General features: G+C 36.9%; 1 non-coding gene and 1 pseudogene across 1 annotated transcript in view; one reads left to right on the top strand and one right to left on the bottom strand.

Annotated features, from left to right (window-relative positions):
- Positions 1-31,290: 31,290 nt before the first annotated feature.
- Positions 31,291-111,160, top strand: LOC136142121 (importin subunit alpha-4-like; annotated as a pseudogene).
- Positions 111,161-144,124: 32,964 nt separating this feature from the next.
- The window catches only part of LOC136143141 (small nucleolar RNA SNORD22), a 126-nt gene continuing 71 nt past the window's right edge, over positions 144,125-144,179 (bottom strand). Inside the window, exon 1 of the small nucleolar RNA XR_010657842.1 lies at positions 144,125-144,179. This exon is cut by the window's right edge and continues 71 nt beyond it. This is a non-coding gene — a small nucleolar RNA (small nucleolar RNA SNORD22).

The raw sequence follows: 144,179 nt of genomic DNA, 5'->3' as shown, positions 1-144,179 counted from the left end.
AAATCAAACCAGAAATAAATAACAGAAAGATAATAGGAAAATCTCAAAACAATTGAAAATTAAACCAGACACTTCTCAGTGATCTAAGGGTCAAGGAGAAAATCTCAAGGAAAATAAAAATAACATTAAAAATACACTGAACTGAGTAAATATGAAAATAGAACATATCAAAATTTGTGGGACACAGCTAATGCAGTACTGAGTCATAAATTTATGCACAAATGCATATATTAAAGGCAAAGAAAAGAATGATTTAAAAATGTATGTGTGTATGCTCACCAAGACATTACAGAAAAAATATCTTTCCTTAATCACTTATCATATTTTGCTACAGGAACTTTAAATAGTTTTCTGAGACAATCTATCACAAATTCAATAACATTTCTCAATACTCTGTAATGACCTATATGGGAAAAGAATCTAAAAAAGAGTGGATAAAATGTGTGTGGCTGATTCATTTTGTTGTGCAGTAGTGGCGAACACAACATTGTAAAACAACCATACTCCAATAAAAATTAATTTAAAAAAAGAGCGGATATATGTATATGTATAAATGATTCATTTTCCTGTACAGCAGAAGCTAAAGCAATATTTTAAGTCAATTATACCCCAATAAAAATTTTAAAAAATAAAAAAAGTAAAAAGTCAAGCTCATACTATATTTACTGGTAAACTGATTCTAATATAATACACATAATCCTATTATGATTACCTCTGTTAACTTCCACTCTCATGAAAATATGCTTCATTTGCTTTATTCTTTAACAGATTCATCAGACAGATATGGATGAAATACTTCTTTTTAGAGTTTATTCACATTTATATGAATGACATGCAGAATAGATGATTATGAAAACAAATAGAAAATTATTTTTTATACAAAACTCTGCTGTCTGAATTTTTTCAATAACTAGTAGTTTCACACACCTAGAGTACGTTTGATGATGTTCATAGCTATGACCTTGTGGAATACTATAGACAGTCAAGCAAACACTAAAAGTTAAATTCAGAATTGTTTGAGTATTATTTATATGTTATCATATACAATTCTAATAAATGAAATGACACATATATGATTTGTCATTACAGAACTTGAATCAAAAAAGCTGAGTTTTACCTTTTCTATTGATTTATAATCCTGCTTAGAACCTAACTGTGTGTGAGTGTGTATCACAACACGTGTAAAATCAGCTAGAAATTGAATGGTACCTATTAAATTTATAGTTATCTATAGTGGCTCAGTGTCTTGGTCTAGAGCAAATAGAAACTTACCAATTATGACTAGGATATTACTACATTTAAATGTAGAAAGATTTACTTCTTAAACAATTACTTTTTTGGTTTGTAATTTTAAAAACAGGCCAAGACCAGTAAGATTGTATCAAAGAGAACGAGATACTTGTGGAACTAGTCTCATAGCAACAAGTACAGCTACAGTTAAAAAACCCACAGAAAGAAATATGGTTCTGCACAGCTTACAAGTAGCTTTGTGTTCTACAACACAATTCATTTTCCTAATTACGAGTTTTGTTTTGTCTGCTCAGAACATGCATTTTTAATGTTAAAATGTTACCTATTTTCTGGAATCAAGTTTCTTTAAAAAAACATCATTTATTCTATTTTCTCCCTATTAAGGTACTGGACTTATTCACTAGTTGGGAGATCTTCCCTTCCACTTTAGTTTCATATTCTTGTAACCTTTCAGAACTAGAAGGGGACTTAAGATAATCTAGTTACCATGTTATTTTCCAAAGGAAACTGAGTGACTTGGCTAAAGGCTACATAGCTATTTATGGTAGAGCTTAATTCAAAGCTCTTTTCAGTAGATGGTTCTTCTAATTTTAATTCTTTCTTGCCTTTACTTATCTATAAAAAATTCTATTTCATCATATTTTCTGATATTTATCTCTTCGTTTTCTCCTAAAAATGAGAGTAGTGCACACTTTAGTCTCAAGTACTATTTAGAGGAGAGGATTATTTGATTCTAGACCCTTCCAATTATTTAAACTAAACCCCTGAATCAAGAAGGGTAATTTACCAGAATATCTCTAGTTCCAAGTAAAAATTGATGCCTACAAGTTGCTAAAACATCAATATTAAATGTACGGAGGGGTTGTACAAACTGACACAAAGAAATCTGGTGTTTTCAGAGCCAGCTAATATTTTCCCAAAATGGTTTTTCTGACTATATATACTTATTCTGCTTACTTCCCGATTCATATCTCCAGTCTACACAATTCTCCTTAGCTTGATACATCCATATATTTACTTAACACCTACAGATTCTTTGAACTCAACATTTCTAACAACATTCACCAAAACTTGTTCCTTCACCTGTATTTCTCTATCTTGGTTAATGGCATGACTGCCCATCTAGTGGGTAGCGAGAAACTAGAACTGAGTCATCCCTGACTCTTCTTCAAACTTCACATCTAACTGGTTTCTAAAGCCTATTGACTCTAATTCTTTAACAGCTTTTTTTGTCTTTTTTTTAACATCTTTATTGGAGTATAATTGCTTTACAAGTGTTAGTTTCTGCTTTATAACAAAGTGAATCAGTTATATATATACATATGTTCCCATATCTCTTCCCTCTTGCGTCTCCCTCCCTCCCACCCTCCCTATCCCACCCCTCTAGGTGGTCACAAAGCACCGAGCTGATCTCCCTGTGCTATGCAGCTGCTTCCCACTAGCTATCTATTTTATGTTTGGTATTGTATATATGTCCATGCATTGGATGAATGGATTAAGAATATGTGGCACATATATACAATGGAATATTACTCAGCCATAAAAAGAAACGAAATTGAGCTATTTGTAATGAAGTGGATGGACCTAGAGTCTGTCATACAGAGTGAAGTAAGTCAGAAAGAGAAAGACAAATACCGTATGCTAACACATATATATGGAATTTAAGGGAAAAAAAGTGTCATGAAGAACCTAGGGGTAGGACAGGAATAAAGACACAGACCTACTAAAGAACGGACTTGAGGATATGGGGAGGGGGAAGGGTGAGCTGTGACAAAGCGAGAGAGAGGCATGGACATATATACACTACCAAACGTAAGGTAGATAGCTAGGGGGAAGCAGCCACATAGCACAGGGAGATCAGCTCGGAGCTTTGTGACTGCCTGGAGGGGTGGGATAGAGAGGGTGGGAGGGAGGGAGATGCAAGAGGGAAGAGATATGGGAACATATGTATATGTATAACTGATTCACTTTGTTATAAAGCAGAAACTAACACACCACTGTAAAGCAATTATACCCCAATAAAGGTGTTTTAAAAAAAAAAGAATATGTGGCACATATATACAATGGAATATTACTCAGCCATAAAAAGAAATGAAATTGAGCTATTTGTAATGAAGTGGATGGACCTAGAGTCTGTCATACAGAGTGAAGTAAGTCAGAAAGAGAAAGACAAATACCTTATGCTAACACATATATATGGAATTTAAGAAAAAAAAATGTCATGAAGAACCTAGGGGTAAGACAGGAATAAAGACACAGACCTACTAGAGAATTGAGGATATGGGGAGGGGGCAGGGTAAGCTCTAACAGCTTTTTGTTTGTGCTTTTCTTTCCATCACCACTGCATCAGTTCTATTCTTTCTACCTATCACCTGGATAATTGTACTAATTTCCTAACCATTCTGCTGGTCTCTAAAACTTGTATCCATTGTATTAATTCTCAATTCTGCTGAGTCATCTTGCTAAAATAATTCTGATGGTGTCGCTCCCTGCTTAAATTCTTCAATACCTTCTCAGGGCTCTCAGAACACTCTTCAATATGTTCACCATTTATTTTTGTCTCTTTATTTATTTTTTTATCATTTATTTATTTTTCATTGGAGTATAGTTGCTTTACAATATTGCATTAGTTTATACTGTACAGCAAAGTGAATCAGCTATACGTATATATATATCCCCTCTTTTCTCAGATGTCCTTCTCATTTAGGTCACCACAGAGCATTGAGTAGAGTTCCCTGTTCTATACAGTAGGTTCTCATTAGTTATCTACTTTATACATAGTATCAATAGTGTGTATATGTCAATCCTAATCTCCCAATGCATCACACTACCATCCCCTACCCCCTTGGTATCCATACATTTGTTCTCTACATCTGTGTCTTTATTTCTGCTTTGTAAATAAGATCGGCTATACCAATTTCTTCAGATTCCACATATATGCATTAATATACTATATTTGCCTTTTCCTTTCTGACACCATTTGTTTTAGTTTGTTTCCAGGACACCAGAGACTACATGCTATCCTCCTAACTTTCAAACACCTGACTTAAAAATGACCACAGTCTCTGAGTATTAATGGTGTGGGAAAATGAACTTAATCTAAACTTCCTAAGGCATTTTGAAGGATGTGACTAATCATGTGTTAGATACACTCTCAGTGGCAACTGCAGGAGATGCTGATAAAGAATTATTAATTATTAAATGTCAGAGTAAGTCTGATAAAGAATGATGAAAAACAGAATGTCAAAGTAATCTCAATGCAACTACTGATATATATGGAATATCTTCTGACTGTTTACTAAAAGTAAGATGTATAACAACTGTAGCTTTAATTCCATATGATAAGATGTGAAAATCCACTACAGCTATGTAGCTACTTTTTTTTTTTTTGCGGTACGTGGGCCTCTCACTGCTGTGGCCTCTCCCACTGCGGAACACAGGCTCTGGACGCGCCGGCTCAGCAGCCATGGCTCACGGGCCCAGCCGCTCCATGGCACGTGGGATCCTCCCAGACCGGGGCATGAACCCACGTCTCCTGCATCGGCAGGCAGACTCTCAACCACTGCACCACCAGGGAAGCCCCCCAGTGTACTTTTTAATGTGTATTTTTTTCTCAGTTAAAAAAAAAGTAGTTAACTTTATATTTATGAACTGACATGTAACTCTGGGTCTCAATTTCTTTTTTTCCCAACAATGACCATTGCTTCCACATCCCATCACTGGAATTCTACATATTTACAGCTCACAGAGGTGTTGTCTCAGGATTCCCAGTCTGCAGTCCCTATTTGCAAAACTCTATATGCATTGTGAGACAGGAAGGAAAGGGGCAGGACACAACTGCTAGATAAATGAAGAAGCGGCACAGCTGTTAGGATATGATAAAAACTGGCTGGAGCCAGCTGACACCAAGATGGCTTGGCTTCAAGAATAGTCCAGTCATGGACCTTTAGCTCATTATACTTTCATCGTAATACTAAAAATCACTCCACATTATGCCATGACAGTTCTCAAGTGGACCATAAAAGGCCAAAAAGTGGGCAGTGGCCCAGTTCCTGGGAAATGCCCACCTTCCCTGAAATAGCAAGAATATTCCTCTCACTCATTAGTGTATGGAATTAGCCCATAAAAAAACAAACAATCCCATGCCCTGGGGCTACTCTCACTTTCTGAGATGGTCTGCATTCTGCCTATGGAGCATTTATCTCTCTAAATAAACTCGCTTTCACTTTTCTTTGGCTCACTCTTGAAATCTTTACTGCACAAAGCCAAGGACCCTCACACAGTGGTCTGTTCTAAGGACCCGCCTGCAGGTCCTAAGACACGACATTTCCTTCTCTTGCAACAATTCCTCACAATAAATTGTCATCACCAGAAATCCCACAGCTAGGAATAGCAATTCTAAGACAGGGTTAACTCTGTTAACAGACTTATACAGGTGTACAAACACAAAAGACACACAAGCCATGTATAAATGATTGAATAATGTTTGAATGCTATTTTTAGAGGAAAAAAAGACAGATAGCACATGAATGCGGAGCATGATAGGAGATAAAAGGGAGTTACAAGGCTTATATGCTTAGACAGAAAGAGGTCTGGAGGGAAGTGCTATCTGTTTAGCGTTTATTAAGGATTTTGTGTTTCTTGGCTTAGATGGTAGATATATTTTATTGTCATTTCTTTAACTGAACATGTTTCCACAGTTTTTACACGTGCCAAAATTCACAATTTTTTTAAAAATTAAGTTTTTAGAAGAGATCATATTTCAGGAGTTGCACGAATGAATAAAGATGGAGTACCTGACAGACTAGTCTAAGCAGTACAAATGCTCCCATGGCCTTTCTTGGGCAGAAATTTCACACATGTGTTGCTGTATGTTTTTTTTTTTTTTTTTTTTTGCTTTACTTTTATTGCTGTGGGAGAGTTGAATCTTTCTGACGCCTCATAGGAGGGAAAGAAAATAAGGAAGCCTATAGACGGATTTCTCCAGACTCTTGCCTGTCTTTTCCCCTTATGATCCAGCTCTATAGCCTTATTGCACATCTATAATGAAACTCAGCCATGAGTATAACTGTATGTTGAATCCCATAAGTACTTCTAATGAATCTATGAACCTGGGGATGGTCTTTGGGACTGATTACACAGCTTCTCTTTAAAACTATCCAATAATCTACAGCAAGATAACTGATAGATACTTTTAGCCGTTTCCTAGCATATTGTGAAAGTTCCCGAGTTTTAGAAACAAACGAACTTATCTTCTGGGATTAAGTGGGGGGGGATGATAAAAACATAGCAACATAGCCCAGGCCACAATTTAAACAAATATTTACTAAAATGAATAACAAAGAAGATGTGGAAAATCTCTAAAGTAAATATTTGTATGTTTATTAATTTTTTTATCAATTATAAATGCTTTTATAATAATTTTCTTTCTGAGATTTAAAATATTAGTACCATATGTCAATGATTAATATAAAAATGGTCATAACAGGCCTTAGATTTCCTAACTCTAATAGGGTGTATCTGATACTTTTCCAAAGATGAAGTTATAACTCTGTGGAACTTGTATATTAAAGAGTTGAATATCAATAGGGAATTTATTACCACTATACAAGTGATTAAATCGACTTGGTGGCCATGGAGGTATGCCACTCAACTTTCCTTTCAAGGAAGAAACTGCCAAAAGGCCCAGTTAGCTGACAACTTCCAGCTGCAGTGCTTTTTCCATAGTGCTTGAGCTGAAGTCATGCTCTTCTCATGTAGACTCAGCCAATAACTCAGCATAGTCTAGGAACTAGGGTCTGGCTATTTTCTGCATAATGCAAGCCTTCTCTATGGGAAATCTTTGCACTGATGCTCCCCATTGGGCTGAGACTATCTCAGAGCTGTACCACAGTTTGAGGCTCTTATCACCCAATTCTCCCTCTCTCTCCACTCTCCCTTCAGAGGTGTTAGACTTGCATTGCAGTCTGAAGGTTTTTCCTGTCTGTACCTGGGGAGTGTAATATTCCATAGGCATCACCTCTAATAAATCTCTGGCACTTATAAATTCATATTATGTCTGCTTCCCAGAGGACCTGAACTGACATAGCTGGTGTCATAAGTGGTCCAATGAAGCAGGCAGTAAGATGTGCTTTGGGGAGTTCATCACTCACTTCCTGGCTGGCAAGAAGGACCTCATCCTGAGTGGAATGTGTGGCATGGATATACCCTAACACAAAGTAGTAGGCTAATTGTTAAATATTTCACTTAAGGTGACTTAGGACAACCTCCCAGTGTCGGGGAACACACTAGCCAATGAAATGGTTAATGCATTTGGAAGGCATAAAGAACAATGCATATAAGGACAGTGGAATTGGCTGGTTAATATTATCTTGCATGGGTGATCCACAAACAGATAGAGGAAACTAAGGATAGTTAACAAATAGTTAAAAACTAAGTATGAGAGCCAGAATGCCTCTCTATTAGCTTAAAAAGAGATGTATCTCCTTCAGTGATAGCAGACACAGGAGAAGATCAAACTAGGGCTTTACCAGAGAAGAAATTTATGTTAAAGTCACGGACCTAGTTAGAAAAATGTGGAACCCTAAAATATAAAATGAGGACATTTGGTTGGGTCCTGCCAAGGGAATGTTAGAAGAATTTGACTCTTGTGGTATAGTGAAGGTAGCCATAGAAAAAACAAAACCCAAGTCCAATGTAACTTGAAATTGTACCTCAAGAATGACCCATAATTATTTTGTATAAATAATAAAAAATTAACTTAAAAGATTTCAAATCAATGAAAAGAACCATACTCATAAATAACTCAGATATTCAGCTATCAAAATGAAATTTTATAAATATAATAACTATAAGTGGAATATAACCTTTAAAAATTGTGAATCACTATGTTGTACACCTGAAAGTTATATAATACTGTAAATCAACTACACTTCAATAAACTAATAATAATAAATAAATAAAATAAGTATGTTAAAGGATACAGTAGAAAAGGTGGACAACATGTATGGGTAACTTCAGGAAAGAGATGGAAACAATAAGGAATAATCAAATAGAATGCTAGGGATAAAAACATGGTAAGCAAGATGAAGAATGCCTTCAAAGGGTGTATTAGTTTTCTATTGCTACTATAAAAAATCACCACAAACTTAGAAGCTAAAAACAAAGCAAGTTTATAACCTTACACTTCTGTAGGTCAAAGGTATGGCATGAGTCGAGGTGGACTAAAATGAAGGTGTTGTCATAATTCAAGTGGAATTTATCCCAAAGATTCTTCAATATCTACGAATCAATCAGTGTGATACACCACATTAACAAATTGAAGAATTAAAACCGTATGATCAGAACTTCCTTGGTGGTCCAGTGGTTAAGACTCCATGCTACCAATTCAGGAGGCAGGGGTTCAATCCTTGGTTGGGGAACTAAGATCCTACATGCTGCATGGCATTGCCAAATATATATATATATATATATATATATATATATATATATATATATAATTATCTCAATAGATACAGAAAAAAATTTGAGAAAATTCAACACCCACTTATGATAAAAACTCTCCAGAAAGTGGGCATAGAGGGAATTTATCTCAACATAATAAAGGTCATATATGACAAACCCACAGCTAACATCATTCTCAATAGTGAAGGGTTGAAAGCATTCCCTCTAAGATCAGTAACAAGACAAGGATGTGCACTGCCACCACTTTTATTCGACATAGCTCTGGAAGTCCTAACCAGAGAAATCAGAGAAGAAAAACAAATAAAAGGAATACAAATTGGAAAAGAAGAAATAAAACTGCCACTGTTTGCAGATGACATGATACTATACATAGAAAATTCTAAAGATGCTACCAGAAAACTACTAGAGCTCATCAACAAATTCAGTAAAGTTGCAGGATACAAAATTAATACACAGAAATCTGTTGCATTTCTATACAAAAAAACAATGAAATACAGAAACAGAAATTAAAGAAATAATCCCGTTTACCATCACATCAAAAATAATTAAATACCTAGGAATAAACCTACCTAAGGAGACAAAAGACCTGTACTCTGAAAACTATAAGACACTGATGAAATTGAAGATGACACAAACAAATGTAAAGATATACCATGTTCTTGGACTGGAAGAATCAATATTATCAAAATAACTAAACTGCCCAAGGCAATCTACAGATTCAATGTAATCCCTATTAAACTACCAATGGCATTTTTTCACAGAACTAGAACAAAAAATTTTACAATTTGTATGGAAACAAAAGAGACCCAGAATAGACAAAGCAATTTTGAAAAAGAAAAACAGACCTGGAGAAATCAGGCTCCCTGACTTCACACTATACTGCAAAGCTAGTCATCAAAGCAGTATAGTACTGGCATGAAAACAGAGATATAGATCAATGGAACAGGATAGAAAGCTCAGAAATAAACCCACACACCTATGGTCAATTACTCTATGACAAAGGAGGCAAGATTATACAATGGAGAAAAGACAGTCTTTCAATAAGTGGTGCTGGGGAAACTGGACAGCTACATGTAAAAGAATGAAATTAGAACGTTCTCCAACACAATACACAAAACTAAACTCAAAATGGATTAAAGACCTAAATGTAAAGCAAGACTTACATAAAACTTTTAGAGGAAAATAGAGGCAGAACACTTTTTGACATAAATCGCAGCAATATCTTTTTTGAACTACATTAAACAAATGGGATCTAATTAAACTTAAAAACTTTTGCACAGCAAAGGAAATCATAAACAAAATAAAAAGCTGGCCTACAGAATGGGAGAAAATATTTGCAAACTATGTGACTGACTAGGAATTAATCTCCAAAATGTACAAACAGCTCATGTACCTTTATGTCAAAAAAACAAACAACCCAATCAGAAAATGGGAAGAAAATGTAAATAGACCTTTCTTCAAAGAAGACATACAGATGGTCAAAAAGCACATGAAAAGATGCTTCACATCACTAATTATCAGAGAAATGCAAATCAAAAGTACAATGCAAGTAAAGTAAAATCAAAGTACACCAGTCAGAATGGCCATCATCATAGTCTACAAACAATAAATGCTGGAGAGGGTGTGGAAAAAAGGGAACACTCCTACACTGCTGGTGGGAATGTGAATTGGTACAACCAATATAGAGAACAGTATGGAGGTTCCTTAAAAACTTAATTATAGAAGTACCATATGATCCAGCAATCCCACTCCTGGGCATATATCTAAAGAAAACCATACATCAGAAAGATACATGCACCTCAATGTTCATACCAGCACTATTTACAGTAGCCAAGATATAGAAGCAACCTAAATGTCCATCAACAGAGGAATGAATAAAGAAGATATGGTACACACATACAATGGAATATTACTCAACCATATAAAAGAACAAGAGAATGCCATTTACAGCAACATGGATGGACCTAGAGATTATCATATTTAGTGAAGTAAGTCAGACAAGGACAAATATTATATGATATCACTCACATGTGAAATCTGATTAAAAATGATGTATCAATAAATGAACTTATTTACAAAACAGAAACAGACTCACAGATTTTGAAAACAAACTTGTGGTTACCAAAGGGGAAATGTGGGGGGAGGGGGATAAATTAGGAGCTTGGGACTAACACACACACTATGATATATAAAATAGATAACCAATCAAGGACCTACTTATTAGCACCAGAAATCCTACTCAATATTTTGTAATAACCTATATGGGAAAAGAATCTGAAAAAGAATGAATATATGTATATGTATTACTGAATCACCATGCTGTACACCTGAAACTAACACAATATTGTAAATCAACTATACTCAAATAAATTTTTTAAAAATAAAATAATAAATAAAATGAAGCTGTTGGCATGGCTGTGATCCTTTCCAAAGACTCTAGGAAAGATTCTCTTCCCTTGCCCTTTCCAGCTTCTAGAGATGCCCACATTCATTGGCTCATGGTCTCTTTCCTCCATCTGCAAAGCAAGTAATTTTGCATTTCTGTGCTTGTTCTTCCATAGTTATATTTAACACACTGACTCTCTTCTGCTTCTCGCTTCCACTGTGAAGGACACTTGTGATTAGAGTGGACCTGGAGAATTCAGGATAATCTCCCCAACTCAAAGTCAGTGGATTAGCAATCTTAATTCCATATGCAACTTTAATTTTTTTGCCATAAAATTACGTATCCACAAGTTCCAGGGATTAGGATGAGAACATTGTTGGAGAGCCATTATTATGCCTTCTACAAAGGGCTGGATCAGTAGATGCAATACATCCAAGAATCACTGAACTTGAAGATAGGACAATAAAATTTATAGAAACTGAGATAAAATTATAGTTAGAAAGAGAGGATAAAAACATAACAGATCATTCAAGAGCTGTTAGACAACATCAAATGGTCTAATTAATGTATGTGGAATTGGAATACCAGAAGGAACAGAGAGAAACAAAACTGGGCAGAAGAAATATTAGAAATATAGAAATATTTTTTCCAAAAATAATGAAAGAATTAAATCACACATTAAAATTCTAAAAAGGAAAAATACCAAACTAAACAAACAAAATCCTAAACCTGGACATTCCATATGAAAAGTACTGAAAACCAAAGATAAAGAGCATATCTGAAAGCATGAAGAGAAAAAAGTCATTAAGGGAATCTACAAAAACCCTACAACTAACATCGTACTTAATTGTGAAACACTGAAAGATTTCCTTCTAAGATTAGGCACAAAACAAGAATATCCCTTTCTTAATATGGTGTATCACATTGACTGATTTGTGTATATTGAAGAATCCTTGCATTTCTGGGATAAACCCCACTTGATCATGGTGTATGATCCTTATAATGTGCTGTGGCATCCTGTTTGCTAGTATTTGTTTGAGGATTTTTGAATCAATGTTCATGAGTGATATGGGTCTGTAGTTTTCTTTTTTTGTGACATCTTTGTCTGGTTTTGGTATCAGGGTGATGATGGCCTCATCAAATGAGTTTCAGAGTGTTACTCCCTCTGCTATGTTTTGGAAGAGCTTGAGAAGGATAGGTGTTAACTCTTCTCTAAATGCCTGATAGAATTCTCCCCTGGGCTTTTGTTGGTTGGAAGATTTTTAATCAGAGTTTCAATTTCAGTGCTTGTGATTGGTCTGCTCATATTTTCTATTTCTTCAGGTTCAGGCTCAGAAAGTTGTGCATTTCTAAGAATTTGTCCATTTCTTCCAGGTTGTCCATTTTATGTGCATATAGTTGCTTGTAGTAATCTGTCATCATCTTTGGATTTCTGTAGTCTGAGTTCTTACCTCCCCTTTTGCATTTCTAATTCTATTGATTTGAGTCCTCTCCTTTTTTTCTTGATAAGTCTGGCTAATGGTTTATCAATTTTGTTTACCTTCTCAAAGACCAAGCTTTTAGTTTTATTGATATTTGCTATCATTTCCTTCATTCTTTTTTCTTTATTTCTGATCTGATCTTTATGATTTCTTTCCTTCGGCTAACATTGGGTTATTTTTGCTCTAATTGCTTTAGGTGTAAGATTAGGTGGTTTATTTGAGATGTTTCTTGTTTCCTAAGGTAGGACTGTGTTGCCATAAATTGAAGGAGAAAAACTATATGATCATCTCAATAGATGAAGAGAAAGCTTTCAACAAAATTCAACACCCATTTATGATAAAAACGCTGCAGAGAGTAGGCATAGAGGGAACTTTCCACAACATACTACAGACCATATATGACAAACCAACAGCCAACATCATCCTCGATGGTGAAAAACTGAAACGATTTCCACTAAGATCAGGAACAAGACAAGGTTGCACACTCTCACCACTATTATTCAACATAGTTTCACAAGTTTCAGCCACAGCAATCAGAGAAGAAAAAGAAATAAAAGGAATCCAAATTGGAAAAGAAGAAGTAAAGCTGTCACTGTTTGCAGATGACATGACACTATACATAGAGAATCCTAAAGATGCTACCAGAAAACTACTAGAGCTAATCAATGAGTTTGGTAAAGTAGCAGAATACAAAATTAATGCACAGAAATCTCTTGCATTCCTATACACAAATGATGAAAAATCTGAAAGTGAAATTAAGAAAAGACTCCGCTTTACCATTCCAAGAAAAAGAATAAAATACCTAGGAATAAACCTACCTGAGGAGGCAAAAGACCTGTATGCAGAAAATTATAAGACACTGGTGAAAGAAATTAAAGATGATACAAATAGATGGTGAGGTATACCATGTTCTTGGATTGGAAGAATCAACATTGTGAACATAACTACACTACCCAAAGCAACCTACATATTCAAAGCAATCCATATCAAACTACCACTGTCATTATGCACAGAACTAGAACAAAAAATTTCACAATTTGTATTGAAACACAAAAGACCCCGATTTGCCAAAGGAATCTTGAGGAAGAAAAACGGAGGTGGAGGAATCAGGCTCCCAGTGTTCAGACTGTACTACAAAGTTACAGTAATCAAGACAGTATGGTACTGGAACAAAAACAGAAATATAGATCAATGGAACAACATAGAAAGCCCAGAGATAAACCCACACACATATGATCACCTTATCTTTGATAAAGGAGGCAAGAATATACAGTGGAGAAAAGACAGCCTCTTCAATAAGTGGTGCTGGGAAAACTGGACAGTTACACGAAAAAGAGTGATATTAGAACACTCCTTAATAACATACACGAAAATAAACTCAAAATGGATTAAAGACCTAAATGAAAGAGCAGACAATATCAATTTCTTAGAGGAAAACATAGGCAGAATACTCTATGACAAAACTCACAGCAAGATCATTTTTGACCCACCTCCTAGAGAAATGGAAATAAAACCAAAAAAAAAAAAAACAAATGAGACTAATGAAACCTCAAAGCTTTTGCACAGCAAAGGAAACTATAAACAGGATGAAAAGACAGCCCTCAGAATGGGAGAAAATATTTGCAAGTGAAGGAACTGACAAAGGATTAATCTCCAAAATTTACAAGCAGCTCACGCAGCTCAATCAAAAACACAAACCACACAATCCAAAAATGGGCAGAAGACTTAAATAGACATTTCTCTGAAGAAGATAAACAGATTGCCAACAAAGACATTAAAGAATGCGCAACATCATTAATGATTAGAGAAATGCAAATCAAAACTACGAGATATCATCTCACACTGGTCAGAATGGCCATCATCAAAAAATCTACAAACAAAAAATGATGGAGAGGGTGAGGAGAAAAGGGATCCTCATACACTGTTGGTGGGAATGTAAATTGATACAGCCACTATGGAGAACAGTATGGAGGTTCCTTAAAAAAACTAAAAATACAACTACCATACAACTCAGCAATCCCACTACTGGATATATATATATATATATATATATATATATATATATACCCTGAGAAAATCATAATTCAAAAAGGGTCATGTACCAAAATGTTCATTGCGGTTCTATTTACAATAGCGAGGACTTGGAAGCATCCTAAGTGTCCATCGACAGACGAATGGATAAAGATGTGGCACATATATACAATGGAATATTACTCAGCCATATAAAGAAACAAAATTGATTTATTTGTAGTGAGGTGGATGGACCTACAGTCTGTCATACAGAGCGAAGTAAGTCAGGAAGAGAAAACAAATACCGTATGCTAACACATATATAGGGAATCTAAAGAAAATAATGGTCATAAAAATCCTAGGGGCAAGAAGGGAATAAAGACTCAGAGCTACTAGAGAATGGACTTGAGGACATGGGGAGTGGGAAGGGTAAGCTGGGACAAAGTGAGCGAATGGCATGTACATATATACACTACCAAACGTAAGATTGATAGCTAGTTGGAAGCAGCCGCATAGCACAGGTAGATGAGTTTGGTGCTTTTTGACCACCTAGAGGCGTGGGATAGGGGGTGTGGGAGGGAGGAAGACGCAAAATGGAAGAGATATAGGGACATAAGTATATGTATAACTGATTCACTTTGTTATAAAGCAGAAACTAACACATCATTGTAAAGCGATTATGCTCCAATAAAGATTTAAAAAAAAAAAAAGACCTGACCAAGCAAAATAAATCTTTCTACTTGTTCCTCTATGGTAAAATTAAATTTTGGAGATTTAATCAGTAACAAATAAAATTTTAAAAAGCCTCAGGCTTACTAGAGAATGGACTTGAGTATATGGGGAGGGGGAAGGGTAAGCTGGAACAAAGTGCGAGAGTGATAGTGTATATATGAACATATATACACTACCAAATGTAAAATACATAGCTAGTGGGAAGCAGTCACATAGCACAGGGAGACCAGCTTGGGGTTTGTGACCACCTAAAAGGGTGGGAGGGAGGGAGACGCAAGAGGGAAGAGATACGGGGATATATGTATATGTATAACTGATTCACTTTGTTATAAAGCAGAAACTAACAAAAAAATTTAAAAAGAAGATCACTTTGCTCTACTTCTATTTAACACGGTGAGAGAGGTTATAGCCAGGTAATTTGGCAAGAAAACGAAAAAGAGAAGACATCAATATTTGAATGGAACAAGTAAAACTAACTAGAAATGGAATGATCTTATATTTAGAAAACCATGAAGGATAAAAAATAGAGCTGATAAACAAGTTTAGCAAGGTTGAAAAATATATCGGTATACAAAAGTCAGTGGTATTTCTACATATCTGAAAAAAGCAATTAAACTATGAAGTTAAGGAGGAGCTTCAAGGTGGCAGAAGAGTAAGACGTGGAGATCACCTTCCTCCACACAAATACATCAGAAAAACATCTACATGTGAAACAACTCCTACAGAACACCTACTGAATGCTGGCAAAAAACTCAGACCTCCCAAAAGGCAAAAAATTCCTCCATGTACCTGGGTAGTGCAAAAGAAAAGAAAAAAGAGAAAAAGAATAGGGACGGGACCTGCACCAGTGGGAGGGAGCTGTGAAGGAGGAAAGGTTTCCACACACTAGGAAGGCCCTTCACAGGCAGAGATAGCAGGTGGCGGAGAGGGGAAACTTCAGAGCCATGGAGGAGAGTGCAACACAGGGGTGAATAGGGCAAAGCAGAGGGATTCCCACAGAGAGGATAGGTGCTGACCAGCACTCACCAGCCCAAGGGGCTTATCTTCTCACCCGGTGGGATGAGTGGGGGCTGGGAGCTCAGGCTCCGGCTTTGGTAGGATCCCAGGGAGAGGACTGTGGTTGGCTGCGTGAACACAGCCTGAAGGGGCTACTGTGCCACAGCTAGCCAGGAGGGAGTCCGGGAAAACTTCTGGAGCTATGGAAGAGGCAAGAGACATTTTCTTGCCTCTTTGTTTCTGGGTACGTGAGGAGAGGGGATTAAGAGTGCCACTAAAAGGAGCTCCAGAGATGGGCGCAAGCCACGGCTATCATCACGGACCACAGAGATGGGCATGAGACGCTAAGGCTGCTGCTGAAGCCACCAAGAAGCCTGTGTGCAAGCACAGGTCACTATCCACACCTCCCCTCCTGGGAGCTTGTGCAGCCCACCATTGCCAGGGTCCCAGGATCCAGGGACAACTTCCCCGGGAGAACACATGGCATGCCTCACAGTGGAGCAACGTCACGCTTGCCTCTGCTGCTGCAGGCTCTCCCCGCATCTGGTGCCCCTCCCTTACCCTGACCTGAGTGAGCCAGAGCCCCTGAATCAGCTGCTCCTTTAACACCATCCTGTCCGAGCAAAGAAGAGGGGCCCTCAGGTGACCTACATGCAGAGGCGGGCCCAAATCCAAAGCTGAACCCCAGGAGCTGTGTGAACAATGAAGAGAAGGGGAAATTTCTCCCAGCAGCCTCAGGCGCAGTGGATTAAATCTCCACAATCAACTGGATGTACCCTACATCTGTGGAACACCTGAATAGACAACAAACCATCCGAAATTGAGGTGGTGGACTTTGGGAGCAACGATATATATATATATATATATATATTTTTTTTTTTTTTTTCTCTTTTTATGAGGATGTATGTGTATGCTTCTGTGGGTGATTTTGTCAGTATAGCTTTGCTGTTACCATTTGTTCTAGGGTTCTCTTTGTCTTTTTTTTTTTTTTTTACTTAAAATGTTTTTAATAATTTATATTTAGTTTTTATTTTAATAATTTTATTTTATTTTACCTTCATCCTTCTTTCGTTCCTTTTTTTCTCACTTTTATAACTAGCTGTGGGGTAACAGGCTGTTGGTGCTCCAGGCAGGCATCAGGGCTTGCCTCTGAGGTGGGAGAGCCAAGTTCAGGACACTGGTACACAAGAGACCTCCCAGCTCCATGTACTATTAAATAGCGAAAATCTCCCAGAGATCTCCATCTCAAAGCCAAAACCCAGCTCCACTCAAAGACTAAGAAGCTATGGTGCTGGACACCCTAGGCCAAACAACTAGCAAGACAGGAATACAATCCCATCCATTAGCAAAGAGGCTGCCGAAAATCATAATAAAGCCACAGACACCCCAAAACACACCACCAGACGTGGAGCTGCCCACCAGAAAGACAAGATCCAGCCTCATCCACCAGAACACAGGCACTAGTCCCCTCCACCAGGAAGCCTAGATAGCCCACTGAACAAACTCTAGCCACTGGGGACAGATGCCAAAAACAACCAGAACTACGCAATTGCAGCCTGTGAAAAGGAGGCTCCAAACACAGTAAGTTAAGTAAAATGAGAAGACAGAAAAACACAAAGCAGAAGAGCGAGCAAGGTAAAAAGCACCAGGCCTAACAAATGAAGAGTAAATAGGCAGTCTACCTGAAAAAGAATTCAGAATAATGATAGTAAAGATGATCCAAAATCTTGGAAATAGAATAGAGAAAATACAAGAAAGGTTTAAAAATGACATAGAACTAAAGAGCAAACAAACATTGAAGAAGAACAAAATAAATGAAATTTAAAATTTTCTAGAAGGGATCAATAGCAGAATAACTGAGGCGGAAGAACAGATAAGTTACCTGGAAGATAAAATAGTGGAAATAACTACTGCAGAGCAGAATAAAGAAAAAAGAATGAAAAGAACTGAGGACAGTCTCAGTTCCTGGACAGTCTCAGAGACCTCTGGAACAACATTAAACTCACCAACATTAGAATAATATGGGTCCCAGAAGAAGAGGAGGAAAATAAAGGGAGTGAGAAAATATTTGAAGAGATTATCATTGAAAAGTTCCCTAATATGGGAAACGAAATAGTTAATCAAGTCCAGGAAGCACAGAGAGTCTCATAAAGGATAAATCCAAGGAGAAACACAAGACATATATTAATCAAATTATCAAAAGTTAAATACAAAGAAAACATATTAAAAGCTACAAGGGAAAAACAACAAATAACACACAAGGGAATCCCCATAAGGTTAACAGCTGATCTCTCAGCAGAAACGCTGCAGGCCAGAAGGGAGTGGCAGGACACATTGAAATTGATGAAGGAAAAAACTTACAACAAATATTACTCTAGCCAGCAAGGATATCATTCAGATTTGATGGAGAAATTAAAACCTTTACAGACAAGCAAAAGCTAAAAGAATATAGAACGGCCAAACCAGCTTTACAACAAACGCTAAAGGAACTTCTCTACGCAGGAAACACAAGAGAATGAACAGGCCTACAATAACAAGCCCAAACAATTAAGAAAATGGGAATAGGAACATACATATTGATAATTACCTTAAAATTAAATGGATTAAATGTTCCCACCAAAAGATATAGACTGGCTGAATGGATACAAAAACACGACCCATATATATCCTATCTACAAGAGACCCACTTCAGACATAGGGACACATACAGACGGAAAGTGATGGGATGGAAAAAGATATTCCATGCAAATGGAAATCAAAAGAAAGTTGGAGTAGCAATTCTCATATCAGACAAAATAGACTTCAAAATAAAAACTATTACAAGAAACAAAGAAGGACACTACATAATGATCAAGGGATTGATCAAAGAAGATATAACAACTGTAAATATTTATGCACCCAACATAGGAGCACCTCAATACATAAGGCAAACGCGAACAGCCATAAAAGGGGAAAGCAACAGTAACACAATCCTAGTAGGAGACTTTAACACCTCACTTTCACCAATGGACAGACCATCCAAAATGAAAATAAAAAAGGAAACACAAGCTTTAATGATACATTGAACAAGATGAACTTAATTGATATTTATAGGCATACCATCGAAAAACAACAGAATACACTTTCTTCTCAAGTGCTCATGGAAGATTCTCCAGGATAGATTGTATCTTGGGTCAAAAATCAAGCCTTGGCAAATTTAAGAAAATTGAAAGAAGATCAAGTATCTTTTCTGAACACAACGCTATGAGGCTAGATATGAATTACAGGAAAAGATCTGTAAAAAATACATACACATGGAGGCTATACACTACTTGATTACCAAGAGATCACTGAAGAAATCAGAGGAAATAAAAACATTCTTAGAAACAAATGACAATGAAAACAAGTCGACCCAAAACCTATGGGATGCAGCAAAAGCAGTTCTAAGAGGGAATTTTATAGCAATACAATCCTACCTTAAGGAACAGGAAACAAGTCAAATAAAAAACCTAACCTTGCACCGAAAGCAATTAGAGAAAGAAGAACAAAAAAACCCCTCAAAGTTAACAGAAGGAAAGATATCATAAAGATCAGATTAGAAACAAATGAAAAAGAATTGAAGGAAACGATAGCAAAGATCAATAAAACTAAAAGCTGGTTTTTTGAAAAGATAAACAAAATTGATAAACCATTAGCCAGACACAACAAGAAGAAAAGGGAGAAGACTCAAATCAATAGAATTAGACATGAAAAAGGAGAAGTAATAACTGACAGTGCAGAAATACAAAAGACCATGGGAGATTAGTACAAGCAACTCTATGCCAATAAAATGGAAAACCTGGAAGAAATGAACAAATTCTTAGAAATGCAGAACCTGCCAAGACTGAACCAGGAAGAAATAGAGAATATGAACAACAAAATCACAAGCACTGAAATTGAAAATGTGATTAAAAATCTTCCAAGAAACAAAAGCCCAGGACCATAAGGCTTCACCGGAGAATTCTATCAAACACTTAGAGGAGAGCTAACACCTATCCTTCTCAAACTCATCCAAAATATAGCAGAGAGAGGAACACTCCCAAATTCCTTCTACGAGGTCACCAACACCCTGATCCCAAAACCAGACAAAGCTGTCACAAAGAAACAAAACTGCAGGCCAATATCACTGATGAACCTATATGCAATAATCCTTAACAAAATACTAGCAAACAGAATCCAACAGCACATTAAAAGGATCATACACCATGATCAAGTGGGGTTTATCCCAGGAATGCAAGGATTCTTCAACATACGGAAATCAATCATTGTGATACACCATATTAACAAACTGAAGGAGAAAAACCATATGATCATGTCAATAGATGCAGAGAAATTTTTCGACAAAATTCAACACCCATTAATGATAAAAACCCTGCAGAAAGTAGGCATAGAGGGAACTTTCCTCAACATAATAAAGGCCATATATGACAAACCCACAGCCAACATCATCCTCAATGGTGAAAAACTGAAAGCATTTCCACTGAGATCAGGAAGAAGACAAGGTTGCCCACTCTCACCACTCTTATTCAACATAGTTTTGGAAGTTTTAGCCAAAGCAATCAGAGAAGAAAAGGAAATAAAAGGAATCCAAATCGGAAAATAAGAAGTAAATCTGTAACTGTTTGCACATGACAGGATAGTATACATAGAGAACCCTAAACATAATACCAGAAAAATACTTGAGCTAGTCAATGAATTTGGTAAAGTAGCAGAATACAAAATTAATGCACAGAAATCTCTGGCATTCCTATACACTAATGATGAAAAATCTGAAAATGAAATTAAGAAAACACTCCCATTTACCACTACAACAAAAAGAATAAAATATCTACGAATAAATGTACCTAAGGAGACAAAAGACTTATATGCAGAAAAGTGTAAGACACTGAGGAAAGAAATTAAAGATGATACAAATAGATGGAGAGATATACCATGTTCTTGGATTGGAAGAATCAATGCTGTGAAAATGATGACTCTACTGCCCAAAGCAATCTACAGATTCAGTGCAATCCCTATCAAACTACCACTGGCATTTTTCACAGAACTAGAACAAAAAATTTCACAATTTGTATGGAAACACAGAAGACCCCGAATAGCCAAAGCAATCTTGAGAACGAAAAATGGAGCCAGAGGATTCAGGCTCCCTGACTTCACCCTATACTACAAAGCTACAGTAATCAAGACAGTATGGTAATGGCACAAAAACAGATGTGTAGATCAATGGCACAAGAGAGAAAGCCCAGAGATAAACCCACGCACATATGGTCACCTTGTCTTTGATAAAGGAGGCAAGAATATACAGTGGAGAAAAGACAGCCTCTTCAATAAGTGGTGCTGGGAAAACTGGACAGGTACATGTAAAAGTATGAAATTAGATCACTCATTAACACCATACACAAAAATAAACTCAAATGGATTAAAGACCTAAATGCAAGACCAGACACTCTCAAACTCACAGGGGAAAAGATAGGCAGAACACTCTATGATATAAATCACAGCAAGATCCTTTTTGACCCACCACCTAGAGAAATGGAAATAAAAACAAAAATAAACAAATGGGACCTAATGAAACTTAAAAGCTTTTGCACAGTGAAGGAAACCATAAACAAGACGAAAAGACAACCCTTAGAATTGGAGAAAATATTTGCAAATGAAGCAACTTACAATGGATTCATCTCCAAAATTTACAAGCAGCTCATGAAGCTCAAAATCAAACAAACAACTCAATCCAAAAATGGGCAGAAGAACTAAATAGACATTCCTCCAAAGAAGATATACAGATTGCCAACAAGCACATGAAAAAAATGCTCCACATCATTAATCATTAGAGAAATGGAAATCAAAACTACAATGAGATATCATCTAACACCGGTCAGAATAGCCATCATCAAAAATCTACAAAAAATAAATGCTGGAGAGGGTGTGGAGAAAAGGGAACCCTCTTGCACTGTTGGTGGGAATGTATATTGATACAGCCACTATGGAGAACTGTATGGAGGTTCCTTAAAAAACTATAAATAGAACTACCATATGACCCAGCATTCCCACTACTGGGCATATACCCTGAGAAAATCATAATTCAAAAAGTGTCACGTACCAAATTATTCATTGCAGCTCTATTTACAATAGCCAGGACATGGAAGCAACCTAAGTATCCATCAACAGATGAATTGACAAAGATGTGGCCCATATATATAATGGAATATTGCTCAGCCATAAAAAGAAATGAAATGCAGTTATTTGTAATGAGGTGGATGGACCTAGAGTCTGTCATACAGAGTGAAGTTAGTCAGAAAGAAAAAAACAAATACCGTATGCTAGCACATATATATGGAATCTAAGGGAAAAAAAAAGGTCATGAAGAACCTATGGGCAAGGTGGGAATAAAGACACTGAACTACTAGAGAATGGAGTTGAGGATATGGAGAGGGGGAAGGGTAAGCTGGGAGAAGGTGAGAGAGTGGTTTGGACATATATATACTACCAAACTTAAAATAGATAGCTAGTGGGAATCAGCCGTATAGCATAGGGAGATCAGCTGGGTGCTTTGTGACCACCTAGAGGGATGGGATAGGGAGGGTGGGAGAGAGGGAGACACAAGAGGGAAGAGATATGGGAACATATGTATATGTATAACTGATTCACTTTCTTATAAAAGAGAAACTAATACACCATTGTAAAGCAATTTTACTCCAATAAAGATGTTATATATATATATATATATATATATATATATATATATATATATGTATGTTCATATTGTATGTAACGCTGGAAACTCTAAAGACTTAGCTGTTTTTATAAAACCAACAATATTATACTGTCTTATTTGTTATAGATTTATGCTAATTATATGAAATTGAATTTTTACAACATTGGGGTTAGTTTTTATAAAAATACATTTTTCATATTTGAATTATTAGACATTCAGGTTTTTTTTAAATTTTTGTGATTTTTTGGAATACTTACTTTATATGAGCACTTATTTACCTGTAAGCCAATTAAAATAAAGCTTCCTTAAAAAATTATGAATTAATTTGGTCATACAATTTAGAGGTAGGAAAGTATCACATATACATGACATACATGCATACATACACACATACATAAAGACATAGACACATATAGAGGTCTCACAGCTTTCCTTCTAAAATTTTAGCCGTGAGTCAGGTATAAACACAATAATATAAACTCACTGGTTTATATAAAAGCGTTGGCTCTCATCTTTTCCCCATTTTCTATTTTTCTCCAAATTGTGTTTTTGGCAGCTAGAAGAAGTTAAGGTTACCTGCTCAATATGAAGGTTAAAGCTTTCCACCAATATATGTGGAGGAGCCTATTAAGATTTTATTTTGGCCTGAATATAATCTTATGGAAGCTGTAGGCTAATTTTGGGTGAGGGACTAAGAGATACCAGGTGTCTGTCTGGGTTTCTCCTAAGCTCATATGAGTGGATAAAATATCCAGTTTATTTATAAATAGCCTTTAACCTTCAGGTGGTTGCTTTTGGGGTCCCTGAGTCCCTTGAGAACACATGATGGGGTAATGAGCCTAAAGCTTAGGAGTGAGGGATGGGGAGGTACAGGTTTTGAAGAACATATCAAAAAATACAAGGGACCTGAAGGGAAGATCAAAGATGGTAAAAGGAGGAATGAGAATCAGAGGTAATGGAAAGGCAGAGATCCTAAATCAGCCAGTTTGGGAAGATCTAAATTTTCCTGAAGAGGCCACTGAAATTCCAAATAATTCTTAAGCATATAGTCAGCTGGAACTGAGGAGGGGGTTCACAGTAGACTAAAAGTTATCAGTGGGAAGAGCCTGATCAAGTAGAGAAAGAAGGCAGGTACAAAAAAAATCATTTTCACATGCAATCCTGTCTTGAAACCCAACGGTTTCTTCTATGAAATTTCCCTTAAGAAGCCAAAAGAATGTCTCTGAAAAAAACAAGAAAAAGAGTCCACAAAAAAAAAGAAAAGAAAAAAGAGTCCTCACAAAGGAGCCAGGGATTTCTTGCTCAGGTACCAAGGAATAAAACCCCATTTGAAAAGAGCAAAGAAGATGCGTATCGAAGATGATTCTCCCTCAAAACAGAAGAAGAAGCAGGCATCTTCAGATGAGCAGAACCAGAAAAGTGAGCTTTTCCCATGGAGAATGGAGGTGCCAAAGTAACAGCAACAAGGAAAGAAAATACAAATGAGATCTCTATAAAGAAGAAGTATTCTAAATACAAAGAATTAAAGTTCAACTAAGTGAGATCTGGATTGGAATTTCCCCTATTATACACCAACGGCACATTTCAAACAAAGAAGTCCAGGACTTTACCCCAGCCTCAGGAGTATATACAGAATCCTAAGGATCAAAATATGTCCTTAATGTGCTTCAATGGACTGTCATCTGGAGCACTGGATCAGTAGTCAAACACACCAATGGATCCCCATTCAGTCAGGAGTGAAGACAAAGGCTTCAAAAGTGTACACTTAGGGTTCTGGGTGAGAGGTCCAGGGATCCAGTGATGAATTCTATCCTATCCTAGTTATGGCATCAGAATGGATAAAGAGAAATTATTCTGACACTTGTTAATGACTTTATTCAGGACTATTGTAATAGGGGAAAGACTACTGCAATAATAGTGATTGGACTCAACTATGAATATAAGAAGGCAGCTGAAGATTTATAACCAACAGGCAGAGTGCGAGAATTACTAAGAGAAATTTGGTTAGGTATCAAGGGTCTGGAGAAAGAAGAACATGATTAGGTATAAAGGGTGAAGTAGGTTCCATAAACTGGCTTAGCATGTCTAACAAGCTGAATTGTGTCCACACAATACTCATATGTTGAAGTTCCAAATCCTACTACCTCACAATGTGACTATTTTTGGAGATAGGGTCTTTAAAGAGGTAATTAAGATAGAATGAGATCATTAGGGTATGCCTTAACTCAATATGACGGATGTCTTTATAATAAGAGAATATTAGGATACAGAGGGAAGGCCATGTGAAGACACAGGGAGAATATGGTCATCTATAAGCCAAAGAGAAGGACCTCAGAAGAAACCAACCCTACTAACATCTTAATCTCAAACTTCTAGGCTCCAAGACTGTGAGAAAATTAATTTCTCTTGTTTAAGTCAGGCAGTATGTGATGCTGTTAAGTCAGCCCTAGCAAACTAATACAGCAAGAATCTTTCTAAAGTTGGGCTTGACAGGCTAAAGGTGAACCCTAGTCAAGAAGAAGGGCTTGACAGGCTAAAGGTGAACCCTAGTCAAGAAGAAGGCTCAAAGGAGCCAGTTTGATAAAGGAGGGAGTCCTTGTCAGATACAACACAAAAAGCACAATCCATAAAAAAAATTGATTGTACTTCATCAAAATTTAAAATTTCTGCTCTTCAAAAAATAGGCAACAAACCTGGAGAAAATACTTGCAAAGCATCTATCTGATAAAGGACTTCATCCAAAATACATAAAGAACTTGCAACACTCAACAGTTAGAAAACAAATAGCTTAATTTTTTTTCTAATGGTCAAAAGAGTTGAATAGACTCTTCAGCAAAGAAGAGTTAGAGACGACAAGTAGGCACATGTCTTAGTCAGTTCAAGCTACTATAACAAAAATATCATGGACTAGGTAGCTTAAACAACAAACATTTATTTCTCACAGTTCAGGAGGATGGAAAGTCCAAGATCAAGGTGGCAGAAAATCCTGTGTCTGGAAAGGGCCTGCTTCCTGGCTTGTAGACAGCTGCCTTCTCACTGTATCCTCACATGGATGACAGACAGAGATCATCTCTTGTGTCTCTTCTTATAAGGGTACTAGTTCCGTTCATGAGGGTTCCACCTTCATGAACTAATTACTTCCTGAAGTTCTCACCCACAAATACTATCATATTGGGAATTAGGGCTTCAACATATGAAGTTTTAGGGAACACAATCACTCATGCATAGCATACCCCCCTGGGCTCCCCCAAATTCATGTACTTCTCATATGAAAAATACATTCATTCCATCTCAACAGTGGTAAAAGTCTTAACTGGTTCCAGCATTAGTTATAAAGTCTAAAGATCAAAGTCTCATATAAATCAGATATGGATGAGGCTCGAGGCATGATTCATCCTAAGACAAAATTCCTCTCCAGCTGTGACCCTGTGAAACCAAACATGCTATGTGCTTCCAAAATACAATGGTGGGACAGGCTTGGGTAGACATTCATATTTCAAAAGAGAGACACAGGAAAGAAGGAACAGGTGACAGATTCTAAGCAAGTCTAAAACCTAACAGGGCAAATACCATTAGATCTTAAGGAATGAGAATATTTTTCTTTAGCTCAATGCTCTGCCCTTCAGGCCCAGTGGGGCAGCAATTTCAATCCCTGGGTGCCACCAATATCATGTCACATGTCTCGATCCTGCCGGGCAAGGGTCATGTCCCTAGAGCTCTGCTGGATGGGGTCTCCCTCTCATGGCTTCCGTTGGAGGTCATCTGGCCCACTGAAAACACAGCAATAGCCCTGGTGATCTCTGAATCACCTTCAGGGTCATTCTTCCCTCATCTTGAAGAACAGTGCCTGTTCACAGCTGAATAGCTCTATGGTCCAGTAAGGTACAGTCTAAGGAATCTGACAACCTTCCTTCATTTCATCCTGTCTCTGTCCCTTTTCAAAATGCCAGTGTTCCTGAGTGGGGTGACTGTTTAGGTCTCTGGTTCTTACCCATATTAATCTCTTTAACAGATGATATGTTGGCCCCACCCACTCTTCAGAACATGATTTCTTTAATTTTTGGTAATATGGACAGGCTGAGGATTTTCCAAATCTTTAATTTCTGGTTCCATTTTCCTTAACAATTCCTTCTTCAATTTATTTCTCTCTTCTTACAGTTTACTATAAGCAGTCAGAGAAAACCAAGCTGCCCCTTCAACACTTCGCTTAGAAATCTCCTCAGCTAAATATCTAATTTTATCATTCACAAATTCTACTTCCACAAAACACTAGAACATGAACAAAATTCAGCCAAGTTTGTTGCCTCTTTATAACAAGGACTGCCTTTTCTCCCTTGTCCAATAACATGTTCCTCATTTCTATCTGAAACCTCATCAGAATGGCCTTTAGTGACCACATTTTTTTAAACAACATTCTCTACATTATTATTCATGTATTCTCTAAGAAGATGGAAGCTTTCTCTCTTCTTTTCTTTCTGAGCTCTCACCAGAATTGCTGTCATTATTCCCTTTGTGGCAATACTGTCTTTTTCTAGCATGCACCTCAAAACTTTTACAATCTCTACCAATTACTTAGTTCCAAAGTAGCTTCCATACTTTTAGGCATTTGTTATAGTAGCATCCTGCTTCTTGGTACCAATTTCTTAGATCAGGCTGCTATAACTGAATACTGTAGATTGGGTAGTTTATACAACATAAATTTATTTCTCACAGTTCTAGAGGCTGGAAAGCCCAAGATCAAGGCACCAGAAGATCTTGTATCTGGTAAAGGCCTGCTTCTTAGCTTGTAGACAGCTTCCTTCTCATTGTGTCTTCACATGGCCAAGAGAGAGAGACAGAGAGAAAGAGAAAGGGAAAGGGAAAGGAGTGAAGAGAAAGTGCGAGAGTGCAAGCACAAGGGTGCTTTCTCATGTCTCTTCTTATAAAGGCACTAATACCATTATAAAACCTCCATTGTCATGAACTAATTATGTCTCAGAAGTCCCATACACCATTACATTGACGATTAGCCCTTCAACATATTAATTTGGGGGGAACACAAACATTCAGTTCATAGCACCATGTGAAAACATGTTCAGCATCACTAGTCATTGGGGAAATGCAAATTAAAACCACAATGAGATACCACAGCATATTACACTGGCTAAAATTAAAAAAGATTGACCATACCAAATGTTGGTGAGGATGCAGAATAACTCTTTTACACTATTGGTGGAAATATAAAATGGTACAACCACTTTGGCAAACAGTGTGACAATTTCTTTTAAACTTAAACATACAATTACAGTATGATCCAACCACTCCACTTCTAGGGGTATATCCAAGGGAAAGAAAAGAAATGTTCATATAAAGACCTGTGTATTAAGGTTCACAAATGTTTTATTTATAACAGTCAAAAACTGGAAACTGCCAAATGCCCATCAATAGATGAATGGATACACAAATTGTAACATATCCATATAATAGAATACTGCTCAGCAATAAAAATAAAAGAATGAACTACTGTTACAATCTATGACATGGATGAATTTAAAATGTATTAGGCAATGTGAAAGAAGTCAGACTCCAAAAGTTACAAATGGTGATTTTGTTTATATAAAACTTTAGAAAGTGCAAACTAATCTACAGTAACCATAATCAGATGAGTGGTTGCTTAAGGACTGTATGTGGTGGTGATGAGGGGGGTTGTGCACAGGGTGGGGTGTAAGGCAAGGATTATAAAATGGGCATAAGGAAATTTATGGAGTGATATACTCATTATCTTGATAGTGATTATGTTTTCATATGTGTGTGTGTATATATATATATATATATATATATATATATATATATATATATAATAGGGTAACAGCTCTGTCATAGCATCAAACTTCCATATGTCCACATAAGCCATGCAAGTAAAGGCTTGAACAGTTATTCTGTGTCTTTGAAAATACCTTGTGACCCTCCTGGAACACAAGAAGATGGAAAGCCTTAGAGGAACTTCTCCAATGTCATCTCTCAGATGCCCCCCTACCTTCCCTGGAAGGCTGCTATGAGAGTTTCTCATCACCTCCTTTGTTCCAGTGAGGTATGGGGCTTTTGCTCTACTCCCCTGAGAATAAGGCTACAGACTATAAAACAGGATAGTTATAGTCTAAAATTGGCTCCTCAGCAATGGGGTATCCTACAACTCTCATTACAGTCATCTGTCCCCTTTCACTTTGCTATCATACTTTTTAGTGTGTAGACAAAGACCATGGGGAGCTAGCATGTTTGTATACTCTTTGCACTGTACATATAAAGTAATCAACTGAATCTAAAAGTGGCTCACTGTATCTTTACCAGTTGAATCAATAGGCATTGCCCTTTTCTTGACACTTAATAGTGGTGATGGCTCCATAGGTGTATGCATGTCGAAACATATTAAACTGCACACTTTAAACATACAGTTTATTGCTTGTCAATTGTACCTAGGTTGGAAACAAGCATATGAATCAGCCCATGCTCACTACATCTATCCTGCATCACACTGGCGATCCTAACATATCCAGTAAGACAAGAAACATAAATAAAAGGTATATGGATTGGAAAGGAAGAAATAAAACTTTATCCTCAGCTTAGAAAATTCCAAATAATCTACAAAAACAGTACTAGAACTAATAAACAGTTTTATTAAGGTCACAGGATATAAGATCAATATATAAAAACCAAAAATATTTTTATATTTATACACACTAGCAATGAACCATTGGGAAATCAGATACAAACAAGACAGCACCATTTACAGTAGCTCCAAAATTCGTGAAATACTTAGTTACAAATCTAACACAATACATACAAGGTCTGTACACTAAAAATTACAGAACACTGATCAAAGAACTTAAAGGAGGGCTAAATAAATGGAGAAATATATCATTTTCATGGATTGAAAGCCTCAATATTGTTAAGATGTGAATTTTCTCCAAAATTATTTGTAGGTTTATTAATCCCAATCAAAATTCCAGCAGCATGGTTTACAGAAACCCACAAGCACATTCTAAAATGAATATGTAAAAGGAAAAAAGCTAATAATAAAAAATAATAAAGACTAGGAAACTTGGAGAACTCACACTACCTGATTTCAAAACTTAATATAAAGCTACAGTAATCAAGACAATGCAGTATTGTTAAAAGGATAGACACATAGAATAATGGAACAAAATAGAGTACAGAAACAGACCCATACATATATGGTCAGTTGTTTTTCCACAGCAGTATAAACTCAATTCAATGAAGAAAATTTTATTTTGAACAAAAAGTGCTGAAAAAATTGGACATATACATTCAAAAAATGAACCTCAACTCTTACCTCATACCATATAGAGAAATTAACTCAAAATGAGTCATACCTAAATATAAAACCCCAAAGTCTAAAACTTCTGGAAGAAAACATAGGCAAAAACTCTTAGTGACCTTGGATAAAGGAAAAATATCTTAAATACAACACCAAAAGTATAAACCATAAAATTTTTAAATTGATAAATTGGACTCCACCAAAATATTTTGCTCTTTGAAAGACACTATAAAATTAAATAAGATAAGCCAAAGACTGGAAGAAAATATTTGACAAAGAACTTATGTGTCAGTGGTCCCCCCAAACACCCAGGGATCCAATGATTCATGAGGAGGACTCATAGTATTCATCATGTAGTTGTGCTCACAGTTTTTACTTATCTCAATGAAATAATAAACAGAAAAATCAGCCAAGAAAAAGGCATGTGAGGCAAAGTCTAGAGGAAACCAGGTGCGAGTCCGGAAACCAGGTGCAAGCTTCCAAAAGTTCTCTCTCGGTGAAGTAACATTTAATTATTCAGCAACAAGCTGTGAAAAGACATGTGAAATGTTGTCTACCAGGCAAGCCCATTTAAGACTTGGTGCCCATTTTGATTTTTTGTGGGTCGGGAGTGGAGAGGAGCTGGTCACATAGGCATTCTCTGCCTAGCATGTACCATAATTCCAGACTTCCAGAAGGTAAACAGATGTTCAGCATTATTTCTGTAAACAGTTTAGACACTATGAGCCATTCTTATAAGGGGATGATGGGAACCCTCCCAAAATCCAAGTTCCCAGATGCTCGCAAATGGACAAATTTACAAGCAGGCTTTTTTTTTTAAGGTTATCAGTCTGAGGTCTGCTATGTTAATACTTTTCTACACAACTCGTATCCACAATATATAAAGCACTTTTAAAAACTCAATAATATGGGAGGTGGGCGGAAGATGGCGGAAGAGTAAGACGCGGAGATCGCCTTCCTCCCCACGGATACACCAGAAATACATCCACACGTGGAACAACTCCTACAGAACTCCTACTGAAGGCTGGCAGAAGACCTCAGACCTCCCAAAAGGCAAGAAATTCCCCACGTACCTGGGTAGGGCAAAAGAAAAAAAGAAAAAAACAGAGACAAAAGAATAAGGACGGCACCTGCACCAGTGGGAGGGAGCTGTGAAGGAGGAAAAGTTTCCACACACTAGGAAGCCCCTCTGCGGGCGGAGACTGCGGGAGGCGGCGGGGGGAGTTTCGGGACCGCGGAGTAGTGCACAGCGACGGGTGCAGAGGGCAAAGTGGGGAAATTCCTGCACAGACGATCGGTGCCGACTAGCACTCACCAACCCGAGAGGCTGGTCTGCTCACCCGCCGGGGCGAGCGGGGCTGCGAGCTGAGGCTCGGGTTTCAGTTTCAGTCGGAGCGCAGGGAGAGGACTGGGGTTGGCGGCTTGAACATAGCCTGAAGGGGTTAGTGCACCACGACTAGCCGGGAGGGAGTTCGGGGAAAAGCCTGCACCTGCCGAAGAGGCAAGAGACTTTTTCTTCCCTCTTTGTTTCCTGGTGCGCGAGGAGAGGGGTTTAAGAGCGCTGCTTAAAGGATCTCCAGAGACGGGCGCGAGCCGGGTTAAAAGCGCGAACCCCAGAGACGGGCGCGAGCCACGGCTAAAAGCGCGAACCCCAGAGACGGGCGCGAGCCGCGGCTAAAAGCACGAACGCCAGAGACGGGCGCGAGCCGCGGCTGAAAGCGCAAACCCCAGAGACGGGCGGGAGACGCTAAGGCTGCTGCTGCCGCCACCAAGGGGCCTGTGTGCGAGCACAGGTCACTCTCCACACCCCTCTTCCGCGGAGCCTGTGCAGCCCACCACTGCCAGGTTCCCGGGATCCAGGGACAACTTCCCTGGGACAACGCACGGCGGGCCTCAGGCTGGTGCAACGTCACGCCGGCCTCTGCCGCAACGTCACGCCGCCTCTGCTGCCGCAGGCCCGCCCCGCACGCAGTGCCCCTCCTTCCCCCATCCCCCAACCCCCAGCCTGAGTGAGCCGGAGCCCCCGAATCAGCGGCTCCTTTAACCCCGTCCTGTCTGAGCGAAAAAACAGACGCCCTCCAGCGACCTACACGCAGAGGCAGGGCCAAATCCAAAGCTGAGCTCCTGTGAGCTGTGAGAACAAAGAAGAGAAAGGGAAATCTCTCCCAGCAGCCACAGAAGCAGCGGATTAAAGCTCCACAATCAACTTGATATACCCTGCATCTGTGGAATACCTGAATAGAAAAGGAATGATCCCAAATTGAAGAGGTGGAATTTAGGAGCGAGGTCTATGATTTTTTTCCCCTTTTCCTCTTTTTGTGAATGTGTACGAGTATGCTTCTGTGTGAGATCTTGTCTGTATACTCTTGCTTCCACCATTTGTCCTAGGGCTCTATCCGTCCATGATTTTTTAAAAAAAATTCTTTTTCTTAATAATTAAGTTTAATTGTAATAACTTTATTATACTTTACCTTCGTTCTTTCTTTCTTTCCTTCCTTCCCTCCTTTAGACAACGAATCACCCCAAATTGAGGAGGTGGTCTCTGAGAGCAAGATTTATGATTTTTCCCCCTTTACCTCTTTTTGTGAAGGTGTATGTGTATGCTTCTGTGTAAGATTTTCTCTGTATAGCTTTGCTTCCAACATTTGTCCTAAGGTTCTATCCGTCCCTTTTTCTTTTTTTTCTAAATAGTTTTTAATTCAATAACTATATTATACTTTATTTTATTTTTACTGTATCTTCTTTCTTTCTGTCTTTTTTCCTTCTTTCCCTCCTTCCTTCCTTCCTTCCTCCCTCCCTCCCTCCTTTCTTTCCTTCTTTGCTTCTTTCCTCCTTCCTTCCTTTCCTCCTTTCCCTCTTTCTTTCCTCATATTTCTACTAATTCTCTCTACTTTTTCTCCCTTTTATTCTGAGCCGTGTGGATGAAAGGCTCTTGGTGCTCCAGCCCAGGAGTCATGGCTCTGCCTCTGAGGTAGGAGAGCCAACTTCAGGACACTGGTCAACAAGAGACCTCCCAGCTCCACATAATATTAAACGGTGGAAATCTCCCAGAGACCTCCATCTTAACACCAGCACCCAGCTTCACTCAACAACCAGCAAGCCACAGTGCTGGACAACCTATGCCAAACAACTAGCAAAACAGGAACACAACCCCACCCATTAGCAGAGAGGCTGCCTAAAATCATAATAAGGCCACAGACACCCCAAAACACACCACCAGACGTGAACCTGCCCACTAGAGAGACAAGATCCAGCCTCATCCAGCACAACACAGGCACTGGTCCCCTCCACCAGGAAGCCTACACAGCCCACTGAAACAACCTTAGCCTCTGGAGACAGACATCAAAAACAACGGGAACTACGAACGTGCAGCCTGCAAAAAGGAGACCCCAAACACAGTAAGATAAGCAAAATGAGAAGACAGAAAAACACACAGCAGATGAAGGAGCAAGATAAAAACCCACCAGACCTAACAAATGAAGAGGAAATAGGCAATCTACCTGAAAAAGAATTCAGAATAATGATAGTAAGGATGATCCGAAATCTTGGAAGTAGAATGGACAAAATGCAAGAAACAGTTAACAAGGACCTACAAGAACTAAAGATGAAACAAGCAACGATGAAAAATGCAATAAATGAAATTAAAAGTACTCTAGATAGGATCAATAGCAGAATAACTGAGGCAGAAGAACGGATAAGTGACCTGGAAGATAAAGTAGTGGAAATAACTACTGCAGAGCAGAATAAAGAAAAAAGAATGAAAAGAACTGAGGACAGTCTCAGAGACCTCTGGGACAACATTAAACGCACCAACATTCGAATTATAGGGATTCCAGAAGAAGAAGAAAAAAAGAAAGGGACTGAGAAAATATTTGAAGAGATTATAGTGGAAAACTTCCCTAATATGGGAAAGGAAATAGTTAATCAAGTCCAGGAAGCACAGAGAGTCCCATACAGGATAAATACAAGGAGAAATACGCGAAGACACATATTAATCAAACTGTCAAAAATTAAATACAAAGAAAGCATATTAAAAGCAGCAAGGGAAAAACAACAAATAACACACAAGGGAATCCCCATAAGGTTAACAGCTGATCTCTCAGCAGAAACCCTACAAGCCAGAAGGGAGTGGCAGGACATACTGAAAGTGATGAAGGAGAAAAGCCTGCAACCAAGACTACTCTACCCAGCAAGGATCTCATTCACATTTGATGGAGAAATTAAAACCTTTACAGACAAGCAAAAGCTGAGAGAGTTCAGCACCACCAAACCAGCTTTACAACAAATGCTAAAGGAACTTTTCCAGACAAGAAACACAAGAGAAGGAAACGACCTATAGTAGCGAACCCAAAACAATATAGAAAATGGGAATAGGAACATACATATCGATAATTACCTTAAATGTAAATGGACTAAATGCTCCCACCAAAAGACACAGATTGGCTGAATGGATACAAAAACAAGACCCTTATATGTACTGTCTACAAGAGACCCATTCAGACCTAGAGACACATACAGACTGAAAGTAAGGGGATGGAAAAAGATATTCCATGCAAATGGAAACCAAAAGAAAGCTGGAGTAGCAATTCTCATATCAGACAAAATAGACTTTAAAATAAGGACTATTCAAAGGGACAAAGAAGGACACTACATAATGATCAAGGGATCGATCCAAGAAGAAGATATAACAATTGTAAATATTTATGCACCTAACATAGGAGCACCTCAATACATAAGGCAAACACTAACAGCCATAAAAGGGGAGATCAACAGTAACACATTCATAGTAGGGGACTTTAACACCCCACTTTCACCCATGGACAGATCATCCAAAATGAAAATAAATAAGGAAACACAAGCTTTAAATGATACATTAAACAAGATGGACTTAATTGATATTTATAGGACACTCCATCCAAAAACAACAGAATACACATTTTTCTCAAGTGCTCATGGAACATTCTCCAGGATAGATCATATCTTGGGTCACAAATCAAGCCTTGGTAAATTTAAGAAAACTGAAATTGTATCAAGTATCTTTTCTGACCACAATGCCATGAGACTAGATATCAATTACAGGAAAAGATCTGTAAAAAATACAAACACATGGAGGCTAAACAATACACTACTTAATAATGAAGTGATCACTGAAGAAATCAAAGAGGAAATAAAAAAATACCTAGAAACAAATGACAATGGAGACACAACGACCCAAAACCTATGGGATGCAGCAAAAGCAGTTCTAAGGGGGAAGTTTATAGCAATACAAGCCCACCTTAAGAAGCAGGAAACATCTCGAATAAACAACCTAACCTTGCACCTCAAGCAATTAGAGAAAGAAGAACAAAAAAACCCCAAGGCTAGCAGAAGGAAAGAAATCATAAAAATCAGATCAGAAATAAATGATAAAGTAATGAAGGAAACGATAGCAAAGATCAATAAAACTAAAAGCTGGTTCTTTGAGCAGATAAATAAAATAGATAAACCACTAGCCAGACTCATCAAGAAAAAAAGGGAGAAGACTCAAATCAATAGAATTAGAAATGAAAAAGAAGTAAAAACTGACACTGCAGGAAAAAAAAAAATAATGAGAGATTACTACAAGCAACTCTATGCCAATAAAATGGACAATCTGGAAGAAATGGACAAATTCTTAGAAATGCAGAACCTGCCAAGACTGAATCAGGAAGAAATAGAAAATATGAACAGACCAATCACAAGCACTGAAATTGAAACTGTGATTAAAAACCTTCCAACAAACAAAAGCCCAGGACCAGATGGCTTCACAGGTGAATTCTATCAAACGTTTAGAGAAGAGCTAACACCTATCCTTCTCGAACTCTTCCAAAATATAGCAGAGGGAGGAACACTCCCAAATTCCTTCTACGAAGCCACCATCACCTTGATACCAAAACCAGACAAGGATGTCACAAAGAAAGAAAACTACAGGCCAATATCACTGATGAACATAGATGCAAAAATCCTCAACAAAATACTAGCAAACAGAATCCAACAGCACATTAAAAGGATCATACACCATGATCAAGTGGGGTTTATTCCAGGAATGCAAGGATTCTTCAATATATGCAAATCTATCAATGTGATAAACCATATTAACAAATTGAAGGAGAAAAACCATATGATCATCTCAATAGATGCAGAGAAAGCTTTCGACAAAATTCAACACCCATTTATGATAAAAACCCTCCAGAAAGTAGGCATAGAGGGAACTTTCCTCAACATAATAAAGGCCATATATGACAAGCCCACAGCAAACATCATCCTCAATGGTGAAAAACTGAAAGCATTTCCACTAAGATCAGGAACAAGACAAGGTTGCCCACTCTCACCACTCTTATTCAACATAGTATTGGAAGTTTTAGCCACAGCAATCCCACAGCACTGCTGGTGGGAATGTGAATTGGTTCAGCCACTATGGAGAAGAGTATGGAGGTTCCTTAAAATGCTACAAATAGAATTACCATATGACCCAGCAATCCCACTACTGGGCATATACCCTGAGAAAACCAAAATTCAAAAAGAGTCATGTACCAAAATGTTCATTGCAGCTCTATTTACAATAGCCCAGAGATGGAAACAACCTAAGCGCCCATCATCGGATGAATGGATAAAGAAGATGTGGCACATATACACAATGGAATATTACTCAGCCTTAAAAAGAAATGAAATTGAGCTATTTGTAATGAGATGGATAGACTTAGAGTCTGTCATACAGAGTGAAGTAAGTCAGAAAGAAAAAGACAAATACCGTATGCTAACACATATATATGGAATTTAAGGGAAAAAATGTCATGAAGAACCTAGGGGTAAGACAGGAATAAAGACGCAGACCTACTGGAGAACGGACTTGAGGATATGGGGAGGGGGAAGGGTGAGTTTTGACAGGGCGAGAGAGAGTCATGGACATATACACACTAACAAACGTAGTAAGGTAGATAGCTGGGGGGAAGCAGCCGCAAGGCACAGGGATATTAGCTCGGTGCTTTGTGACAGCCTGGAAGGGTGGGATGGGGAGAGTGGGAGGGAGGGAGACGCAAGAGGGAAGACATATGGGAACATATGTATATGTATAGCTGATTCACTTTGTTATAAAGCAGAAACTAACACACCATTGCAAAGCTATTATACCCCAATAAAGTTGTTTAAAAAAAAAAAACTCAATAATATGAAAACAACCTAATACAAAACAGGAAAAAAGTTTTGAACAGACACTTTACCAAAGAAGATATGAGGATAATAAATAAGACATGAAAAAATGCTCAAAATCATTAGTCCGTTGGGAACTGCAAATTAAAACCACAAGCCCAGATGGCTTCAGTGGTAAATTCTACCAAACAATTAAGGAATAAATATAATCAAATCTATACAAACTCTCATGAAATTGAAGAGAAGGGTATAGTTCCCAACTCATTCTGTCAGGCTTGCATTATCATCACACCAAAGTCAAAGATATTAAAAGAAGGAAAAAAACCTACAGACCAATATCTGTCAAGAACACAGAGCCCTTTGTCACATATTAGAACTATTTTTTTTCTTATAACTTTGGGTACTTTTTGCTATAAAGGAATACCAAAAACCAGTCAACATGCCTAAGAAGGAGGTCTGATATCTCCTGGTATATATTTAAAACTGACTGTTAGCAGTACATCAGTACTGCCTGACATTCATGTATTCATTGAACTAACATTTATTGGGCTCCTCTTATATTCCAGGCACTGTATAACGTTCAGGGGATATAAATATAGCCTTTTTTGTAGAAAAGCATTCTGTCTAACACAGATTCTTGGTCATTAATTAACTGAGTAATCTTTGGAAAGTTACTTAACTTGCCTAAGCTTCACTTTCCTTATCCTTAAGATGGAGATGGTAACAGCATACACTTCATACAAGTCATGTGAGAGGTGACAATGTCGTACTTTATCTGAGCCCTGTTACCAAAGGAAAAATCCTTTTATGTTGTGAGAAAGGGATAACCTAACCAGGAAAGGACCTCTCTGCTCTTAACATATCCAAAATAAGGCTCTCTTCATCCTCTTCAATGGCTATGACTCCCTTGCTTAACTGTTTTTTTTAAAACCGAGGGCCCCCTTCCTTTTCTTTGAGACAGTCCTCATTAATAAATGTTATCCCTATTGCAAAAGCCTGAATAAAAAATCATTTCCTTAATTGTCTGGTATATTTTTTATTTCACAAAGGATTACATAAGATGTGTAAAATACTGAAGTTGTGTCTGATACACAGTAAGGTCTCAATAAAGGTTACAATGTTAATATGGAAAAGGTAAATCACACTGAGATACCATTAAATACCTATTAGAATGACTAAATCAAACAAACCAACAAGTTCAAATGCTGGTAGGAATGTGGAATAACTGGAAGTCTCATACATTACTAGTGGAGTGCCAAATGCTAGGAAACAACAGCAGTTTCTTGCAAAGTAAACATACACTTACCCTATGACCCAGCAATCACACTCCTAAGTATGTAAATATAAGAGAGAAATATAAACTATTTTCACATAAAAATCTGTACACGGATTTTTTATAGTAACTTTATTCATAATCAACAAAATCTAGAAATAACCCGTATATCCTTCAAGTGGTGAATGGATAAACAAAATGTAGTGCATCCATACAATGGAATACTACTCAGCCATCAAAAGAACTACTGTTACACTCTATGGCATGGATAAATTTCAAGTGGATTTTGGAAAGTGAAAAAAAGTCAAAGTCTAAGGCTGAATACTATACGATTTCCTTTATATGACGTTATCAAAATGCAAAATTATACGGAGAAAAAACAGATTAGTGGCTGCTAGAAGCTAGGATGGTAGTAAAGAGTTGAGTCCAAAGGCAAATGAGAGAATTTTTTAAGATGGTGGGACTTTTCTATATTTTCATTTTGGTAGTAGTTACAAGGCTATGCATTTGTGAAAAGTCATAGAACTGTATACCTCGAAGGGTGAATTCTTCTGTATGTAAATTATATCTCACTAAACCTAACCTCTAAAAAGAGATATTACTTCCTTCATGCAATATGTTGTAAAAACCTCTCCATTGCAAGGTGACAGGTGTCCCCTCCTACCCACTGTCTCTTCTACTGGCTGCCAGGCTAATAATTAGGGTTAAAATCATGCTGAGACTGATAAGGAAGGAAAGAGATTACACCCCCAAGGAGCAGCAAGGATTAGGTAATATACACTGGCAAGAACCAGAGTTGGAAAAACTAATGATGTTGAACATTTTTTCAGGGCTTCTTTGATATCTGTATACCCTCTTCAGTGAAATGTTTGTTCATGTGTTTTGCCCATTTTCTAATTAGATTTTTTTTAACTACTGGGTTTTTGAGAGATCTTTATATATTTTAGATCTTTATGCCTTCCTGGTGTGTTGATCCTTTTATTATTATGTAATGTCCCTCTTTGTTTAATTTTCTTTGCTCCAAAGTCTACTTTATCTGAAATTAAAATAGCCATTTCTGCTATTTTTTGATTAATGTTTTCATGGCATATCTTTCTCCAACCCTTTTACTTTCAACCTACCTATGTTTTTGTATATGAAGTGAATTTCTTGTTGGCAGCATACTGTTGTATCATTTTCTGTTAATCCAGCTGCCTTTTAAGTCATGCATTTAGCTCACATATTTTTAAGATAATTACTGATATGTTAAGACTTAAGTCTTGTCATTTTACTATCAATTTTCTGTTTGTTTCCTTGGGTCCTTCTTCCTCAATTTTCTTTCCTTCCTGTGTGTTATTTGGACGTTTAGCAGACATTTAGAGAGGTTCCATCTTGATTTATTTGTAGTGTTTTAGAGTATATCACTTTGAATAGTATCTTTAGTGGTTGCTCTAGGTATTACTATATATATATATATATATATATATATATATATATATATAACTTATTACAGTCTACTCTCATCAACATTTTACCACTTCAAGTGAAGATAAAAATTTTACTACCTGCTATGTCCTTTTAGACTCCCCATTTTTGAAATATATTTGTCTTGAGTATTTCTTCCATGTATTTTGAGCATCACACCAAATGGTGCTATGATTTTTGCTTCAATCTCCAAATATGATTTAAGAAACTCATGACCATAGCCTATTATATTTAGCTCTATGTTTACCCATTCTGTTGTCTTTCCTTTCTGAAATTCAAAGCCTTCTTTTATTATGATTTCCTTTTTTTTTTATCATTTCCTTTTTGTTTAGAGAACTTCCTTTAGTCGTTTCTTTTTTTTTTTTTTTTTTTTTTTGCTGTACACGGGCCTCTCACTGTTGTGGCCTCTCCCGTTGTGGAGCACAGGCTCCAGACGCACAGGCTCAGCGGCCATGGCTCACGGGCCTAGCTGCTCCATGGCATGTGGGATCTTCCTGGACTGGGGAATGAACCCGTGTCCCCTGCATTGGCAGGCAGACTCTCAACTACTGCGCCACCAGGGAAGCCCCGTTTAGTCGTTTTTAAGGGTAGGATTGCTAGCAACAAATTCTTACTGTTCCTTCATTTGAAAATTCTTCTTCATTCAAGAATGATATGTTTGCCAGATATGGGATTTGCAGTTGGCAGTTCTTTTCTTTCTGTACTTGAAAAGTGCTGTGCCACTTTGTCCTGGTGCCTATGTTTTCTGGTGAGAAATATCATTAGAAATTGCTTTGCCCCTATGGATAAAGTGTCATTTTTCTCTCACTCTTTTCAAGATTTTTTCCTTGTAAAGAGTTTTCAGAAGTTTAGTTTTGATATTTCTTGGTGTATAAGTTTTTAGTTTATCCAATTTGAAGCTTATTTAGCTTCTTGTAACTGTAGGTTTATATCTTTTGACAGATTTGGGAGGTTTTCAGCTATTATTTCTTCTTAGCTTCTGTCTTCCTAGCTTTATTTAGGTATAAATGACAAATAACATTGTGTAAATTTAAGGTATACATTGTGATGATTTGATATATATGCATATTTAAATGATTACCACAATAATATTAGATATCCAGAACTTATTCATCTTATAACTGAAAGTGTGTAACCTTTGACCAATATCTCATTTCCCTCACCCCCTGACAACCACAAATCTACTATGTTTCTATGAATTTGACTTTTTTAGGTTCTGCATATAAGTGAGATCATACACTATTTGTCTTTCTCTGTCTGACTTATTTTGCTTAGTATAATGCCCTCAAGGTTCATCCATGTTGCCACAAATGACAGGATTTCCTTCGTTTATTGCTGAATAATATTTTGTTGTGTGATTTTAAAAATACATATGTGGCATTTTCTGTATCCATTCATCAATCGATGGCTACTTACATTCTTGGTTACATTATTTCTTCGGAATAAGTTTTGATCCCTAATCTCCTCTTCTAGTTCTGGGACTCTGAAGATAGAAATGTTAAGTATTTTGTTACATTCCTAAGTCTCTGAGGCTCCGTTTATTATTTAGTCTATGTTTCCCTCTGTTGTTCAGACTGAAAAAATTTTAATGATCTTTCCTCAAGTTCACTGATTCTATCCTCTATCATCTCTACTCTTGACTTCATCCAATAAAGTTTTTTATTGTTGTATTTTTCAGTTCTATAATTTCTATTTGGTTCCTTTTTATAATTTCTAATTTTTGCTGAGATTTTCTATTTTTCTTTTGTTTTACGAGAATTTATAATTGCTTAATGAGCATTTTCTATGATGGCTGCTTTAAAAACTTTGTCAGATATTTACAACATTTGATTCATATCAATGTCATTATTTGTTGATTGTCTTTTCTCATTCTATTTGGTGATTTCTTGGTTCTTTGTATGATTAATGATTTTTCATGGTATCCTGGATAATTTGGATATTATACTATGAGACTGTAGATCCTATTTAATCTTCCTTTTTAGCAGGCAGTCCCCTTGTTTGATGTGTATTATGAGGGATGGGTGGGTGTGTATGTTCAGTTACCTGCTGGTGCCACCAACACCACTCCAGCAAAAGCAGAATGTGGACTCCCACTGCCTTGCTTCAGACAGGTGAGGTGGAATTTCAGCAATCTCCTTGGCCCTGTTGATACCTTCCTGGGAAAAGTAAGGACACCTTCTTGACATGCACCACCTCGTTGCCTCTGGGTGGGGGTGTGAGTGGGGATTGAGAGTGATTCACACCACTTTCTTGCTACATGGTGGGAGTGAAAGTTCAGCTTCCTACTGAACCCCACTGACACTGTGGGAGCAGAGGTATGCATAATGCAAACTAGACTCAGCTCCAGGCACCTCATTCTTCCTTACAGATACTGGGTAGTGGTAGAAGCTTAGATTCCTGTGGGTCCCACTGACACCAAGGGAAAGCAAAGCGGAGGATAGCATGATGTCAACTAGCCTGACACACCACTTCATTCTGCCTCATTAATTCTCAGGTAGGTGTAGAGGCTCAGCTTCCCACTGGGCTCCATCAATACCATTTATTTACTGCTTTTAAAATTTAAAGTCTTCTGTGACTTGGATATTGTAAACAGTGCTGCAATAAACACTGGGGTAAAGAAGATGTGGTACATATATACAATAAAATATTACTCAGACATTAAAAAAATGGAATAATGACATTTGCAACAACATGGATGGAAGTAGAGATTATCATATTGAGTGAAGTAAGTCAAACAGAAAAAGAGAAATATCGTATTTTATTGCTTATATGTTGAATATAAAAATAAATGATGCAACTGAACTTATTTACAAAACAGAAACAGACTCACAGACTTAGAGAACAAACTTATGGTTACCAGGGGGAAGGGTGGAGGGAAGGGATAGTTAGGAAGTTTGGGATGGACATGTACACACTGCTATATTTAAAATGGAAAACCAACAAGTACCTACTGCATAGCACAGGGAACTCTGCTCAATATTATGTAACAACCTAAATGGGAAAATAATTTGAAAAAGAATAGATACATGTATATGTATAACTGAATCACTTTGCTGTACACCTGAAACTAACACATTTTTAATCAACTATACTCCAATATAAAATAAAATGTTAAAAAAATTTAAAGTCTCTTCCCATGCAGTTTCAATTCACCTATATTTTCTTATAGATTTCTATAATTTCATCATAAATATTTAATGACCTAATCCACCCAGTTTGATTTGAGAAGTGAGGGTTTATCATTTTTTTTCCTCTAAATAACTAACTGCATTAACTCCATTTGTTAAAAAACCTTTGCTTTTCTCCCAATGATTTGTGAAGTACTTTCCAACAAATTTTTCACAAATTAAATACATGTAATGGAGCAGGACTCTATGGGGCCTTCCCCAGGCAGGCCCCTCCCCCATATCCTCTGCTTTAGCTCCTCTCTAAAGTACCTAGATAACAGTATCTGATGCACATTTCCTGAGTGGTTTTACACATGTAACCCCCCACCACCACCACAAAATGGAAGATGTTAACTACTTGCTGACCATGAGCACATAGTCCCTAGGCCTCCTGGAGCCTAAGGAATGATAATGTTAACCCTTGTGACACTGCCCTGTCATCTCACCATCAACAAGAGAACTGTCCATAAGCTGATCACATACCCTGCAACACCCCTCCCTCACCTGGCATTTAAAAATACTTTGCTGAAACCCTTCAGGGAGTTCAGGGTTTGGGGGGCATGAGCCACCTCTCTCCTTGCATGGCCCTACAATAAACCTTTCTCTGCTCCAAACTTCAACGTTTCAGTTTGATTGGCCTCACTGTGCGTAGGGCACACAAACTTGCATTCAGTGACATACATACATAATTATCTAAGTCATATAGAAAAATATATATATACGTATGTATATATTTATTTTACATATCAAAGAAAAATGTGTATTTATTCATTGCATATATGCCACTAGAACACAGGCTCCATGACAGCAGGGATTTCATTTTGCTCATTGCTCTGTCTCTAATGCCTTAAATATTGTTTTCATGGTAAACAGTGAATAGATGCTTGACGAATTGATACACTAGGTTTTTTTTCTGAGCTAAATATCCTATCTGCTGATTGGCTTGTCAATTCTTATTCCAGCACTACATTAATTTGAGTCATCTAGCTTTAAAATTCATTTTAATATCTGATAAGGGAAGCTCCCCTCAGTACTCTTCTTTTTCAAAATGTTCTTGGCTAATCCTATTACACTTCCAAGTAGACCATTAGTATAGTTTTTTCAAGTTCCAAAAGTATTTTAAAATATGTTTTTCATTATAAATTGTTAAGGTGTGTTAAGAATTTCAAAATAGGCCAAAAGAAAAGTATAATATACAGTCTACCTGTTGGGAAGTCAGATTTCAGGTAACTGTAATCAACAGTAAAGAGAAAAAAGGCTTCTAATAAGCCCCCGAGATAGTGACCTTAACGACACAGCTTTGTAACAAAATCAGGTAGGATGGTACAAGAGTGAAAGGCTTGGTCATTTTCATCATTTATTAGTCAAACATGTGTGATAACTATTAGAAACTATAATCTATAATCTATTAAAGGAACTCCTATAAGTCAGTAAAAATGGTGAGGAACTCTAATAGAATAACTGGCAAATATAAAGAGGTATTTCATAAAAGAAAACTCACCAAAACTAAAAGAATATGAAAAGATGCTCAAACGCATTAGCAATTTGAAAAATATAAATCAAAATAATGAGATATCACTTCATAGTAATCAAATTGGCAAAAATTAGAAAGCTGAATAGTGACAAGAATTGGGGGGTGGTTGGGCAAGATAGCAGCCCTCATTCACATAGTAGGGATGCATGCAATAGGATGTTCATTGCAGAGTTTTTTGTGATGTTGGAGTATTAGAAGCAAACTAAGTGTATAACACTGAAAGAGTGAATAAATCAAATGTGGTAGATTCAGAGTATGGAATATTAGGCAGCAGGCAAAGCAAATGACTAGGTATAGCCATGGAAACATGGATAGATATTAAAAACAGTGCTGAGTAAGAAAAGCAGAAACAGAATGAGATACATATTTTCATCTAGATTGCTATAATTATTATAATTTTGGTTTGCTTACTGCTGTATCTCTAGTGTCTTAAATATTAGTTGCATGGTAAGCACTGAATAAATATGGTACAATACAAGATATACAAATTTTAAAATAAATGTATACACAAAAATTACAAGAACACATACATAAAAAAGAATAAATCAAACACAGTGTGGTATCCTATTGGGGATGGGGATGAATCTGAAACATAATATTGCTTAATAAATGGCAACTATCATTATTATTACTATTATTATTATTAATACAAAGGAGCCCTTCATATTATTACAAAGCCTCTCATTCAAGCTTATTAGCCTTTATTAACACACAACTCTTAAAATTTTTATCCTTTTTCCTGGTAAGTGCTAGATTAGACAAAACAAACTATAAGTGGGTAGAAGACAATGACAAGCGACATGTATGAAAGAAGAGAGACACCAGAAAAGACAGATAATGCATGCTAATAATGATGATCCTGCTCAACAAGTAAAAGTTAAAAAATATTTGATATTTTCTATTTTTAAAAAATCTAGATTTTATAGCTAGCATTCAAAAATCGTTAGAATGATTTCCCCCATGAAGTGAAAATCATCAGTTCATAAAATATGTTCTTATTTCCCAGCAAGGATAGTTTTAAGGCCCAAAATATAGTAGTTGTGAACAAGAATTGTAAAATAGTAAGATTAAATTGCCTTTAAAAAGTAGATTTTGCACCTTCCCAAAAGCTTGCATATAGAAGCTCTAGACGAAATGGAGCAAGAAACTTGCTGACATTTCCTCAAATTCAAATATAAGGACAATCCAGTGAAACACCACTAGGAAATAAAGAAAGGGATGGGTTATTTCCAAAATACCAGGGATGGGGGGCTAATTTTGTTAACATTGATTACGTTTTATCTTCAATTTAGAAACCAAGCTCTTTTTATAACCAGGAAAACCTCTCTGAGAGGTTTAGGCTGCCATTTAGTAACTTAAATCTTAATTATACCTTGCCTACTCATTTTAAGTTTTACTTTGCTTATAAGCCAGGGAAAACAACATCCACAGTTTGTTTATATGAATTTGTCTTTATGTGTATTTCAATGTTAAAGTTATAAGAAGAATGGAAATGCGATTTTCTCTCATTAATAATGATCATTTTATAATAAATACTAACCATCATTATTACTATTATTTTGAAAAAGGACAAGCATGGTAGAAAGAACAGGAAATAATGGATATAATTCTAGCTGAATCTAAAGCCCTTCTCCCTAAACCTCTAATTTACCATTTAAAAATAAAATAATTCTACAATCATTCTACCATAGACTTGAATACAGAATACTGTCCAAATTACTTTTGCCCTCTTTGAAGATATTATTTTTCTTTAAACGAGCTCCTCTTTAACTAGAGATGTGTTTTCCCACCATAAAAGGATAGAGGCTTTTATTAATTTTCTATATATCATAAAAACAATCTCTGAACACCTTTATAGTTTAGAATTTAAAAGTATAATTTTTCAGTTATCCAGGGTGTATTAACTTGAAGCCTGTAAACGCAGATGCTGCTACACATAAAATCTGAGCCAGATCCACAATTATCTTCTAGTTTTCTCCTATTGTCTAATAACATGTACACCAATAAGAATGCTAATTAGCTAACTGCCCACCTTAACAGTTTGGAAAACAAAGGGAAACACAGAACAGAAATGAGACAGTACTGTATAGAAGTTATAATGAAAGAGAGAAAAGCTAAGAAAAATGACCAGATGCTGAAAAGAAGAAAGGTAAGTTCTTTTCCTGATGCTGCTACTTCTCTACTACAGGTAATTCGTAGCAACTAGGTCTTTGTAAATTGTTCTGTTGATGACACTGGGAAAGACACAAACAGCAATAATTTGGAAAGTCAATTCCAAGCTACCCAAGTTGCTGGAAAATTCTTTGTGTGGGAAAAAAGCCCTCCATAGACAACGTAATCTGAGCTGGTTTGATTAAAAAATGTGTACCTTTCTCTGACTGTAGTACTATTGAATTTTAATCTGCTTAGGTGTACTTGCTAATATAAATTTTGGGAAACCAGAATAGACTGTGGTAGATGAAGGTACTATATCATCATTAATTGCTGTCTTGTCATCTCTCCATTCACACATCAGTGAAAAAGCTATACAGGCTCTCAGAAACATTGCAAGTAATGGTTTGCTTCCAATGATTTCATTGCCAAGAATGGCAAAATAAACACTTCGTTAATTCTACTTGTATTGATAGTTATTGGTTTGCCATCTTTAGCACATGGTTATTTATATAGTCTAATCTGGACACTTTCAAATCTTTATTATAATAATATGCTATTCCCCCTTTAGATGCTATTAAGCAAATTCTTCCTACTTTTGCATCATGACTGTTGAGAAGTATTTAGAGATATTTGCTGAGCTGTCCTACCTTACTGATGGTTCAATGAACTAACTGACATAGTCAAAAAAACAAGAGTTTTGCCAAAATTTGTAAAATTTCTAGGAGCTGCTGAACAGCCAATTGTGACTCCAGCCTTAAGAACCATAGGAAATACCACCAATGGGACAGATGTATAAATTTAGAATGTAATAGATGTAAGGCACTTTCAGTTTTTCCTTTTTAACTGCCAACATATCTATAAATATTCATTCATTCAACCCAAATAAAATATGCATTTACAATATGCTAAATAATAATTCAGACACTGAGGATTCAACAGTGAACAATACAGATAAGCTCCTTATACATTCAACTAGGAGAGATGAATAAACAAGTATACCTGTAACTGTAAAGATATATCAATTTTTCCATCTTCTTTTTCATAAGAAAAGTATATGTAGAGAGACCTTCAAGATGGAGGAGGAGTAAGACATGGAGAGCACCTTTCTCCCCACAAATACATCAGAAATACATCTACATGTGGAGAAACTCCTACAAAACACCTACTGAATGCTGGCAGAAGACCTCAGACTTCCCAAAAGGCAAGAAAATGCCCACCTACATGGGTCGGGCAAAAGAAAAAATAAAAAACAGAGACAAAAGAATAGGGACAGGACATGCACCCCTGGGAGACAGCTGAGAAGGAGGAAAACTTTCCACACACTAGGAAGCCCCTTCACTGGCGGATACTGCGGGTGGTGGTGGGGGGGAAGATTTGGAGCCACTGAGGAGAGTGCAGCAATAGGTGTGCAGAGGGCAAAGCGGAGAGACTCCCGCACAGAGAATCGGTGCCGGCCAGCACTCACCAGGCTTGTCTGCTCACCTACTGGGGCGGGTGGGGGCTTGGAGCTGAGGCTCCGGCTTCAGAGGTCAGATCCCAGGGAGAGGACTGGGGTTGGCTGCATGAACACAGCCTGAAGGGGGTTACTTCACCACAGCAAGCTGGGAGGGAGTCTGGGAAAAAAGTCTGAAACTGCCTAAGAGGCAAGAGACCATTGTTTAAGGGGGCACAAAGAGAGGGGATACAGAGCACCGCCTAAATGAGCTCCAGAGGTGGGTGTGAGCCATGGCTATCAGTGTGGACACCAGAGATGGGCATGAAACACTAAGGCTGCTGCTGAGGCCACCAACAAGCCTGTGTGCAAGCACAAGTCACTAAACACACCTCCCCTCCTGGGAGCCTGTGCAGCCCGCCACTGCAAGGGTCCCGCGATTCAGGGGCAACTTCCCTGGAAGAACACATGGCATGCCTCAGGTGGTTGCAATGTCATGTTGGCCTCTGCTGCCACGGGCTTGCCCCACATTCTGTACCTCTCCCTAGCCACGGCCTGAATGAGCCAGAGCCCCATAATAAGCTGCTCCCTTAACCCCGTCCAGTCTGGGCAGGAACAGACGCCCTCAGGTGACCCACATGAAGAGGCGGGGCCAAATCCAAAGCTGAAACCCAGGAACTGTGCAAACAAAGAAGAGAAAGGGAAATTTCTCCCAGCAGCCTCAGGACTAGCGGATTAAAGCTCCACAAACAACTTGATGTACTCTGAATCTCTAGAATACCTGAATAGACAACGAATCATCCCAAAATTGAGGTGGTGGATCTTGGAAGCAACTGTAGACTTGGGGTTTGCTTTCTGCATCTAATTTGTTTCTGGTTTTATGTTATTGTAGTTTAGTATTTAGAGTTTATTATCATTGCTAGATTTGTTTATTAATTTGGTTGTTCTCTTCCTGTTTTTTTTTTTTTTTACTGTATATATAGATATATATTTCTTTCCTTTTTCTCTTTTTGTGAGTGTGTATACGTAGGATTCCTTGTGTGATTTTGTCTGTATAGCTTTGCTTTTTCCATTTGTCCTAGGGCTCTGTCTGGCCTTTTTTTTCTGTATATTTTTTAGCACTTGTTATCACTCGTAGATTAGTTTTCTGGTTTGGTTGCTCTCTTCTTTCTTTATTACTTGTTAATTTCTTTTATTTTAATACTTAAATTGTTTTATTTTAATAACTTTTAATTTAATTTTATTTTACTTGATTTTTTCTTTCTTTCTTTTTTTCTCCCTTTTCATCTGAGCCATGTGGTTGAAAGGGTTTTGGTGCTCCGATGGGGTGTCAAGCCTGTGCCTATGAGGTGAGAGAGCTTAGTTCACGATATTGGTCCACCAGAGACCTCCAGGCTCCATGTAATATCAAATGGCAAAAACTCTCCCAGAGATCTCCATCTCAATGCTAAGACCCAGCTCCACTCAACAACAAGCAAGCTACAGTGCTGGACATCCTATGCAAAACAACTAGCAAGACATGAACACAACCCCAACCATTAGCAGAGAGGATGAATAAAATTATAATAAGGTCACAGACACATGAAAACACACCACTGAACGTGAACCTTCCCACCAGAAAGACAAGATCCAGCCTCATTCACCAGAACACAGGCACCAGTCCCCTGAACCAGGAAGCCTACACAACCCACTGAACCAAACTTACCCACTGGGGGCAGACACCAAAAATAACTGGATCTAAAACCCTGCAGCATGTGAAAAGGAGAACCCAAACACAGTAAGTTAAGCAAAATGAGAAGAGAGAAAAATACACAGCAAATGAAAGAGCAAGGTAAAAACTCATCAGACCAAACAAATGAAGAGAAAAAAGGCAGTCTACCTGAAAAAGAGTTCAGAGTAATGATACTAAAAATGATCCAAAACCTTCGAAACAGAATGGAGAAAAAAAAAGTATAACAAGGACCTAGAAAAACTAAAGAGCAAATACACAATGATGAACAACAAAATAAATTAAAAATTCTCTAGAAGGAATAAAGAGCAGAATAACTGAGGCAGAAGAACGGATAAGTGACCTGAAAGATAAAATAGTGGAAATAACTATCACAGAGCAGAATAAACAAAAAAGAATGAAAAGAATTGAGGACAGTCTCAGAGACCTCTGGGACAACATTAAACGCACCAACATTCGAATGATAGGGATCCCAGAAGAAGAAGCGAACAAGAAATGGACTGAGAAAATATTTGAATAGATTATAGTTGAAACCTTCCCTAATATGGGAAAGGAAATAGTTAATCAACTCCAGGAAGAGCCAAGAGTCCCATACAGGATAAATCCAAGAAGAAACATGCCAAGACACATATTGATCAAACCATCAAAAATTAAATACAAAGAAAACATATTAAAAGCAGCAAGGGAAAAACAACAAATAACATACAAGGGCATCCCCATGAGGTAAACAGCTAATCTTTCAGCAGAAACTCTGCAAGCCAGAAGGGACTGACAGGACATATTTAAAGTGATGAAAGGGAGAAACTAACAACCATGATTACTCTACCCAGGAGGATCTCATTCAGATTTGATGGAGAAATTAAAACCTTTACAGACAAGCAAAAGCTAAGAGAATTCAGCACCACCAAACCAGCTTTACAACAAATGCTAAAGGAACTTCTCCAGGCAGGAAACACAAGAGAAGGAAAAGACCTACAATAACAGACCCAAAACAATTAAGAAAATGGGAATAGGAACATACATGTGGATAATTACCCTAAATGAAAATGGATTAAATGCCCCAACCAAAGGACATAGACTGACTAAATGGATACAAGAGCAAGACCCATATACATGATGTCTACAAGAAACCCACTTCAGACCTAGGGACACTTACGGACTGAAAGTTAGGGGATGGAAAATGATATTCCATGCAAAAGGAAATCAAAAGAAAGTTGGAGTAGCAATTCTTTTATCAGACAAAACAGACTTTACGATAAAGACTATTACAAGAGATAAAGAAGGACACTACAAAATGATAAAGGGATCAATCCAAAAGAAGATATAACAACTGTAAATATTTATGCACCTAACATAAGAGCACCTCAATACATAAGGCAAATGCTAACTGCCATGAAAGGGGAAATCGACAGTAATACAATCACAGTAGGGGATATTAACATTCCACTTTCAACAATGGACATATCATTCAAAAGGAAACACAGCTTTAAATGACACATTTAACAAGATAGACTTAACTGATATTTCTAGGACATTCCATCCAAAAACAAGAGAATACACTTTCTTCTCAAATGCTCATTGAACATTTTCCAGGATAGATCATATCTTGGGTCACAAATCAAGCCTTAGTAAATTAAAGAAAATTGAAATCATATTAAGTATCTTTTCTGAACACAACACTATGAGACTGAATACCAATTACAGGAAAAAATCTGTAACAAATACAAACACATGGAGGCTAAACAATACCTACTAAGGAACAAAGAGATCACTGAAGGAATCAAAGAGGAAATCTAAAAAATACCTAGAAACAAATGACAATGAAAACATGATGGTCCAAAACCTATGGGATGCAGCAAAAGCAGTTCTAAGAGGGAAGTTTATAACAATACACTCGTATCTCAAGAAACAAGAAGCATCTCAAATAAACAACCTAACCTTACACCTAAAGCAATTAGAGAAAGAAGGAAAAAAAAAAAAAAAAACAAAGTTAGCAAAAGGAAAGAAATCATAAAGATCAGACCATAAACAAATGAAACAGAAATGAAGGAAACAATAGCAAAGATCAATAAAACTAAAAGCTCGTTCTTTGAGAAGATAAACAAAATTCACAAACCATTAGCCAGACTAACCAAGAAAAAAAGGGAGAAGACTCAATAGAATTAGAAATGAAAAAGGAGAAGGAACACCTGACACTGCAGAAATAAAAAGGATCATGAGAGATTACTACAAGCAACTATAGACCAATAAAATGGATAACCTGGAAGAAATGGACAAGTTCGTAGAAAAACACAACCTTCTGAGACTGAACCAGGAAGAAATAGAAAATATAAACAGACCAACCACAGCACTGAAATTGAGACTGTTATTTAAAATCTTCCAACAAACAAAAGCCCAGGACCAGATGGCTTAACAGGCGACTTCTAGCCAACATTTAGAGAAGAGCTAACACCTATTCTTCTCAAACACTTATAGCAGAGGGGAACACTCTCAAACTCATTCTACGAGGCCACCATCACCCTGATACCAAAAACAAAGATGTCACAAAGAAAGAAAACTACAGGCCAATATCACTGATGAACATAGATGCAAAAATCCTCAACAAAATACTAGCAAACAGAATACAACAGCACATTAAAAGTATTATACACCATGATCAAGTGGGGTTTATCCCAGGAATTGAAGGATTCTTCAACATACACAAATCAATCAATGTGATACACCATATTAAACATTGAAGGATTAAAAACCATATGATCGTCGCAATAGTTGCAGAAACAGCTTTCGACAAAATTCAACACCCATTTAAGATAAAAACTCTCCAGAGAGTAGCCATAGAGGGAACTTACCTCAACATAATAAAGGCCATATATGACAAACCCACAGCCAACATCACCCTCAATGGTGAAAAACTGAAACCATTTCCACTAAGATCAGGAACAAGACAAGGTTGCTCACTCTCACCACTATTATTCAACATAGTTTTGGAAGTTTTAGCCACAGCAATGAAAGAAGAAAAAGAAATAAAAGGAATCAAAATAAGAAAAAAAGAGTAAAGCTGTCACTGTTTGCAAATGGCATGATACTATACATAGAGAATCCTAAAGATGCTACCAGAAAACTACTACAGCTAATCAATGAATTTGGTAAAGTAGCAGGATACAAAATTTATGCACAGAAATCTCTGGCATTCCTATACACTAATGATGAAAAATCTGAAAGTGAAATTAAGGAAACACATTTACCATTGCAACAAAAATATAAAATACCTAGGTATAAGCCTACCTAAGGAGACAAAAGACCTGTATGCAGAAAGCTATAGGACACTGTTGAAAGAAATTAAAGGTGATACAAACAGATGGAGAGATATACCATGTTCTTGGATTGGAAGAATCAACAATGTGAAAATGCCTATACTACCTAAAGAAATCTACATATTCAACGCAATCCCTATCAAACTACCAATGGCATTTTTCACAGAACTAGAACAAAAAAATTCACAATTTGTATGGAAACACCAAAGACCCCAAATAGCCAAAGCAAGATTGTGAAAGAAAAATGGAGCTGGAGTAATCAGGCTCCCTGACTTCAGACTATACTACAAAGCTACAGTAAGCAAGAAAATATGGTACTGGCACGAAAAAACAGATATATAGACCAATGGAACAACACAGAAAACCCAGAGATAAACCCATGCACCTATGATAAACTAATCTATGATAAAGCAGGCAAGGATATAAAATGGAGAAAAGACCATCTCTTCAATAAGGGGTTCTGGGGAAACCGGACAGCTAAATGTAAAAGAATGAAATTAGAACACTCCCTAACACCATACACAAAAATAAACTCAAAATGGATTAGAGACATAAATGTGAGACTAGACACTATAAAATCCTAGAGGAAAACTTAGGAAGAACACTCTTTAACATAAATCACAGCAAGATATTTTTTGATCCACCTCCTAGAGTAATGGAAATAAAGACAAACATAAACAAATGGGACCTAAAGAAATGTAAAAGCTTTTGCAAAGTAAAGGAAACTAGAAATAATATGAAAAGACAACCCTCAGAATGGGAGAAAATATTTGCAAATGAATCAACAGGGAAAGGATTAATCTCCAAAATATACAAACAGTTCATGCAGCTCAATATCAAAAAAACAAACAACCCGATCCAAAATTGGGCAGAAGACCTAAATAGACATTTCTCCAAAGAAGATATACAGCTTGCTAACAAACATATAAAAGGGTAATCAACATCACTAATCATTAGAGAAATGCAAATCAAAACTACAATGAGGTATCACCTCTCAACAATCAGAATGGCCATCATAAAAATATCTACAAACAATAAATGCTGGAGAGGGTTTGGAGAAAAGGGAACCCTCTTGCACTGTTTGTGGGAATATAAGTTGATACAGCCACTATGGATAACAAACGGTGGCTCCTTTAAAATCTGTAAATAGATTACCATATGACCCAGCAATCCCACTATTGGGCATATACCCTGAGAAAACCATAATTCAAAAAGAGTCATGTGCCACAATGTTCATTGCAGCACTATTTACAATAGCCCGGACATGGAAGCAACCTAAGTGTCCATCAACTATGAATGGATAAAGAAGATGTGGCACACATATACAAGAGAATATTACTAAGCTACATAAAGAAATGAAATTGAGTTATTTGTAGTGAATTGGATGGATGTAGAGTCTGTGATACAGAATATAGAGTGAAGTAAGTCAGAAATAGAAAAACAAATACTGTATGCTAACACATATATATGGAATCTTAAAAAAAATAATGTTCCAAGGAACCTAGGGGCAGGCCAGGAATAATGACTCAGATGTAGAGAATGGACTTGAGGACACGCGAAGGGGGAATGGTGAGCTTGGACGAAGTGAGAGGGTGGCATTAACATATATTCACTATGAAATGTAAAATAGATAGCTAGTGGGAAGCAGCCACATAGTGCAGGGAGATCAGCTCTGTGCTTTGTGACCAACTAGAGTGGTGGGATAGGGAGGATGGGAAGGAGATGTAAGAGGGAGGGTTTATCTGGGTATATATGTATACGTATAGCTGATTCACTTTGTTATACAGCAGAAACTAACACAAAAGTGTAAAATAATTATACTCCAATAAAGATGTTAAAAACTAATCCTCTGGTAACCACAAACCAATATCTATAATAGATATACACACAAAAATGAAAAAGGAATCCAAACACAACACTAAAGATAGTCATCAAATCACAAGAGAAGAGAACAAAACAGTAAAGGAAGATAAAAACCCCTACAAAACAAATACTAAACAATTAACAAAAAGGCATAAGAACATACATATTGATAATTTCCTTAAATATAAATGTATTAAATGCTCCAACCAAAAGACATAGACTGGTTGAATGGATACAAAAACAAGACATATAGATAGGCTGCCTACAAGAGGCCCACTTAAGATCTAGGGACACATACAGACCGAAAGTGAGGGGGTGCAAAAAGATATTCTATGCAAATGGAAATCAAAAGGAAGCTGGAGTAACAATACTAGAGACAAAGTTGGACGCTACATAATGATCAAAGGATCAATCCAAGAAGAAGATATAACAAACAATCATAAATATACATGCACCCAGCATAGGAGCACCTCAATATATAAGGCAAGTGTTAACATAAATAAAAGGAGAAGTTGACAGTAACAAAATAATAGTGGGGGACTTTAACACCCCACTTTCATCAATGGACAGATGATCCAGAAAGAAAATCAATAAGGAAACACAGGACTTAAATTACACATTACACCAGATAAACTTAACTGATGTTTATAATGCATTCCATCAGAAAGCAGCAGAATACACATTCTTCTCAAGTGTACATGTAACATTCTTCAGGATAGATCACAGGCTGGGCCACAAAGCAAGCCTTGATAAATTTAAGAAAATTGAAATCACACCAAGCATCTTTTCTGAGATTAGAAATCAACTAAAAGAAAGAAAAAATACTGCTATTGATTCCTGCTAGCGTATTTTTCATTTCAAATATTGTATTATTCAACTTTGTTTATTCTTTATATCATTTAGCTCTTTTTAAGCTTTTCTTCTCTTTCTGTGCCTCCATTCTTTTCTAAGATCTTGGATCATCTTTCCTATCATTACTCTGAATCCTTTTCCAGGTATTGCATAGATTGCCTGTCTCCACTTCACTTAGCTGTTCTTCTGGGCTTTGTCTTGTTCCTTTGTCTGGAACATATTCCGCTGCCATCTCAATTTGTCTAATTTTCTGTGTTTGCAGTCTCTGCTCCTCAGGCTGCAGGATCATAGTTGTGCTTGTTTCCAGTGTCTGCCCCCTGGTGGGTGAAGTTGGTCTAAGAGGCTTGTGCAGGCTTCCTGGTAGGATCGACTAGTGCCTGCCCACTGGTTGTGGAGCTGGGTCTTGTCCTTCTCGTGGGCATGGCCATGTCAAAGGGTGTGTTTTGAGGCTGCCGTGGGCTCAGTCTTTAGGCAGCCTGTCTGCTGATGTGTGGAGCTGTGTTTCCACCCTCTTGGTTGTTTGGCCTTAGGTGTCCCAGCACTGGAATCTGTAGGCTGTTGGGTGGGGCCAGGTCTTGATGTCAAAATGGCCAGCTTCAGGAGAGCTCACACCAATGAGCTTTTACCTTTTACCTCCACCACCAGTGTCCTTGTCCCCACGGTGAGTCACAGCCACCCCCTGCCTCCCTAGAAGACCATCCAACACCAGCTGGTAGGTCTGGCCCAGGCTTCTATAACATCACTGCTTTGTCCCTGGGTCCTGGTTTGCACGAAACCTTGTGTGCATCCTCCAAAAGTGGAGTTTCTGTTTCTCCCAGCCTTGTGAATTTCCTGTAATCATGCCCCACTGGCATTCAAAGACAAATGCACTGGGGCTCCTCTTCACGATTCCAGACCCCCAGACTGGGGAGCCTGACATGGGGCTCAGAACTCTCACTCCTGTGGGAGAACCTCTTAGATATAGTTATTTTCCAGTTTGTGGGTCACCCACCTGGCAGGTATGGGATTTGATTGTATCACATATGTGCCCCTCTTACTGTCTTGTTGTGGCGGCTTCTTCTTTGTCTTTGGATGTAGAATATCTTTTTTGGTAGGTTCCAGTCGTTTTTGTTGATGGTTGTTCAGCAGTTAGTTGTGATTTTGGTGTTTTCATGAAAGGAGGCGAGCTCAAGTCCTTATACTCTGCCATCTTGTCTCTGCCTCAAGATATCTCTTCCTGTTACATTTATTTTTAAAATATTAATTTTCCAATTTGGGTGAGAGTCTTTAGAAAAGCTTTCTATGAATCTTTCCCACTTGTTAGGTTACTCGTATACAAGTTAACTACCTGTAAAACATCAGAGTAAAGGGAAATATTTTGTCTTGACTTATACCACACATTTCTTAGAAGCAAATGTGTTAATTACATGAAACTTTATATGATCCACTTAAATAACAATAATAGCTTCAAATGTATTTATAAGATGCAGTAATTAAGTTATAATAGTGAACTATGGGAGTTTGTAGGGAAAAGAACTCAAAATGATAAAGGAAATCTGCAGTATCATCATTCATAGCTTATTTGTTTATTAAGTATTTTTTTTCTTTTCTGACAACAGCAGGCACTGTCATTTGTAGTGTCCAAAATGGAACTTCCATTCCAACCCCAAGTAAGATTTATATGTTTCTGTTCAAGTGCCAGCCTTACTTCAAAATTAAAACCTTTACTTTCTCTTCAGTAGTTAATAAAATGGCTCCCTAACATTAAACTTGCCTCCCTGTTACAAGCTGTGATATCTTCTTTTTTTATAGTCCAGAGTCATTTCAAGGAAACATGTTTGATTGTAATTTTTGAATCTTTGCAATTACAAGATGTGATAAAATGGATACTACCATATTGCTTTTGGTAGAGGATGGAGTGCACTCTTTCTTGAAAAAGGAAATACATGTAAGATTGCTTTTTTTAAAGAAACAAATCTGTCATGGCCATGACACGCCATGATAAGGTAGAATATTGGAGGCTGGGTTAAGGCTGAGACACTGTTTGCTAGGTAGGAAAGCTACATCTGTGGAGGATGCCCCTCCTGACCAAATCTTGCTGGTTTTTCACCTTGCATTTACAGTCCTGGGCATGGCAAAGTGGCATACGCCAATCAAGACCACCCCAGCTGTCTCAAATAGAAATATAGTCAGGTGGATTCAATGACAAAACAAAGCTTTACCAAGATAGCTCAGATTTCTAGGCCAGGGTTATAATCATAATTTGTGCAAGTTTATTAAGTATTTTTGATGCTTGAGAAAAATAACATGATGTGAGGGAATATTCAGAAGGTAGCAAATCTGGGCTGGACAGAGCCCTCAAGAGATGGATATCAGCCCATCCAGAGGACCTTACAGTTGGGGAAAATACCCAGTTGAAGGTTAAGATATTATTCTTTTCAATCTGTTCCTTAGGTTCCCAAGCTGGGAAGCTTTGTGGAAGAAGGAGCCACTGTGCCCTTCATACGTAGACAAGTCTGAGGAAAGCTAATAGGGATATTTAATGGACTCCATGGGCAGAAAAATAAGTAGAAAGCAAAAATATGGATGAGCTTTTAGCTACTATCCAAAGTGAAGCAGAAACTGAAGAAGAGGGACAGTGAATATTAGAATTTTACTAGGTATTTATAATTCATCTACCAGACTGTAATTTCTTCAAGAGCTGCAATGTTCCCTACCAGAATGTGATATATTTAAGACTTTATCCATCTTTATATCCCAAGAGCTAGCACAGTGTCTGACATATTATAACCATCCAACAATTGCTTGCAGAAATTAACTGCCTATGTTTTATTTTTTTTAATTTTTTGTTCCCAAAAGTGATTATAATAAAACTTCATAATAAAAATGGATTGTGTACTTCTCTTTGGATGTAGCTAGGAAGGGGATGCAGGTGAGATGACTTGGCCAATTTTCAGCCAGATTTATAAAAAATAGAACTGCAAAGGACAGAATGAGTAGTAACAGTTTTCAATAGAAATGGAAAACAAGCAGAGTCTCATCCTCAAGGAAGAACAGGGAAGCAAGGAAAGTGAGAAAAATGGCCTTATATCTTCGAAATAGAAAGGCCTGTATGGCTTTATGGTTACTAATCACATTTTTTGAAAATTGAAATATTCAGTCTTTGTCTCAACAAATGTGAAGGTCCAGAAAATGTGGGTTTGTATAAGTGCTGAAAAAAAATTCACTTCTAGACCTAAATGAATAATGTCCATACTGCTTTAACATGAAATCTCCTTAAAGATTCCTACCAACTTTCTACTTGGCACCTATAGTCCCTGGAGTAAATAATGAAGACCTATAGAACTGTGGCAATGAGAAAGGAAGGGAAAACGGCACTTAAAGTGAAAAATTCAAAGGATTTCTCAACTAATTAGATAAAGTGGGGAAAACATGAAAATAAACATGAAAATAAAAACCTTTTTTATTTATAATAAAATAATATAAACCATCAAATAAAGAAAGCAAGCATTAATAGATTTTTATCCATTAATGTTAATGTTTTTAATGACCTCAGGTGTTTAAGGAATTCTATCAGTTCACTGGATTTCTGTTAACTCTTACTTGGAAAATGGTATATAGTATATGGTATATTTCTTAAGTAGTTTTATTCTTAAGACCTGAAAGTTACTACAAGTAGCATTATAGAGGGGTAGTTACGAGAGATGTCCATTTCATAATACCTTATTTTTTAAGTGTTTTTATCCTGAAGCAATGTTAAATAACTAACTACTATGTCATTTTATCCTATAGCAACATCAAGAGCTAGACAAGTGTTCTTATTCTTATTCTTATTTTTACTGACAAAGAAACTAGGGCACAGAAAAGTCAAGTAACTCAAGTTCATACATAGATGCAGAGGTCAGACTAAGATGCAGCCAGCTGGTGGTCAAGAGAGCAGTTGCTTTCTTAAATGACTGGAGGTCATGTGGGCCTGGTGGAAGCCAGGTAGCTGTCACATAGGGAACACCTGGATGCATCATTCCTTCAAAGATTCGCAGGCTCCTGAGACTTTAGAAACCTGGTGTCTCTGAAACAAGAATGGAGAGTGGGAAATGGGAAAGCAATGGGGCTGGGTATTCCCTCCTCCATAAGCCCTAACCAAATACAAACATATACAATTAATATTTTTATTAACCACTAAACATTTTAGCATGGATTAGTGGGAACAGGACAGAAGACCAAAAAATGAGAGAAAGAGAAAACAAGAAGAAAAAAAGTGCTGAATAACAGAAGCCAAAGACAAATTGCCTTCAAAATTATTCCAGCCCTTTGGTCCACAAACTCTAAGTTAATTTTGCAGTAAACTAAATTATCTTTCATAATTATTTTCACCATGTTTTATTGAGGTACAAAATATTTGGAATTTTCCCAAGAAAATTACCTGAAGATTATCCAAAGCCTGCCACAACCTATTTATAAAATTCTTAAGAGTTACATGACTATAATCAATAAATAGTAATTTAAATAGAAACTATAGGGCTTCCCTGGTGGTGCAGTGGTTGAGAGTCCGCCTGCCGATGCAGGGGACGTGGGTTCATGCCCCAGTCTGGGAGGATCCCACGCCACGGAGTGGCTGGGCCTGTGAGCCATGGCTGCTGGGCCGGCGCGTCCGGAGCCTGTGCTCTGCAGTGGGAGAGGCCACAACAGTGAGAGGCCCACGTACCGCGAAAACAAAACAAAAAAAACAAACAAAAAAAAATAGAAACTATAAATCTTAATTTAATATTCTTGAAGTTTCAGAACTTAGTATCATTATATTTGTTCTCCTTTTATTGAGGTATAATTCACATATAACATTACATTAGTTTCAGGTTACAACAAAATGATTCAACATTTGTATACACCATAAAATAATTTACATAGTAAGTATAGTTACTATCTGCCACCATAAAAAGTTACATTTTTTTCTTGTGATGAGAACTTTTAAAACATACTTTCTTGATTTAATCTGGAGTCAGCTTAAGATGGCAGAGCAGAAGGATGTGAGCTCATGCCTTCTCACAAAAACACCAAAATCACAACTGGTGAAAAACCATTGAAAACAAACAAACAAACAAACAGCACTGGAACCTACCAAAAAAGATACCCTACATCCAAAGACAAAGAAGAAGCCAAAACGAGAAGGTAGGAGGGGCACAACTGCAATAAAATCAAATCCCATAAGCACTGGATGGGTGACCCACAAACTGGAAATAATTATTCCACAGAAGTTCTCCTACAGGAGCAAAAGTCCTGAGCTCCACATCAGGCTTCCCAGCCTGGAGGTCTGGCAATGGGAAGAGGAGCCCCCAGAGAATCTGGCTTTGATATTGGGTTTAATTGCAGAAATTCCACAGGACAGGGGTAAACAGAAACTCCAGTCTTAGAGGGCACATACAAGGTCTCATGCACACCAGGAACCAGGGAAAGAAGCAGTAACCTCATAAGAGACTGGGCCAGACCTACCTTCTAAGATTGAATGGTCTCCTGTGAAGGCATGGGGAGGCAGTGATTCACTGCAGGGACATACACTGGCAGTGGTACTTCTGGGGAGTGCTCATTGGCATGAGTCCTCTTGGAGGCCACCATTCCCTCCCCAAGACCTAGCCTCACTCAACACCCTGTAGGTTCCAGTGCTTGGACCACTCAGGCTAAACAACCAGCAGGGCGGGAACACAGCTCCACCCATCAGCAGACAGGCTGCTTAAAGTCTTCCTGAGCACAGCCCTGTCCACAAGAGAGACAAGACCCAGCTCAACCTGCAGGTGGACAGGAACCAGTACCAGGGAGACTTCACAAGGCTCTGAGACAGCCTCAGCCACCAGAGGGCAGAGAGCAGAAACAAGAAGAAATACATTCCTACAGCCTGCAGAAATGAGACAACAGAGGAATATGTCCCAGACAGAGGAACAAGATAAGACCCTAGAAGAACAACTAACTGAAGTGAAGATAGCCAATCTACCAGAAAAAGTGAAGATGATCCAAGATCTTGGCAAAAGAATAGAGGCACAGATCAAGAAGATACAAGAAATGTTTAACACAGAGCAAGAAGATTTAAAGAAGAAAGAAACAGAGATGAGCAATACAATAACAGAATTGTAATAAAATATACTAAAAGGAATCAATAGCAGAATAACTAAGGCAGAACAATGGATAAGTGAGCTGGAAGACAGAATGGTGGATATCACAGCTGCAGAACAGAATAAAGAAAAAAGAATGAAAGGAAATAAAAACAGTCTAAGAGACCTCTGGTGGAATATTAAATGCACCAACATTCGTATTATAGGGGTCCAAGAAACAGAAGAGAGATAAAGGAGCTGAGAAAATATGTGAAGAGATAAGAGTTGAAAACTTCCCTAACATGGGCAAGGAAACAGTCACAGAAGTCAAGGAAGTGCAGAGAGTCCCAGGCAGAATAAACTCAAGGAGGAACACTGAGACACATAATAATAAAATTGACAAAATCTAAGGAGAAAGAAAAAAAATTAAACACAGCAAGGGGAAAGCAACAAATAACATACAAGGGACTCCCATGAGGTTATCAGCTGATTTTTCAGCAGAAACTCTACAGGTCAGAAGGGAGTGGCAAGATATACTTAAGGTGATGAAAGGGAAGAACCTACAACCAAGAATACTCTACCCAGCAAGGCTCTCATTCGGACTTGATGGAGAAATCAAAAGCTTTATAGACAAGCAAAAGCTAAGAGAATTCAGCACCACCAGACCAGCTTTGCAACAAATGCTAAAGGAACTTTTCTAAGGTGAAAAGAAAAGGCCAAAACTAGAAATGAAAAAATTACAAATGGAAAACCTCACCAGTAAAGGCAAACATACAGTAAATACACACAAATATGATATCAGAACCAGCAATCATGAGAAGAAGAGAGCACAAATGCAGGATATTGGAAATACATTTGAAATTAAAAGATCAGCAATTTAAAACTATCTTGTTTATATATACACTGCTATATCAAAACCTCATGGTAATCACAAACTAAAAATCTACAATAGATACACACATAAAAAAGAAAAGGCAGGGACTTCCTTGGTGGTCCAGTGGTTAAGACTCCACGCTCGCAATTCGGGGGTGCCAAGTTCAATCTCTGGTCAGGGAACTAGATCCTGCATGCTGCAACTAAGAGCCCGTAGGCCACAACTAAAGAAGCCCGCATGCCACAACTAAAGTTCTCGCATGCCACAACTAAAATTCCCACTTGCCGCAACTAAAGATCCCACATACTGCAACTAAAAATGCCACATGCTACAATGAAGATCACGCACACAGCAATGAAAGTCTCACATGCTGCAATTATGACCTGGCAAAGCAAAATAAATTAATTAATTAATTAATTTAAAAATATATTTATAAAAAAAGAAAAAGCAATCCAAACACAACAGTGAAGTTAGTCATCAAATCACAAGAGAAGAGAACAAGAAGAAGGGAAGAAAAAAAATCTACAAAAACAAATCCAAAACAATTAACAAAATGGCAATAAGAACATACATATTGATAATTACCTTAAATGTAAATGGATTAAATGCTCCAACCAAAACACATAGACTGGATGAATGGATACAAAAACAATATCCATATACAGGCTGTCTACAAGAGACCCACTTCAGATCTAGGGACACATACAGACTGAAAGTGAGGGGAAAAGGTATTCCATGCAAATGAAAACAAAAAGAAACCTGGAGAAGCAATACACATATCAGACAAAATGGACTTAAAAACTGTTACAAGAGACAAGGAAGGACACTACATAATGATCAAGGGATCAATCTAAGAAGAAAATATAATAATTGTAAATATATATGCACCAACATAGGAGCACTTCAATATATAAGGCAAATACTAACAACCATAAAAGGAGAAATCAACAGTAACACAAAAATAGTGGGGGACTTTAACTCTCCACTTTCATCAATGGACAGCTTATCCAGACAGAAAACAAGTAAGGAAACACAGGCCTAAATTACACATTAGATCAAACGGATTTGATTGATATTTATAGAGCACTCCATCCAAAAGCAGCAGAATACACATTCTTCTTAAGTGCACATAGAACATTCTCCAGGATTAATCACCTGCTGGTCCACAAAGTGAGCCTCAGTAAATTTCAGAAAATTGAAATCATATAAAGTATCTTTTCTGAACACAATGCTATGAGAATAGAAATCAACTACAAGAAAAAAACTAAAACACACAAACACATGGAGTCTAAATAATATGCTACTAAACAACCAATGGATCAATGACGAAATCAAAGAGGAAATCAAAAAATACCTAGTGACAAATGACAATGAAAGCATGATGATCCAAATCCTATGGGACACAGCAAAAGCAGTTTTAAGAGGAAAGTTTATAACAATACAATCTTACATTGGGAAACAAGAAAAATCACAAATAAACAACCAAACATTACACCTAAAGCAACTACAGAAAGAACAAACAAAACCAAAGTTAGTAGAAGGAAAGAAATTGTAATGATCAGAGCAGAAATAAATGAAATAGAGATGAAGAAAACAGAAAAGATCAATGAAACTAAAAGCTGGTTCTTTGAAAAGATAAACAAAATTGATAAACCTTTAGTCAGACTCATCAAAAAAAAAAGGGGGTAAGACTCAAATCAACAGAATTAGAAATGAAAGAGAAGTTACAACTGACAGCACAGAAATACAAAGGATCATAAGAGACTACAACAAGCAACTATATGCCAATAAAATGGATAGCCTGGAAGAAATGGATACATTCTTAGAAAGGTAGATCTCCCAAAAAGAAAGAAAGAAATAGAAATAGAAAGAAAGAAATAGAAAATATGAACAGACCAATCACAAGCACTGAAATTGAAACTGTGATTAAAAACTCCCAACAAAACGCTGGGACCAGATGGATTCAATAGGCAAATTCTAACAATTAGAAAAGAGTTAACACCTATCCTTCTGAAACTATTCCAAAAAATTGCAGAGGAAGGAATACTCCCAAACTCATTCTATGAGCCCACCATCACCTTGATACCACAACCAGATAGAGATAGCACAAAGAAAGAAAATTACAGGCTAATATCACTGATGAACATAGACACAAAAGTCCTCAACAAAACAATACATTAAAAGTATCATACACCATTATCAAGTGGTATTTATCCCAGGGATGCAAGGATTCTTCAGTATCCACAAATTAATCAGTGTGGTACATCACATTAACAAACTGAAAAATAAAAACCATATGATCATCTCAATAGATACAGAAAAAGCTTTTGACAAAATTCAACACACATTTATGTTAAAAACTCTCCAGGAAGTGGACATAGAGGGAACGTACTTCAACATAATAAAGGTCATTTATGACAAGCCTACAGCTAACATCATACTCAACTGTGGAAAGCTGAAAGCATTTCCTCTAAGATAAGGAACAAGCCAAGGATGTCCACTCTCACCAGTTTTATTCAACATAGTTTTGGACATCCTAATCACAGCAATCAGAGAAGAAAAATAAATAAAAGAAAAACAAATTGGAAAAAAGTAAAACTGTCATTGTTTGCAAATGACATGGCACTATACATAGAAAATCCTAAAGGTGCTAGCAGAAGAATACTAGAGCTCATCAATGAATTTTGTAAAGTTGCAGGATGCAAAATGAATATACAGAAATCTGTTGCATTTCTATACACTAACAACGAAAAATCAGAAAGAGAAATTCATGAAATAATTCCATTCACCATTTCATCAAAAAGAATAAAATACCTAGGAATAAATCTACCTAAGGAAACAAAAGACCTGTACTCCATAAAACTATAAGATGCTGGTAAAAGAAAACAAAGATGACACAAACAGACTGAAGGATATACCATGTTCTTGGATTTGAAGAATCAACATTCTTAAAATGACTATACTACCCAAGGCAATCTACAAATTCAATGTAATCCCTATCAAATTACCACTGGCATTTTTCACAGAACTAGAACAAAAAATCCTAATATATGTATGGAGACAATGAAGACCCTGAATAGCCAAAGCAATCTTGAGAAAGAAAAACAAAGTTGGAGGAATCAGGCTCCCTGACTTCTGACTATACTACAGTGATACAGTCATCAAAAGAGTATGGCACTGGCACAAAAAGAGAAATATAGATCAATGGAACAGGCTAGAAAGCCAAAGAATAAATTCACGCACTTATCGTGTACAACAAAGGAGGCAAGAATATACAGTGGAGGAAAGACAGTAAAGACAATCTCATCAATAAGTGTTTCTGGGAAAACTGGACAACTACATATTAAAAAATGAAATTAGTACATTCTTTTATAGCATACACAAAAATAAACTCAAAATGGATTAAAGACCTAAATGTAAGACCAGATACTAGAAAACTCTTAGGGGAAAACATAGGCAGAACACTCTTTGACATAAATTGCAGCAATGCCTGTTTCGATCCATCTCCTAGAGTAATGGAAATAAAAACAAAAATAAACAAATGGGACCTAATGAAACTCAAAATCTTTTGCACAGCAATGGAAACCATAAACAAAACATCAACACACAGAATGGAAGAGAATATTTGCAAATGATGCAACTAACAAGGGATTAATCTCCAAAATTTACCAACAGCTCTTGCAGCTCAATATTTAAAAAACAAACAACCCAAACAAAAAATTGGCAGAAGACCTAAGAAGAAAGTTCTCCAAAGAAGACATACAGATGGCCAAGAGGCACATGAAAAGATGCTCAACGTCGCTAATTATTAGAGAAATGCACATCAGAACTACAATAAGATATCACTTCACACCAATCAGAATAGCCATCATAAAAAAATTGACAAACAAATCCTTGAGAGGTTATGGAAGAAAGGGAACCCTCCTACACTGTTGGTGAGAATGTAACTTCTTACAGCCACTATGGAGAACAGTATGGCGGTTCCTTAAAAAAACTAAAAATAGAATTACCGCATGATCCAGCAATCTGATTCCTGGGCATATATTCAGAGAAAACCATAATTCAAAAATATACATGCACTCCAATGTTCATTGCAGCACTATTTACAAGAGCCAAGATATGGAAGCAACCTAAATGTCTATTGACAGATGAATGGATAAAGAAGATATGACATATTTATACAACAGAATATTATTTAGCCATAAAAAAGAATGAAATAATGCCATTTGCAGCAACATGGATGGACCTGGAGATCATCTTACTAGGTGAAGTCAGTCAGACGGAGAAAGACAACAATCATATGATATTGCTTATATGCAGAATCTAAAAAAAACCCAAAACATACAAATAAACTCATTTACAAAACAGTAACACACTGACAGACTTAGAGAATGAGTTTATGGTTACCAGCAGGGAATGGTGGGGGAAACGGTATATTGGGAATTTGGGATTGACATGTATACACTGCTATATTTAAAATTAATAACAAACAAAAACCTATTGTATAGCACAGGGAACTCTTCTCAATATTCTATAGTAACCAAATGGGAAAAAAATTTGAAAAAGAACAGATACATGTATATGTATAATTGAATCACTTTGCTGTACACCTGAAACTAAGACATTATTAGTCAACTATACTCCAATGTAAAATTAAAAAAATTAAAAAGACATACCTTCTTAGCAAAGTTCAAATATGCAATAAAATATTATTGACTATAGTGACTCACTGTGCATTACATCCCCATGACTTATTTTATAACTGGAAGTTTGTATCTCTTGACACCCTTCACCCATTCTCTAATCCCCACACTTTTCACCCCTCTGGCAGCCATCAATGTGTTCTCGCCATCTATTAGTTTGATTTTGCTTTGTTTGCTAGGGTAGTTTGTTTTTTAGATTTCACACATTAGTGAAATCATGTGATATTTGTACTCCTACATGTGAAGTATTTCATTTAGCGTAATACCCTCTATGTCCATTTGTGTTGTTGCAAATGGAAGCACTTCATCCTTTTTTATGGCTGAGTTATATTCCATTGTGTGTGTGTATGTGTGTGTGTGTGTGTGTGTGTGTGTGCATGCACATGCGTGCATGCAAAAGAGAGAGAGAAAGAGAGAGGTCACATCTTCTTTAGCTATTCATCTATTGATGGACACTTAGGTTGCTTCCCTGTCTTGACTACTGTAAAAAATGTTACAGTGAACACAAGGGTGCATATATCTTTTCAAATCAGTGTTTTCCTTTTCTTCAGGTAAATACTCAGGAGTATTTCTTGAGGAATCTCCATACTGTTTTCCATACTGGCTGCACCAATTTACATTCCCAACAGTGCATAAGAGTTCCCTCTTTTCCACACCCTCACCAACACTTGCTATTTGTTGTCTTTTGTATAATAGCTATTCTGACAGGGGTGAGGTGATATCTCATTGTGGTTTTGATTTGCATTTCCCTGATGATTACTGATGCTGAGCATCTTTTCATGTGCCTGTTGGCCCTCTGTATGTCACTTCAGAAAAATGTCTGTTCAGTTGTATGAGTTGTTTGTATATTTTGGATATTAACCCCTTATTGGATATATCATTCACAAATATTTCTCCCATTCAGTAGGTAGCCATTTCATTTTGTTGAGTGCTTCCTTTGCTGTGCAAAAAGATTTTTAATTTGATGCAGTACCATTTGTTTATTTCTGCTTTTGTTTACCTTGCCTAAGGAGACATATCCAGAAAAAATTACTAAGACTGATGTCAAAGATCATACTACTTACGTTTCCTCTAGAAGTTTGGTGACTTTAGGTCTTAGATTTAAGTCTTTAATACACCCTCTAGTGTATTTTTCACTTTGGTTACTGTATTCTTCAGCTCTGTGACTTCTGTTTAGTACTTTCTTATATTTTCTAGCTCTTTGTTGAAGTTTTCAACCTGTTAATCCATTCTTCTCCCAAGTTTGGTGAGCATCTTCATGGCCATTACCTTCAACTCTTTATCAGATAAATTACTAATCTATGTTTCATTAAGAGTTTTCTCGGGTTTTGTCTTGTTCTTTTATTTGACACATAGCCATCTGTCTCCTCATTTGGCTTGCCTATCTGTTTTTGATTCTAGGTATTTGGTGAAACTGCCACCTCTCCCAGTATTGAAGGGGTAGCCTCATGTAGACGGTGAACCTTATTGTTCAACCCTGTCCAAACTTTTCATTGTCTCTGGAACCTTTGTAATTATCTAAACAGCCAGATTTATTCTTGACAGGTCACAGTTGTTGAGATTGTGCCTAGACCTGTCAGTGTTCCAAAGGGAAGAATCTCAGCACCTAGTTTCAGGCTGATTGGAAGCCAGACCCTCAGGCAAGAGCTTTTAAAGTATGCAAACACGTATAATGGGACGGCAATTGTAAACTCTACTGGCCTCCAGACCAGGCTATCTGAATGTGTCCTCTTGGTGACAGTTGCAGAAAGTGGGGTTAGAGATGAATGTTTAAGCTCCTTTATGGGTGGTACTGTTGAGTTGTCGCAAGGCGAAGGGAGAGTGCAAAGATGGTGTCCCCTGGTCTATGTTCCCTGATAGCACCTCTGTAGCATCTGGGTGAGTGGTAAACCTGAAGCCTGCCCCTCAGGCTAAAGCTCCAGGAGAAGTAAATAGGCCTTTATCACAGGAAGACTGAGGGTGTGTTTCAGTATGTTCTATGTGCCATGCAGGTGATAACCTGCCAGGAACTGTCTCTATGTTTCAGTCCCATGGGGCCCAGAACTGCAAGCCCCCTGGCCATCAGTGCTGGGCATTCAACGGACATCACCTGTATGGATTGTATGTACTCACCACCTTTAGCAGCACTGTGGGAGAGCACGGGTGCTGGATTCACCCACCAGCTTTAGTGGGGCTATGCAAGAACATGGGGGCATGCCTTACCTGCCTGCACTAGCAAGGTAGAGGGAGAGCACAAAAATGGCATCCACCATCTCCTCCAAGCCTGTATAGAGTCCCAGTAGGCCCCTGGCCCTTTGCCAGATGCTTTAAGATTAGCAAATAAATCTCTTTCCCATATGGTCTAGATGCTTTTCAAATTGTTTTTGTGCTGGGTCTCAGGGTGAGTGTGTCTGCACATAAGCTTTTTATTATTTTTTTAAATTTTTATTGGAGAATACAATATATTGCTTTACAATATTGTGTTAGTTTATACTATACAGCAAAGTGAATCAGCTATATGTATACATATATCCCCTATTTTTTGAATTTCCTTCTCATTTAGGTCACCACAGAGTGTTGAGTAGAGTTCCCTGTTCTATACAGTAGGTTCTCATTAGTTATCTATTTTATACATAGTATCCATAGTTGCACATAAGCTTTTTAAAAGAGGAATCTCAGTTCCCTACAAACTTTTGGGTTTCCTGGATATAAGCCCCATTGGTTTTCAAAGCCAGAAATTTTGAGGGCTTGTCACCATGGGGCAGGTCCCAAGGGTTAGGGTGTCCAATGTGGGGGAAAAAAACCTCGCTCCAGAGGGAGAAGTTTCATATTTGTGAGTTTCCTCCTAATTGTGGGTTGCTGTGTCCAGGGTGGGGTTTGGGGCAATACCACGTGTTTAACTCTAGTTTATTTCTCATTATTCTATCTCTCAACAATAGAATTTCATAATAAATATTCAAATAATATCCAGGTTAGAAACAGTAAAGCTTAAGCATAAATGAGTGTTTTCTCATACAATTGACATTGTAATGTCACACATTCATAATGCTCTTTTTTCCATGAAGCCTAAAAAATTCTCTGATATAGAATTAAATATTAGCATCTCAACTTAAAATCTAAATAACTTATTTGTTTCTTTCTTAAACAGGTGTTACTAAGACTTTTCAATTTGAAAATATTATTTAAAAACATACCTGGTTTGTTTATGTTAACGAGGACTTTTAAATACATCTTTAATATATATTAGTAGGAAGTATAAATAAATTATGCTAAGTTTGGAATAATATTTAAATGGAAATAACCTAAATAAATAACAATAGAAAGTTGTATTATTCAGTTATATTGCTTTAAAGGAATTTTTAAAGTAGCAGTTTTTTCCTGAATGAACTGGTAAACTTCATATCTAAGGCTCTGAAAAAATAAGCTTTAGATTTTGTAATATCACAAAACATTAAAGATACAATGTATTTTTAAATCAAGTGCTATATTTTTTCCTTCTAGGAAGATGAAGACATGCTTTTTTCCTATTTCTCCTGCTCAGTACAACTAAACACCAAACTAGCTTTACAACAAATGCTAAAGGAACTTTTATAGGTGGGAAACACAAGAGAAGAAAACGACCCACAAAACAAACCCAAAACAATTAAGAAATTGGTAATAGGAACATACATATCGATATTTACCTTAAATGTAAATGGATTAAGTGCTCCAATAAAAAGACACAGACCAGCTGAGTAGATTCAAAAACAAGACCCATCTATATGCTGTCTACAAGAGACCTATTTCAGACATAGGGACACATACAGACTGAAAGTGAGGGGTTGGAAAAAGATATTCCATGCAAATGGAAATCAAAAGAAAGCTTGAGTAGCAATACTCATATCAGATAAAATAGACTTTAAAATAAAGATTGTTATAAGAGATAAGGAAGGACACTACATAATGATCAAGTGATCAATCCAAGAAAAGATATAACAATTATAAATATTTATGCACCAAACATAGGAGCACTTCAATACATAAGGCAAATGCTAACAGCCATAAAAGGGAAAATCAACAGTAACACAGTAGTAGTAGGGGACTTTAACACCCCACTTAAAGCAATGGACAGATCATCCAAAGAGAAAATAAATAAGGAATCACAAGCTTTAAATGACACAAGAGATCAGATAGATATAATTGATATTTATAAGTCATTCCACCCAAAAGTGGCAGAATACACTTTCTTCTCAAGTTCACATGGAACATTCTTCAGGATAGATCATATTTGGGTCAAAAATCAAGCCTTGGAACATTTAAGAAAATTGAACTCGTAACAAGCATCTTACTATGACCACAAACACAATGAGATTAGAAATCAATTTCAGGAAAATAACTGTAAAACAACACAAATACATGGAGGCTAAACAGTGTACTACTAAACAACCAAGAGATCACTGAAGAAATCAAAGAAGAAATTTAAAAATATATAGAAACAAATAACAATGAAAACATGACAAGCCAAAAGCTATAAGATGCAGCAAAACAGTTCTAACACGGAAGCTTATAACAGATCAATCTCACCACCAAAAATAAGAAAAATCTCAAATAAACAACCTAAACTTCCACCTATAGCAACTAGAGAAAGAAGAACAAAGAAAACCCAAAGTCAGTAGAAGGAGATAAATCATAAAATTCAGAGAAGAAATAAATGAAACAGAAACAAAGATAATAATAAAAAAGATCAGTAAAACTAAAAGTTGGTTCTATAAGAAGATAAAATTAATAAAACGTTAGCCAGACTCATCAAGAAAAAAGGAAGAGGATGCAAATCAATAAAATTAGAAACGAAAAAGGAGAAATCACAACTGACACTGCAGTAATACAAAGGATCATAAGAGACAACTACAAACAACTGTACGCCAATAAAATGGACAACCATGAAGAAATGGACAAATTCTTGGAAAGGTACAATTTTCCAAGACTGAACCAGGAAGAATTAGGAAACATAAACACACCTAACACAAGTAATGAAATTGAAACTGTAATTAAAAATCTTCCAATAAATAAAAGTATAGGAACAGATGGCTTCACAGGTGAATTCTGTCAAACTTTTAGAGAAGAGCTAACACCTCTCATTCTCAAACTCCTCCACAGAATAGCAGAGGGAGGAGCACTCTCAAATTCCTTCTACAAGGCCACCATCACCCTGATACTAAAACCAGACAAAGATATCACAAAAAAAGAAAATTACAGACCAATAACACTGATGAACATAGAAGCAAAAATCCTCAAGAAAATACTAGCAAACTGAATCCAACAACACATTGAAAGGGTCATACACAACAATGAAGAGGGATTTATCCAAGGAATGCAAGGATTCTTCAATATATGCAAATAAACCAATGTGATACACCATATTAACGAATTAAGTTATAAAAAAATATGATCATCTTAATAGATGCAGAAAAAGCTTTTGACAAAATTAAACACTCATTTATGATAAATAGACTACAGAATATGGGCATAGAGGGAACATACCACAACATAAAACAGGCTGTCATTCTCACAAACCCACAGTAAACATCAGTCTCAAAGGAGAAAAACTGAAAGCATTTCCACTAATATCAGGAACAAGCCAAGGATCTCCACTTATGACAATCTTATTCCACATAGTTTTGGAAGTCCTAGCTATGGCAATCAGAGAAGAAAAAGAAATAGAAGGAATCCAAATTGGAAAGGAAGAAGTAAAACTGTCATTGCTTGCAGATGACATAATACTATACATAGAAAGTCCTAAAGATGCCACCAGAAAAATACAGGAAGTAATCAATGAATTTGGTAATGTTGCAGGATACAAAATTAATGCACAGAAATCTCTTGCATTCCTATAAACTAATGATGAAAAATCAGAAAGAGAAATTAAGGAAACAATCTCATTTACCTTCACAACAAAAAGAAAAAATTACCTAGGAATAAACCTACCTAAGGAGGCAAAAGACTTGTACTCTGAAAACTATAAAACACTGATGAAACAAATCAAATATGACACAAACAGATGGAGAAAGATATCATGTTCTTGGATTGGAAGAATCAATATTGTGAAAATGAATATACTACCCAAAGCAATCTACAGATTCAATGCAATCCCTATCAAACTATGGCATTCGTCACAGAATCAGAACCAAAAATTCTATAATTCTTATGTAAATACGAAAGATCCCAAATAGCCAAAGCAATCTTGAGAATGAAAAATGGAGCTGGAGGAATCAGGCTCCTTGACTTCAAACTATACTACAAAGCTACTGTAATCAAGAGAGTATGGTACAGGCACAAAAACAGTAATATAGATCAATGGCACAGGATAGAAAGCCCAGAGATAAACCCACACACATATGGTCACCTAATTTATGACAGAGGAGGCAAGAACATACAATGGAAAAAAGACAAACTCTTCAGTAAGTGGTGCTGGGAAAACTGGACAGCTACATGTAAAAGAATGAAATTAGAACATTTCCTAACAGCATACACAAAACTAAACTCAAAATGGATAAATGACCTAAATGTAAGACCAGACACTATAAAACTCTTAGAGGAAAACATAGGGAAAACACTCTTTGATATAAACCACAGCAAGATCTTTTTTGACCCACCTCCTACAGTAATGGAAATAAAAATGAAAATAAACAAATGCGATCTAATTAAACGTAAAAGCTTTTGCACAGCAAAGGAAACCATAAACAAGACAAAAAGACAAGCCTCAGAATGGGAGAAAATATTTGCAAATGAAGCAACAGACAAAGGATTAATCCCCCAAAAGTACAAACAGCTCATGGAGTTAATTATCAGAAAAACAAACAACCCAATTAAAAAATGGGTGGAAAACCTAAATAGACGTTTCACCAACAAAAACATACAGATGGCTAAGAGGCACATGAAAAGATTCTCAACATCACAAATCATTAGAGAAATGTATATCAAAACTACAATGAGGTATCACCTCTCACCGGTCAGAATGGCCATCATCATAAAATCTACAAACAATAAATGCTGGATAGGGTGTGCAGAAAAGGGAACCCTTTTGCAGTGCTGGTGGGAATGTAAGTTGATACAACCACTATTGAGAACAGTACGGAGGTTCCTTAAAAAACTAAAAATAGAACCAACATATGACCCAGCAATTCCCCTATTGGGCATATACCCTGAGAAAACTATAATTTGAAAGGACACATGTACCTCAGTGTTCATTGCAGCACTATTTACAATAGCCAGGACATGGAAACAACCTAAATGTCCAACAACAGATGAATGGATAAAGAAGATGTGGTACATATGTAAAATGGAATATTACTCAGCCATTAAAAGGAACATAACTGGGTCATTTGTAAAGATGTAGATGGACTTAGAATCTGTCATACAAAGTGAAGTAACCCCGGAAGAGAAAAATAAATATTGTATATTAACACATATTTGTGGAACCTAGAAAAAATAGTACAGATAAACCTATTTACTGGGCAAGAATAGAGAAACAGATGTAGTGTACAGACATATGGACACAGGGGTGAAAGGGGAGGGTGGGACGAATTGGGAGATTAGGATTGACATATATACACTGCCATGCATAAACTCGATAGCTAGTGGGAACACGCTATAAAGCACAGGAAGCTCAGATTGGTGCTCTGTGACAACCTAGATGGGTGGGATAGGGAAGCATGGAAAGGAGATCCAAGAGGGAGGGAATGTATGTATACATATAACTGATTCGCTTTATTGTACAGCAGAACCTAATACAACATTGTAAAGCAATTACATTCGAATAAAAAAAATTGAATAAAATAAAATGGAACCAGGTATTAAATGAAGGTATGAAATGAAGATTCTCATGCACATGCACTCAGAAGAACAGTATGTAAGAACTGAGAAAATGAATGCCTAATTTTCAGAAGACTGTGACTTCTGAAGACAATGAACATCTGTCAAGAATCTCTCCCTCATCCTAAAACCAGTAAACTTACTCTTGGACTCTGGCTGGATTTCCCCCTTTTTATACTCCTTGCCCATAAATACAGCACACCCCAAACCCTTAAGAGACTCAACTGTAGCTTGCTACAGTGTGCATTTCCCAAACTGCAATTCCCCTGCTATTTCCAAATAAATTCAATTTCTGATAATTTGAGTTTGCCTCAATTTACCTCTTTATTTAGGTTGATGTTTCATGGTGTCAGAAATGGGATCAAAGGAGATAACCCCCAGAGTGACAGCAACCCTCAGTATTGAGTGAGGTAGCCCCTTGCACTCAATGCTTCTGTGAGTCACTCTCTGTTTCTGGCTCTCAGTTTTGGGCACTCAATGCTTCTGTGAGTCACTCTCTGTTTCTGGCTCTCAGTTTTGGAGTTCCTTCCTTTTGGTCAAGTTCTCCAACTTTGCTTGGAATTTGGATAAGGAAAAATTGTCCTTCTGGTGAGTACTCTTTGGGTTTATGAATTAGAATGCCTTGATTTAAATTAAAACTTGTGGATTTTTCCTGAGAGCAAAACTAAAATTAAATCAGATACCTTTATATGAGAGACAATTGTCTCTGAAGCACAAGACTCCTGTGTAAAGATAAGGTGGCCACAGATGAGCAAGTTTCACAGAACACCACTCACAAGATAATTCCATGCAATGAGGGACACCTGGTTACAGGTTAGAAAAATAGGGCAAAGGCTGCCTACTAGGAAAAAGAAGTAGCCTGTGAAAAGCACACTGTCAAGCAAAACCCAAGCCCAAACCCTAAGCATACACCTTAGGCTATTTAGGATTTTTTTCTTTGCTATCAGGAAAATTCCAGAAATGGGATCCCAGTCATCTAAATGTTCTAAGGGTAGCCCCTCCCTTGGAACTCTGGCAAGTTTTATGTTAAATAAAACATGGTCTCTCCTCATGTGTGTAGACCAATCTCACTGAAGACAACCTAGAATTACAATGGACATTATGAAGAATGTTCCAACTATACAAGATCATTCATTTAGGAAGTACACTTGAAGGCAAGGGTTCTCAAATAAAACAAACATAATGAGAAGCTTATTTTAATTCACATGCAGAAGCCTCCAAAAGGCTTCAAAATTCCAAAATAGCTTCATTGAAAGATTAATTGCAAAAGGTTAATAAAGAATTATATATACAAGAAGTACCTAAAACAAAAGACTATAAGACTGATCTAACTTCTACTGTTCTGCTCTATCCTCCTTTACTTGAGTATTCATTCTACTAGTCTTCTGTCTGAATTGTCTTTCCACTCTGAAGAGAACACGTGACCATAAACAAAAGTCTGCCAAGTTCGTAGCCTTAGAGATACCACCAAATATACCTTTGAATGAGGGCCCCCATATGGGCCTTCCCCAGGTCGGATGCGACACCAAAAAACTCTCTGTAACTACCATCAGTTATTCTCCTAAATAGCCAAGAGGAAACTAAAATTAAAATTAATAAGAAAACATTGACAAATTCTGGTAAATACTGGAGCTGTACTCTCTACTTTAAACCGCACTCACTACAGAGCCTGCAGATGGATCCTGGTTGTAAATTGGCAGAAGCCAGCAAAGAGTGAGAATTCTTACCAGAATCAATTCTCCTGAATATCTGTCTGTAGCACCCAATCGAGGGGAAGGTAAAATTTCATATTTTCCCTCCCTTTCCTAATCCAGAACAACTGGTTATTGATCCTTTCTCTCCTAGGGACAGCTGTTGCCTTCCTGTTTGTCTTATTTTGTGTTCTAAGAACTTGGATTGACAACCATCATGTTGGGGGCCCCAAAATATGGCTGGACAGAAATGTGAGTTGCACCCTACCTGTGGCTAGATACGGCTGGCTAGAAATGTGAGTTGAACTCCATTTACAGCTAGGGTCCTACCAATTATTGCCAGTCCTCAGAAGAATTGTCTAAGTCTTTCTTTTGGTTATCTTTGGGAACAGCTCTGGATATTGGGAGGGTAATATCCACTGTACCCTCTTTGGAGACGCCTCTTGCATCATGGAGTCATTCAATACTGCCAGGAATATTTACGGTTTGTCTTGGCTGAAACCTGATAAGATATTTAGAAGGATTTTTAAAGTAACTCTATGGTCATAAGTTGGCTAAATTGGAAGCTGATATTCAGAGCCTGATAGGAACATTTTAAGGCTTTCTCCCCTAAACCAAAATAAAACTATGTACCCAGAGGGAAAGGAAAACATTCTGAAGCCTTTTGTGGAAGGATTCACTAAAACATTCCAAAAACAAAGCTCTAAATCTAGAATATAGGAATATTTTGATTTTTATCTTAGTTGAAGATCTTCTCCCTGATTTAAAGAAGCAAATTGAAGATAATATAGTTAGATGGGTGCATCAACCTATGTTATTCAAGTTTCAACCCAATTCCTTTATGAATTAAAAACAACTGTATTTGTCTTACAAATCTAGTCTCTACAAGAACAGAAACACAGCTCTTGAAGCAATTCAAAGCCCACCTATCCTTTTTCTTCTCCAGTCGCCAAACTTGCTTTACTCATCTCAAAAGTCTTACAGATATTTTAAAACATCTAGATTTACGAAACAAAAGTCCTTCTTGGAGGAACTTGCATTTTTCCTTGTCCTTTTAAGATGTAAATGTTCTACCTTGGTTTCTCCAGGAACTCTTATCTAGGCCTCATCTAGGCTTATCTATAACTAATCCAAACATACGTTAAGACTAATGTAAACATAATTGTTAAGAACAATATGTATTGGTCATAGTCTGCATGTTTCAAACTGGGTAGAAGCTTTTACCTATGGACAAGCACCTGCCTCTTTTGTAACAAAGAAATTACTTGAAAACATCATCCCTATATTGGGCACCCCCACCATCGTGCATAGTGACCACACAACTCATTTCACTGGGCAGATAATACAATAACTCTGCAAAGTATTTCCTGTGCTACAGAGGCTGCATTGCCCATGTCATCCACAATCTTCATGACTAGTAGAAAAAAACTAATGGCATCACAAAAATCCAATTAGAAAAATTTTGTGAGACTTTGGAACGTCCCTAGACCAGGGTACTGTCACTGGTCCTTTTGAATCTAAGGTCCTTTAGCTTTTGAAAAACATAAGCTCACTCCCTATTAAATAGTAACTGGAAGACTGATGCATCTTCCTCATTCACCATACTCTGACCCTCAAATTGCCCAGCAGGACCTATTACCAGTCACCTATTCTCTATTCCCAGAAACATTTCTCACAGGTTAAAAATATTATGCTGAATAAAAATACAACCTAAATTCTGACTCCCCTCATAACCGATTTCTTGGAGAATATGTCTACTGGAAAATACATCACCTAAAGAATTCCCTCTTCCCTCATTGCAAAGTACCTTTTCTGGTACTGTTCACCAATTCCTGTGTTGCTAAACTTGAAGGCATCCAACCTTGGATTCATCTGTCACAATTTAAAAGAATCACAGGACCTGAATGGGACAGTAAAGTCACTGTGATCTCGAACTCAAGATCTCTCACTGGCCAGAAATAATGACATCTGGTGAAAACAGCTACCCCAATACACCACACCAGGCCTGTATACCTCCACCACTGTTCTCCTTTACTATGAAGATCATGATGGGGGGGTTATTAATCAGACCCTTCTGCTTATCTGTTTTATGCTCCTGTTTGCCCTTTTCCCTTGCTCCCTGACCTGAAAACATAACGTCATTGTCCATGTCTCCCAGGCAATTGCCAAGGGAGGTAATCTTTCAGACTGCTCCATTTGCCATCTGAAACTTCGATCTCTTTATAATGTTGGAGAATCCCTATGAGACAGGAAGGAAGGGGGCAGGGCACAACCATTAAAAGAATGACAAAACCATTAAGGAGAACAGGATACCACAAAAACCGGTTAGAATTTATTAGGCCCAAGATGGTGGAAGTTTTTACTTCCAGTAGACCTTGAGCCTGATTATGCACTCACTGTAATATATTAGCATACTAAATGACACACCCACAGGTGCCATGACAGTTCTGAAGCCAACTATAAAAGGTCAAAAAGTGGGTGGTACCCCAACTCCTGGATATCCCTGCCCCTTATCCAAGATAGTTAGAATATTCTTCCCACTCATTAGCCTATGAAATTACCCAGCCCATAAAAACTAACCACCCCACAGTACAAGGCCACTCTCACTTTCCTAGATAACCCCATGCCCTGGGGCTGCCTCTTGTCTTCTGAGCCAGCCCACATTCTGTCTATGGAGTGTGCATCTCTCTGCTTTCACTTTACTGTGGCTTGCTCTTGAATTATTTTTTGTGCGAAGCCAAGGACCCTCACTCGGTGGCCCACCCCAGAGACTCACTCGAGACCTAGGATGTAACCAACCTCTCATGCCCCATTTTTTCTACAACACCTGGTCATTCATGCAACCAATTTTTCTTCTATCCTGACACCACCATAAACAACACCCAAATTCCCTTTGATGTCAGCTACAGAGTTAAATTTTTGGAGCCAGTTTTCCCAGTGACTTGTTTTTTGCCTTTCTCTTATTATAACTGTGCTTGCCCAATAAGGCACAAATACCTATGCAAGCCAGATTACATATGCACCCGCACATTACTATGAGTATCTAAATCAGATCTGGCCCCAATCACAAAAAAATCTCAGCAGCACCCACCTTTGCAGGAAATTTAGAACTTTTATTTCAGGCTAGAATATTTACTTCCTGAATGTACTGAAAACCTAACTGACTCCAGGCTTGAAAGGACATATGTAGCAATCCTTGTAAGTGAATCCATTAAAATGCCACTTTAGCAGGAGTAGGTTGCACCTTGACAGGATTTATCTTTGTGGTGGTTAGCATTCTCCTTGCATCTATGAACACCTAGATGGCTTACACATAACTGGACAGTGTTTCTTAGGTTATCTAACTGCCCTTAACTGTCCACAACCAAACTGAGACACATCTCCCCTGAATTTACATCAACAAGTTAGACGGGACTTATGGGAAGCATTTATGATTCAGGATTCGCTTCCTTTGGCAGATCCCTACTTCCCTGGTTAGGAGTGAGTGTGAATGAAGCTATGATCAGAAACTTCTCTTTAACCCTTGGAAACATCACCAACACTATTGCTAAGGCCATAGCAGCCCAACAAAAATCCCTAGGTTCTCTAGCTAAAGTTGTCCTTGTCAATAGAATAGTCTTCAATTATCTCTTAGTTGAACAAGGAAGTGCCTGTACTATAGTCAACACACTTGTACTTGGATTAACACTTCTGGGGGAGTGGAGGTACAATTATCTAAAATATGAGAACAAGCCCATTGGTTACAAGTCCAAACTGACTCATCTTAGAATTGTCATTTACTCAACTGGTTACCAACAGGATTGGGCTCATAGTTTAGATCTATAGTATAGTTTTGGTCTTTCTATCTGCCATTTTATTTTGTGTTGTAATTTTTAAAGTACTCAGCTGTTGTCTATCCAGCATCTGTAAAAATAACAAAACTGAAATTGCTTGTCCAATGCTTCAAAGTGATACCTAACACCCATAACCTTGACAAGATCTCCCTGCCTTGACCCACCACTTAGCCCCAATATAAAGAAGGCACCCAAATGTAGCCTTCTAAGTTGCTACTAACCCCTAAAGCTTCTCTCAACCTGAAGAAAGGTGTCCAATCATAGTATGGTGAAGAAGTATAAACAAAATGGATTATCAGTCAAAAGGCAAAGTCCATGCAGAAGAAACACCTAGCAATATATTAGGTGAACAGCACCCTGCAATGGAGACTTAATAAAAAAGGGAAAATGTAGAACCAAACTAAAATGGAGTCACTTATATTAGGGATGAAATGGAGATGGTCAACCAGGCTGATAAAAGAAAATTAACCTAACCTTACAAAAATTTACAGCTTTCTCAGAAATCAGCAGAGTACGCTAGCTAATTCCCAAAAACAAGTCTACTCATACTTCCTTGGTTTCCTTGCATCAGCTATCCTGATCCTAATATACAGAGTTTGTTTTTTGACATTTCTTTTTGTTCAAATGAGACCAATGAAATCCACTTGCCATACTCTCCTCCATGGGACAAGATGCCTGAGGATGGTCCTCCTCAGCTCCAAGGGACATGTACCTCATATAACGATGTCAGAAAGAAAAAAAGAAAGAAAAAGAGAGAGAAGAGAAGAGAAGAGAAGAGAAGAGAAGAGAAGAGAAGGGAAAGGAAGAGAAGAGAGAGAAGGGAACAAAGGGAGGAAGGAAAACAATGCCCAAAGACATGGTTGATCAGAGATGCTTTCTGTGAAACATTTTGATCAAGAGAGGGAACTGTGAAATGATTTCAATCTAAAATGGAACTGGAAGATATGAAATGGAAAATCTCACATGTGCGCCCTCAGAAGAACAGAACCTAAGGACTGATAGACTGATTTCCATAAATGCCTAATTTACAGAAGTCTAAGACTTATCTCTGACCAATGAGTATCTGCTAAGGATCTCTCCCCATTCTCAAGCTACAAATTTACTGCTTAGACTCTGGCTGGAATTCCCCCTCTTTACACTTCTTGCCCATAAATACAGCCCATCCCAAACCCTCAGTGGACTCACTTGTAGCTTGCTATAGCATATGTTTCCCGAATTGCAACTCCTCTGATATTCCTGAATAAACTCAATTTCTGGTAATGTGAGCTTGCCTCACTTTACCTCTTTATTTAGGTTGACACTATATATATCCCATATTTGGCCAGAGATATAAAACTACAGATTCAAGAATCAGAGGGAGACCCAAATAACATAAACCCAAATTATTCCATGACAAGACAAGACACATCATAATTAAACTTCTAAAAATTAAGACAAATAAAATATCTTGAAAGCAGCCAAAGAAAAAAATACACTTTACCTATAAGGGAAAAATTAAAATGATGGCATAATTCCCATCAGAAATGATGAAAGCCAAAAGGAAATGGAACGATATATTTTAAGTGCTGAAAGAAAAAAGAGAATTTTCAACAAAAATTCTATGCAGTGACAATATCCTTCAGTAATGAAAGGGAAATCAAGATATTCTTAAAGCAATTATACTTCAATAAAGATGTTAAAAAAAGATATTCTTAAATGAAGGAAAATTAAGAGAATGTGTCATAGGCAGACTTATCCTAGAAGAATGAACAAAGGAAGTTCTCTAAACAGAAAGGAAATAATAAGAGGAGGAGACCTGGAATTTCAGAAAGGAAGAAAGAACACTGTAAGGAAGAAAATATCATTAATAAAGTAAGTGTCCCTTCTCCCATTGATTTTCTAAATTATGTTTGATATTTTAAGCAAAATCATAATACTTCCCGAAGTTCTTCTAAAAGTATGCAGAGAAAATATTTAAGAAAACTATATATGTGAGAGAGTTAAATAACATAAATGTTGTTAGGGTTTCTACACTTCACCAAAATTAATAAAATGATTAGTACAATAGACTGTCATGATATATACTATATTTCAATATAATGTATACTATATATTATATTTTTTGTATTATAATATATGTTATATATTATGTACTATCATATATATACTACATGCTATACTATATGTTGGATATATGTTATACAAATATATATATGTGGATATATATTTTAGTGGTTGTCCTAGTGTGTGTGTGCGTGTATCAACATACCATTAAAATCAGTATAAAAAGATATACTCAAAAGCACTAAAAATAAATCAAAAGAATTCTAAAAATATTTAAGTAACCAACAGGAAGGCAAGAAAGGAGAGAGAAAAAAGAAACAAAGAATATATAGAAAACAAACAATAAAATGGCAAGATTAAAAGCCCTAACATCTTAGTAATTACATTAAAAGTAAATGGCATAACTACACCAATTAAAAAGAGGGATTAGTAGAGTGGATTTAAAAATATGATCTGGAGTGATGTCAACATCACAGCTAAGTGAGATACTCCCTTTGTCTTTCCCCTTCAATCTACAACCAGTAAAATATCCACAAATCAACAATGTGCCTATATCCAACACACCAGGACACTGGAGAATTCCACATATCTGTACCTCTAAAGGTGGGTTGATTGGAACACATAGAGGAGGCAAAACCAGGAGGATAGAGGAAGCATTATTTGCAAACCCAGCCCTTTGGCCACAGCAGCTGAGCCACGGTCCCAGAGAACTCAGTAGCAGTAGGGTAGTCATCACACATGACTCAAGCCTCCCAGCCACAGCAGCAGCCACAGCCACAGATAACTGGACAGCAGTAGTAGCAGAGCCCATTATCCCATCCCTCCAGCTGCAGAGGATCCTGTGACTCCAGTCCCCACCTCAATCCCTTGTCCACTGCAGTGGGTCCCATGTAGCCAGAAGCAACAGTCATGGCAGAGGTACCTGCAACCCCAGCTCCCCTCCTTCTCCAATGGTGGCAGAGCCTGCAACTCAGAAGATCCCAGATGCAGGAGAAATATCTACCATCCTAATGGTCCAGGTGACAATGCCAGTGACAGTGGCAGCAGCAAGGCATCAACAACCCCAGAGGCACAAGCAGTGATAACAAGGGCAGTTGGTGACACTTGTGACAGAGGCAGTGGAGGGTGGAAATTGTTTACTCAAAATATAACCAGAGCTGGATCAGGTAAGAAAAACCAAAAACTTGTGCTATAGCACCACATACTGGAAAACAAAAGAAAGTCCTCTAATTTCTACCCTATTGAATCATTAGAATAAAGAAAAAGACAAAAAACAGCTTTACCTAAAGAGGGTGCTTGCTACTTCAAATGTATAGCGGAACAACTCATCAAGCACCATGAAGAACCATAGTAATGCTCTATCAAAAAAGAAAATGATAATTCTTCAGAAACCAAACAAAGTAACAGAATATGGTGATCTAACTTCTGTAATTGAAAATAGCTGTCATTAAGAAACTCGATGAGCTCCAAAAAAACTCAGAATGGCAGATCAGTTAGTTCAGGAATATAATTAATGAACAAAAGCAATACTTTAACAAAGAGATGGAAACTCTAAAAATGAACCAAACAGAAATTCTGAACCTGAAGTACTCAATAAATGAGATCAAGAATGCACTAAAAAGCACTGGAAAAAGAGCAGGCCACAGGAAAGGAAAAAATTACTGAGTACTGAGACAGATATCTAGAAATGATACAGGTAGAAATGAAATAGCATTAAAAATATTTAAGAAAGGAAATTCCACAAAAGCTATCTGACTCACTGAGGAAGGGCAACATTAGGGCAATGGATATCCCAGAAGGAGAAAAGACGGAAGAGGGAGCAGATGGTTTATTTAAAGAAATAATATCTGATATCATCTTTAGGATTCTCTATGTATCTGCAAACAGTCATCTGTTTGCAAACAGTAACAGTTTTTAGGATTCTCTATGTCATCTGCAAACAGTAACAGTTTTACTACATCTTTTCCGTTGTGGATTCCTTTTATTCCCTTTTCTTCTCTGATTGCTGTGGCTAAAACTTCCAAAACTATGTTGAATAAGAGTGGTGAGAGTGGGAAACCTTGTCTTGTTCCTGATCTTAGTGTAAATGCTTTCAGTTTTCCACCATTGAGGACGATGTTGGCTGTGGGTTTGTCATATATGGCCTTTATTATGTTGAGGAAAGTTCCCTCTGTGCCTACTTTCTGCAGGGTTTTTATCATAAATGGGTGTTGAATTTTGTCGAAAGCTTTCTCTGCATCTATTGAGATGATCATATGGTTTTTCTCCTTCAGTTTGTTAATATGGTGTATCTCATTGATTGATTTGCATATATTGAAGAATCCTTGCATTCCTGGAATAAACCCCACACGATCATGGTGTATGATCCTTTTAATATGCTGTTGGATTCTGTTTGCCAGTATTTTGTTGAGGATTTTTGCATCTATGTTCATCAGTGATACTGGCCTGTAGTTATCTTTCTTTGTGACATCCATGTCTGGTTTTGGTATCAGGGTGTTGGTGGCCTCACAGAATGAGTTTGGAAGTGTTCCTCCCTCTGCTATATTTTGGAAGAGTTTGAGAAGGATAAGTATTAGCTCTTCTCCAAATGTTTGATAGAATTCGCCTGTGAAGCCATCTGATCCTGGGCTTTTGGTTGTTAGAAGATTTTTAATCACAGTTTCAATTTCAGTGCTTGTGATTGATCTGTTCATATTTTCTATTTCTTCCTGATTCAGTCTTGGCAGGGTGTGCATTTCGAAGAATTAGTCCATATCTTCCAGGTCTTCCATTTTACTGGCACAGAGTTGCTTGTAGTAATCTCTCATGATCCTTTGTATTTCTGCAGTGTCAGTTGTTACTTCTTCTTTTTCATTTCTAATTCTATTCATTTGAGTCTTCTCCCTTATTTTCTTGATGAGTGTGGCTAATGGTTTATCAATTTTGGTTATCTTCTCAAAGAACCAGCTTTTAATTTTATTGATCTTTGCTATCGTTTCCTTCATTTCTTTTTCATTTCTTTCTGATCAGATTTTTATAATTTATTTCCTTCTGCTAACTTTGGGGTTTTTTTGTTCTTCTTTCTCTAATTTCTTTAGGTGAAAGGTTAGGTTCTTTATTCGAGATGTTTCCCGTTTCGTAAGGTAGGACTGTATTGCTATAAATCTACCTCTTAGAACTGCTTTTGCTGCATCCCATAGGTTTTGGGTTATCGTGTCTCCATTGTCATTTGTATCTAGGTATTTTTTAATTTCCTCTTTGATTTCTTCAGTGATCACTTCATTATTAAGTAGTGTATTGTTTAGTCTCTATGTGTTTGTACTTTTTACAGATCTTTTCCTGTAATTGATATCTAGTCTCATAGCATTGTGGTCGGAAAAGATGCTTGATACAATTTCAATTTTCTTAAATTAACCAAGACTTGATTTTTGACCCAAGATATGATCTATCCTGGAGAATGTTCCATGAGCACTTGAGAAAAATGTGTTTTCTGTTGGTTTTGGATGGAATGTCCTATAAATATCAATTAAGTCTGTCTTGTTTAATGTATCATTTAAAGTGTGTGTTTACTTATTTATTTTCATTTTAGATGATGTGTCCATTGGTGAATGATACTATACATAGAGAATCCTAAAGATGCTACCAGAAAACTACTAGAGCTAATCAATGAATTTGGTAAAGTAGCAGGAAACAAAATTAATGCACAGAAATCTCTGGCACTCCTATACACTAATGATGAAAAATCTGAAAGTGAAATTAAGAAAACACTCCCATTTACCATTGCAACAAAATGAATAAAATATCTGGGAATAAACCTACCTAAGGAGACAAAAGAACTATATGCAGAAAATTATAAGACACTGATGAAAGAAATTAAAGATGATACAAATAGATGGAGAGATATACCATGTTCTTGGATTGGAAGAATCAACATTGAGAAAATGACTCCACTACCCAAAGCAATCTACAAATTCAGTGCAATTCCTATCCAACTACCACTGGCATTTTTCACAGAACTATGACCAAAAAATTCACAGTTTGTATGGAAACACCAAAGACCCCGAATAGCCAAAGCAATCTTGAAAAAGAAAAACAGAGCTGGAGGAATCAGGTGCCCTGACTTCAGGCTATACTAGAAAGCTACAGTAATAAAGACAGTATGGTACTGGCACAAAAACAGAAATATCGGTCAATGGAACAGGACAGAAAGCCCAGAGATAAACCCACGCACATATGGTCACCTTATCTTTGATAAAGGAAACAGGAATATACAGTGGAGAAACGACAGCCCCTTCAATAAGTGGTTCTGGGAAAACTGGACAGGTACATGTAAAAGTATGAGATTAGATCACTCCCTAACACCATACACAAACATAAGCTCAAAATGGATTGAAGACCTAAATGTAAGGCCAGAAACTATCAAACTCTTAGAGGAAATCATAGGCAGAACACTCTATTTCATAAATCACAGCAAGATCCTTTTTGACCCACCTCCTAGAGAAATGAAAATAAAAACAAATATAAACAAATGGGACCCAGTGAAACTTCAAAGCTTTTGCACAGCAAAGGAAACCAGAACAAAAGACAACCCTCAGAATGGGAGAAAATATATGCAAATGAAGCAACTGACAAATGATTAATCTCCAAAATTTACAAGCAGCTCATGCAGCTCAATAATAAAAGAACAAGCAACCCAATCCAAAAATGGGCAGAAGTCCTAAATAGACATTTCTCCAAAGGAGATATACAGACTGCTAACAAACACATGAAAGAATGCTTAACATCGTTAATCATTAGAGAAATGCAAAACAAAACTACAATGAGATATCACCTCACACCAGTCACAATGGCCATCATCAAAAAATCTAGAAACAATGAATTCTGAAAAGAGTGTGGAGAAAAGGGAACACTCTTTCACTGCTGGTGGGAATGTGAATTGCTACAGCCACTATGGAGAACAGTATGGAGGTTCATTAAAGAACTATAAATAGAACTACCTTACGACCCAGCAACCCCACTACTGGGCATATACCCTGAGAAAACCATAATTCAAAAAGAGTCATGTACCAGAATGTTCATTGCAGCTCTATTTACAATAGCCAGCATATGGAAACAACCTAAGTGCCCATCATTGGATGAGTGGATAAAGAAGATGTGGCACGTATATACAATGAATATTACTCAGCCATAAAAAGAAACGAAATTGAGCTATTTGTAATGAGGGGAATGGACCTAGAGTCTGTCATACAGAGTGAAGTAAGTCAGAAAGGGAAAGACAAATACCATATGCTAACACATGTATATGGAATTTATGAAAAAAATGTCATGAAATATCCAGGTGTAAGACAGGAATAAAGACACAGACCTACTAGAGAATGGACTTGAGGATATGCGGACGGGGAAGGGTAAGCTGTGACAAAGTGAGAGAGTGGCATGGACATAGAAACACTACCAAACATAAAATAGATAGCTATTGGGAAGCAGCCGCATAGCACAGGGAGATCAGCTTGGTGCTTTGTGACCACCTAGAGGGGTGGGATAGGGAGGATAAGAGGGAGGGAGATGCAAGAGGGAAGAGATATGGGAACATATGTATATGTATAGCTGATTCACTTTGTTATAAAGCAGAAACTAACACACCACTGTAAAGCAATTATACTCCAATAAAGATGTAAAAAAAAAAAAAAAAAGAAAAGAAATAATATCTGAGAACCTCCCATACCTGGGGAAGAAACTGGATATACAAGTCCATGAAGGTAAGAGAAGACCTATAACTAGGTCTTCAATGAAACAAGTCTTTCTCAAGAAATGTTATATTAAAACTGTCAAAAGTCAAAGGCCAAAAAGAAAAGAATTAAGGCAGCCTGGGGAAAAAAATCTTGGTAAACTACAAAGTAAAATCCATTAGGTTATCAACAGATTTCTTAGCAGAAACTCTACAGGCTAGGAGGGAGTGGAATGATACTATCAAAATACTAAAAGATAAAACCATCAGCAAAGAATACTCAATCAAGCAAAGTTATCATTCACATATAAAGGAGATATAAGGGATTTCTCAGACAAACAAAAGCTGAGAGAGCTCATCAATGCCATACCTGCCTTATAAGAAATGTTGAAAGAAGCTCTTCTACCAGAAACAAAAATGCAAAATTACACAAAACTTTGTGCAAGGTGATAAACAGACAGACAAAAGTGCAATTCTATATCAGAATAGGTTGTTAAACAATTTACTATAGCATAAAGGTGAAAAGGGGGAAAAGAAGAAAAAAATGACTATAGCTACTTCAATTTGGCAACAGACTCACAACAAAAAATGGATAATTTGAGATATCAAAAACATAAAATGGAAAGAATAGGATAGAACCCATATAAGCAAACGAAGAACAGATGCTATCAGCCAAAAAAGGACTATTTTATGTATGATATGTTGTAAGCAAAGTTCATGTTAACTATAAAATGTAAATCTAGAGCAGAGGCACAAAACATAAAAAAGATGAAACTGAGCAAAGCATCATAGAAAACAACTGGAAGTAAAATAGTAAACAGAAACACAAGGAAAAAGAAACAATGGAGATAGAGCACCCAGAAAAACAAAAGTTCAAATGGCAGGATGAAATTCTCATTTATCAATAATCTCACTAAATATAAATGGACTGAGCTGACCAATCAAAAGACACAGAGTGGCTGGATGGATGAAAAAACCAGACTCATCTATATACTCCCTCCGGAAGACTCACCTCAGCTCTAAAGAGAAACAGAGGCCCAAAGAGCAGGGATAGAAGATAATAATCCAAGTGAAAGGCAGACGAAAGAAAGTGGGTCGAGTCACACTCACAGACTTCAAGCCAAAAAAAGATAAGAAGCAAAGACAGTATAAAATGATAAAAGAGAGAATTAATCAAGAAGATGTAACAGTTATTAATAAATATGCACCTAACATAGGGGCACCAAAGTATATAAAGCATTTATTAACAGACCCAAAATTAGAAACTGACAGCAACACAATAATAGTAGCAGACTTTAACACCCCATTTACATGAATAAATAGATCATCCAGACAGAAAGTTAACAAGGAAACAATGGCCTTAAATGATACTTTAAACCAGATGTATTTGAGAGATCTGTATAGAACATTTCATACAAATGCAGCAGAATATTCTTCTCAAGTGAACATGGGACTTTCTCAAGGATACACCATATGTTGGGACTCAAAACAAGTCTCAGTATATTTTAGAAGTTTAAAATCATATCAAGCTTCTTTTCCAATCCCAGTGGTATGGAACTAGAAATCAACTACAAGAAGAAATCTGGAAAGAGCATAAAAATGTGGAGACTCAACAACATGCTACTGAACAACAGGTGGGTCAATGAAGAAATCAAAAAAGAAATTTAAAAATATCTGAAGACAAAATAAAATGAAAATACATTATATAAAATCTATGGGATGTATTAAAAGCGGTACTAAGAGGGGAATTTGTAGCAATACAAGCCTACCTCAAGAAATAAGAAAAAATTCTAAAATACACAATCTAAACTTACATCTAAAGGAAGTAGTAAAAGAAAAAGAAGCAAAGTCCAAAGTCAGTAGAAGGAATGAAATGTAAACAAAGAATATTGCCTGCCATTTCAATAAACAAAGAATGTCGCCCACCTTTCCAGTTCTACAAGGATAAAGTCATTAGCCCACCAATAGTGCATCCTGAGGGGAATTCAGGATGGAGGAAAAACAGGAATCATTCTGTATTTGGATTCCAGCCTTAGATAGTTAGCATGAATATCTAAGGAATAATTTCAGTGAATCCAGATTCTTGCATCTTCCCACACATAGAAAAGCACTAAAATAATTAACTTGAGATGTATGTTCTTTGTGATTAGCAGTAATCTTGTGATGTTTGACTATATATTTTTTTTCAGCAAAACTCGTATATACCCTGGCTCCTCCTTTATCTCTTCAGAGCAGTTCTCCAGAGCTATCTGAGAGGCAGTCTCCTGGGTTATCATGCTCAGTAAGATCCCTGAATAAAACTTAACTCACAGCTTTTAGGTTGTGCATTTTCCTTCAGTCAACAGTTTTGGCCACCATGACGGAAACCAGAGCAGACTTCTCTCTTTCCCTAAACTCGAGAATCCAGAGCCTTGGTACCTGCAGAGGTCCCTTGTGCCCATCTTCCTCCTCAGTGGGTCCAGATGCATCCGGGTGAATCTCTCCTGGGTCTTGGATCTCCTGTTATAGGCTGATGACACTAAGCTTCATTCAGTGGTAGACAAACTCCTCGTTGTAAGGAGTAGATTTCCCTTCAACTTAGTTTCAAGAAGAGGTATCTGGGTTACCCCAGTTGAAAGACAGTGGGGAGATTTTTCTCAGTTGAAAGGCACTGAGTGGGTTACCCCAGTTGAGAGACACTGGAATGATTTTACTCAGCTGAAGGACAGTGAGTAGGTTTGGACTGGGTGATTAGGTAGGAGGCTGGCCTGTTGTTTTTCCTTGAATTGGCTGCTTTAATAGGGTTTGTTGGCATAAAAGTGAAACTATCACGAGAGCTTTCTGCTCTGAAGAAGAAAAGGGACATCTCCTCCTGGTCAGCAATGACTTTCTCAGGCAACTGAGAAACCTGGAGTGGTGGAGGCAAGTCCTCATACTATATAGCAGTCCCATAAGGAAACTCACTTATTTAACTAAAAAAAAAAAACTTGCTCATACAGGGACCACATATAAGAACTGGCCACTCAGTGTTCCAAGCACCCACGGCAGTTTTAGACAGCTGGAGGGAGAAACTTAGACACGTAAAAGAACTGAAACGACACTAGGGTGACACCTAGAGGAGTTAAGCTCACAAACAGCACATTTGTTCACCACACAATCATCACTAGTAGCTTTATCATGACAGACCTCAGAATGGGAAACAAAGCTTTCAAAACAAAAGAAAAAGGAATGACAGATTTCTAACCTCCAACTAACACCCCAGCCAAGTTCATGTATGGAATTTATACTTGCAAATATTTAATTGGGGAAACTATACTAAAGGAGATCTTAACTTAAAGTGGCCAAATTGGGGTTCTTTTGACATTCCAAAATTATGTTTTTTTGGCCTGTGCAGCTAGAGAAAGCTGGCCATAAGATCAGACTGAATGGAGTGCTTATTTTGATTGGTATTCAGAAGTTAAAAAAAAGGAAATAATAAAATAACACCTTTGCAGGAAACAAATTGCTTGAAATTATATTGGAATTTTAAAAAGCCACTAGTGTTAACCCTGCCTCTCCCTCTGCTCCTCCCTCATATTCTCTTTTACCTGACCTGCCTGACACAGATGCTATCTATTTCTCTCTTCCATTACCTCTGCCTCCTACTGCTTCCTCTCCCCGAGTGAAGGAGGAACTTGCCTTTCTCGCCCTGTCTTTAAGATGCAAATGTTCTACCTGATTTTTAGATGTTTCGTTCTGTGTTTTGAAATCTTGGTCTCTGCCATTCAGACGGTACACATACGGTGTACATTTGGCAGCCAGTCAAATAGACTGAGACTCCAAGCAGTCTTTTTGTCTGGCTGTGCCAACTCTCAGGGAAATTTGACATAAGGGGTCCTAGACCATAAGGGGACTTTACCATCTCAAACTTTGTTACATCACCTCTACAACGAAGGCCTTTACTTTCTTAAACTATTTTTAGGAGTAAACTTTCTGGATCTTGTGAAGGCTGTATCCTTTGCACTCTCTTTTGAGGATCCCTCTTGCATCTTATTGGTTTGAGTTGCTACTAAGATATTACTGGTCAATGGCTAGACAATGGATCCTTTAAATTGGAAAAACTTCTAAATTGGTAAATTGTTAAAGAATTCTCATTTATAAACTGCTGTTTTATTGGTACAAATGAAAAGACCAAATCATAAAGTGGATACAAAAATTATAATGGCTAACTTTAAGGACTCCCATAATATGAAACAAACAATAAAAAACGGTTAGGGAAGCCTTATCTGTGGTCTTGGCTTCTCCTCAATGGATCTTACAGATGCTAATAAAAACAATAAATTAACTGATGTTCCTTAGATTGACTAACAGAGGAAGAAGAAGCTAAGGGGAAAGTCAAGAGGCTTCTTCCCAATGAGGTGGACATTTAAAGGGACTTAATGGAAATCTTTAGATGGTTATTAAGAAATGGGATAAATAAAATGGGTGTTATTAGGATTAAAACAAAGATTTTGATACACTACCTAATGTTGGATGGGCCAAAGGGATCCCCCACGTTGGTCCCCAAAACATTAAAGGACCCCAAGTCTGCTCTATTTATCCCAGTTTAAAAAATATATATTTAAAAAGGCTCAAATAAAATCACACTCACCAGCAATTGCTGGGGCATCAGTTAGATAAATTAATCAAATTAAAGATTGACAAAAGGGTCTGAGTCCCTCAGCTCCACCCCTCACTGTGTGAATACAAAAATGAATAAAATGGCACAGGGATAAAAGAAAAGTATCTATGATTTCTTGTAAGAATAAGACTTGATGATGGGGTCTTCATGGAAACTAAAATTAAAGGTATAAGGGTTGACAAATTGAAATGAAAGTTTATTTTTTAAATGGTACTTTTGATTGAAGTATAGTTGAAATAAAATGTGTTAATTTACTGCTGTGCAGAAGTGATTAAGTTATACATATATATACATTCTGTTTTATATATTCTGTTCCTTATGGTTTATTATATTGAATATAGTTATCTGTGCTATACAGTAGAACCTTGTTGTTTATCCATTCTATCTATAAAAACTTACATCTGCTAACCCCAAACAACCACACCATCCCACAACCAAATCACTCCCCCTTGGCAACCACCAACCTGTTCACTATGTCTGTGATTCTGTATCTGTTTCATAGATAGGTTCATTTGTGTCATATTTTAAATTTCACATATAAGTGATATCATATGGTATTTGTCTTTCTCTTTCTGACTTACTTAATATGCTCATCCCTGTGTCCATCCATGTGGCAGCAAATGGTATTATTTCATTCTTTTTTATGGCTGAGTACTATTCCACTGTATATATGTACCACCTCATCTTTATCCATGCATCTATCAATGGGCATTTAGGTTGTTTCCATGTTTTGGCTATTGTGAATAGTGCTGCTATGAACATTGGGGTGCATGTATCTTTTTGAATTAGAGATTTCTCTGGATATATGCCCAGGAGTGGGATTGCAGGATCATATAGTAACTCAAATTTTAGTTTTCTAAGGAACCTCCATACTGTTCTCCATAGCAGCTGCACCAATTTACTTTCCCTCCAACAGTGTAGGAGGGTGCCCTTTTCTCCACACCCTCTCCACAATACGTTATTTATAGATTTTTAATGATGGCCATTCTGACCAGTGTGAGGTGACATCTCATTGTAGTTTTGATTTGAATTTCTCTAATAATTGGCAATTTTGAGCATCTTTTCATGTACCTATTGGCCATCTGTATATCTTCTTTGGAGAAGTGTCTATTTGGGTCTTCTGCCCATTTCTGGATAGAGTTGTTTGTTTTTCTGTTACTGAGTTGTATGAGCTGTTTGTATATTTTGGAAATTAAACCTTTGTCAGTCACATAATTTGCAAATATTTTCTCTCATTCTGTAGGTAGTCTTTTCGTTTTGTTTATGGTTTCCTTTGCTGTGCAAAATCTTGTAAGTTTGATTAGGTCCAATTTGTTTACTTTTGTTTTTATTTCTATTGCCTTGGAAGACTGACAAAGGTGTGATTTATGTCACAGACTTGTCACTGATATGTGATATGTGTCACAGATTTGTCACTGGTATGATTTATGTCACAGAATATTTTGCCCATGTTCTCTTCTAGGAGTTTTATGGTGGCATGTCTTATGTTTAAGTCTTTAAGCCATTTTGAGTTTATCTTTGTGTATGGTGAGAGGGTGTGTTCTAAATTCATTGATTTACATGGGGCTGTCAAACTTTCCCAACACCATGTGCTGAAGATACTTTTTCCCGTTGTATATTCTTGCCTCCTTTGTCAAAGATTAATTGACCATAGGTGTGTGGGTTGATTTCTGGGCTCTCTATTCTGTTCCATTGATCCATATGTCTGTTTCCTGAGCTCTCTACTCTGTTCCATTGATCCATATGTCTGTTTTTGATTATTGTAGCCTTGTAGTGTTGCCTGATGTCTAGGAGGGTTATGTGTCCTGCTTTGATCTTTTTCTTTAGGTTGCTTGGGGATCCCAGGTTTCTTATAGTTCTATATGAATTTTAGAATTATTTGTTCTAGTTCTTTGAAAAATGCCATGGGTAATTTGAAGGGGATCGCATTAAATCTGTAGATTGCTTTGGGTAGTATGGCCATTTTAATAATATTAATTCTTCCAATCCAAAAACACGGGATATTTTTCCATTTCTTTGAATCATCTTCATTTTGTTTTATTAATGTTTTATAGTTCTCAGCATATATGTCTTTCACCTCCTTGGTCAGGTTTATTATTTATAAGTATTTTATTTTGGGGGGTTTGATTCTAAAAGGTTTTTTTTTTTACATTCCCTTTCTGATATTTCATTGTTGGTGTAAAGAAATGCAATCAATGTCTGTGTGTTAATCTTATATCCTTGTATCCTGCTAAATTTATCAGTTCTATTTGTTTTTGTGAGGAGTTTTTAGGGTTTTCTATATATGGTATCAAATCTTCTGCATATAATGACAATTTTACCTCTTCCCTTACAATTTGGATAATTTTTATTTCTTTTTCTTGTCTGATTGCTGTGGCTAGGACTTCCAATACTATGTTGAATAGAATAGGTGAGAGTGGGCATTCTTGTCTTGTTCCAGATTTTAGTGGGAAGGCTTTCAGCTTTTCACCATTGAGTATTATATTGGTTGTGGGTTTGTCATAAATAGCTTTCATTATATTAAGATATGTTCCCTCTATACCCACTTTGGTAAGAGTTTTTATCATGAATGGAGGTTGAATTTTGTCAAATGCTTTTTCTGCATCTAGGGAGATAATCATGTGGTTTTTGTCTTTTCTCTTGTTTATGTGGTGGATCACATTGATTGATTTTTGTATATTGAACCATCCTTGTGAACTTGTGATAAATCCTACTTGGTCATGGTGTATGATCTTTTTTATGTATTGTTGGATTCAATTTGTCAATATTTGTTGAGAATTTTTGCATCTATATTTATCAAAGATATTGGCCTGTAATTTTCATTTTTGGTGGTATCTTTGTCTGGTTTTGGTATCAGGGTGATGGCTTCAGAGAATGTCTTTGGGAGTCTTCCTTCCTCCTCAGTTTTTTGGAAGAGTCTGAGAAGGATTGGTATAAGTTCTTCTTTGTATGTTTGGTAGAATTCACCTGTGAAGCCATCTGGTCCTGGACTTTTATTTGTAGGGAGTTTTAAAATTACAGATTCTATTTCACTTTCAGTGGTTGGTCTGTTCAAATTATCTATTTCTTCCCTTTTTTCTTAACTGTACATTTCATTTATTTTTATTTATTTTTGAATTTTATTTTATGTTTTTATACAGCAGGTTCTTAATAGTTATCTATTTTATACATACTAATGTATATATGTCAATCCCAATCTCACAGTTCATCACACCCCCCCCACCCCACCACCACTTTCCCCACTTGGTGTCCATACATTTGTTCTATACATCTGTGTCTCTATTTCTACCCTGCAAACCAGTTCATCTGTACCATTTTTCTAGGTTCCACATATATGTTAATATATGATATTTATTTTTCTCTTTCTGACTTACTTCACTCTGTATGACAGTCTATAGATCCATCCACATCTCTACAAATGACCCAATTTGGTTCCTTTTTATGGCTGAGTAATATTCCATTGTATATATGTACCACATCTTCTTTATCCATTCATCTGTCGATGGGCATTTAGGTTGCTTCCATGACCTGGCTATTGTAAATATTGTTGCAATAAACATTGGGGTGCATGTGTCTTTTTGAATTATGGGTTTCTCTGTGTATATGCCCAGTAGTAGGTCATATGGTAATTCTATTTTTAGTTTTTTAAGGAACCTCCATACTGTTCTCCATAGTGGTTGTATCAATTTACGTTCCAACAGTGCAAGAGGGTTCCTATTTCTCCACACCCACTCCAGTATTGTTTGTAGATTTTCTGACGATGTCCATTCTAACTGGTGTGAGGTGATACTTCATTGTAGTTTTGATTTGCATTTCTCTAATAATTAGTGATATTGAGCAGCTTTTCATGTGCTTGATTCAATTTTGGTGGGCTGTATGTTTCTAGAAACTTGTCCATTTCTTCTAGGTTATCGAATTTGTTGGCATATACTTACTCACAGTATTCCCTTATGTTTTTTTGTATTTCTGTGTAATTGGTTATGTATTCTTTTTCATTTCTTATTTTGTTTATTTGAGTTCTCTCTCGTTTCTTCTTGGTGAGCCTGACCAGAGATTTGTCAGTCTTGTTTATCCTTTCAAAGAATCAGCTCTTGGTTTTATTTATTTTTTTCTTCTTTTTTTTAATCTCTATTTTAGTTATTTCCTCTCTGACTTCTATTATTTCCTTCCTTCTGCTGAATTTAGGTTTTATTTCTTCTTCTTTTTCTAATTCTTTTAAGATGTAGCTTAGGTTGTTTGAGATTTTTCTTATTTTTTAAGGAAAGTCTGTATCACTATGAACTTCCCTCTAAGAACTACTTTTGCTGCATCGCAGATTTTGTATGGTTGTGCTTTCATTGTCATTTGTCTCAAGGTATTTTAAAATTTCCTATTTGATTTCATCATTGACCCATTTGTTTTTTAATAGTATGTTGTTTAGTCTCCGTGTGATTTTTGTTTTCTCATTCCTTTTTCTGTGGTTAATTTCCAGTTTCATGCTGTTGTGGTCAGAAAAGATGCTTGAGATAATTTCTATACTCTTAAATTTTCTGAGACTTGTTTTGTGTCCTAGAATGTGGTCAATCCTAGGGAATGTTCCATTTGCACTTGAAAAAAAGGGGATTTCTGGGATTTTTTGGGATGTAATGTCCTGAAAATATCAATTAAGTCTAACTGTTTTATTATATCATTTAGGATCTCTGTTGCTTTATTGATTCTCTGTCTAGAAGATCTGTCCATTGATGTGAGTGGGGTGTTAAAGTCTCCTACTATTATTGTATTCCTGTCAATTTCTCCCTTTATGTCTGTTAGTATTGATTTATGTATTTGGGTCCTCCTATATTAGTGCATATATGTTGATGAGTGTAAAATCCCCTTCTGGTATTGATTCTTTTATCATTATATAGTGTCCTTCTTCATCTTTCTTTATGGCCTTTGTTTTAAAGTCTATTTTGTCTGATATGAGTATTGTAACCCCCACTTTCCTGTCATTTCCGTTAGCATGAAGTATCTCTTTCCATCCCCTCACTTTTAATCTATGTGTATCCTTTGCCCTAAAGTGGGTTTCTTGTTGGCAGTATATTGTAGGCTCTTGTCTTTTTTTTTTTTTTTTTGCTTTTTTAAAAAATCTATTTGGCCAGACTGTGTCTTTTGACTGGAGTATTTAGTCCATTGACATTTAAGGTAATTATTGATACATATGTATTTATTGCCATTTAAAATCTTGTTTTCCCTTGATTTTATATTTCTTCTTTGTCCCTTTCTTGTTCTTTTTTTTTTTCTTTTGTGGTTTGATGATTTTCTTTTGTGTTATACTTATATTCTCTTCTTTTTGGTTTTTGTGAATCTATTGTATGTTTTTGACTTGTGGTTATTGGTATGTGGTATGTCAACTTAAAAATAGTTTCTGAAGGTTTTTGGTAACTAGAAACTTAAGAGTTTTGCTAAGTTAAATGGTGGAAATTTTTAAAATATCTAGATTATTCCAAAATTAAATAAGATACTGAAACATTAATTACTGGACAAAGTCTTCCTTTTACAGAGAAACTAAAGAATAAAAATTTGGGGGACCATGCTGAAAATTTTTTCTATAAAAAATCATGTTTTTAGAAATAATAAATAATACTTATAAGTTTGCCAATCTATGGAACATTAATGTAAGAGTTCATAATTGCTTACTTCTCAGTTTTCAGTAGAGATTAAGGTTTTTAAAGTTAAGATGTCTATTGATATCCGTAACTAAAACTACTAAACTCTATAAGGAAAACATCTTTGTAAAAAAGGAGAAAAGTATAAAGCATGGAAACGCATTTTGTTATGAGAAAAGAAAGTAATTTTGTCCTGGAGAGAGAGAAGGAAAGAAAAAGCATAGGACAAAAACTGAAAGTAAAAAAGAAGTTACAGAAGGTTGGTGGAAAAGGAACCCTGAGAAAGAGTTTCTGCATGGTCATGACTGGCTAAGTTTAAAATAAAATTGAATTGAATAAATAAATTTTAATATTAAAAGTAAGCTGGTGGGCTTCCCTGGTGGCGCAGTGGTTGAGAGTCCGCCTGCCGATGCAGGGGACACGGGTTCGTGCCCCGGTCCGGGAAGATCCCACATGCCGCGGAGCGGCTGGGCCTGTGAGCCATGGCCGCTGAGTCTGCGCGTCTGGAGCCTGTGCTCCACAACGGGAGAGGCCACAACAGTGAGAGGCCTTCGTACCGCAAAAAAAAAAAAAAAAAAAAGTAAGCTGGTACAAAACTAGAATTTGGTTGACTCTCTGTGTTAAGAGCACAAAGTTTTCTTGGAATATTGTTCTGCTTTTGATAACAAATTGAAAGACTTCTTTACCTTTTAAATAATATTGTAACTTTCTGTATTTGTCTTTGAAATATTTAATTGTCACTTTGGCTAAGTGAACAAGTAATGTTTCACAGTGATGTATGATTCAAGTTTTTGAAAACCTTTTGATATCTTGGAAACGTTCCCAAAGTCAAATTCTAAATGAAGTTCTTTTGATCTCTAGCTAATGTTTGGATGCTTCAAAGGGCCCCTGAAACATTCCAAAGTGAGATATTAAAATAATTATGTTTATTTGGTATCAAATTAAGTATTGACTAATAAGTGGTGATAAAACTTCTTTGGTTATATTGTATGGATAAGTGTCATTAATACAGATATTCCAAAAATTATATAGAATTTCTAAAAATCTGGCATGTTCTGGTATAATATCAGTCATAATTCTACTTATTATCTTAAAATGTTGTATATCACAGAAACAGCCAATTTTCTTTGTCAGTAGCACTGTAATCAGATCTTTAATCATGCCATTTTAAGTCTTTTGTCATCTACAGACAGTCATTGTTATATTCTGAGCCCTTTACAAAATGAAGATCTTCACAAAGATCCATTAAAAAAAAACTTTCTGACAAATATAAGTTTCTGATGACTTTTAGATCATACTACTGAACTGGGTAAGAAATTACAAAACTCCGAAGGAAAACCTGATGGCTTCATCCAAATCAAGAAGAATTAATTACATGACACTGAAAGAACTTATAAACATGATTTATAATTTTATGAGGTTTTGTCTAAAATATTACTGGTTTTTAGTCTTTGTTTACCAGAACACCTTTCCTCTTATGCTAACTATGACCCACATGAAAAATAAGATTTCTGCCTTAAGTGATCCACTTTCTAGTCTTTTAGGGAGTTGGCTTGATTCTGGAAACTCAAGGCATAAATCCTTACTTATGATTTTATTAATGTTATTAGCTGTATTACTTATACTCTGTATAGTTTTAAAAGATTGTTGTCTCCTGCATTATCCAATGTGTAACCAGGCCTCTGACAAAATTAATGATGGCTAAGCATCTTGATACAATTGATCACATATATAGCTCTATATAAAATTAATTGTAATGGTGCAATTCTAGATATAGGGAGAAGTAACAAGGGAAAATCATTTCCTGAATTGTAATAGACTAGTAAGACAGATGATCCAGAGATTTTGGTTATTAACAGGGCCTAACCCAGATATAGCACATGAATGGCCTATCACTGAGATCCTTGTCTGACACAGGAATGAGACTTCCCAGCACTGTGAGACAAATTGGTCATGAAATGGCTCCCAAACCTTGGTTGGGAATTTATGACCAACAGGGAGCACTGTAAATAAAGAATGCTGCCTTCCATTCCAGTACTACAAGGATCAAGCCAGTAGCCACTGCACTCTCTTACCAATGGTGTGCCCTGAGGAGAATTCAGGATGGAGAAAAACAGAAAGCATTCTGTGCTTTGGGTACTGGCCCTAGATAATTAAGATGCATATCTAAGGAATAATTTCAATGAACCCAGGTTCTTGCATCTTCCTATACATAGGAAAGCATTAAACTCATTTACTTGAGATGTCTGTTCTTTATGATTATCAGTAACCGTTTGATGTTTGACTACATGTTTTTTTCCAGCAAAAATACCCTCATACCCTTACCTCTTCAGAGCAGTTCCTCTGAGCTACCTTAGAGGCAGTATCCTGGGCTATAGTCCTCAGTAAGATCCCCAAATAAAACATAACTTGTAACTTTTAGGTTGTGCATTTTTTTCAGTTGACAGAAATAATAAAGATCAGAATGAAAGTAAATGAAATAGAGACTAAAAGACAATAGAAAAGATCGGTGAAACTAAAAGATGATTCACTGAAAAAATAAATAGAATGAATAATCTCACTAAGAAAAAAGAGAAAAGTCTGTGATAAAAACAATGAAAAAGAAAAGAGGAGAAATAACACTGGATACCAAAAAATAAACTAATTAAAAGAGAATGTTATGAACAGCTATATGTCAACAAATTGGACAACCTAGACATGGACAAATTCTTGGAATTATACAACCTTTGAGTACTGAATCATAAGATAGAGAAACACTGAATAAACCAAATTCTAGTTAAGATATTGAAATAGTAATCAAAACCTCCCCCAAAACAAAAGCCCAAGACCAGACACCATCAGAGAATTCTTCTAGACATTCAAAGAAGATTTAATACCTATAATCCTGAAACTTCCAAAAAATTGAAGAAGAGGGAATGTTTCCTAACTTATTTTATGAGGCTAACATTACATTGATAGCAAAATCAAAGACAACACACAAAGAAAGAAAATTACAAGCGAATATCGCTGATTAACATAGATGCAAAATTCCTCAAAAATATATTATCAAACCAAATAGAGCAATATATCATAAACATCATACACTGTATCAAGTCAAATTTATTCCAGGGATGCAAGAATGGTTCAAGGGAGCAAATCAATCAACATAATGCAAAATTTTCACAAAATGAAGGACAAAAACATTTGATCATCTCTAGCAGAAAATGAAATAAACAATACCATTTAAAATTACACCAAAAAGAATAAAATACCTAGGAGCAAATTTAACCAAGAGGTGAAAAACATACACTGAAAACTATAAGGCATTGTTGAATGAAACTGAAGAATACACAACAAAATAAAAAGATAATTCATGCTTGTGGATTAGAAGAATTAACATTATTAAAATGTTCATATTATGTAATGCAATCTACAGATTGAGGACCTTTTTTCAGAGAAATAGAACTAAAAATTCTAAAACTTTTATGAACCCCAAAAGACCTTGAATAGCCAAAGAAATCTTGAGAAAAAAGAACATGTCTGGAGTTATCATCCTCCCTGATTTCAAACTATATAACAAAGCTAAAGCAATCAAACCAGGATATTATTGGTAGAAAAAAAGAAGCATAGATCAATGGAATAGAACAGAGATCCCAGAAATAAACTCACTCCTATATGGACAATTAAATTATGACAAAGGAGCAAAGACCGTACAGTGGAAACAGCATAGTCTCTTCAATAAATAGTGTTAGGAAAAGTGGATGGTCACATGCAAAAAAATTAAATTAGACTACTATCTTACACCATACATAAAACTCAATTGAAATTAATTAGACTTAAAATAAGACCTGAAACCATAAAACTCCTAGAAGAAAACATGCTGTATAATCTTTGATACCGGTCTTAGCAATATCTTTCTGAATATGTCTCCTCAGACAAGGGAAATAAAACCACAAATAAACAAGTGGTACTACATCAAACTAAGAAGTGTTTGCAAAGTGATGGAAACTGTCAACAAAATGAAAGGGCTGCCTACTGAATGGGGGAAATTATTTGCAAATCATATATCAAAAAATGGGTAAGTATCTAAACATACAAAGCATTCATACAAGTCAACATCAAAAAAACAACAAACCAGACAACCCAATTTAAAAATGGGCAGAGCACCTGAATAGATAGTTTTCCAAAGAAGACATACAGGTGGTCAACAGGCACATGAAAAGATGCTCAATGTCAAAAAATGCATATGAAAACCACAATGTGATATCACCTTACACCGCTCAGAATGGCTATTACCAAAAAGTCAACAAATAACAAGTGATGGAGAGGCTTCAGGAAAAGGGAACTCTCATGAAGGATTGGTGGGAATGTAAATTGGTGGAACCATTAAGGAAAACACTATGGAGATTCCTCAACAAACTAAGAATAGAACTACTATATTATCCAGCTATGTCACTTATCTGTTTTATCCAAAGAATATGAAAACACAATTTCTAAAAGATATATGCAACCTTATGTTCATTGCAGCATCATTTACAATAATCAAGATATGGAAACAATCTAAGTTCCCATCAACAGATGAATGGATAAAGAAAATATAAGATACACACACACACACACACACACACACACACACAATGGAATACTACTCAACCATAAAAAGATGAAATCTTGCCAACTGCAACAATATGGATGTACCTTGAAGGTGTTATGCCAAGAACAAAAGATAAATATGTCAGCTAGAGAAAGACAAACACCATATGATTTTACACACACACTCGTATGTGAAATACAAAAAGACAATCAAAGGGCAAAATAAATGAACAAACAAAAACAAATATATAGATGCAGGGAAGACAGTAGTGGTTAACAGTAGTGAAGGGGAAAGGGAATAGGGCAAAATTGGTGTGTGGTGATGAACTGAAACTAAATTATTGGTGGTGAGGAAGCTGTAGTGTATATAGAAGTAGAATATGATGTTGTATACCTGAAACTCATATAATGTTATAAACCAATGTTGCCTCAATAAAAAAATAAATTCTAAAAATATGGCCCAACTATCTGGAGTCTACAAGAAAATCACCTCAAATATAGGCAAGTTGAAAGTAAAAGGATGGAAAAAAATGATATAACATGCAAACATTATTGAAGGGAAAGCAGAAGTGTCTGGGTTTGATGTCAGCTGAAGCAGATATCATAGCAAAGAAAATATCAGAGGCAAAAAAGAAAATTATGTAGTCATAATAAGGCCAATTTGTCAACAAGACACAGCAGCACTAAATATCAATGCACCAAAAAACAAGTGCTTCAAAATATGTGAAGGAAATACTAAGAGATCTGAAATGAGAAATAGACAAATCCACAATTAATTCAAAAGTTTAATACTCCTCTTGCAACAAGTCAGATAGAAAACAAACCAGGATATAGAAGAAAGCAAAAAAAATGTCTATCAACCAACGAGAATTAATTCACATGCATTCAGAACACTGCACTCAAAAACAAAAGACTGCACATTCTTTTGAGTTGCCAAGAAAACATGCCAAGGTAGACCATACCTTAGTCCAAAGGCAAACTTCAAATTATTTAAAAGAACTGATTGACAACAAACACATGAAAGGATGCTCAACACCACTAATCATTAGAGAAATGCAAATCAAAACTACAATGAGGTATCACCTCACACCAGTCAGAATGGTCATCATCAAAAAATCTACAAACAATAAATGCTGGAGAGGGTGTGGAGAAAAGGGAACCCTCTTGCACTGTTGGTGGGAATGTAAATCGATACAGCCACTATGGAGAACAGTATGGAGGTTCCTTAAAAAACTAAAAATAGAGCTACCATACGACCCAGCAATCCCACTACTGGGCATATACCCTAAGAAAACCATAATTCAAAAAGAGTCAAGTACCATAATGTTCATTGCAGCACTATTTACAATAGCCTGGAAATGGAAGCAACCTAAGTGTCCATCAATGGATGAATGGATTAAAAAGATGTGGCACATATATACAATGGAATATTACTCAGCCATAAAAAGAAACGAATTGAGTTATTTGTAGTGAGGTGGATGGACTTAGAATCTGTCATACAGAGTGAAGTAAGTCAGAAAGAGAAAAACAAATACCATATGCTAACACATATATATGGAATCTAAAAAAAAAAAAAGGCTCTGAAGAACCTAGGGGCAGGACAGGAATAAAGACGCAGATGTAGAGAATGGACTTGAGGACACGGGGAGGGGGAAGGGTAAGCTGGGGCAAAGTGAGAGAGTGGCATTGACATATATACACTACCAAATGTAAAATAGATAGCTAGTGGGAAGCAGCTGCATAGAACAGGGAGATCAGTTTGGTGCTTTGTGACCACCTAAAGGCATGGGATAGGGTGGGTGGGAGGGAAATGCAAGAGGGAGGAGATATGGGGATGTATGGATACGTATAGCTGATTCACTTCGTTATACAGCAGAAACTAACACAACAATGGAAAGCAATTATACTCCAACAAAGATGTTAAAAAAATAATTAAAAAAATTGTGAATCACTGTGCTGTACAGTGTAACATATAATATTGTACATCATTGTAAAATGAATGTACAGTAAATATTGTACACTCAATAAACAGTGAAAAAAATCTAATCCAAAAAGAGAAGAAAATGTCAAGTCAATTATCTAATCTCCCACATCTATAACCTAGGAAACAAAACACCAAAATAAATTTGAAGAAGGAAGCATAAAAAAGAAAAGTGTAAACATAAGCACAGACATCAAGGAACTTAAAAATATAAAATTATTAGAGAAAATTCAATGAAACAAATATCTCATTCTCTGAAAACATCAGTAAAATTGGTAAACCTTAGCAAAATCTGAAGAGAGAAGTCCATAGCAATAAATGCATATACAAGAAAATAAGAAAGATCCAGATAAACAAACAAACTTTGTACTCAAGAAGCTCAAAAAGAAACTAAACCACATATTAGTAGAAGGAAGGAAATAAGAAGGATTAGAGCAGATACAAAGTAAATAGAAATTACAAAACAATAGAAAAATCAAAACTAAATTTGGGTTTTTGAAAAGAAAACAAACTTGACAAAACCTTACCTAGACTGACTATGAAGAAAAAGAGAAGGCTAAAATAAATAAAATCAGAAAATAAAGAACAGACATTACAACTGATGCAACAGAAATAAAAAGAATTAGACTATTATTAAAATGTATACACCAACAAATTCAATAACCTAGATGAAATGGATAAATTCCTAGACACATATTATCTATCATTACTAAATCATGAAGGAATAGAAAGCTTGAACATATTCATAAGTAGTAGGGAGATTGAATTAGTAATGAAATACTCCCAACAAAGAAAATCCCAGGACCAGATGGATTAGCTCATGAATTCTGCCAAGTAATTAAGGAAGAATTAATGCAATCCTTAAACTCTTGCAAAAATTAAAGAGCAGGGAACACTTACAAACTCATTTTATAAAGCCAGCATTATCCTGATATCAAATACATCACAAGAAAACTACAGGCCAATATCTCTGATAAATATAGGTGCAAAAATCCTCAACAAAATAATAGCAAACTGAATCCAACAGCATATTAAAAGGACCATACACCATGATAAATGAGATTTACCCATGGGATGCAAGGATCATTTGATATAGGAAAATCAATGAATGTGATAAGCATATCAAAAGAATGAAGGATAAAGATCACATAATCTCAATAGATGAAAAAAACAATTGATGATATTCAACACACTTCTATGAAAAAAACCTCTCAACAAACCAGAAGTAGAAGGAGAATAACTCAATGTAATAAAAGCCATATAAGCCCACTGAGCATCATACTCAGTGGTGAAAAACTATAAACTTTTCTTCTAAAATCAGGAACAAGGTAAGGATGCTCACTCTTGCCATCTCTAACATTGCACTGCAAGCCTTAGCAATTAGGAAAGGAAAAAGAAATGAAAGGTACTGAAATTGGAAAGAGAGAAGTAAAATTATCTTTGTTTGCATATGACATGATCTTATATGTAAAAAAAAAAAGACTCCATTAAAAAAATTGTTAGAACTGATCAACTAATTCAGTAAATTTGCAGGATAAAAAAATCAGCATATAAAAGTCAGTTGTCTTTCTATACACTAACAACAAAGTATCTAGAAAAGGAACTTAGGAAAACAATCCCATTTAAAACAGCACCAAAATGTATGAATGCTTAGGAATAATCTTAACTAAGGAGGTGAAAGACGTCTACGCTGAAAATTATAAAACACTGATAAAAGAAAATAAGAAAGACAAAAACAACTGGAATCACATCCCATATTCATGTGTAGGAGACTAAACATTGTTAAAATGCCCATACTACCCCAAATGAGCTAAATATTCAATGAAATCCTATCAAACTTCCAATGGCATTTTTTTATAGAAACAGAAAAAACAATTCTGCAATTTATATAGAATCACAAAAGACCATGAATAGCTAAATCAGTCCTGAGAAAGAACAAAGTTGGAGGCATCACACTTCCTGATTTCAAAATATATTAGGATAATGACATCACTAAGATGGTGATATAATCATTCCCTATTTCAGTCCTCTTCACAAGAAGATCAACCAGCAACTATCTATAGAAAAGACACCACTGCAAAAATCCCAGAACACGGAGGTGAGGATGAAGCACACCTTCTGATTGCAGAGTCTGGAAAAGAACACGTTAGAAAGGTAAGAGGAATGGCTACATGCTGACCACACTGCCCCTCCTCGAGCTGAGAGGGCCCCCCAATCCTACATTTTTCCAATGGGAACAAAAGAACCCAAGGTAAACATCCAGCTCCACCAATATTACAGAATGCTTTCCAGAAGGCACAAGTGGGTCTCACCTTACAGGGATCACAAGAGGATTCTCTAGGGCTTGACCACTGCAGATCAGATTGGAACAGATAAATGGTTTGCAGAAACAAGCACTGGGATCTTGGCAGACTGAGTTCCTCCTCACAGCAGCACTCAAGTAGAGATATGAACCAGTGGCTCTGTCCATCTGCAGAGTCAAGCTGGTGGCCCCATCTGGCAAGGAAGCTCAGTGTAGATTTCGGCCTGATGAGTCAATAGCCAATTAGCTGTACACACCTTGGAAACTGTTCTACTATCCAACATAGGCAGGGAAGGAAATTTGAAGTACCACTTATTGCTGAATATAATCTCCAGTCCTGCCCATACAGTAAGCCTAAAAAGAGCACCTGGGAAGCTGTGTGACCTACCCTACAGCCCTGCTCACAGCAGTACCTGAGCAGAGAGCCCAGCCAGTAGCTCTCTCAATCTGCAAAGTCAAGCCAGTGGCCCTTTCTGGCCAGGAAGTTTCAGGGGCAATTCTACCAGTTCTGGCTCCACAACCAACAAACCTTATCAGCCATGGATCATATTATGAGGCCTTGCTTTGGCAGGTAAGTGAATGTGAAGGGCTGCCTACTGCCGAATATAGCCCCTAGACCAGCCTAGCATTGTGGCCTTGTCAGAGCACCTGGGAGGCTATGTGGTCCACCCAAAAGTCTTGATGAAAGTAGCACCTGAGCAGAGAGTCCAGCCAGTGGCTCTATCCACCTGAGCCAGGAAATTTATCTGGACAGGGAACTCAGTAGAGAGTTATGCCTGACTCAGGTCCCCAGCCAATGAGCTATGTCAGCCTTGGAGCCTGTGTTGCCATCCTGCCTTGGCAGAGAAGAAGTATCACGGCCCCCCTACAGTTAAGAATACCCTTAGTCCAATCCAAACAGGAAGCCTAACCACAACACCTGGGAGGCTGTGTAGCCCACCCTACAGCCCGACTTGCTCTGGTATCTGAGCAGACAGTTCAGCCAGAAGCTCTGCTTGTTTGCAGAGCTGAGCCAGGGGCCCTATCTATCAGAGAGCTAGCTGGATTTGAGTCCCCAGACAATAATCTGTACTGGCCATGGTGCATGTTATATAGCCATGCTTTGGCTGGGAAGGAAATCTGATGCACTACCAATGACTGAATATAGCACCCAGATATGCTCAATACAGAAGCCTAACCAGAGCAACTGGGAAGCTGCAAAGCCTATCCCACAGTCCTGCTTAAAAAAAACACAAGCAGACAGCCAAGCCAGTGGCTCTGTCAATGTGCAGAACTGAATTGGTGGTGCCACCGGTCCAGGGAGCTTGGTGGTAGTTCTGCCTGATTTGGGTCACCAGTCATTCAACCATAAATGACAGTGGAGCCTATTCTACAGCGCTTCCTGGGCAAGGAAACAAGTGTGCAGCCCTGCCCAAGTGCTCAGTATAGCATCCATTCTCACTCAACTAGGAATCCTGACCAAAAAATCCAAGCAACTGTGGAGCCAATCCTACAGCCATGCTTGGGCAGTAAACTAAGCAGCAGACATATGTAAATGTCCCTAGCCATCAGCAAGCCCCTTGATGTCAGAACATAGGCAGTGGCCTCACCCAAACGGACCGTGGCAACAAGCCCCACTTGCCCAAGGATGCTACCATCTGGCCATCCAGAACCCCAAGCTGAGATGGCTGGTGAATCTGATGAAATGAAGTTATAAACTCTAGAAAAGGAGATCACTTAAATGCACAGATACTAACTCAAGGAATCAGTATCACAAAGAATCTGGTAAAAATGACACCACCAAAACAAAAACAAAAACAAATAAAGCTCCAATAACTGACACTAAATAAACGGAGATCTATAAACTGTGTGACCAAAAATCTAAAACGATCCTCCTAAGAAAGTTTAGTAAAACACAAGAACACACAACTAAACAAAATTAGGGGGAAAATGTAAGAAAAGAAGAAGTTCTAGAGAGTTAAGATGGCAGAGGAGTAGGAGGACGTGGAGTTCATCTCTCTCCATGGATGCATCAGGAATTCATCTATAGATGCAACAATTCTCGCAGAACACCAGCTGAACACTAGCAGAAGACCTCGGACACCAGCAAGGACTATAAAGAGCCCTACATAACTGGATAGGATGAAAAAAAGAAGGGAGGAGGAGGAGAGGAAGCAGGATGGGACCTGCACCCCAGGGTCGAGGAGCTGAAGCAGAGGAGAGATTCCCAAATTCAGGGAAAGCCCCTCTCCAACAGGGAAACCCCCTCTCTGAAGAGGAAATAGATTGGGACAGAAGGGAAGCATTAGATGCTGTTGGAAGAGGGTGAAGTGGCAGATCTGTGGCAGATGGAACAGAGTGAGAATTACACACACGGTTCATACTGAAGCCCTACATGTCCTGGACTGGGACATGAGATCACAGGTGTGTAAGGGGGTGGGGGGCTGGAGTGTGGAGATTGGAGAACAGGCCTGGGATGAGAACTGTTGTTGGCTGTGGGGAGATGGACTGAGGGGATGGTAGGGAGGAAATCCGCAGCAGGGAATACCTATGGAGGAAGACCAGACTGCCATGGAAGAAGGGTGCTACTGCTGAGTCACACAAAGGGGGAGGAGCCACTATTGTAGCCTCTCTCTCCCAACACACCAGTGCCTGCCAATGACAATAAAAGAAGACCTCTCAGGGCTGGCCCTCAAGAATCTGCTACTGGGCACCAGAAAAAGCCCCACCAAGGCTGGCCCTTATGTGCCTTAGGCCAGGCGCCAGAACAGGCCCTCACTAGGGCCATATCACTTGCACCATGGCCGCCAGCTTCCCTGCACATTTGGTGCCACTGGCGCTCCCAAGATCCAAGCAGTCATACCACCTCTGCACCCTGTCCTCACTGAGGCAGACCCAAGAGCTCCAAGGCAGCCTCAGGACCAGACTCTTGTGCCTGGACCACATGCAGAGGTGGGGATAAAACCAAATCTGAACCCCAGGGATGGGGCAACTAAGGAAGAGAATTGAATATCTTTCCATCACCTCTACAAGCTACAAATTAACCCCTGTGATCAGCTACTTAGACCCTGCATCTATGGAATATCTTAGTAGACAGTGAGTGTTCCCACAAATGAAAACGGTCTAGCTCTGGCATCTTTGAACTTTGGGGGCAAGCACATGCAGGAATTGGGACAGATCAGAGTCTGAGTGGTCCCCACAGGGCACACGGTAGGTCCAGAGACCAGCCCAGAGGCAGAGCAGGGCCTCTTGGGGAGGTGGAGGTGGGCTGTGGCTCATGGCATTTGCAAGGACACTTACAGCAGAGTCCCCAGGGAAAAATAAATATTACTAATATTTTTATTATGTTTTGATTCATTCTCTTGTTGGTTCCGGCTTTTTTTTCCTTGTTTGTTTTTATTGTTTTAGTTTTTTTTCACTCTTTCGGGATATTTATGTTATATAACATACTTTTATTTTTTAGTTTTATATATATATATATATATATATATATATATATATATATTGCTTTGCTTTTCTGTTCTTCTGTGTTCCTTTCCCTTATTTTGTTCTTTTTTTGTTTAACATATTTTTTACATTTTTTTATATTTCCGTTTCTAATTTGCTCTTCTGTTCTGTTTTGTCCCTTTTTTTAAATCATTTCTAACAATTTGTTCTCTTTCACTGATTTATTCTTCAGTTGGCACACTGCTGTGGTTTTGGTTTTAGGTTTTGTGTTTTTCTTAGTTTTGATTCTAATTGTTTGATTTCGTTTTTGGGTTCTTCTGTTTCTCTGGTTGTACTCTTGTTTTTTGTTTTGTTTGGTTCTGTTTTTGTTTCTTTTGCATGTGTGTGTTTCTTTGTTTCTGTTTGCCTGATTTTTTTCTACCATTTGTGTGGAGTTTTCTTTGTCTTTTTTTTTCTTTAATATATTTTAATTTTATTTTTTTATATTTCTTTTGCTAAGTTGCTTTTCAGTTCTTCTGTCTTTTTACACTTTGTCTTTTTCTATCACTTTTGTCAGTTTCTTTCTTTGCTAAATTCTTCACTTGGCACTCTGCTTTGGTTTTCTTTTCTGGTTTTGCATTTTTGTTAGTTTTCCTTTTAATTGTGTGATTTCGTTCTTGGGTTCTTTTCTTTCTCTGTTTGTTCTCTTGCTTTTTGTTTTATTTGATTCTGTTTTAGTTTCTTCTGTGTGTGTGCATGTTTCCTCGTTTCTGTTTTTGTGACTTTACTTTTTACCATTTGTCTGGAGCTTTGTTAGTCTTTTTTTTTAATCCCCATTATTGCCAGGATGAATGACTTGTGGTGTCTTGGTTCCCTGACAAGAAGTCGGGCCTGAGGCTCTGGATTGGGAACACTGAGTCCAGGACACTGGACCATTACAGAATTTCTGGCCCTGGGAAGATTAATCACTGAGAGCGCTCACAAAGGCCTCTAAATGAATACAAGACCAGGCTCCACCCAACTGCCTGCAGCTCCCAGTGCTGGATGCCTCACATGACACAACAAACAAGAAAGGAACACAAAACCACCCATCAACACACAGACTACCTAAAGTCATACTAAGCTCACAGACACTCCAAAACACACCACCTGAAATGGCTCTGCTCATCAGAGGGAAAAGACTCAGCTCCACACACCAGAATGCAGGCAGCAGTCCCTCCCATCAAGAAGCCTACACAAGCCACTGGACTAACTTCATGGCGGGGGGGGGGCGCAGAGAACAGAAACAAGAGGAACTATGACCCTGCAGCCTAGGGAAAGTACATATCAAATACTATAAGTTAAACAAAATGAGAAGACACAGAAATATCGTGCAGAAAAAGTAGCAAGATAAAAACCAACAAAACCAATAAAATGAAGAGGAAATAGACAAACTACCTGAAAAAGAATTCAAAGTAATAATAGTAAAGGTGATCCAAAATCTTGGAAAAAGAAACAATTAACAAGGACCTAGAGAATTAAAGAGCAAACAAACAGTAATGAAGAACACAAAAACTGAAATTTAAAATATTCTAAAAGGAATCAATAGCAGAATAACTGGCGCAGAAGAACAGAGAAGTAAGCTGGAAGATAGAATGGTGGAAATAACTGCTGCATAGTAGAATAAAGAAAAAAGAATGGAAACAATTGAGGACAGTCTCAGGGACCTCTGGGATAACATTAAGCACAACAACATTCAAACTATAGGCTTCCCAGAAGAAGAAAAAAAGAAATGGTCTTAGAAAATGTTTGAAGAGATTAGAGTCAAAACTACCCAATATGGGAAAGGAAAGAGTCAATCAGTTCCATGAAGTGCAGAGAGACCCATACAGGATAAACCCTAGGAGAAACACGCAGAAACACAAATTAATCAAACTAACAAAAATTAAACACAAAGAAAAAATATTAAAAGCAGCAAGGGGAAAGCAATAAATAACATAGAAGGGAATCCCCATAAGTTTAACAGCAGATTTTTTACCAGCAACTCTGCAGGCCTGAAGGGAGTGGCAGAATATATTTAGAGTGATGAAAGGGAAAAACTTACAACCAAGATTACTCTAACCAGCAAGGATCTCATTCACATTAGATGGAGAAATCAAAAGCTTTACAGACAAGCAAAAGTTAAGAGAATTTAGTGTCACCAAACCAGCTTTACAACAAATGCTAAAGGAACTTCTGTACACAGGAAACACAAAAGATGGAAAAGACCTACAATAACAAACACAAAACAATTAAGAAAATGGTAATAAGAGCATACATGTCAATAATTACCTTAAATGTAAATGCATTAAATGCTCCAGCCATAAGAAATAGACCGGCCGAAAGGATACCAAAACAAGACACGTATATATGCTATCTAGAAGACACCACTTTAGAACTAGGGACACATACAAGCTGAAAGTGAGGAGATGGAAAAAGATATTCCATACAAATGGAAATAAAAAGAAACCTGGAGTAGCAATTCTCATATCAGACAAAATAGACTTTAAAATAAACACTATTACAAGAGACAAAGAAGGACACGACATAATGATCAAGAGATCAATCCAAGAAGAAGATATAACAATTGAAAATATTTATGCACCCTACATAAGAGCACATCAATACATAAGGCAAATGCTAACAGCCATAAAAGGGGAAATCGACAATAACACAATAATAATAGGAGACTTTAACCCTCCACTTACACAAATGGACAGATCATCCAAACAGAAAATAAATAAACTCAAGCTTTAAATGGCACATGAGACCAGATTGACTTAAGTGATATTTATAGGACTTTCCATCAGAAAACAACAGAATACTTTGTTCTCAAACCTTGGGTCACACATCAAGCCTCGGTAAATTTAAGAAAATTGAAATCATATAAAGCATCTTTTCCAACCACAATGCTATGAGACTAGATATCAATTACAGGGGAAAATCTGTAAAATGTACAAACACATGGAGGCTAAACAATATACTACTAAATAATCAAGAGATCACTGAAGAAATCCAAGAGGAAATCAAAAAATACCTAGAAACGAATGACAATGAAAACACGACAACCCAAAGTGTATGAGATGCAGCAAAAGCAGTACAAAGAGGGAAATTTACAGCAATAAGATCCTACCTCATGAAACAACAAAAATCTCAAAAAAACAACCTACCTTTACACATAAAGTAATTAGAGAAAGAAGAAGAATAACAACAAAAACCCCTAAAGTTAGCAGAAGGACAGAAATCATAAAGATCAGATCAGAAAAAAACTGAAAAAGAAATGAAGGAAACAATAGCAAAGATCAATAAAAATAAAAGCTGGTTCTTTGAGAAGATAAAGAAAATTAATTAACCATTAACCAGACTAATCAAGAAAAGAAGGGAGAAGACTCAAGTCAATAGAACTATAAAAGAAAAAGGAGAAGTAACAACAGACACCACACAAATTCAAAGGATCATGAGAGACTACTACAAGCAACTATATGCCAATAAAATGGGCACCTGGAAGAAACGGACAAATTCTTAGAAAAGTACAAACTCCCAAGACTGAACCAGGAAGAAACAGAAAATGTGAACAAACCAATGACCAGCAGTGAAATTGAAACTGATTAAAAACCTTCCAAACAAACAAAAGCCCAGAGCCAGATGGCATCAAAGGTGAATTGTGTCAAACATTTAGAGAAGAGGTAAGATCCATCATTTTCAAACTCTTCCAAAATACACAAAGAAAGGAACATTCTGAAACTCATTCTATGAGGCCAGAATCAGCCTGATACCAAAACCAGACAAAGATGCCCCCCCAAGAAAGAAAATTATAGGACAGTATCACTGATGAACATAGACGCAAAAATCCTCCACAAAATACTAGCAAACAGAATCCAATAGCACATTAAAAGGATCATACACCAAGACCAAGTGGGATATATCCCAGGAATGCAAGGATTCTTTAATATATGCCAACAAATCAATGTGATACACCATATTAAACAATTGAAGGATAAAAACCACATGATCATCAAAATAGATGCAGAAAAATCTTTTGACAAAATTCAACACACATTTATGATAAAAACTCTCCATAAACTTGGCATAGAGGGAACCTACCTCAACATAATATGGCCATATATGACGAACTTACAACCAACATCATTCTCAACGGTGAAAAACTGAAAGCATTTCCTCTAAGATCAAGCACAAGACAAGGGTTCCCACTCTCACCATTATTATTCAACATAGTTTTGGAAGTTTTTGCCACGGCAATCAGAAAAGAAAAAGAAATAAACGGAATCCAAATTTCAAAAGAAGAAGTAAAACTGTCACTGTTTGCAGATGACATGACACGATACATAGAAAATTCTAAAGATGCCACCAGAAAACTACTAGAGCTAGTCAAAGAATTCAGTAAACTAGCAGGATACAAAATTAATACACAGAAATCTCTAGCATTCCTGTACATTAAGGATGAAAAATCTGAAAGAGAAATTATGAAAACAGTCCCATTTACAATTGCAACAAAAAGAATAAAATATGTAGTTATAAACCTACCTAAGGAGGCAAAAGACCTGTATGCAGAAAACTATAAGACACTGATGACAGAAATCAAATATGATACAAACAGATGGAAAGATAGACAGTGTTCTTGGATTGTAAGAATCAATATTGTGAGAATGACTATATTACCCAAAGCAATCTACAGATTCAGTGTAATCTCTATCAAATTACCAATGGTATTTTTCACAGAGCTTGATTTAAAAAATTTATAACTTTGTACAGAAATACAAAGGACCCCGAATAACCAAAGCAATATTGAGAAAGAAAAAACAGAGAAGGACGAATCAGGCTCTCTGACTACAGACTATACTACAAAGCTGGAGTAATTAAGACAGTATGGTACTGGCACAAAAACAGAAATATAGATCAATGGAACAGGTTAGAAAGCCCAGAGAGAAACCCAAGCACATATGACCACCTTATCTTTGACAAACAGGCAAGAATATATGATGGAAAAAAGACAACCTCTTCAACAACTGGTGCTGGTAAAACTGGACAGCTACATGTAAAAGGAAAAAATTATAACACTTCCTGTCACCATACACAAAAATAAACTCAAAATGGATTAAAGACCTAAAGTTAAGGTGGGACACTCTAAACCTCTTAGAGGAAAACATAGGCAGAACACTCTATGACATAAATCACAGCAAGAACCTCTGTGACCCACCTCCTAGAGTAATGGAAATAAAAACAAAAATAAACAAATGGGTCCTAATGAAACTTAAAGCTTTTGCACAGCAAAAGAAACCATAAACAAGACAAAAAGACACTCTCAGAATGGAAGAAAATATTTACAAATGGAGCAACTGACAAATGATTAATTTCCAAAATATTCAAGCAGCTCATGCAGCTCAATATCAAAAAAACAAACAACCCAATCCAAAATTGGGTGGAAGACCTAAATAGACATTTCTCCAAAGAAGACACACATATTGCCAACAAACAGATGAAAAGATGCTGAGTGTTACTAATCTTTACAGAAATGGAAATCAAGACCACAATGAGGTATCACCTCACACCAGTCAGAATGGCTGTCATCAAAAAATCTAGGAACAATAAATGCTGGAGAAGGTGTGGAGGAAAGAGAACCCTCCTGTACTGTTGGTGGGAATGTAAAATCATACAGCCACTATGGAGAACAGTATGGAGGCTCTGTAAAAAACTAAAAATAGAACTACCATATGACCCAGCAATCCCACTACTGGGCATATACCCTGAGAAAACCATAATTCAAAATGATATATATATCCCAATGTTCACTGAAGCACTATTTACAATAACCAGGATATGGAAGCAACCTAAATATCCAATGACAGATTAATGGATAAAGAAGATGTGGCACATATACACAATGGAATATTACTGAGCCATAAAAAGGAACGAAATTCACCTATTTGTACTGAGGTGAATACACCTAGAGTCTGTCATAGAGTGAAGTAAGTCAGAAAGAGAAAAACAAATACCATATGCTAATGTGTATATATGGAATCTAAAAAATGGTACTGATGAACCCAGTGGCAAGGAAGGAAAAAATATGCAGACGTAGATAACAGACTTGAGGACACAGTGGGGGACAGGGAAGCTGGGATGAATTGACAGAGTAGTAATGACATATATACACTACCAAATGTAAAATAGATAGCGAGTGGGAAGCTGCTGCATAGCAGAGGCAGATCAGCTCAATGTTTTGTGATGACCTAGAGGGGTGGGATAGGAGTGTTGGAGGGAGACTCAAGAGGTAGCGGATATGAGGATATATGTATACATATAGCTGATTCACTTTGTTGTAGAGCAGAAACTAACACAACTTTGTAAAACAATTATACTCCAGTAAAGATATTTTTTAAAAAGAAGTAGAAGTTCCGCAAAGAAATAGAAACAATAAAAATCTCAAACAAATCCTAGAGCTAAAGAATACAATGACTGAAATGAAGAATTCAATAGAAATCTTCAGTAACAGCTTCAGCGAATCTGAAAAAGGAACCAGGAAATTAGGAGATAGGTATTTGAAACTATTTGGTTAGAGAAGCCAAAAGGTAAAGGAGAAGGAAGGAAGGAAGGAAGGAAGGAAGGAAGGAAGGAAGGAGGGAAGGAAGGAAGGAAGGAAGGAAGGAAGAGAAAGAAGGAAAGAAAGTGTGAACAAAGACTATAAGACTTATGGGACATCAGCAGAAACAATATGTGAATTATGGGAATGCCAGTAAGAAAAGAGAAGACAAAGGATAAAAAGTATATTTAAGCAATAATGGCTGAAAACTTCACAAACATGAGAATAGAGATGGACATCCTGATTCATGAGCATCGAATGCCCCAAATAAGTTGAACCAAAAAAAGGCTACACTGAGACACATTATAATTCAATTGTTAAAAGTTAAAAAAAAAGATATAATTTTGAAAGCAAGACAAAAGCAACTCATCACATACAAGGGAATCCCTATAAGACTACTGGCAGATTCCTCAAAAGAAATCTTGTGGGGCAATAGAGAGTGAAATGTTATATTTAAAATATTGGAAAAACCTTGTCAACCAAGAATATTATACCCAGCAAAGCTCTCCTTCATAAATGAAGGAGAGATAAAGACATTCCCAAGCAATCAAAACTGAGGGAGTTTATTGCCACTATATCTGCATTATGAAAAATGCTAAATGGCATTCTTCAAGCAGAAATAAATTTATGCTAATTAACATCATAAAATCATTTGTGTAAAATTCAATGGTAATATTAAACATATAGACAGATTCTCCTACATTGTAATGGTGGTGTGTAATTCACTTACAATTCTACTTGAAAGTTGAAAAAAATCATTGAAAATAATCATATGTATAATAATTTGTTATTGGACATACAACATAAATATATGTAAATTGCAACATCAATAACAACATATGAGAGGTTAATGGGTTTATGTATGCTATTAAAGTTAAGTTGTAATTAAGATTAAGATAGGCTGTCATAAATATAAGATACCTTATGTAATCTTCATGGTAATGACAAAGGAAAAACCTGTAGCAGATAACACAAAAGATCATGACAAAGGAATGAAACCATACCATGACAAGAATTCACCAAATCAAAAAAGAAGACAGAAAGATAAGAAGCAAGAAACAAATGATCTACAAAACAGAGAGCAACTGACAAAATGATAATATTAAGTTCTTACCTATCAATATTTACTTTAAATGTAAATGGATTAAATTTTCCAATCAAAAGACAAAGAATGGCTTACAAAACAAGATCCAACAACGTGTTGCCTACAACAGACACACTTCAGCTTTAAAGACACACATAGACTGAGAGTGAAAGGATGGAAAAAGATATTTAAAGTACATGAAACCCAAAACAAAGCAGAGGTAGCTATACTTATATCAGACAGATTATACTAAAGGTAAAAATGTTCAAAAGAGATATAGAAGGTAATTATATAATAATACACCAGTTAATCCATCAACAAGGTAACTATTTATGCACACAACACCATAGCATCATTAATGTCTAAAGCAACTACTAACAGAACTAAAAGGAGAAATAAAGAGACACATGATAATAGTTCGGGACTTTTGTTTTCAAACACATTTATTGAAGCATAATTGCTTTACAATGGTGTGTTAGTTTCTGTTTTATAACAAAGTGAATCACCTATACATATACAAACATCACCATATCTCTTCCCTCTTGCATCTCCCTCCCTATCCCACCTCTCTAGGTGGTCACAAATCACCAAGCAGATCTACCTGTGCTATGCAGATACTTCCCACTAGCTAGCTATTTTACATTTGGTAGTGTGTATACGTCCAAGCCACTCTCTCACAGTGTCACAGCTTACCCTTACCCCTCCCCGTATCCTCAAGTCAATTCCCTAGAAGGTCTGCATCTTTACTCCTGTCTTGCCCCTAGGTTCTACGTGACATTTTTTTTCTAGATTCCATATATATGTGTTAGCATACGGTATTTGCTCTACTCTTTCTGAATTACTTCACTCTATATGACAGTCTCCAGGTCCATACACCTCACTACAAAAAACTCAGCATCATGCCCTTTAATGGCTGAGTAATATTCCATTGAATATATGTGCCACATATTTATCCATTCATCTGTTGATGGACACCTAGGTTGCTTCCATGTCCTGGCTGTTGTAAATAGAGCTGCAATGAATATTTTGGTACATGATTCTTTTTGAATTATGGTATTCTCAGGGTATATGCCCAGTAGTGGGATTGCTGGGTCGTATGGTAGTTCTATTTGTAGCTTTCTAAGGAACCTCCATACTGTTCTCCATAGTGGCTGTATCAATTAACATTCCCACCAACAGTAAAAGAGGGTCGCTTTTTCTCCACACCCTCTCCAGCATTTATTGTTTGTAGATTTTTGATGATGGCCATTCTGAACAGTGTAAGATGATATCTCATTGTAGTTTTGATTTGCATTTCTCTAATGATTAATGATGCTGAGCATTCTTTCATGTTGTTTGTTGGCAGTCTGTATATTTTCCTTAGAGAAATGTCTGTTTAGGTCTTCTGCCCATTTTTGGATTGGATTTTTTGTTTCACTGATATTGAGCTGCAAGAGCTGCTTGTATATTTTGAAGATTAATCCTTTGTCAGTTGCTTCATTTGCAAATATTTTCTCCCATTTTGAGGGTTGTCTTTTCATATTGTTTATGGTTTCCTTTGCCATGCAAAAGCTTTTAAGTTTCATTAGGTCCCATTTGTTTATGTTTGTTTTTATTTCTATTTCTCTAGGAGGTGGGTCAGAAAGGATCTTGCTGTGATTTATGTCATAGAGTGTTCTGCCTATGTTTTCCTCTAAGAGGTTGATGGTGTCTGGCCTTACATTTAGGTCTTTCATCCTTTTTGAGTTTATTTTTGTGTATGGTGTTAGGCAGTATTCTAAGTTCATGCTTTTATATGTAGCTGTCCAGTTTTGCCAGAACCACTTATTGAAGAGGCTGTCTTTTTTCCATGGTATATTCTTGCATACTTTATCTAAGATAAGGTGACCATATGTCTATGGGTTTATCTCTGGGCTTTCTATCCTGTTCCATTGATCTGTATTTCTGTTTCTGTGCCAGTACCATGCTGTCTTGATTACTGTAGCTTTCTAGTATACTCTGAAGTCAGAGAGCCTGATTTCTCTAGCTCCGTTTTTCTTTCTCAAGATGGCTTACGCTATTCGGGGTCTTCTGTGTTTCCATACAAATAGGGAAATTTTTTGTTCTACTTCTGTGAAAAATGCCAGTGGTAATTTGACAGGGATTACATTGAATCTGTAGATCGCTTTGGGTAGTAGAGTCATTTTCACAGTGTTCATTCTTCCAAGCCAAGAACATGGAATATCTCTCCATCTATTTGTATCATCTTTAATTTCTTTCATCAGTGTCTTATAAGTTTCTGCATAGAGGTCTTTTGTCTCCTTAGGTAGGTTTATACCTAGATATTTTACTCTTTTTGTTGCAATGGAAAATGACAGTCTTTTATTAATTTCACTTTCAGACTTTTCATCATTAGTGTAGAGGAATGCAAGAGTTTTCTGTGCATTAATTTTGTATCCTGCTACTTTACCAATTCATTGATTAGCTCTAGTAGTTTTCTGGTAGCATCTTTAGCATTCTCTATATATAGTATCATGTCACCTGCAAAAGTGACAGATTTACTTCTTCTTTTCCAATTTTGATTCCTTTTATTTCTTTTTCTTCTCTGATTGCTGTGGCTAAAGCTTCCAACACTATGTTGAATAATAGTGGTGTGAGTGGGCAACCTTTTCTTATTCCTGATCTTACTGGAAATGGTTTCAGTTTTTCACCATTGAGGACAATGTTGGCAGTGGGTTTGTCATATATGGCCTTTATTATGTTGAGGAAAGTTCCATCTATGCCTACTTTCTGCAGGGTTTTTATCATAAATGAGTGTTGAATTTTGTCGAAAGCTTTCTCTGCATCTATTGAGATGATCATATGATTTTTCTCCTTCAATTTGTTAATATGGTGTATCACGTTGATTAATTTACGTATATTGAAGAATCCTTGCATTCCTGGAATAAACCCCACTTGATCATAGTCTGTGATCCTTTTAATGTGCTGTTGGATTCTGTTTGCTCGTATTTTGTTGAGGATTTTTGCATCTATGTTCGTCAGTGATATTGGCCTGTAGTTTTCTTTCTTTTTGACATCATTGTATGGTTTTGGTATCAGAGTGATGGTTGCCTCGTAGAGTTAGTTTGGGAGTGTTCCTCCCTCTGCTATATTTTGGAAGAGTTTGAAAAGGATAGGTATTAGCTCTTGTCTAAATGTTTGACAGAATTCACCTGTGAAGCCATCTGGTTCTGGGCTTTTGTTTGTTGGAAGACTTTTAATCACCGTTTCAAATTCACTGCTTGTGATTGATCTGTTCATATTTTCTATTTCTTCCTGGTTCAGTCTTGGAAGGTTGTCCATGTCTAAGAATATGTCTATTTCTTTCAGGTTGTCCATTTTATTGGCATATAGTTGTTTGTTGTAAGCTCTGATTATCCGTTTTATTTCTGCAGTGTCAGTTGTTACTTCTCCTTTTTCATTTTTAATTCTATGTATTTGGGTCTTCTCCCTTTCTTTCTTGATAAGTCTGGCTAATGGTTTACCAATTTTGTTTATCTTTGCAAAGAACCCTGTTTTACTTTTATTGATCTTGGTATCATTTTCTTCATTTGTTTTTCATTTATTTCTTATCTGATCTTTATGATTTCTTTCCTTCTGCTAACTTTGGGGTTTTTTTGTTCTTCTTTCTCTAATTGCTTAAGGTGTAAGGTTAGGTTGTTTATTTGAGATGTTTCCTGTTCTTAATGTAGGATTGTATTGCTATCAACTTCCCTCTTAGAACTGCTTCTGCTGCATCCCATAGGTTTTGGGTCGTCATGTTTTCACTGTCATTTGTTTCTAGGTATTTTTTAATTTCCTCTTTGCTTTATTCAGTGATTTCTTGGTTGTCAAGTAGTGTATTGTTTAGCCTCCATGTGTTTGTATTTTTTACAGATTTTTACCTGTAATTGATATCTAGTCTCATAGCATTGTGGTCAGAAAACATACTTAATACAATTTCAATTTTCTTAAACTTACCAAGGCTTGATTTGTGACCCAAGGTATGATCTATCTTGGAGAAGGTTCCATGAGCACATGAGAATAATGTGTATTTTTTTGTTTTTGGATGGAATGTCCTAAAAATATCAATTAAATCCACCTTGTTTAATGTATCATTTAAAGCTTGTGTTTCCTTTTTTATTTTCATTTTGGATGATCCGTCCATTGGTGAAAGTGGGGTGTTAAAGTTCCCTCCTAGGATTGTGTTACTGTTGATTCCCCCTTTTATGGCTGTTAGCACTTGCCTTATGTATTGAGGTGCTCCTATGTTGGGTGCATAAATATTTCAATTGTTATATCTTCCTGGATTGATCCCTTGATCATTATGTAGTGTCCTTCTTTGTCTCTTGTAACAGTCTTTGTTTCAAAGTCTATTTTGTCTGATATCAGAAATGTTACTCCAGCTTTATTTTCATTTCTCTTTGCATGGAATATCTTTTTCCATCCCCTCACTTTCAGTCTGTATGTGTCCCTAGGTATGAAGTGCGTCTCTTGTAGACAGCATACATATGGGTCTTCTTTATGTATTGTTTCAGCCAATCTATATCTCTTGGTTGGAGCATTTAATCCCTTTACATTTAAGGTAATTATCGATATGTATGTTCCTATTACCATTTTCTTAATTGTTTTGGGTTTATTATTGTAGGTCTTTTCCTTCTCTTGTGTTTCCTGAATAGAGAAGTTCCTTTCGCATTTGTTGTAAAGCTGGTTTGGTGGTGCTGAATTCTCTTAGCATTTGCTTGTCTTAAGGTTTTTTAATTTCTCCATCAAATCTGAATGAGATCCTTGCTGGGTAGAATAACCTTTGTTGTAGGTTTTTCTCCTTCATCACTTTATATATTCTCGCTTGCAGTTTCTGCTGAAAGATCAGCTGTTAATCTTATGGGGATTCCTTATGTGTTATTTGTTGTTTTTCCCTTGGTGCTTTTAATATTTGTTCTTTGTATTTAGTTTTTGATAGTTTGATTGATATGTGTTTTGGCATGTTTCTCCTTGGATTTATCCTGTATGTGACTCTCTGTGCTTCCTGGACTTGATTATCTATATCCTTTCCCATATTAGGGAAGTTTTCAACTATAATCTCTTCAAATATTCTCTCAGCCCCTTTCTTTTTCTCTTCTTCTTCTGGGACCACTATAATTTGAATGTTGGTGCATTTAATGTTGTCCCAGAGTTCTGTGAGACTGCCTCAATTATTTTCATTCTTTTTTCTTTATTATGCTCTGCACTAGTTATTTCCACTATTTTATCTTCCAGGTCACTTATCTGTTCTTTTGCTTCAGTTATTCTGCTATTGATCTCTTCTAGAGAATTTTTAATTTCATTTATTGTGTTGTTCACCTCTGTTTGTTTGCTCTTTAGTTCCTGTAGGTCTTTGTTAAATGTTTCTTGTATTTTCTCCATTCTATTTCCAAGATATTAGATCACCTTTACTATCATTTTCTGTATTCTTTTTCAGTTAGACTGCCTATTTCCTCTTCATTTGTTAGGTCTGGTGGGTTTTTGTCTTGCTCCTTCATCTGCTGTGTGTTTCTCTATCTTCTCATTTTGCTTATCTTACTGTGTTTGGGTTCTCCTTTTCACAGACTGCAGGTTCGTAGTTTCTGTTGTTTTTGGTGTCTGTCCCCATTGGCTAAGGTAGGTTCAGTGGGTTGTGTAGGATTCCTGGTGGAGGGGATCAGTGCCTGTGTTCTGGTGGATGAGGCTGGAACTTGTTTTTCTGGTGGGCAGGTCCACCTCTTGTGGTGTGTGTTGGGGTGTCTGGGGCCTTATTATGATTTTAGGCAGCCTCTGTGCTAATGGATGGGTTTGTGTTCCACTCTTGCTAGCTGTTTGGAATACGGTGTCCAGCACTGTCGCTTGCTGGTCATTGAGTGGAGCTGTGTCTTGGCATTGACATGGAGATCTCTGGGAGATTTTCACCATTTGATATTACGTGGATCTGTGTGGTCTCTTGTGTACCAGTGTCCTGAACTTGTCTCTCCCACCTTAGTGGCACAACCCTGACACCTGCCTGGAGAACCAAGAGCCAGTCCTCTACACGGCTCAGAATAAAAGGGCAAAAAGAAGAAATAAAGAAAGAAGAAGGTCTTCCCTGGTGGCGCAGTGGTTGAGAGTCCCCCTGCTGATGCAGGGGACACGGGTTCGTGCCCCTGTCTGGGAAGATCCCACATGCTGCAGTGCAGCTAGGCCCACTGAGCCTGCATGTCCAGAACCTGTGCTCCACAATGGAAGAGGCCACAACTGTGAGAGGCCCATGAACTGCAAAAGAAAAAAAAAAAGAAAGAAGATAAAATAAAGTAAAATAAAATAAGTTAAATAAAATAAAGTAAATTTATGAAAATAAAAAATAATTAAGAAAAAACTTTTTTTAAGTATTAAAAGATAAACAGACAGACAGAACCCTAGGACAAATGGTAAAAGCAAGGCTATACCGACAAAATGTAACACAGAAGCATACATATACACACTCACAATAAGGGGAAAAAAATATATATATAGTGGCTTCCAAAGTCCACCTCTTCAATTTGGGATGATTCTTTGTCTATTCAGATATTCCACAGATGCAGGGTACATCAAGTTGATTGTGGAGGTTTAAACCTGTGATCCTGAGGCTGCTGGGAGAAATTTCCCCTTTCTCTTCTTTGTTTGCTCAGCTCCTGGGGTTCAGCTTTGGATTTGGCCCCACATCTGCATAGGTCACCTGAGGGCATCTGTTCTTCGCTCAGACAGGACGGGGTTGAAGGAGCAGCTGATTCGCAGGCTCTGGCTCACTCAGGCTGTGGTAAGGGTGAGGTATGGAGTCCGGGGTGAGCCTGCAGCAGCAGAGGCAGGCCTAATGTTGCACCAGCCTGAGGCACGCTGTGCGTTCTCCCAGGGAAGTTGTCCCTGGATCACGGTACTCTGGCAGTGGTGGGCTGCACAGGGTCCTGGGCAGAACAGTGTGGATAGTGACCTGTGCTTGCACACAGGCTTCTTGGTGGCTGCAGCAGCACCATTAGCATCTTATACCCGTCCCTGGTGTCTGCGCTGATGGCTCCAGCTTGCGCCCATCTCTGGAGCTCCTTTAAGTGGCTCTCTTAATCTCCTCTCCTTGCACACCAGGAAGCAAAGAGGCAAGAAAAAGTCTCTTGTCTCTTCGGCAGCTCTAGACATTTTCCTGGACTCCCTCCTGGCTAGCTGTGGCACACTAGCCCCCTTCAGGCTGTGTTCATGCAGGCAACCCCAGTCATCTCCCTGGGATCCGACAGAAGCCCAAGCCTCAGCTTCTAGACACCCACGCCCCGGCTGGTGAGCAGACAAGTCTTTGGGATGGTGAGTGCTGGTTGGCACCGATCCTCTGTGCGGGAATCTCTCCAGCTTGCCCTCTGCACTCCTGTTGCTGCGCTCTCCTCTGTGGCTCCAAAGCTTCCCCCCTCTGCCACCCGCAGTCTCCAACCACGAGGGGCTTTCCTAGTGTGTGGAAACCTTTCCTCCCTCATAGCTCCCTCTCACTGGTGCAGGTCCCATCCCTATTCTTTTGTCTCTGTTTTTCCCTTTTTTTTTTTTTTGCCCTACCCAGGTACGTGGGGATTTTCTTGCCTTTTGGGAGGTCTGAGCTCTTCTGCCAGTGTTCAGCAGGCGTTCTGTAGGCGTTGTTCCACATGTAGATGTATTTCTGATGTATTTTTGGGGAGGAAGGTGATCTCCGTGTCTTACTCTTCTGCCATCTTGCAGCTCCTCCTGGGGACTTTCAATACACCTCTCTCAACATGTATAGATCATCAAGATACAAAATCAATAAGGAATGGATTTGAACAACACTTATAGACTAAAATGGTCCTAAAAGACAGATACAGAACATTCCGTCCACTACCAAAAGAATACACATTCTTTTCAAGTACACATGGAACTTTTTGTAGGATCATAGGTTACGTCAAAAGACAGATGCTAGCGGATTTAAGAAGACTGAAATCATACCAAGTATGTTTTTTCTGACCACAGTGGTATAAAACAAGAAAATAATAACAGTCCAAAAGCTGGAAAATTCACAAACACATGGAAATTAACAAACTGCTGAACAACCAATGGATCAAAGAAAAAATCGAGAGAAATTTAAATAATATTGATACAAACAAAAATGGAAACACTAAATATCAAAATGTATGGGATGCAGCTAGAGCCATTCTAAAAGGAAAGGTTATAGTTATAAACACACACATCAATGAAAAAAATCTCAACCTGGCTTTACAATTCAAGAAAATAGAAAAGTAATAACAAACTAAGCCCCAAATTAGAAGAGACAAAAAAAAATTAGAGCAGAAATAAATGAAATAAGAAACCAGTAGGAAAAATTAACAAATGTAAGAGTCAGTTCTTTTAATAGATAAAATTATCAAACCCTTCACTAAACTAACCAAGAGAGAATCCAAATAAATAAAATTATAAATGAAAGAAGAGACATTAGAACTTATACCTCAGGAATACAAATGATCAGGAGCAACTATTATGAACAATTTTATGTCAGCATAACTGGATAATGTAGAAAATGGGTAAATTCCTAGAACTCATACAATTTACCAAGACTGAATGATGAAAAAATAGATATATAAATAGACCAATAACAAGTAAGGAAACTGAATTAGTAATCAAATCCTTCCAACAAAGAAAAGCACAGGAGCAGATAGTTTCACTGGTGAATTCCAACAAACATTTAAAGAAGCATTAATCTAATAAGGACCTACTGTATTGCACAGGGAACTCTTACTCAATACTCTGTAATGGCCTAGATGGGAAAGGAATCTAAAAAAGAGTGGATATATGTATATGTATAATTGATTCACTTTGCTGTACACTTGAAACAAACACAACATTGTAAATCAACTATACTCCAATAAAAATTTTAAAAAATAACAAAAGCATTAATGCCAAATCTTCTCAAACTCTTCCAAAAAAATTGAAGAGAAGGGAACACTTCCAATCTCAATTTACAAGTCGAGTATTATCCTGATACAAAAGCCAGGTAAGAACACTACAGGCCAATATCCCTGATGAATATAGACGCAAAAATTCTCAGAAAATACTCACAAACTGAATTCACCAGCACACTGAAAGAATAATACACCATGATGAAGTGGGTTCATCCCTAGGATGCAAGGATGGCTCAACATAGGCAAAATCAATAAATGTGGTACATCACATTGCCACAATGAAAGACAAATATAATATAACCATCTTAATAGATGCAAGGATATATAAACACAAAGGATGCCTAGCACCAAGCAATGTGATAGACCCAGGGCAGGTAACAACCACCCTGGCATCTAGGAAGAAATATTTTGTTCAACATCCATTCATGATAAAAGTCTCAACAAATTGGTTGTAGAAAGAATGAACCTCGATATAATAAAGGCCATATAAACCAAACCAACAATTAACATCAAACTCAATGTTAAAAGCTTGAAAGCTTTTCCTCTATGATCAGAAACAAGACAATGGTTCCTAATCTCACCACTCCTCTTTAACATTTTACTAGAAGTCCTAGCCAGAGAAATCAGGCAAGAAAAAAAAATAAACTGAATGTGAAAGAAAAAACTAAAATTAGTAGTATTTCAGTACATTAACAACAAATTATCTGAAAATGAAATAAATAAGTCTCAAATGTAGTAGCATTAAAAAGAAGGAAATACTTAGAAATAAATCTAACCACGTGAAAGAGCTATACACTGAAAACAGTAAGACACTGATGAAAGAAATGGAGACACAAACAGTGAAAAGATATTCTGTATTCATGGACTGGGAGAAATAATATTGTTAAAATGTCCATACTACCCAAAGCCATTTACAGATTAAATGCAAACTCTATCAAAATTCCAATGGCAATTTTTACATAAATAGAAAAAAAATCCTAAAATTCATTGTCAAGCACAAAAGATTATGAATAGACACAGAATTCCTGAGAACGAAGAACCAAGCTGGAGGCATCACACCTCTTAATTTCAAACTATATTATAAAGCTATAGTAATCAAGACAGCACAGTACAAGCATAAAAACAGACACATACACCAACGGAACAAAATTGAGATCTGATAAATAACCCAATCATATATGACCATCTAATATTTGACAAGGAGCCAAGAATGCTCACTGGAGAAAAATAATCTCTTCAATAAATGGTGCTGAGTAAATTAGATATTCAAATGCAAGTGAAGGAAATTAGACCCCTATCTTATACCACTCAAAAAATTAACTCCAAATGGATTAAACACCTAAATTTAAGACCTGAAACCATAAAATTCTTAGAAGACAACATAGAGGAAAAAGTTTCTGGACATTGGTCTTGTCGGTGATAATTTGGATATGACACATAAAAGCAAAAGCAACAAAATCAAAATCAAAAGTAAACAATGGGAACTACATCAAACTAAAAACCTTCTGCAAGAGTAACAATCAAAAACATAAAAGACAAAAGTAACAATCACAAACATAAAAAGGCAGACAACTGAATGGGAGAAAATATTTGCAAAATACATGTATAAGTGGTTAATATTCAAAATATATATGGAACGCATACAACTCAATAGCAAAAATAATAATCCAACTAAAATGGGCAAAGGAATTGAATAAACATATTTCCAAAGAATATATTTAAACAGACAACATGAAATATATATGAAAAGGTGCTCAACATCAGTAATTATCAGAGAAATTCAAACAAAACCACAGTGATGAGTTGGGGCATGTTCAGGGTGACATTTATACAATGGAATATTATTGAGCCATAAAAAAGAATGAAATAATGCTATTTGAGGCAACATTGATGGACCCAGAGATTATCATGCTAAGTGAAGTGAGCAAGACAAAGACAAATATCATGTGATATCACTTATATATGGAATCAAGAGAAGTGATACAAATGAACTTATTTACAAAACAGAAACAGACCCACAGACATAGAAAACAAACTTGTGGTTACCAAAGGGGAAGTGGGGGGAAGGATAAATTTGGAGTTTGGGGTTAACATATACACACTACTCTGTATAAAATAGATAACCAACAAGGACCTACTGTATAGCACAGGAAATTATGCTCAATATTTTGTAATAACCTACAATGGAAAAGAATCTGAAAAAAATAGATACACACTTATGTTTAACTGGATCACTTTGCTGTACACCTGAAACTAACACAACATTGTAAATCAACTATAGTTCAATAAAAATTAATCTTTAAAAAACCACAGTGAGGTATCACCTTAAACCTGTTACAATGGCTATTATAAAAAAGACAAGAGACAACAAGTGCTAGTGAGGATGTGGAGAAAAGGGAACCCTAGTACACTGTTGGTGGGAATGTATATTTGTATAGCCTCTATGGAAAACAGCATTCCTCAAAAAAAAAAAAAGGTTCCTCAAAAAATTAAAAGTACAAATACCATCTGATCCAGAAATTCCACTCCTGTATATATATGCAAAGAAAACAAAAATACTAACTCAAAAAGATATATGCACTCCAAAGTCCACAGTGGCATTATTTACAACAGCCAAGATATGGAAGCAACCTAAGTGCCCATCAACTGATGAATGATATATACTCAATGGTATTTTGCTTCATAAAGTAAATCAGACAGAGAAAGATAAGTACTGTATGTTTTCATTTATATGTTGAACCTAAAATTTAAAATAGACCAGGCACTGCTGGGGGCCCATGGACACCTAAGGGGATGGGAGGAACAAACCAGTAGGATGTGGGTGGAGGGAGGGGGGAGGAGAAGTGGAGGCGAGATGGGACCAGTGTCCCTGAGGGGGGGTGAGGGGAGGGGAGGGGTTACCATTCTCGAGACGGGCCCACCCAAAGTGAGGGGATTAGCTGGGAGAGGAAGAGACCCTCGGGGAATGGGGGATTAGAAGGGAACTTGGCCAGAGATTCCCCCACCCACTTGGGCCCTCAAGAGCCTGCTGAGGTCCCAGGACTGATCTTCCACACTCTGAGAACCACTCTGGCTGCACTAAGCCTAATCCTGCCCCCAACCCCCACATAAGGCCTTATCACTGCACTCAACACTCTGAGGCCCCCTCTTGTCCTGGAGCCATTTCTCGACTGAGGGTCTTCAGCCTAGGCCCAGCCCCTGCCTAAACCCCACACCTGCCTAAGCACCACCCTGCCTAACCTCCACCCCAAAAGCCAAGGCTTTTTCTGGCCCTTTTAAAAAAAACTTTTAGGCTATGGTTCTGTGTTCCTTGTTGTTTCATTTATATTTTTTCCAATAATTTTTTTTATTTTTCTAATTTTATTTTATTTTTTATTCTTTGTTACTGTTGTGCTCCTTCTGGTTTGTTCCCCCCTCCATTTTTTTTGTTTGTTTTACCTTGTTGTTGTTTCACTTATATTTTTACTTTTTCTAATATATTTTTTAATTTTTCTAACTTTATTTTTTATTCTTTGTTATTGCACTGCTCCTTTTTTTTTTTTGCCACTTTACATGGCTTACAGGACCTTGGTTGCCAGACGAGGGGTCAGGCCTGAGCTCCTGTGGTGGGAGTGCTGAGTTCAAACCACTGGACTAAGAGAGAACTTCAGACCAGAGGAAATATTGAGTGAGGTCTCCTGGAGGTCCTCATCTCAGCACCAAGACCCAGCTCTAACCAACTGCCCACAAACTCCAGTGCTGCATACCTCAAGCCAAACAACCAGTAAGACAGGAACACAGTCCCACCCATTAAAAAAAATTACAGGCAAAGGAGCAAGGTAAATACCTACAAGATCAAATAAATGAGAAGGAAATAGGCAACCTACCTGAAAACAAATTCAGAGTAATGATAGTAAAGATGACCCAAGATCCCGGAAATAGAATGGAGGCAGGGATAAATAAAATACAACAAATATTTTAAAAAGAACTAGAAGAACTAAAGAACAAACAGAAAGTGATGAATAACACAATAACTGAAATGAGAAATATACTAGAGGGAATCAACAGCTGAATAACTGAGGCAGAAGAACGAATAAGTGAGCTCAAAGATAGAATGGTGGAAGTAACTGCCATGGAGCTGAATAAAGAAAAGAGAATGAAAAGAATTGAGGACAGCTTCAGAGACTTCTGGGACAACATTAAAAGCATCAATATTCAAATTATAGGGGTCCCAGAAGAAGAAGAGAAAGAGAAAGTGTCTGGGAAAATATTCAAAGAAATTATAGTCAAAAATTCCCTAACATGGGAAAGAAAATAGTTAACCGACTCCAAGAAGTGCAGAGAGTCCCAGGCAGGATAAACCCAAGGAGAAAAATACTGAGACACATAATAATCAAACTAACAAAAATTAAATACAAAGAAAAAGTATTAAAAGCCGCAAGGGAAAAATCAATAAATAACATACAAGGGAATCCCATAAGGTTATCAGTTGCTTTTCCAGCAGAAACTCTGCAGGCCAGAAGGGAGTGGCAGGATATATTTAAAGTGATGAAAGGGAAACACCTACAACCAAGATTACTCTACCCAGAAAGGATCACATTCAGATTCAAAGAAGAAAACAAAAACTGTGCAGACAAGCAAAAGATAGGGAAATTCAGCACCACCAAACCAACTTTCCAACAAATGCTAAAGGAACTTCTCTAGCTGGGAAACACAAGAGAAGAAAAATATCCACAAAAACAAACCTGAAACACTTAAGAAAATGGTAATAGGAATATACATATTGATAATTACCTCAAATGAAAATGGAATAAGTGCTCCAACCAAAAGACACAGACTGTCTGAATTAATACAAAAACAAGACCTGTATATATGCTGTCTATGAGAGACCCACATCAGACCTACAGACACATACAGACTGAAAGTGAGGAAATGGAAAAAGATATTCCATGCAAATAGAAAATACAAGAAAGCTGGAGTAGCAATACTATTATCAGATAAAATAGACTTTAAAATAAAGACTGTTACAAGAGATAAGGAAGGAAACTAAAACATGATGTAGGGATCAATCCAAGAAAAAAATATAACAATTAGAAATATTTAAGCACCTAGCAGAGGAGCACCTCAATATGTAAGGCAAATGCTAACAGCCATAAAAGGGAAAATTGACAGTAACACAATAATAGTGGGGAACTTTAACATCCCACTTACACCAATCAACAGACCATACAGAAACAAAATTAATGAGGAAACACAATCATTAAATAACACAATAGTCCAGATAGATTTAATTGATACTTATAGGACATTCCATCTGAAAGCAAGAGAATGCACTTTCTTCTCAAGCACACATGGAACATTCTCCAAGATAGACCACATCTTAGGTCACAAATCAATCATCAGAAAATTTAAGAAAACTTAAATTGTATCAATAATCATTTCTGACCAAAACACTATGAGATTAGAAATCAATTACAGGAAAAAAAACTGTAAAAAACCCACAAACACAAGGAGGCTAAACAGTGTGCTGCTAAATAACCAAAAGATCACTGAAGAAATTAAAGAGGAAATAAAAAATACCTAGAAACAAATGACAATGAAAACATGATGACCCAAAACCTATGGAACACAGAAAAAACAGTTCTAAGAGGTAAGTTTACAGCAATAAAATCTCACCTCAAGAAACAAGAAAAATCTCAAATAAACAATCTAAACTTACAACTAAAGCAACTAGAGAAAGAACTAAGAAAATCTAAAGTTAGAAGAAAAGAAATCATAAAGATCACAGCAGATATAAATGAAATAGAAATGAAGCAAAAATAGCAAAGATCAGTAAAACTAACAGCTGGTACTTGGAAAAGATAAACAAAATTGATAAACCTTTAGCCAGACTCATCATGAAAAAGAGGGAGAGGACTCAAATCAGCAAAATTAGAAATGAAAAAGGAGAAATTACAACTGACAACACAGAAATAAAGGGATCATAAGAGACTACTACAAGCAACTATATGCTAATAAAACAGACAACCTTGAAGAAATGGACAAATTCTTGGAAAGGTACAACTTTCCAAGACTGAATCAGGAAGAATTAGAAAATATGAACAGAACTATCACAAGTAATGAAATTTAAACTATAATTTAAAAACTTCGAACAAACAAAAGTCCAGGACCAGATGGCTTTACAGACAAACTCTATCAAACATTTAGAAAAGAGCTAACACCTATCTTACTCAAACAGTTCCAAAAAACTGCAGAGGGAGGAAGATTCCAAAATTTGTTCTATTAGTCCACCATCACGCTGATACTGAAATGAGACAAATATATCACAAAAAAAGAAAATTACAGTCCAAAAAATCTAATGAACATAGATTCAAAAATCCTGAACAAAATACTAGCAAACAGAATCCATCAACACATTGAAAAGACCATACATCATGATCAAGAGGGATTTCCCCCAGGAATGCAATGATTCTTCAACATATGCAAATCAACCAATGTGGTACACCATATTAACAAATTAAAGAATAAAAACCATATGATCAGCTCAATTGATGGAGAAAAAGGGTTTGACAAAATTCAACACCAATTTATGATAAAAACTCCCCCAAAAGTGGGCACAGAGGTAACCTATCTCAACAAAATAAAGGCCATATAAGACAAATCCACAGCAAACATCATTCTCAGTAGTGAAAAACTGAAATAATATCCTCTAAGATCAGGAAAAAGACAAGGATCTCCACTCTTGCCACTCTAATTCAACATAGTTTTGAAAGTCCTAGCCATGGGAATCAGAAAAGAAAAATAAAAGGAATCCAATTTGGAAACCAAGAAGTAAAGCTGTCACTGTTTGCAGATGACATGATACTATACATAGAAAATCCTAAAGATGCCAACAGAAAACTACAAGAACTAATCAATGAATTTGGTAAAGTAGCAGGATGCAAAATTAATGCACAGAAAACTCTTGCATTCTACACACTAAGAACAAAAGACCAGAAAGAGAAATTAAGGAAACACTCCATTTACCACTGCAACAAAAAGAATAAAATACCTAGGAATAAAGCTACCTAAGGAGGCAAAGACCTGTACACAGAAAACTATAAAACACTGATGAAAAAATCAAAGATGACATAAAAAGATAGAGAGGTATACCATGTCCTTGGATTGGAAGATTTGATATTGTGAAAATGCCTATACTACTCAAAGCAATCTATAAATTCTATGCAATCCCTATCAGATAACCAATGCAATTTTTCACAGAATTAGAACAAAAAAATTTTACAATTTATATGGAAACACAAAAGATGCTGAAGAGCCAAAGCAATTTTGAGACGGAAAAACGGACCTAACAAAATAAGGCTCCCTGACTTCACACCATACTACAAAGCTATAGTAATCAAGAGAGTATGGTACTATAATAAAAACAGAAATATAGATCGATGGTACAGGACAGAAAGCCAGAGATAAACCCACACACGTATGGCCAGCTAATCTATGACAAAGGAGGCAAGAACATACAATGGAGAAAAGACAACTTCTTCAATAAGTGGTGCTGTCAAAACTGGACAGCAACATGCAGAAGAATGAAATTAGAACAAACACTAAAATCATACACAAAGATAAAATCATAATGGATTAAAGCCTTAAATATAAAGGCAGACACTATAAAAGTCTCAGAGGAAACATAGGAAGAACACTCTTTGACATAAATCAGAGCAAGATCGTTTCTGACCCACCTCCTACAGTAATGAAAATAAAAACAATAAGAAACAAATGGTACTGAATTAAACTTAAAAGCTTTTGCACAGCGAAAGGAAACCATAAAAAAGATGAAAAGACAAGCCTCAGGATGTGAAAAATATTTGCAAATGAAGCAACTTACAAAGGATTAATCTCCAAAATACACAAAAAGCTCATGCAGCTCAATATCAAAAAGCAAACAATCCAATGAAAAAATGCGTGGAAGATCTCAGCAGACATTTCTCCAAGAAGATATACAGATGGCCACCAAACACATGGAAAGATGCTCAACATCGCTAATCATTAGAGAAATGCAAAGCAAAACCACAGTGAGGTATCAACTCACTCTGGTCAGAATGGCCATCATCAAAAAATCTACAAACTACAAATGCAGGAGAGGATGTGGAGAGAAGTGAATCCTCTTAGTCTGTTGGTGGTAATGTAAATTGATACAGCCACTGTGGAGAACAGTATGGAGGTTCCTTAAAAAACTAAAAATAGGGCTACCATATGACATGGCAACCCCACTCCTGGGCATATAGACAGAGAAAACCATAATTCAAAAACACACATGCAGGGGGAGAACTTCAAGACAGCAGAGGAGTAAGATGTGGAGATCACCTTCCTCCCCACAAATACATGAAAAATACATCTACCTGTGGAACAACTCATAGAGAACACCTACTGAATGCTGGCAAAAGAACCTCAGACTTCCCAAAACACAAGAAAATCCCCACGTACCTGGGTAGGGCGAAAGAAAAAATAAAAATAAAAAACAGAGACAAAAGAATAGGGATGAGACCTGCACCTCTGGAGGGAGCTGTGAAGGAGGAAACATTTCCTCACACTAGGAAGCCCCTTAAATGGTGGACTCGGGGCTTGGGAGGGCAGCTTCAGAGCCATGCAGGAGAGTGCAGCAACAGGGGTGCAGAGGGGAAAGTGGAGAGATACCCGCACAGAGGATCAGTGGCAACCAGCACTCACCAGCATGAGAGGCTTGTCTGCTCACCGCTGGGGCAGTTGGGGGCTGGGAGCTGAGGCTCAGGCTTCAGAGGTCAGATCCCAGGGAGAGGGCTGGAAATGGCTGTGTGAACAGAGCCTAAAGGGGGTTAGTGCACCACAGCTAGTCGGGATGGAGTCTGGGAAAAATCTGGACCTGCCTAAAGGCAAGAGACCACTGTTTTGGGGTGTGTGAGGTGAGGGGATTCCTTCCCTGTCTGCCTCCAGAAGGCAGAGCACTGCCTAAACAAGGTCCAGAGACGGGCATGGGCTGCGCCTATCAGCCTGGAATCCAGAGACGGGCATGAAATGCTAACGCTGTTGCTGCAACCACCAAGAAACCTGTGTGTAAGCACAGGTCACTATCCACACCTCCCCAGGAGGCCATGCAGCACGCCACTGCCAGGGCCCCGTGATCCAGGGACAAGTTTCCTGGGACAACACTTGGTGCACCTCAGGCTGTTGCAATGTCATGCTGGACTCTGCCACTGCAGGCTCGCCCCACATTCTAATTATAACTACTGTACCCCTGCCTGGCCTGGCCTGAGTGAGCCAGAGACCCTTAATCAGCCTCTCCATTAACTCCTTCCTGTCTGGGTAGGAACAGAGGCCTAAAGACAACCTACATGTAGAGGTGGGGCCAAAACCAAAGCTGAATCCCAGAAGCTGTGCAGCCTCAGGAGCAGCTGATTAAATTCCCACAGTCAACTTGATGTACCCTGCATCTGTGGAATACCTAAATAGACAATGAATCACCCCAAAATTGAGGCAGTGGAATTTGGGAGTAACTGTAGACTTGGGGCTTGCTGTCTGTGGCTGATCTGTTTCTGATTTTTATGTTTATCTTAGCATAGATTTTAGCACTTGCTATCATTGGTGAATTTGTTTATTGATTTGGTTGCTCTTTACTTTCTCTTTTCCTTTCCATTTTTCCCTTTTAAATTATTATTAAATTTAAATAATTTAAAAATATATTTACTTTTCTTTCTTTTTTCCTTCCTTTTCTTCTGAGCCATGTGGCTGACATGGTCATGGTGCTCCATCCTGGTGTCAGGCCTGAGCCTCTGAGGTGGGAGAGCTGAGTTCATGACACTGGACAACCAGAGACCTACCAGCCCCACGTAATATCAAACAGTGAGAGCTCTGCCAGAGATCTCCATCTCAATGCTAAGACCCAGCTACACCCAACAGTCAGCAAGTTCCAGTGCTGCAGGCTGCATGCCAAACAACTAGTGAGACAGAAACACAACACCACCCATTAGCAGAGAGGCTCCCTAAAATCATATAACTTCACAGACACACCAAAACAAACAACTGGATGTGGTGCTACCCACCACAAAGACAAGTTCCAGCCCTACCCACCAGAACACAGGCACCAGTCCCCTCCACCAGGAAACTAACACAACCCACTGAACTGACTTCACCCACTGGGGACAGACACCAAAAACAATGGGATTGACAAACCTGCAGCCTGAAAAAAGGAGACTCCAAACAGAGTAAGTTAAACAAAACGATAAGATAGACAAATATGCAGCAGATGAAGAAGCAAGGTAAAAACCCACCAGACCAAATAAATGAAGAGAAAATAGGCAGTCTACCTGAAAAAGAATTCAGAGTAATGATAGCAAAATGATCCAAAATCTTGGAAATAGAATGGAGGAAATACAAGAAACGTTTAACAAGGACCTAGAAGAACTAAAGAGCAAACAAACCATGATGAACAACACAATAAATGAAATTAAAAACTCTCTAGAAAGAATCAAGAGCAGAAACTGAGGCAAAAGAACGGATAAGTGACCTAGAAGATAAAACAGTGGAAATAACTACTGCAGAGCAGAATAAACAAAAAAGGATGAAAAGAATTGAGGACAGACCTCTGGGACAAAATTAAACGCACCAACATTTGAATTATACGGGTCCAAGAGAAGAAGAAAAAAAGAAAGGGTCTGAGAAAATATTTGAGGAGATTATAATTGAAAACTTCCTTAACATGGGAAAGGAAATAGTCAATCCATCCCAGGAAGTGCAGAGAGTGCATACAGGATAAACCCAAGTAGAAACATGCAAGATACATATTAATCAAACTATCAAAAATAAAATACAAATAAAAAATATGAAAAGCAGCAAGGGAAAAACAAGTAACATACAAAGGAATCCATATAAAGTTAATAGCTGATCCTTCAGCAGAAACTCTGCAAGCCAGAAGGGAGTGGCAGGATATATTTAAAGTGAAGAAAGGGAAAGACCAAGAGCCAAGATTACTCTACCCAGTAAGGATCTCATTCAGATTAGAAAGAGAAATTAAAACCTGTACAAACAAGCAAAAGAGAATTCAGCACCACCAAACCAGCTTTATGACAAATGCTAAAGGAACTTCTTTAGGCAGGAAACAGAGAAGGAAAAGACCTACAATATCAAACTCAAAACAAGTAAGAAAATGGTAATAGAAATATACATATTGATAATTACCTTAAGTATAAATGGAATAAATGTTCCAGCAAAAAGACACAGACTGGCTGAATGGATACAAAAACAAGACCCATATATATGCTGTCTAGAAGACACCCACTTTAGAACTAGGGACACATACAGACTGAAAGTGAGGGGATGGAAAAAGATATCCCATACAAATGGAAATCAAAAGAAAGCTGGAGTAGCAATTCTCACATCAGACAATAGAGACATTAAAATAAAGACTATTACAAGAGACAAAGAAGGACAATACCTAATGATCAAGGGATTAATCCAAGAAGAATATATAACATTTGTAAATATTTATGCACCCAACATAGGAGCACCTCAATACATAAGGCAAATACTAACAGCCATAAAAGGGGAAATCGACAGTAACACAATCATAGTAGGGGACTTTAACACCACACTTACACCAATGGACAGATCATCCAAAATGAAAATGAATAAGGAAACACAAGCTTTAAATGATACATTAAACAAGATGGACTTAATTGATATTTATAGGACATTCCATCCAAAAACAACAGAATACTTTCTTCTCAAGTGCTCGTGAAACATTCTATGGGAAATATCATATCTTGGGTCACCAAATAAGCCTTGGTAAATTTAAGCAAGTTGAAATCATATCATGCATCATTTCTGACCACAGCACTATGAGACTAGATATCAATTACAGGAAAATAAAACTGTAAAAAATACAAAAACATGGAGGCTAAAAAATATATGATTAAATAACCAAGAGATCACTGAAGAAATCAAAGAGAAAATCAAAAAATACCTAGAAACAAATGACAATGAAAACACAACAACCCAAAACCTGCGGGATGCAGCAAAAGGAGTTCTAAGAGGGAAGTTTATAGCAATACAATCTTACCTCAAGAAACAAAAAACTTTCCAAATAAGAAACCTAACCTTACACCTAAAGCAATTAGAGAAAGAAGAACCAAAAAAACCCCAAAGTTAGCAAAAGGAAATAAATCATAAAGATAGGATCAGAAATAAATGAAAAAGAAATGAAAGAAAAAATAGCAAAGATCAATAAAACTAAAAGCTGGTTCTTTGAGAAGATAAACAAAATTGATAAACCATTAGCCAGACTCATGAAGAAAAAAAAGGAAAAGACTCAAACCAACAGTATTAGAAATGATGAAGAAGTAACAACTCACACTGCAGAAATACAAAAGATCATGAGAGATTACTACAAGCAACTACATGCCAATAAAATGGACAAGCTGGAAGAAATGGACAAATTCTTAGAAAAGCACAACCTTCTGAGACTGACCCAGCAAGAAATAGAAAATATAAACAGACCAAACACAAGCACTGAAATTGAACCTGTGTTCAAAAATCTTCCCACAAACAAAAGCCCAGGACCAGATGGCTTCACAGGTGAATTCTATCAAACATGTAGAGAAGAGCTAACACCTATCCTTCTCAAACTCTTCCAAAATATAGCAGAGGGAGGAACACTCCCAAATTCATTCTATTAGGCCACAATCACCCTGATACCAAAACCAGAAAAAGATGTCCCAGAGAAAGCAAACTACAGGCCAATGTCACTGATGAACATAGATGCAAAAATCCTCAACAAAATACTATCAAACAGAATCCAACTGCATATTAAAAGGATCATACACCATGATCAAGTGGGGTTTATCCCAGGAATGCAAGGATTCTACAATATATGCAATATGTACAATACAATACAATATATGCAAATCAATGTGATACACCATCTTAACAATTTGAAGAAGAAAAACCATATGATAATATCAAGAGATGCAGAAAAAGCTTTCAAGAAAATTCAACACCCATTTCTGATAAAAAAATCTCCAGAAAGTAGGCATAGAGGGAACTTAACGCAACATAATAAAGGCCATATATGACAAAGCCATGGTCAACATCGTTCTCAATGGTGAAAACTGAAACCATTTCCTCTAAGATCAGGAACAAGACAAGGTTGCCCACTCTCACTGCTATTATTCACCATAGTTTTGGAAGTTTTAGCCACAGCAATCAGAGAAGAAAAATAAATAAAAGGAATCCAAATTGGAAAGAAGAAATAAAACTATCACTTTTTGCAGATTACATGATTCTATACATAGAGAATCCTAAAGATGCTTCCAGAAAACTAGAACTAATCAATGAATTTGGTAGAGTAGCAGGATACAAAATTAATGCACAGAAATCTCTGGCATTCCTATACACTAATGATGAAAAATCTGAAAGAGAATTTAAAGAAACACTCCCATTTACCACTGCAAAAAAAGAATAAAATACCTAGGAATAAACCTACCTAAGGAGACAAAAGACCTGTTTGCAAAAACTATAAGACACTGATGAAAGAAATGAAAGTTGATACAAACAGATGGAGAGATACACCATGATCTTGGATTGGAAGAATCAACATTGTGAAAATGACTATAGTCTTCAAAGCAAACTACAGATTCAGTGCAATCTCTATCAAATTACCAATTGCATTTCTCACAGAACTAGAAAAAAAAGTTTCACAATTTGTATGGAAACACAAAAGACCCCGAATAGCCAAAGCAATCTTGAGAAAGAAAAATGGTGCTAGAGGAATCAGGCTCCCTGACTTCAGACTATACTACAAAGCTTCAGTAATCAAGACAGTATGGTACTGGCACAAAAATAGAAATATAGTTCAATGGAACAGGATAGAAAGCTCAGAGATAAACCCACACACATATGGTCACCTTATCTTTGATAAAGGAGGCAAGAATATACAATGGAGAAAAGAAAGCCTCTTCAATAAGTGCTGCTGGGAAAACAGGAGAGCTACATGGAAAAGAATGAAATTAGAACACTCCCTAACACTTTATAAAAAAGTACACTCAAAATGGATTAAAGACTTAAATGGAAGTCTAGACACTATAAATGTCTTAGAGGAAAACATAGGCAGAACACTCTATGACATAAATCACAGCAAGATCCTTTCTGACCTATCTCCTAGAGAAATGGAAATAAAAGCAAAAATAAACAAATGGGACCTAATCAATTTTAAAAGCTTTTGCACAGCAAAGGAAACCATAAACAAGATGAAAAGACAACCCTCAGAATGGGAAAAAAATATTTGCAACCAAGCAACTGACAAATGATTAATCTTCAAAGTATACAAACAGCTCATACAGCTAATGACAATACAAAATGACTTATTAAAGGTAAGATCAGAACAACAACAAAAAATCCACATAAGTAATGGGTTCACTCTTTTGGGCCTACGGTATCATATTATCAGATTAAAAAAGCGGAACTACTAAGTTCTATTTTGTTACATTTTCTCTTCAAAGAAGAATTATTATCAAGCTAGATAGAGCAGACAAACATGGTTATGAGAGAACTGAAGTGCATTATGATAGGTGAGGAAAGAGTAAGAGAACAACTAGCTGTTGTAAAATAAATCAAACTTCCAGAACCAGACACATTATAAACTAGGACACCGAAATAAACTACTGGACTGAAAATAGAAGAGGTGCTGGAACACTGGATATATGGTTTTCTGGTTTTATAAAAAGGAGGGAGATAAAAAACAAAAACTTTATAAACTCTAGTAAGGTGAAAGTAATATGAAGTCCCACAAAATTCTAGAATGAATTACTAAACAGATGGTTCATGAATAACCTAGAAAGAAAATTAGTGTTTAAAAATCCAATAAAACTAGTATTTCCAAATCAAATTCTACTGGTTGGATTATTAGACTGAAAGATATGCCAGAATTATGGTGTATCTTGTTCAGTTAAATATTTGACAAATTTCTCATGACACCCCAAAGTTAGAGCAGTTTGGTAGATTTGTAACTGGCAGAATCCAAAGAAAATAATATAATTAATAAATTGATATCAACTTGGAAAAAAGTAACTAGGAACACACCAGTAAGGCCTCCATTCTTGGCCTTTTTTCTTCAATAATTTTAACAATTTATGGACAAATGAGATACTTACAAAATCTGAGTTGGATGGCTAGAAGGATGCATAAGGCAACATGATGTAGTACAATGGTTCTCAATATTTTGGGTCTCATGACCCCTTTACATTCTTGAAAAGTTTAGAGAACCTCAGAACTTTTTAAAATGTATATTCTACCAATAGTAACCATATTAGGACTGAGAAAATTTTTTAAGTTTTAATATATTTAAAATAACTATAATAAACCCATTACATGTTAATATAAATTACATTTTTATGAAAAAAATAAGCACCTTTAAAAATAACTGTATTTTACAAAACAAAAAAAAATGAGAATAGCACTGTTCTATACTTTTGCAAGTCTCTTTAAGGTATGGCTTAATAGAAGACAGCTGGATTCTCATATCTGCTTCTGCATTCAAATCTGCTGCAAAATGTTGTTTGGGTTGAAATTTATGAAGAAAATTCCAGATATGTAATTGGAAAAAGGTGGAATATTTTAATATCCTTTTCAGATAGTCCTGGATAATCTTTGATGCTATACCAAAATTCAACAAATGATAGTTTCTTAAAGGTTCGTTGCAATGTGGAATCTTAACTATATCAATTACCTTTTTTTGAAGGTTAAAAATCTTTTTATTTAGAAAAAGTAGAAATGATTGTATGATAATTTGAACAGCTAGGTTGTATAAGAAATAACCTGAAAATTCCCTTTTGATATCCTCCAACAGTTGAGTTCTATTACATGTGCCTTGTTCTTTCTTCAGACCTGAAAAAATGTAAAATTGATTTTTCAACACATGATTATTTTTCCCTTTTCCATGTTTAGAAATACTTATGATCCCTCAGATAGTTCCTTTTGGAATAAACTTTCCTCTTCTCACCCAGCCAGCTC

The sequence above is a fragment of the Phocoena phocoena genome, chromosome X (genome assembly GCF_963924675.1).
Source record: "Phocoena phocoena chromosome X, mPhoPho1.1, whole genome shotgun sequence".
In the NCBI taxonomy this organism is placed as follows: Eukaryota; Metazoa; Chordata; class Mammalia; order Artiodactyla; family Phocoenidae; genus Phocoena; species Phocoena phocoena.
The sequence above is the reverse complement of the archived record's forward strand: the minus strand, read 5'-3'. Positions and strand labels throughout refer to the sequence as shown.